A 144179-nucleotide genomic window follows, 5' to 3' on the forward strand; every position below is an offset into this window, starting at 1 on the left:
AACCCTGGCACATTTGCTCTATGAGTTCTGGAATTTCCCGTTTTCTGAAAATTAAAGTGAGCCTTTCAGGATTCATGCACATAAATTACTTCGGTGTGCTAATTTGCAGATGTTTATCTCCAGGTAGCAGCACTCCTGTTTAACCATGTAGTGGAAAGCACTTCTTCAGGATGAGGGAGCTATTACTCAGTTTCTCTTGACAGAAAAAAGCTGGTCACATACCTCTTTTTGGTGTGCCTCACATCACTGGCACTGTTACCCACCAGTCTGCATGTCTCCTTGTCAGACACAGCGTTAAGCCCTTCTCTGTGCCAGTCAGAGCATGACTGGTTACAAAAACCCAAAAAACCATGACTGGTTTTTAAAATAAAGTCCAGAAACTACCCCTACTCCTTCCCCCTTCCCTCACTCTTGCCTTAACACTGCGCCACCTCAGTATTAGTGCTCCGCATTTTCTGACGGCACAGTGTTGATGCAGGGGTATCTCAACAGGTCATAAACCAGTTTATGTTCCCCAGCAGCTCATTTAGATCTACGCAATTTGGTCACAGACAAGTGGCATCTTTGATAACGATGTTGCCCCACCCCAGGCCCCCCATTCCTATAAAACACTTCAGACAGCTAGAAGTGAAGGAAACTGCTTACTTGCAAATTGAGCAAGTTTGTTCTGATTTACGTCAAAGAACTCCCTAATGCAATATTGACAAGGGCTCCTTTTCTTCAGCTTTTGACAACAAAGGAAACTAGCAGGACATCAGACAAGAGCTGTACGAGGCCGAACAGCTGGCACAGCCCTTGTTAAAAACACTTCACCGTTCACTACCAAAAGTCAGCCAGATACTCATTTAATCTGGGAAGGATGTTATGGACGAGACAGGCACCAATAATCATGTTTCACAACTTTAATAGAATATTCTATCTATTCTGTACAAATTGAAAACACCGTATTAAGTTACAAATGTGTAAGGTAAGGCTGGAGCACTCTACATGCCTGGTCACAGTGTTGATACAGCTGCTATTCAACTGCTGCCAGAAGTGGGTGACGGATGTTGAAACTAGAAACGTGTACCTGAAGTGCCACACAACAACAAAACGTAGTTTTGAAGACTTCAGAGCTTTAAATAAAACAAATTGTGGGATGGAATAACTTCAGTGTTGCACATAAGACACCAAACTTCAGATTTATTGAATTGAATTTTGATAAGTTTCCGTGTTCATAGTGAAAGGTCCTTCCATGCTGGACACCAAGCAAAAAGACTACTGGAAATTTTCTGGTTCTTTGGCTGCAACCCACTTCCATCAACAGCAACAGTTTGGCCTTTGCATTTTGATCTTCATCCAGAAGAGTTGTCATTTTGATGCGAGTTCGTTCCTTCTGTCTAGACTACTACGTTGACACCAATTCAAATTATTTGTTTTACAAGTACCCATATTGTATGCAAAAGAGGAAGAAGATTTTCAAGTATATTAAAAACTATTAAAAAGCACTAATTCTGTCAAAGTACTTACAAACATGAATAAATAAATAGTAGGATGAACAACTAAGTCTCAAATATGACACCCCCTTCAATGAAGTAAAATTACTTCAATTCAATTGGATTTACTGAGATAATAAATATGACATTTAAAGCTGCTCAAGCACTAGTTCGATTTGTAGGTTGCGAGAAACATTAAAAAAGGGGGGAGGGAACTAGCAAAAAAAAGTCATATTGCTCTATCTGTTTCAGCTACCATACATGTAATCCATTTACTTTAGCTTCTCAGCACATTGCTATTCCACAATTTTCAATGTTTAACAAGAAAATGGATAATCCTCACTTGGTAGTCTGGACTACTCCTCTATGCATAGGGCAAAAGGCTCTAAAGGCCTATTGACATACTGAGCTACAGTGTACCAACGGCTGTAGAGTGTGCTTATTTAAACCTCCTATTTCCCAAATGCATTGAAGTTGCCACTGTACATGTTAAGCAATAAAGAAAAGTTAGTGAAAATCATGCATTTTAAAACAAATTAATTTTAAGCATTGTTAATAAGATTGTGCTGCAGTGATGGAATATCCTGAACTGCAGGCCATGTATCCAAATATTTGTTACAAGTAGTTCAAATATCACTTCCAAGTGGTATTTCCTTATTACTGTTGTTTGCATTCAGCAGGTTGGCTGGAATCTTTCTGTATGAGAAAAGAAAAAAACCACAGATCAAAATGGCATATAAGAAAATACTTCAACAAACAAAATCTATTTGCTATGCAGTTTTGAATTAGCTAGAGATATCATTAGCATGTACAAAAAAGCTACGTGTCAACTCAAGCTAGATCCTAAAGGTCTGAACAGCAGTCACCATGTTTATTGGGTTCCCCCCACCCCAACTGCTTGGTACCCCATAGTTTTAATCTACATTTGCGTTCTTTACACTCCATCCAAGGCTCAAACAAATATGAAAGCAAAGCACGTTCTACTCCCCCCAACCAGAGGCTTAATTTGACTTTCAGTTCCTACTAAAAAAGCTTAACAATAAATTGCCACCTCCTCACTAGCTCTGAGGAGCAAGGGAAGAAGGCAGGCTGCTTATTCTGCAGCACGTTTGAGTTTTTCCTTAGAAGCCTTGCCCTTTCTGCTAAGGTGATAAAAATGTAATTAATGTGTTGATTTTTTTCTAGGTTCTGCATCACCAGCAGGTAACTATTCAACAGTTTAACACTGGGCAAGAAGTCCACATGTTAATCTGACTATGTAAAAGTAGAAACACCTTCATTAGGTAGTAAAACAACTTCCCCTTCGGCAAAAGGAAGTGTACTTGGGAAGGAGAACAAGTACTCAAACAGGTAAGAACTTCAGGTTTTACACTGCACTTCTTGCTTTTTTTTGTTGTAAAATAAGATTGTTAGAAAGCAGGAGAATTTATTCAGTGTATTTCCTGCTTGCTTCTCTTTATCATTCTTAATATAGTTTATTATTAAAAAATAGTCAGGAAACCTGCTGAATTCTAGAGAAGAAAAATAGAGGTATAGAACATGACACCTTGAATGTCACTGACTGCAAAATAAAACGTTTCTTAGTAACTATCCTAAAGAACACATTGTAAAAGAGGCAAACATGCAAGAGTTCATTACACATCAAGTGACCACAAACTGGGACAACTTAAGCATTTTGGCTTTGGCAAGGAAGAACAGGCGCAACCAAGAGTCCCTACCATAAATTCTGCGCTTGATAATCTGCACTAAACCCCGACTGTTTTTCTCTTCCTCATCTAAAATGCTTTAGGGTTACAGCAGTCACTATCATTCCCACCAGAAGTCCAGATTAAAGTCTATTCTGCACAGGTATGTCACAGACCTTAAGGATTTCTTCTTTGTGGTTTTCCTCCCTCAGCACATCTGGCTAATTTCAACTTTGTTCTTTCATCTGCCTCAAGTTCCAAATAACACTGATGTGAATTCATCTTCACTGATCTGTGACTAAATACAGCATTCCTTGGCTTGAATTGGCCTGTGCTATTTATCTCCCCATTCTAGCAAGATTTCCACTCATGCTGTATTTCCCTAAATTAACTTCCCGAGATATCTTAGAAATGGTGAAGTGCATTGGCCAGGCAATGAAAACTGAACAGAGGCTTTAACTGCCAAAGATGAGAAGGAATTGCATCTTATTTTAAAATAAATTTAGCAGGAAAATACAATTCCCTCTTGAAAAAGTGAGTATGTTTACACAGAACACAAAATCAGCATTCTCTGTCTTAAGAAAAAATAATCCAATTGCCACTGGTAAGGTGTTGCATGCTATTCCTTGTCATTTAGAGGCAGGCAAAAAACCAGCAACATTTTTATCAAAAAGCTTTCCAAAAGTGTCTATTTTTCTTATAGCTGCTTTGTATTTGAACATGGCCACAGGGCAGTGCACAGCATCATGTCCCCTCCTCCATGCATTCTGGGCAAGAGCCATAATCAAATAACAAACCACTTATTTAGCAAGTATTAAAAATCTTTCCATCTCCCTCTTTCTTTCCTATTCATGTTATATCTGATACACTAAGGTTGACCTCTGCAACCTTTTCAGCCAAACTTTAATGAAACTTTTATTTTCTTAACACTTATCTTGATTTCTGTAAAGATTTAAATCATATTATTGCATATAAATCTTTATCCTGTAAAAACTGAGTCACAGAAATTAAAGTTCCTTCTTAAGGACCTTTCAGTGTTTATTACAGCTCTCTGACAAAAAAACCACCAGACAGTTTAAGGGGTTCTCAGGTACGAGTCAAGTTGTTGAGAATTTTGAGAAAAATACTGCTAGCTTATGCTATTTTTAGCTTACAGGTGAGGGCACATCCAACTTGACCACATATATAAAGTGTTTAAGAAGGGCATAAGTAACAAGGTAGTATCTCAGACCCAGATTCCAACATAATCAATTTTCTTCCACCATTTCGACAGCACAGCGCTGCTCCTGCTGAGCGAGCCAGCACGTGAGCTCCGTAGCCTTCAGCTACCCATCAGCCTCACAGACAGCATCTCAGTCTAACCCCAGGTGACAACAGCACAGGTACATCACCACAATTTTCTTCAAGTTACAGCTGCCCCATCAGGCACATGCACGGTGAAATTTATCTTTGGCCTCCAGTGGCTCCTGTAAGACCAGGGCCCACACGCCAAGCTGCAAGTGTGATGGATACACTACATCCATACTCCCTAAGGGAAGGCTGCTAAGTTTGAGCCTGCTCTTCCCGCGGTGCCCAGACTGTTGGCGACACTTGGTCAGCCAACCACAGCCAATCCATTTATTGGCCTTCGACCCTGTGCTATTTATCTCCCCACTGTAGCAAGATTTCCACTCATGCTGTATTTCCCTAAATGAACTTCCCGAGATATCTTAGAAATGGTGAAGTGCATTGGCCAGGCAATAAAAACCAAACAGAGACTTTAATTGGCAACGATGAGAAGGAATTGCATCTTATTTTAAAATAAATTTAGCAGCAAAACACAATTCCCTCTTGAAAAAGTGAGTATGTTTACACAGAATATAAAATCAGCCTTCTCTGTCTCAAAAAAAAAATAATCTGATTGCCACTGGTAATACGTTGCATGCTATTCCTTGTCATTTAGAGGCAGGCAAAAACCAGCAACATTTTTATCAAAAATCTTTCCAAAAGTATCTATTTTTCTTATAACTGCTTTGCATTTGAACATGGCCACAGGGTAGTGCACATCACGTCCTCTCCCCCATGCATTCTGGGTAAATTTTTTATTTTAAAATAAATTTAGCAGCAAACACATGTAGCAAAGTCCACCACCAGCACCAGAGACAAGTAAGCATTCTTCTTGTTGTAAAGAGATTCTCTATAGTAGTCATGTGCAATGACCTAAGTTCATATGAAAAGTTACAGGATTTCTTTATTTTTACATCTTTAAAGTATTTAATAATATTTACTTATTCTGCGCAAGGAGTTTAAACTACTCTGGGCCTTTGATTTCAGTTTGAGACACTGTTCCAATGGAGACACACAAGCTAAGTAAGACTCTCACCTATTTTTCCTCTTTTGCTAACAAGCATCAATATGAAGCTTTTTTGCCACTGCTTTTATTTATTGCATCACTTGCTCAGAATTAAAAAAAATACTCTCACTACAATGGACATGAACATTTTTATTCTGGCACTTGATTGCCCAGGAGAACAATGCAAGAAACCTGAACTAATTAGCTACCATACAGACCACTTGCTCAGACACCTGTAATTACACCAAACACCATCAGCTGCATCAAATTTAAAGAGAGCATTTCACCTAATATTTTCAGTATCATAGGGTTAAAATGGAGAAGAAATGCAGATCTACAGTGATACTGCTTTCATGACTTTTATACACACAGCTCACTGCTTCTACCCATCCAATTAATCTTGTGTCCTAGAGCATGGGGGCATAAATCCAGAGTATCCATGCCAACTATCTTAGCAATTTAATCCTTCAAACCAGATCTCTCTAACATAAAATTACTGCTGAAAGAGACACTGAATTTCTGTGCATCTTCACTGTTTAAACAGATTAGGCAAGACACATTCCTAAGTGATTCAAAGAGCAATCAAGCCTTTACCTCCTCACTTTTAACAAATTACTTTTTGGGAAGCTTCCGATCTGCTGAAGTAGCTGTACAGACACAGGCAGCCCATCAAGATCTCACCTGATTCCCAAATGGACTTTGCTGCCAACAATGGGATCAATATAGGCAGTAGGCACTAAAGCTGATGTCCTTTCCAGCAGAGAAGGAAGAAAGCCTTTCAGTATTTCAAATGTCCTACCATGAAATACTCCAGTTAAGGGTCCTAAAGCTAAACCTTATCTGTGTTCATTTTCTAATCTATGTTATTGAATGAAAAAAAGCAAGGCCATCAAATACTTAGGAAGTAAACTCACAGCTAATTGGAGCTAAACAAGCAAGTGGTCTGAACTACCTCCTCCACAGCTAGACAGAACGCTTAAAGGTTCTGAAAATGAATTTGCTGCTAACAGATCCTTCTGCCAATGTTACTTAAAAGACAGACTAAGTACCTTGCAGCACATGCAGTCTCTCCCCACAGCAGCTTTTTAGTTCATAATTCAAAACAGCACTCTATATTACCTTGTCAGCTACTTCTCTATTCAAGCTTAGCATCAGAAAAGTGAAATAAAGGCAGCTAAAGGAACAGAGCGTGCAAGCACACAGAAAAATATACCAGAGGAAACAAGCTATGTTATCTGTTTTCATAGCATCTTCTGAAGCTACTTCCAATCATCCACTCAGTCTTCCAAAGCCACAACTTACATATAGCATAAGTGCTTTGTGTAAAAGATTACAATGACCTGGTTCTAACTGAACAACTCAAATGTCCTTGAAACTGACAGGAGTAAGAGGAAGAAAGGAGAAAAGTTCACAAATCAGAAAGTGCTGACATTTACGTAGCAAATGTAGTATAACAATAAAGGAGGAGGTCATATGGAAATGACTGAAGAGGAGAAACTGGATTTGAAAGAAAAACAGAAAGTAATTATTTTTGTGTACATGACAGAGAAAACCATTCCAGATATAAGAAAAGCAGGGGAGAAACTGAAAGGCAAAGAGGTGCAAGGGACAGGGAGAAACAGGACCAGAAAATGGGATGGACAGAAGAAGGAATGGAAAACAGGATCGGGATGTGAGTCTTACAAGACAAAAAACAGAATTCCAAGGTGACTTGAAAAAATGAAGCCAGTGGCTGACAATTTTTAATTGTAAGAAGGGAAGACAGCTGTGTAACAGATTGCAGCAAGACACCACACAAGCTGCTGTGACAAACAGATGTTCTGCTATTGCAGGTGAATAAACAGTACAAGTATGCAGAGGCAGGGTGGCTGGCTGGCTTCTCAAAGCATATCAGATTGGAAATAAAACTGAAAAACCACCAATCAACAACAAAACAGTTCAATTTTGAATTTAACAAAGGCAAAGAAAGGCATTATCTCTGCAGAGAAGGAATGAGTTGGAAAGATTACAGCTACTCCTAAGCAATCGAAGAAAATAAAAAGATACAAGCCTAAAGTACAGGGGAAGAAGTATGGAGCCTGTTGCAGGCATTGTTCTCCATGAGGCATGGGATGAAAGGTGAAAGATGACAGCATACAATAGAAGGAACTTTTTTTTTCTTCTTTTAAATAAAGAGACAGATGAGCAGGAGAGCAATGCCTGTTCAGAACCATGAGAGCTCATGAAAAGGCCTGTAAGAGTGACTGACTGCCTTTGTCAGGCAGCATAAATAAGAAAAACATTGGAAAAGACATACTAAGTAAGCTGATGACCTCAAGAAAAGCAGAGGAGATATTTAAGAAACAATTTGCAAGAACACTAAAAACAGCAGAGAGAGACAACATCAAATCAAGAAGAAGGAAAAAAAAGTCTGACAAGTCTCAGTATCTTATCATGTGTATATAGAACACAGTTCAACTGCTACAAAGGCAAAGCAGAAGTTGTGCCAGTGAGGCCATTCTGAAAAATCTAATTATAGGATTTAAAGGCATTCATCTCTATACACATTTCATTCTATTTTTTACTAATAAAACCTACACTGTGAAGTCACCATTCCCCCCCAACATTTCTTTTTCCCATACAAAGGAAAAACCAAAAATCCAAACAGAAAATCCTAGAAAACAAACCACATTGCATGGCTACGAATGGGACTCTGGGAAGTTAGGTATGAATGGAATTCCACCTTACCTAGAAATGTATGAATGATAAACAGACTTAAATTACACCTAAATGGGAAAAAATTGAAAGGAACTGTCAGCATGAATGAAAAGTGAAATGTACAAAATAATACAGGAGGCAACAACTGTAACCTTCCAAGATACCTTAAGCTTTTTTCCTACAGGAAACCAAATCCTTCAAAAGGATATTTGATACTTAGCACATATACTTCGAATCAGAACTAACATTTTTCAGCTGTCTCACTTTTTCCCATTACAGGTACATCACTGCATTTTGATCCTGCAGAAGAGATCCAGAATACTCATTTCTGCCACTCTAAGCCTGTTTGATCCATCTTTTCACAAGACAGACTTCCTTTAGAATACAGTATCTCTCATTAAAGAAAAGCAAGCTCAATTCTTGATACAGTGACAAAAAGCATTCACTAGTGATATGATGATGTATATAAAACTATGTCAGAGGAGTGACATGTTAAACTGTTTTTAAGACTTTCATCCAGAGATCAAGCAGTTCTGCATGCCTTTCACTTCATCTGTGCCTTCATAAAAAAATTAAAAGCTGCTGTTTTAAGAACTAAATGAACACAAGTCTGTCATCACTGTTAGCCTCACTAAATGGAAGCATTAACTTTACCATAACTAAAGGACTGAAAAAAATACCCATCAGGAGGGGCACTAACCCTTAAGGCTGAATTTTTTTAACCAGGTCTTGTAGAGTTTAAAACTCAAGTTGGGGACTAGCTATTTTTTGATTTTTCAGCTGAGCTTAGACCTGTGAAGTCTAACCTACAGCCATCAGGACAACCAAAAAGAACAATTCTAAGAAAAAGAAAATAAACGAGCTAGTTGAGACTTGTCAGACTAACTCTAAATTGAAGTTCAGGTACAGAATATTTGAAATAAGACCCCTCTAAAGGAAAAATATATATCATTATTATACAGAGATACCATTAAGGAGTAAAGGCACACAGTTCAGAAATTATTTTTTTCTTGGTACAGGTTGGAAGACAAAACCTACATTTTCCCAATTTATGGAAACATTAACTTTTCTTTTAAGAGCAATTTCAGTGCTGAAGAAGATGACATTGCAGTCACAAACTAGGGTGATTTTTGGGTTTTAACGATTTATTGATCTTTTCCCAAACTACAATAACCTCAGTTACGTTGCTCATGACTGTAGTCTACTTTATGACTAGGCAGACAAAAATCCTTACCTTAGGATCAGTCTCTGCATCTTCCTCCTCTTCTCCCTCCTCTTCCCCCTCCAACTCCTATGACAAAATAGAGATAAACTAACAGAAATTAAAACAGGTTAAAAGTGCAATTTTTTGTAATGGAGAAAAAACAAAAATAGCAAATGATATTACCACTGTTTTCCAAGGTGTTTCAGGTGTCAACATTAAAACTACTTGGGCTGACTTAAAAGAATTTAGTATCTTCAAAATCTTAAAGCATAATCTTTAAAAGAAAATTTAAAACACAGATTTAAAGAGACTGAGCATGGCTTAAGGCAACCTTCCTACATAAGCTGTTGGAGCCTCCCAGCAATTTTTTAACTTCTACCTGACAATTATTATTGAGAATTTTACAGTTCTGGTAAATAACTATATATGCCTAATTTTCTTCTTTGTTTTGACATCCTTCCAAACAGTCTCTTTTTATTTGGATTACTGTGGACAGGTGATGTATTCCTGAACAGGATTTTGCAGTATTTTCACACTCTGCTGTACATACACCTACATCCAAGTAGTAGCGTCTGGCACTGGAGACAGATTAAAAATACACATACGCTTCTATCAAGACCCAGCTTAAAACGTAAAAATAAGAAAACATTTAGCCACTGAACAGCCTAAGCCCAAAAGCCTGTATCACAACTTGCACAGAGAGAAAAGAGACTGCATCCTGAAGGCTGCCAGCTCACATCAGACCACCAGCTTGATAACTTCTGAGGTACTCTACTACGGTGAAATTGAAGACAGTCAGGTATGTAGCTTTAACCAATCAGCAAGAACACCACAGTAAAATAAAAATATAATTATCTGTAAAGGATATTACTTCATTTAAGTGTAGTATCATTTAGTGGTTTTGTGCAAAGTCTTTCACAGTATGTTTGTATGCATACAACACTACCATAAATGGAGCAGAGCTCTTGGTATACTAGAAATTCCAGCCTAAATTAAGCCTTTATCCTGAGCAGTTGTATGCTCTCCCTTTTTTACTTTACATTTAGCAAGGCCCAGTCTTGGAGCTTATGACAACTAAAAGCTGACAGCTGAGTTCCAGTACTACCTAAGTAACAGATATTCAAAAGTAAGACTGATAAGACTAAGTTCTTATCATGCAGCACTCAAGAAAAAAGCTCGTCTAATTTGTGACTCATGTCAAAAAGTAGCTTTCAAAATACTAGGAAAAAACGGATAAATGTTCTTGCAAAAAGTACTTTTGCAAAGAGGAAAAACATTCATAGATTTTCTAAGTCAGGAGTGATGAACTCTAAGAAAGAAGAATAATACACAAGAGCATTTATGAACAGCTGTTTTCTGCTCCATATAGGACTATTTCTGGAACTCGAACACAGTAGGTAATTAGTTCTCTACAAAAGATATAGTATGCATCTCACCTCCTCTTCACCTTCTTCACCTTCTTCAAACTGAAAAACAAATCCAAGGCTTTATTAGCTCTCCTAATATTTGCATAGAATCTTCTGCAGTAATAAGGTCTAGCATATTCAAACACAGTAACTGAAACTAAGCTCCTTCCAGAAGCAAAGATTAACAACTCATAGCAAGTTGAATGATTCTCTCCTATTCCAATGTAACAGGAATTCTATTCAGGTTTTTTGTTATTCTCATGTAATTAATACTACACACTAGTCTAACCAGAAAAGGAGACTTTTTCTATCTGCATGGTGACTAATAAAACAGTAGTAGCATACATACGTTATCATCATCCTCTATAGCTTCCCCAGTGAAATAAAGCACAGCACGAGGGACTATCCTTTCACGGAAGAAGTGTCCGATTTCAAAATCTGCTGCTAAAGTAAACTCTGAATCTTCATCCTGTAAAGCAAGTCAGTTTGAATTTTCTACAAAAAATGTGATGTGCTAGAGGAGCAAACAAGTATTTCAAAGTTACAGGTTTGAGAAACATCACACTGTCATCAATATCAACCTTCAGGTCACATGTACTTTCAGTATACTTAACTCTGCAACAATTAAAAATATTGCAAGTCTAAATCCAGATTTGCAGAACTAAGATGTATTTTAAAAGTTTCCTACTTTCTACATACAGGCTACTGGCCTGCTGAAACACCTATTAAAAAGGCTACATAGACTTTGCTGGTTCTGATGCCTGACATTACAGAACTGTTCAGAATGCTTCAGATGGATTAAAAAAAAATCAGATACCAGTCAGGCAGTAGTGCTGAGTGGCTAGAGAAAATAGTCATCTCTTTGTTATAGATGTATTGGATCAGCAAGACATGTAACGGCAAAACATCAATGGATTACTTGAAGTCAACAGTATCTTTCATTTTATCAAGATGAAGCTCAGTTTTGGCAAAAGCAAAAATAATTATAAAAATACACAGTACTTAATAAGAGAGCCCGAATAGTCACTATAGAGATGTTTAGCAAAACAGATAAGGGAAAAAGCAATCATGCAATCTCAGAAATGTAAACTTACCAATGACTCTCCATCATCAGATACTGCAACAAGAAAACACAGTACATTTAAGAAAAGTTCGTATAGTCTAGCTCACCTCACCATTCAAGGTAACCAAACACAGTCTAGATAAGGTTCTTCTCATACCAGAACACACTGGCATCATAAAGTCTTCAGAAACTAACTATTAAACCTTTTAAGACAATTCAGATTCATCCTAAACTGAACCCACAGAAATTGCACTTGCAATAATTTTATGTGCTGTAATAAAAGCATCAAAGCTGCCGCTTTGATGTCACAGATCTTTGCACAGGAAATACTCTTTCTACAAAGACCTGTTCAGAAGGCATGCAGATCGCATTTCTCTCCTCAAAGAGCAACACGTTTTGTTTCTATATTAATGCTGTAATTACAGGAACTTTATTTTGCTAGAGCACTACAAACCCTCTCCTCTCCCCAAACACAGATGCTACCAAGTAGATTAACATTTTGTCACGAATTTGCAAAGCATTGTTGAGAAGAGGCCTGGTACTGTAACCAGTAAGGAACAGGGTGGGGGATTTTTGTTTGTTTGTTTTAAAAAACAACAAACAAAACCAAGAAACAACAACAAAACAAAAAACCTCAAACAAATCAACAGATTTCCCTCCTCTACTCAGGTGCCATGGTACTGTGAAAGAGATAATTTGGCTTGGTCTGTTCTCAAGTAGAAAATGCAAGTATCAACTGCCAGATGTCAGTTTTATCTTTCTTATACAACTACCTCCAGAGTATGTCCTTCAAGCATTTTAAAAAGCCAATATAAAGCCATGCTGAGGCAAACAAACCTCTATCTCTTTCTGAAAGCAGCAATTACTTGTAACAAAAATACAGCTGTTTAAGTTAAAAGATGTTTCTGTACCAAACTTCAGCTTTGGAAATACTTATGACTTGTTTTTTATCCCCATGTACACAGGCATTTGCAGTGGTATTTAGAAGCAACAGGTAGCTTGTAAGAGCCCATGACTGAAACAAGAACTGATGTCCATTTTTTTCAGTACATCTTTGTCCACAAAGTAAACTGCTTCTTCCATCCATGCATGAAAAATGGAATATGTATCCAAGAAGAAATAATGTTTTGGGAATCCATCTAAATTGTTTTAAATATGCGAGTACACACCTAGGAAGGTGTGTATGGAGCATCAGGGATCACTAATTAATCACAGAAAAACCCACAGAAGTTCTGTCACTTAGGACAAAGGTTTAAATGAAACCAACGTGCTGTAACTTGACCAACACTGGAAGACACTTTCACATGTTAAAAACCTCAAACTGATGCATGGAGCCATCCTGTGGTAAAACAAGTCAACTTCCTTAGGAGATTCTACATGAGACTCTTTCCATACTATGAATCTTGTTTACACAGCACACCCAATGGCCAAATTAACATCAGAATGAAACGATCTGTTTGGATGGGCTGCAGTTTGCCATCTTCCTCTAGTAAACAGAAAGTATACAATGCAGCAGCATAAACAGTTCGTAGGTTTAAGCTGTAAAAATACAAATATATACAAATAAAACACAACATACTTTAAGAATCCTAAATTCTCAATTTCTAAGCTTACCCTTTATTGGGCTGAAGAAGTTAAAAAAAGAATCATTAGGTACTTGTTTAGTAATTGTCCGAACTGTGCCTCGACCCTTGTGTTTCTGTTTTTTCTTGATTGTTTTAACTGTAACATTTTTTCCTTTCTTCCAGTCAATAGTACACCTGGAGACAACATGTGGGAAACAGCACTTTAACACAAGACATCAGTGAAAATAAGGAACTGAGCATTAAAGCAACAAACATCAAGGCAGAGATGGCTAATTGTTCTCTAAAGCTAGTTTTACTCTGGCAACATAATCTACTTGACAGCATGTCAAGTAGATGCATCGTAGTGCTAGACGTGTCTATGTTGGACATGCCAAATATTTCCCTAAATGAAGAAGATACACAGTTTATCTTCTCAGAGTTATCACTGCACCCACCCCACCCACCCTTTAATATCTCTTTGTCCCAACTACTAGAGTTTCATAGCCAAAGACATGATTACACTATTTGGAAAAAACCTCAAGCTGAAAGTTATGTTTCATTTCTAACAGTCTGACCAGTAGAAAAACAATACATCATGTCCTCTCACTACAGGACAAGGTAGTGTTCAGTTACCCTAAAAATAAATGCACAAAGAGTGGCCAGAGAGAGGTACGTTTTAGCTCTCCAAAGAACGGTGCTGAGGCTGACTTGGCAGCCAAGCACAGCAAGCTAGAAAGAGCTTACTCTTCAGATCCTTTCTGCTGCTGTGCAAACTGACTCTCCTATCTCAATTAAGAGTCTCTCTCCCATCCACCTATAGTTTTACCCAAAACTGCACTTGTCAAAGAATGAGTGGCAAACACAGCTAGTTCTCTTCTAATGGAAATAATGGTGTCACAGTAATCCACATGTGCCTCAAAATATCTTCTCCTACAGATAAACGGTCAAAGACAACAGTTTTATAATTAACTGTATGAAAAGTCACAGAAAAATGTTTTCCTGCTCTACTTATTCCAGAATCTGTAACCTTCGTCAGGAAGCAATAACTGAAGTCAGTTTTGACACACCAGCAGTTTTAGAAAGGGATTCCTCCTCTAAGACTTAAAAAGTTTTTTTTTAAAAAACGACTAGCCTTTTACTCAGGCGCAACTTTCACTGAACATGCAAGGAGGCATTTTGCCTCACTGTGGGTGAACACCCATTCGAAAGCCAACAGGTAGCACTAAAAGCCAAAAGTTTCGAGGTTGTCAGGGTGCCTTCAAGAAAGCAAGTATGTGGCTCTTCTGCTCTGGTGTGGCACTCTACATTGGTTATAGAACAGAGATCACTGACATGCAGAGAGCAGGTTAGGTTAGACAAAATGATCTACCCAAAGAAAAGGTCTAACATGGTGTCCAACTCACTAGACATCCAGAACTGAGATGAGAATTAACTATCCCACAGTTGGTTTCTGAACACACTTTGCCAAAAAAAAAAAAAGAAATCACTGCATTCTGAGTTACTTCAGAAGTACACAGCCACAACTGCCAGAAGCAAACTGCACAACCAGCATGTTCCAGCCTCAAAACAGGCTGAAACAACAGATCATACATATGACCAACTCCTGCCAGATTCAAAAGAACTGCTGGAATAAAAATTGCTGAGGAGATGAGCAAGAGTCCAAGAGAGTCTAAGGCTACTAATCAGACTGAGGATGAGGGGGTCTATAAAATGTAACGACTAAAAGGAATTTATCCAATTATCTGGAAGTAAAAGGCTTCTTACCTCATTAATAATCCATTAAATTTGCAAGGTGTTAAGATTTAAAATGCACACTATGCACTAAAATGTATCTACATCTATGTATCTGTTATTTCTGCATGCTGAGGCTAAGAACATCACCATCATTCCCACAAACATTCCCAGCTTTAAAGTCAGCAAAAGCTTTATTTTATCATCATTTATCATTGTCACAGTAAGAGAAAACAGCATCTGGAAAATACAGACTATTACTTCAGAAGGTTTTTTGAATTTCAAGTTTCCCTTACCCCTCACAATCAACTATTTCAGGTCCTTCAAATGAAAAGGGATCTGTCTTGTCTGGCTCCGATTTCATCTTGTATGTTTTCGTCAGGACTGAATTAGAAAAGTAGTCATTGGGCCCAAAGTGGAACTCTAATGAGAAAGACTGGAAGAAAATTCCATTATAGTTTTAAGTTACCACTAACTTTTAATCTTTGAAATAGTGCATCAGTAGAATTACCATTAATCAAACTCTGAATATAGGAAAAAAAAAAGAACTTTATGGCAAACATATCTTTCAAACTACAGCAAAGGCAGGAAATGTCAACCAATTCTGAATGTGCACGAAGCTAGAACAATCTTGGCTACCTGATTATAATTTGAAGGTTAACATTAATCTACTACGTTTCATTCACCTGTACATATAGAACTGATATCTTCAAAGCAACCATAGAAATAAGCACTTTTCTCTGAGAAAAGTCTTGGTGTAATTTTCTGTGGAAGCCTAGTCATCATCCCTGTTGTAACAAGATACAGCCTGAAGCAGGTGTTTCTGCTTATGTTTGAGTTCACATCTCCTGTGGCACCTGCGAATTGTTTGTAGAAATTCAGTTTCTTACATGGAGAACAAAAGGCTCCAGTTAGAGAAAACCACAGCATACACAATGCATCACTTCTTAAATCCATAAAGCTTTCAAAAACCGATTGCACAATGCTTGCTACATGTGCTCTCTTTGCACTCACGATCACCTATGAACTATTTAAAAATAAAATTCAAACTGCTTTGGAACAGGGGAAACAGGTTTTCAGCAGCATTGCTTTAGTTACTTGATGGATGAAAGAGTCTGCTTAGGGGGGTCAGTTCAACACCATAGAAGGGCTGAAAGTCAAAATCCCCAACATTAGCACATCTACTGCACAGCCACAGCGTGCATAAGTTACCTTAAATATTTTGTTTACTACCCCGGCAATATGCCATAAAAGCTAGACCTAGTGCACATATAAAACAGATTAGATAATTGCCAAAAACACTAGTTTGCAGATCACATGCTGCAGAGCTCATGGATATACTTCCCCAGGCACCCTTCAGACAGGCCAGAAAATGGTCTGTTATCACTCAAGCCTGTCTTGGCCTCCTCTCGTTTTAAAAGTCCACCATGTACAGACATGATAAATAACTCTGGAGACAGCAGCCTGTTCATCAAAGAGATTTATCCTTCATTCAACTCTCAAGGGCCCCTTACTCCTTTCACACCAACTCCTTTCTATGACCACATGAATATCCTCACGTGACAAATCTGGAAAGATAGTGGTCAAGTAGTGATGAGGACTGGTGGCAACAGCAGCCTTCCCAACTCACATGCTCATGCTTTCAGGAAAGGAAGTCACTGGGAACCAGATGTACCCTGGAATATCTGTATTAGCTTCAGATAGTCTATTTCAGTTTCACTTCCATTTTAAAGCCATTCAAGACAGCCAGTATGGTTTCAAAGTTGTTTTTCACTACGGCCAGTCTCTCTGGCAAACATGCTGAGGGGATGAATTACAAACTTAACTTATCCACTACCAGTGACTAACATTCATATCCAGATAATCCCACAAACTGTCACTGGGGTTATAAATACAGAGCCAGTGGCATTACTTAGCATGCAGGATCCCAAGGACTAGCAAAACAAAAATATCTGCAGAGACTGCATTTCAGTATTTCATTCCATGCTAACTAGAAGACACAATAACAAGAGGCCTCAAGTTTCACATACTATTTGAAGAGTTGTAGTAACTTTCCAGTAGTCCTTATTTGGATGTCTTTACTTTGATATTGGCTTACCTTTGCAACATGTATTTCTGGATTTCCCCTATAGCATGAGATGTTCTCCTGAAGTTCAAAAAAAGAAACTTCCTTATCTTAACCTACCTCAGTCACACCCAGATCAGTCATCCGGGTCTGAATGTGCTAGGTAAGGATCCTGATCTCCAAGCAGATGTATGTTATATCAGCAGAAATTATATTTATACAAACATATGTAAATTTATTCATATGATTAGAAATAAAAGCAAATAGTAAAGGAATCATTTATATAATTCTATCTGCGTAAAGCATATACAGGCTACAGCAAACAGAACTTTGGAAGCACCATTACTGTAGCCAGGTAAATCTGCTTTCGGAGGACAGTAACTACAGTTAATCACTTTGGATCAATGGTAAATCAGAAAATTACAATCACGTATTTCTTCTGGTGGCAAACCTAACCCCCAGCAGAATTAGTGTATTTATAACACACTAGTTTGTGACCTTTTTACAGTACGAAGCTACCACTGCTGCAGCAATTTTCAATAGCCACAGAATTTCAGACAAGACAGTCAAACACCACTGGAAAACAGGCTACACTCAAGTAGTTAAGAATGCATCCGTTTGTTTCCAAATACAGAAGGGACATGGAGTATGTCAGCCTTCCATTACTGGATTTTATGTAGCACTGGAATGGAACCTATTCACAGAAAGAAGCTGTCAAGCGGTTACGAACAGTGCGAGACAAGATAAATCCATTGATGTTTTAAGAGCAGTTCTTTAACTTAAGGTACTGTAAAACAAAGCTGAACGAGAACACAAACATGCTGTAGGCAAAACCAACTGTGCCCAAATCATCCAAACGCCACTGAATAGATATGCTTCAAGAGAAAAAACCCACCAACTTCTTAGAATACTTCACTTTGTGCTTAAACAATTAATTTTCTTCATAAAACTCATACCTTCTCCCTCAGCTCTAGTAATATTTAGGAACTTACTCCTAGTTTTCCTCTGTTCATACTACTTCCCTTGCCAATTATCAGCTCAAGGTCTTTGGTACTAATAAGAGAAAGACAATGAGGGCTGAAAAAGAAAAACACAACCAAAATCAACTTTCCTTCAGCTGTTATTAACCTTTAAAAGGTACTTTCAGAGAGTCCTTCCGTCTTTCTTACAAGAATCTTCAATGAAGCATTTCTTGCATTTATTTTAGACTTTGTCAGAAGACTTAACTCTGTCCGACAAAACAAAAAAACACCAAACGTAGGGAAAAAGGCACAAGGATGAAGTTTAAAGAAAGGATGCGTAGAATCAAATCCTATTCTTCTCCCTGCATCCCCCTCAAAAAGAGTTCAAGGAATATGTGTTGTTTGCATGAATTACATAAGCAACAGAAGAACTTTTTTGACAAAGACAGCATCTGTTTCTGCATGCTAAACAAGAAAATTTCCAAAAAAAAGGCTAAGTTGTGCTTTCAAAGTTACTCATTTTAAAAGACTATCTAATATATTTTTCTAACCTTTCAATAGGCATAGTATCCACCATCATTGTTTCTGATTAATACTACTAAGTGACATCTCTTCTTTTGATGAAAAATTCAATACAGCAAGTAGTACCCAGAATTTTTTCCACAATTCATTTTCAAACCAAAAGCAGCCATGTAATTTTCTTAGTAAGAGTAGCTAATTTGGAATTTGAGAGAGAAAGAAAGTGAATTGAGAATTGAGGCGGAATTGGAATCTAGAAACTACAATTATGTCAGAGATATCCAGGCTAATGATAAAAGAGCAAAGGGTGAGGAAAGTTGAAGATACATCTTTAAAACGTCAAGTATGAAGATATTAGCCTTGAAAGAAACCCCTCACATACATTCCCGCTAAAGAGAATGGAATGAAATGCTGTTCACTTCATTACATCACAACCTTTGAGAAACAACCAAGAAAACTCACCATAGGCTGTCCAGGTTCAGAAAACTTAACTTTAATATCCTGCAGATGTTTCAAGATTGGTTCGTCATATTCCTAAAAAATGACAATTCCTATTCAGCAGGCAATATTTAAAAGAGCAAAATTTTAATGTAGCTTGCTTGTTCAACCTGTTCTTAAGAAAGAACTGAACCATGTAACTATTCAATAATTTCAGCTGAAGTTCAGATTTGGATCCAAATTTCTTAACTGTGGTTGCAAACACCATGTGCCAAATTCTCAATCATTAGGTCTTGTCTTCAGTAAATAAAGCTGGTACCATGCTAGGCTGCATGAACATTACTGAAAATAACTTCATTCAGGATATTTATTGCTGGTGAGATTCACAGAAAGACAGGCTTCCAGGAATTCTTCCTTAACAGCATTAAAAGCAATTAATATGAATGAGGGAAAAAATATATAAGCTATTTAACACTAATCCAACCAATCCACAGCTATGCTTATAATAACCTTGCAATAATAATCCTTTGTGGATTAAATTAACAAAACTACAGGGGAACTGCTGCTGTAAGCAGTACATAAACTTGCGTTTCAGTATATACAAAGGTTGTTACATGATCATTTCTTAAATCATCCACATAGTGTTTAACAGTTAGGGTCAGCTGTTCTGCTTGTCCATCACTAGTCTTTCAAGCATCTTTAGGAATAATATTAGGGATTCTGCAGACTGAAAGATTTAGTCTAACATCCATTCCACAAGCACTCACTATTAATTGCAAAAAGTAGCAATTAATTTAACATGTGACAAGATATTGTTTTCAGAGTAGAAACTTACTTGTACTAATTCACTTAGCATATCTACGTTCCTAAAGATAGTAAACCAGAAGTCTGGAATTCCTTTGACATTTGTCTCTTCTGCTTCAGCTTTTTCTTCTATTACGACTACATTTTTCAGGTCTCCCTGTGGAACAAATACAGAAACATTTAAGAAATGACACCACGACTTCTTAACATATTTAATAAACAGAAGTAGATGTAAAAAATATTTGCCATCTCTGAAGCTGTGTTTAAGGACATTCAAAGTTTACATTGTTTTTTCCTCTGTAAATGAAGTTACTAAGCATAAGGTTTATTTACACAAGTAAACATATATACATTTAATTCAGATTTACTTTCATTTGGAATTCTTCTGCACAACGACTAAATAGATCAAGGAACAGTTTCACTGACTTGACAAATAGAAATAACTAAAACCCATTTCTATCTTTCTACAAATAGAAAAATAAATACATTTCTACTTTTCTATTCATGTCATTCCTGTAGCTTCATGTGCCATTTACAGTGTTTAATCTAAAAATTTAAAACTCAACTTCGCTCCCTGAAATACTGTTTTAGTGTCCCAATTTTGAAGAATACTTGGTAAAATGTTTTCATGGTTATTTTTCATTATTACATTGTCTTCAATTTTTAATCTTTTGTGATACAGGATTCCCTACATATAACTAATGTCAAATGTTATAAAAAAGAAGAATGACTAAGTCACTTCTACATCCCAAAAACCCAGGAAATCCGCAGTCTGAATTAGCTGTACTGCACTTTTCCTTTCGCACCACTAGATAGCAGCAAATATATAACATCTTCTGAACCACAGCTACTTGGGTTATGACTAGCCAAGAACATGTAGCAGCAATTTACTTGCCATCTAGACATATTTCTGATCTTATAATTGCATGGAACATGGCTTGTCAATGCTGTATTTACACAAAGCCTAACAAACCTTTTTTGCTTATGCACTCAGAGTACTGTGTCACACTAAATCTCATGAGATCAGTAGAAACAGAGAAAAATTCGCTTTGTATACAGAACAATGTCCAAAGGAAACTAAAGGAAGACTGGCCAAGGAAAACATGAAGCAAACCTGATAAAATGACAAACAGCAGTGTAGTTAAGTCACTTCTCTGAGAAAAAGTAGCAAGCCATGAATATACATCTCCAAAAAACAATGATAGGAGAGTAAAAGGCAGCCTACAGTATCCCTCCTAAATCTAGGTAGCTCCTACTCAATCGGCAATTAATAATCCACTAGCCAGTACACGTTTTATTAGGTAAATTCCATTTTATGACTAGGTGGCATCTGTGTGTCTAATGCATATTTATGAAAATGAAAGCTAATTATGTCCCCCAAAATAAAGGGGACAGGCAGACAAACAGCCAGCCATCTATTATCTTGGGGTATCATGTAGCACTGGAATGGAACCCATTACCAGAAAGATACTGTTAACAGGTTACGAACAGTGCAAACAAAGGCAACTTTTCAATTCACTCAAGTTGAACACTTGAAAAAAGGCTAAACTAAAAGTTTAAAAGCTTTCACCCGACAACAGTACATTCATCACAATAGCACACTACTGAAAAATCTTGATTTCCAAAAGATGAGTCTTTCAATGGAAAATATCGCACAGGAATTAATTCTGAAAATCTGGTATCTTTAGTTTATTTCTGTGTTTAGCCTGTATCTACAGCTAAACAATAGCCAGCTATTCTATTACCCAGTGATCCCTCTTGACTTGAGAAGGGGAAATCAGGATAAGGAAGGAAGAACACCCGTGGGTCGAGATAAGCACCATTTAATTACTGGAATAAAATAAAATGGGAACACCCATCTGCCAGTTTAGGTGTCAATCACCCTGGTCACGCTCCCCCCAGGTTCTTGGGCATCTGGGTCATTAGCAAAAGCAAGTTGAAAAGTCCTTGAGCACTACAGATACCTGCACACCATGGCTAGCTACAAACTAAAAGCAAAGCATCTTAAAAACTTTCTCATCAAATCAGGTGCTGCAGTCTTTTTAAAAATGCAGCTTACTTTAGAAACATAGCTTCTTTGAATAGAAAAGGGATTCTATGATTCTATGCGAGTGAAACCAGGACAATTAGCCAGCTTGTACTCACAGCTAGTTTTTCTTCTTCCTCGTTTTCACTGTGCCATTCTGACTCTGCATCTGTGGGTTCAGCTTCCCCATTAATAAACTCTCTTCTCTGTGTTAGAAAAATTAAGAATGTAATTGAAGATGTAAAATTACCTATATGCAAACAAGTAACTATGCTACAAGGAGACAAAGATTACACACAGTCTTCCCACCTTATCAAAAAGGGGTTGATAGAGTGCTGCATATTTCCTCTCTAAATCATGTACTTCTTCATAGAATTTAGCTTCTATATGGGCACATTTCACCTGGAGCTGTTTCAAGGCATCAATTCTTCTCTTCACTGCTTTTGGTAAACTGAAAAACAAACAATTCTTTTAACCTTAAAAGTTAGTTGCCTCAGTATTATTTAACATATCACTGTGGAAGAGGATGCTTACAACTAAAAGCAATTCTTAAATAAAATGCTTACATCAAACATATATTTCTTCCAAACCTATTCCAAAAAGTTGAAAGAATCCTCTCCTACCCAAGCTGTTCTCAAAGGTGTTATCTTCTGTTCCATTCCCTGGGGCCACCACCCTCCCCGTGTACTTCAGAGATCTGAAATTAATACCTTTGTTTACACCTAAACTTTGAGATTAGATTTGTGCTGATCCACCTATGAAAAATAAGATCTGCGCATTCTACAGGGGAAAGTTTTGATTTATGGGTCATACTCAGAAAAGTAAACCCTGCTCACCTGTACTTTAAATTATTAAGCATTTATACATAGTCAGGTAAAAAGAACTTTTTATTGCATTTATAATTTTCTAAAAAGAGGTCTACCAGCTATTCTCAGTCAAGAAATAAAAGCACAAGTATCTACTGAAGGCAAAATTTTAAAGTTTATGTCTACTCCACAGTTAATATAAAACAAAGCTTCAAACGAAGGATTTACAAGTCCTGAACTTTCCACTATATCTTGGACAGCAACCTTACAGAAATCATCTATCAATGAAGCACAAGCCCTGACAGAACAAGGGTCACTGAAGGAAACACGAGAGGGTGCGAGGAGTTACTTCTAACCAAAATAACAACAGTGAAGGAAAATACTGAACTGGACAAAATTCTGTCTGCAATTTTGTGCAAGTAAACTAAAACATGATTCTTCCTTCCAGAAGCAGGCTACTATGAATCATGGTTTAAGTCAACCATTTTTCTTAGTGAATCATTTGTTCTAACTTCCTACCTTAATTATACAGCAATAACATTCTATTATGTTTTCAGTCTTTCAAGAGTTTTACTACACCCCGTACTTACGTTTCAATGTAACTTGAAGGAGTAAGCGCTGTGTTGTCAAGACGTTCCTGTAGAGCTGCCAGGACCTGCGGATTTTGCATCACTTGGTCTGCTAGCTTTTCTATGAAGACAGAAACCCACTTGTTTTAAAACAACTTTGAATGTATTTACAGTGCTTTTGTCATACTGCATGTCTTACAACGGTCAATAAAAATACTCACTATTTTCCAGATCTCAAATAGCACCACTATAGTTAACCAATAACTCAAGCAAAATTACTTCAGGGTCAGATTTCAGAATGATAAAATTCAGTAATGATAGAAAAAAACACCTTTCTCTTGGCAAATATATCAAATCTTCGCTTTTAAAAGCAAGTAGTACATTGATGACAACAGCAAATTTCCCATCTTCCCTCTTACGTAAGAGAGTGCAAAGCAGGAGTTTCTCTATCCTCCCTCTATACGAGCTGTAGCTTACAAGCCACATATAAATTTGCAAGAGAAGAACCACCAAATTATGCTGCCAGACATTTGTAGAAGTGTTTTCCTGTTAGTTTGACTCCTGAAAAAAACTGACAAAAACTTTGCATACTGTACAACAAAGCAGCACGGCACTATGACCATTTCCTTGACAACCACTAATTTTTTACATCAAGATACTTTTACAATCTGTAAGACTCCTCAGCTATCACAACAGTTCACAAAAGACTGTTTTTAGGGGACATCAGAACTGAAACACTTCTGGTTAGGAGTTAAAAATCCTTTCTGATAACCACACAGGTTGTCATAGTGGGAATACATTTACTTTTCAAATCTCTCCATTCTTTCTCACTGCTTTTCTCTCCAGACATTAAAAAAAATAAGTCAATAAATTTTATAGCACACGCTAACTTAATGAAGCTTTTATATATAGGTGACTTTGCCTGTTAGGTTTTTTTTTTGGTTTTGCTGTTTGGGGACAGTGGTGGTGGTTTTTTCTTAATCCAACTTGACTATAAGAATTATTCAATAGTGTCTGCCAGTTTATATGCAGTTTCCAACTGCTGGTCACAATGGCTTTCAATGGCTTTCTTAAAAAAATAAAAAAATAAAGTAAGCAAGACCTAAAGAACATTCAGAGATGACATACATGAAACATGTTTCACTGTAACTTACAAATTTAGCATTCAAGTTAATAACAATGGACTGTAGCTTTCCTGCATGTAGAAGTATTAATTTGAAAAGCATTATTCAGCAGTTATCTGCAGACCTTCCAAATGAAGGCTAAAAGCCCCAAGAGGACATAGCATAAAGATGCATTTTCCTACAAACAAGATAGTAAAGAACTAGCATACATACACAACTGCTCATTTTAATAATTATGCTGCTAAAGATTACACGTTGTTAAAAGCTAGTCTACACAGACCTTATTGCAACTGTTTGGTCTGCTATTTCAAGCACTAGTGAAGCATCCTAGTCACAACTTACGCAAAAGTGTTTTCCCTGTTACAAAAATGTAGCATTTATTTTGCTCTTTGCTGCAATAACCATGGAACATATCAAAAAGTGGTGAACAATTCACCTGAAAATCACTGCTTTGCTTCCAATAGCGAATGCATCTGTACTTTTGACTGTAAAGATTTTGGAACTGTAGCTAAAGAAGTTTTAATACACAAGGCAATACGCTTATTCTGCCTTAGCAATGTTATCTACCACTATGTATGACTTACCTTTTTTCTCGCTTCCATTTTTAGCGGCCTCCACAGAATCTGAAGCAGTATCTTCTGTTTTACTAAAAGAATTAAAACCATAACATATTAAAAAGGCATCACTTCACAAAAATGTTAACATTTAAGAACAAAAGCACTGTGAATTTTCAGTGTTTACTACAGGACAAGTTTTATAAATAAGTATGCCACTAAAAGACACATTTATGTCTTCAAGCTTCTCAAAACTCAAGAGTAGGTCTGGATATGAAAAGAGAATGCAAAGGAAAGGAGAGAGAGAGAGGAAAAAAAAAAACAATCAGAAAAAACCCATAACAAAAAAACACTGACAGATTCTCATTAAGTGAATGGCTGGTCTTTCATCTGTACTGGGTCACTCTGGACAGGAAAAAGTCATTATTCACAACTGAGAACAGGAGTTTAAGTGATGAAGAAAAACATGAGAAAGGATACAGGTAAGAAAGGAAGATAAACAAGAGACTTCTATATCGAGTTGTTTTGATTAATAGTAAAAACATTTGCTTCTACTCTCAAGATATCCTTGTCTTCTCAATCTCCCTGCTGCAGTGTCTTCCATCACACTTCCCGTGCTGGAGAACGAGAGGGCCCAGGATGAGTCACCAGCCAGCAAGCATTCCCTGTGTTCGCTGCCAGTTTATAGGTCCAAAGATACAGACTGGGTATTGCTGAAGCTAACCCAAACTCGGACACAAAGGGAGAACAGATATCACATATGCAAAGTGGTTTTATTAGTTACTGGATAGACTAGCTTATCCAGTTTATCCTGGTGCACTACAAGCCTTGGAAGGCCAGTATCACATATGTGTTTACATCAGTTTAATGCTAATTTGTTTCAAAAGCGCTATAAAAACTAGAAGATAAAACAGTGCCTTTTGCATTCTTGAATCATATAGATCAGAGATACACTGAAGATGAGTGTTCTCTTCAGGTCTTTAGAGCATTCAAACATAAACACTAAACACTGAATCAAGACAACACAAATTATGTTAATCCAAGAATAATTTTGTATCCAATACACTACAATCTCAGCTTGTCCAAATGAGCGTTTTGTCCTTGCTGTAAAGAAATGCAGTCTAGTTAGAGAAAATATCACCATTTTATTCTTATATGAGTTTGATAATCTATTCTCCATAGGTAAAAAACTCTCCCACAGAAGACCAGTTTTCAAGAAAGCAGTCCAACCTACCTGTTATCTGCCATCTGTGTGACTGTATCCACCTGCGAGTTGAAATACAGTGGTTAAAAATACTTTAATGGTCGTTTTTTTTTTTTTTTACTTCAACAGAAGATGAAAATAGAACAGGTCATTGTTTAAACTCTCAATATAAATTAACAGCTGCTGGTTTTTCTAAGAAATTCATCACACAATCTCGTGCAGTAAAGCGAATAGCTCCCACAACATCTAATCCAAACTGGAACTTGCTCATAGTTTAAAAGTCTGTTAAGTGCTTTCATTTAACCCTTTCAAACTTTATTTTTTTTCTGTTAAGTATTCCAGATGTTAATGCATTTCTACTAGATCATAAGTCTTCAGTCTGAAGGCAAGTGTCACCATTTCCAAGACCACCTCTGCATTCTATTAAAACAAAAAATAAAGCCCAAGAGGAAGATATATTATTTTCTAACTCCTTGACAGTACCACAGTCAATAATGAATTTTTAATCTCTGCATATTCTATATTACTATGCCTGATCCGAAAACAACAAAAGTCCAAATGAATTAAAACTTCAGAAAGACTTCTGTCTTATGTCACCTAAGCAGAAAAATATGCCTCATTTGTCTGCCTGATCAGAGCTATTTCTGTGACAACCTAAAACTGCTGCTAGATAAAGAGAAGCAAAACACTGAAGGAAAGAAAATTATTTACCAAGAGAAGGGTTTTTGACAGCAGCTATGAAGGCAGCATCCCCTATATAAAGATTTGCCTTGAATTTATCTATCAGGAGCAAGAAAATAAAGAGGAAGCATAAAAGTTGAAGCCTTGGTATTAGCAGTGATTGGAACCAAGTTTAGCACAGCTACCCCAGCCTCCAAGATCTAAATTAGCTCTCCAGAGAAACCAGAAGGAGCCAGATTGTCTAACTTATTCTGCTGTTATTTCTTCACTGGGGTGAAATATCCAAGCCTGTACATCTATTTTAATAACACAGGTTCGTTTCCCCACCCCCACCTTCTAAATAGTTCATCACAAATCCAAGTAATCACTACATACCATTCAGAAGCATAGTTGATATTTTCCATTATCAAGCTTTCAAGAAAGCAGATGTTTAGTCTGCAAGCCAAATTTAGAATAAAAGTACCTCCTGCCATTTGTGAGAGTCAACAGGTCTGATTCTTAGATTCTGTAAAGGCCAAGCAGACTGATCTTTAGCCCAGCTTCCAATACATGGCTACCAAAGAAGAATCTAAGCACTAAGGACATCTTGAGTGGCAGCCAGAGCAGGAGGCCCAGACATCACATGCACTCCCCCATCTGGAAAACACTGATTCCTGCTCTAAGCTAGAAAAGTTACACTTTCACAACCACGAACAGAGATGAAAAACTTTGTTCATTTACAAGAGTACTAGGAGTAAACTTTAGACTATTCCACAGGAAGTAAAGCTGCTTAACATCTACCAAAAAATGCATATGAGGCCACTCTACAGATTAAATCCAGGCACAAACAAAAGGAGCTCCTTGTAGACTAGGTGTGTTTCTGCAACCCAGGCATATTTATTTGCAAACACTTATTCTTGGCTTAAACATAACAAGAGAAAGTGGCAACACCAGCAACCATCTGCTACAGCAAACCGGAATGAAAAAATAAAGAAGCATACACGAGTCTTCCCTTCTGTAGCAGACAGAAGGCAGGAGAAAAAAGAGATATGACTAAAAAGGTTAAGACATTGCAAACTGACCTATTATCAGAGTTCAGCCAACAAGTTATATGATCCTAGTCACTATTAGAGGAAGCAGTAGTAAGCAACTAAAAATGCAGACTCACATTACTTAAAAATTAGCCTCGAAGACCTATCTCCTCCAACCTAGGCCCCATGACAGAGCTAATGGAAAAAAAAAATAAACTGCACATACAAATAATTCTGCTCAGTTGTTTGTGCTGTGTTTTCTGCAGGGAATTACTTCTCAGTCCTGCTGAGGGAAGACAAGATTCTGGTTCCATCCTCATTTGTATTTGGAAAACATGGAATAAAGTTCCCATAACTTGAATAATTTTTATATATAAGTTGAATTAATCTCTGTTGGAACAGACAGGAATTGGGCATGTTCTGACAAATACCATCCACCTAAGTCACAACAAACAACAACAGAAAAAGAGGAAAAAAAAACCAAACACCATTCCATGGTGCAAATACATACTTTAAGTCTTCTTTTGCTCCTCAAAGTTGTTCCTTGGGAAACTGAAAAGTAAAAATAAGTACATAAATAAATAATTAAAAGCAGCTTTCCTACAAAACAGCTTGCAACTCCCAGTTGCCTTACAGCTGTCTTTCAATGACTTCACTGCTGCAGAGTTACTAACAAAACTGTTCAGTAAAAGCTAGCGAGAGCTGGGGATGGGAGAGCAAGCTGATTTTAGAGAGACAGTTAAAAACACACCTAGTTTAAAAAGTACAGTAGCAAAGCACTGAGCTTTTGTATTTACTGACTTAGTTACTACTTCCATGCAAGTGAGCTCAGCGCACAGACAATCAAAACATGAAAAAGCTATCAGAACTCCAAGAAAAGAATAGCGTAAGGTAGTGTTATTATCGCTACCACCACCAATAAGAGGCCAAATCCGTATCTTATTTTTTTCTGGACAGTTCACTGTTTTCAAATAACTAATACAAACATGAAGCTCTGGGGAAAGAGGAGACTAAATCAAGCACCTGTCTCACAAATCTAGTTGCTGCAATTTGTCTAGCACAAATGTCACATACCACTAGTCACTTAAAACAGCAGGAAACCATAAATACGATGCACACTAAGACAGCAAAAGTTCATTACAAAGACAAGTAATATCCTGAAGGCTGCAACTTTAAAGAAAAAGCATGTCCATTTAATGGTAAGGTATATTCATAAAGACAAGTGTACACATAATAAGTTTTTCTCTGCTAAAAAAAGGGCTACATCTTGTTGTACAAGCCTCCTAAACACTGCTAGAATATAAAACAGGAAACTAACAGACTCCTGAACTCACAGGAAGATTTCTACCCACAACTGTTACTGTTTTTCGTAACTACAACAAATCAGAAGGGAAAGTTATTACTTCAGTTTTAGAGCTGCTGGGATGCAACCCTGTGGGAAACCACAAACGTAACAGTCTGATATTTTTTGTAAGGAAAATTAGAAGCAGTAACAAAAAAATAGGCAAGCGGAAGAAACTCATTAATCTGTTCCACAAGGCCTGAACGTTAGCAACCCTTAAGCTCACCTTGGAAGTTTTCTTGAGGGAACAATATTTTGGTTAGAGATGACTTCATAAAAATGTGCCCAGTGGTTCTGGTTTCACCTATAACTTACATACGTGCTTCTCTACCTTTTTATTTTGAAGCCTCGCAGGCAGATTTTACAGGAACGGAGTCAGGCAAATCCCACAAACGCTGGTATTATGTACAGCGAAAGTTTCAAACAGGCCCTCTCTTGGGAGACAGGGAACCTCGAAATGAAAAACTGAGCCCCCGGAATCCCCCACCACGCTGAGGGAACACAAGATCGCGGATGAGGTCAAACGAAAGAATCGCGCCTAACCTAGGCGGCTAAGGGCCTGACTCAACCCGAGCACCGCGGGCTGAGAGAGAAACTGCTCACCACAAACAACAGCCCTCCCACCCTCTTCCTCCCCTACTTCCCGTGGGAGGGCGGGGGGAAGGGAGGGCTGGCTGCCGGGCTCCCCAGGGCGGGCGAGAGCGGCCATGCATGTGGCCGGAACCGCTCCGTCTCCCCGCCGCCAGACTCGCAGCGACGCCAACTCCCCTTTTCTCTCGGTCCGAACTTCTCAAGCCAGCCTTAAAATGGTGCCTGACCGGGCCGGGCCCGCCCCTCTCCGCCAGGCGGCTCCAGGCGGCCCCCACCACCACCGAGCTCCACCCCGGCGCAGGCCCTGACGGCCGCCACACGCTCGCGCCCCGCCGCCGCCCTGCCCGGCCAGCTCGGGCGCTCCGCCAGCCCCACCGCCCACCCGCCACCGACGGCCGAGAGCTCAGCGCCGCAGCCCCGCTGCCCCCTCACCTGCCCGCGCCCCACGTCCCCTCACGCCCGCAGAGGCAGCAGCGCCAACCGCCGCGCTCCTCGCAGACTCACTCGGGCTGCGCCGCCGCCAAGAAAGCCCCCTCCCATTGGCCGAAGCGTAGGCGCCTCCCTCAGCAAAGACACCGCCCATTGGCCTCGGTAGCGCCACAGCCGCCGCGCCGCACGCGGGCCCTGTTGACTCTCCGCCGGCGCGGTGATCAGCCAATCAGAGAGCGAGCGCGAGCCGAGGGCGGGGGGCGCGCGGAGGGGTGTGCGTGAGGGGCTGGCGGCGCGCGGGGAGAGCGCGTGATGCGGGGCGGCGGCTCGTGCCCGCGTCCTTAAAGGGACAGAGGCCGCGCGGCGGCGGGGGAAGGCTTTCCGCGGAGCCTCCCGCAGCCCCGCGGGGCGGCAGGGGCAGGCCCCGGCCCGGGCGGAGCCGTCTCCCGCCGTTCGTGCTGCGGCGCTCGGGTGTCCTTTAACCACCCCCCCCCAGCAGCACCGCGATTCGCCCGAGGCCGGGCCCGGGGCGCGGAGCGGGCTGCGGCTGCCCGGGCGGCCGCGGCGGGGGCGGGCCGAAGCCCGGGGCTGTGTGCCCGGCAGCGCCGTGCGCGGCGCAGCGGGAGGAGGAGGAGGAGGCGGCGGGTTGAAGGTGCCTTTGGGGTGCCGAGGGCCGGTGACTCCCGCACCGTGCCGCCCCGCCTTCGGGTCGCGTTTCAGGCGGCCGGTGCTGGGGACTGGGGGATGCAGTTTGGGAGGCAGCCGGCGCTTAAAACGTGCTGCCGTTCCCGGTTCCTCCATCCGCACAGGCGGGCGGAGCGGCGCCCCTGTGCCCGGCCGCCTGCTGCACCGTGAGGTCTCCTGCCCCAGCGGGCACACAGATGCGCGTTTGAAGGGTTGCGGCTTAACTAGGCTAGTGATGGGATCGTGGTTTTAAGAACCTCTGCATATCAGCTGCGTGGCAGAGTGAACGTTGAAAGGTAAATCACAGAGCTGAGTGATTCCTACTACAAAAAAAAAAAAAAAAAAAAACCCCAAAAAACAACAAACCAACCCTTCTTGATCAAAATGCAGATATCAGCATTCCCACCATCGTTTCCTAGTCTAGATAAGGCCATAATTTCCTTTTCTATAAAAAAGAAAACCAAACTTCTCGCAGCTCGGCCTCTGTTTGGCAGTTGGTAAGCAGTGGATGCTGCGTAGCATGGTGTTGGAACGGTGCCGTTTCAGCATCCGAAGCCACTGGAGGGTTTTAGTAATCTTTCACTCAGCAGGAAAAACCTCCAGTCCTTGATTGTGTCGGTGGATTCCTGTGTTCTAAAAAAAAGTTTCTGCAACTTGGTCTTGGATTTCAGTAATTAACAACTAGGGTTTATCATCACAATCCTTCCATGGGTAAAATTAAAATTTGGAAACGATGTGACCGGTATTTATTAATGAACAACTAATCAATACATTAATGTTGGATTAATTCAGTTATTGTAGGAATTTAGTGACAGGAATAATTAAGGAATCAGTTGAATATGTACCAGTAGTGTAATTAATAAGATAATTTTGAATTGCACTCAAACAGCTAAAGAACTGCAGCAATGTGGTAGAGTCAGTTGCACAAACAAGCAGATTTGGTGGTCCAGAGGACGTACTCAGTGGAAAGTTCTTCCACTTCTTTTCTTTGCTTCCAACTCCCTTTCTCTGTTGCTCCAAACTAGACCTTTTTCTAACATGAGCAGGTTAACAGCCTCCTCATACTTCCATGAATTCTTATTTTGGGACAACTTTATTCGTGATAGTAGCTACACTTTTTCATAGAAAAGCATAATGAACTGTGAAAGGAGGATTTTCTGAAGTTACTCCTACTTCATACTTTTGTTCTTGCTCCTGGTTCATAGGTGTCAAGCATTCTTTTAAGCTTTTCCTGTCAATCTCCCATTTGTTAAAAGCTATTCTCCTTTCTGCCCAGAAGGCATTTGGAGTACAGTCTCCAAACTTTGTCTCCTGCAAAGGTGTAGAAGGTTTCCTGGAGTATGTGATCTAGCTGCTGTTGCAGAATACACTGCAGCCCTGTTCAGACCATTTGTGGCACTACTGCATCTTCAGTGGCATGTGTAGTTAGTCCCTCTGCACTAGTCGGTATTTCGTAAATGCTGCAAACCCTGAACTGAATTAAAATTGGGATGGTCTTGTAAGAGTAGCTTTGGTTTCTTCTGGACCAATTATTAAAGCCTTGAAACAGGTCAGAGTGCTGGAAGTATTTGGCTCTCTTCCTCTAGTGATGTATATCAAAGTAAACATACATTTAAATTACTTTACATCCTTGGATTTTTACTGCTCCTCTCTGAAGGCATTAATCTCCCACGATCAATGAGAGATTTTTGATGACCATTGTCTAACCTCTCGTAGCATGGTCGTAGACTTTAGGACTGTGGATAAAGCACAATCTGTGGAGTCATCTTGCTGTCAGGTGCTCCTACCCTGCAGAGAGCTGCAAAAAGATACTTGCTGAATCACCCTGCCTTGATTTAAACGCCCAGCCTAGCATACAAGAGAGCTTGGAGAACCAAAACTGAGAAGGGATTATGGCAGAGCTGCTGAACAGATGTGCTAGACGCTGAAGAGAAAGCTTAGGCTGAGATCTGTAACTGGCATTAAAATGTCTGTGTCTTCTGCCCTGGGGTGGGTATTAATGGAAACTGCCCTCACTTAGTGAGATGCCAGACATTCACGACCTAATTTGAGAGATAAGACTTAGTTTGTCAATGACTTTTTCTGGAGGGGGAGGAAGAACTTTGATCATTGCCAAGTGGAGTCTCGGTACTAAATAGCTAACGTGCTTCTTAATTAAGTCTTTCTGTCTCAAGAGACATGTTAAGTATGATGCATGTGGTACAGCGTCCTGTATAGAAATTGCCCTGTGAGATCACAGAGAGGAGTAAAACTTCTGTATTTGTGTGGTAGAAATTGTGTAATTAAAGAGGAAGCTAAAGTTGGTCCGACAGAAAAAGAAGCTGAAGGTATGTACTGTATAGGGCAGATTTGCTTATTTGCACATTTAATACGCACCAGTGGTTTCCTGGAACAGCGGACAGCAAATACAAACATTAGGATAAAGAGGTCAGAGAGTATCATAAATGTAGCTCGGCACTCATTAGTTTAAAGTCTTTGAAAAGATTGGTGGTAACAAGACCAGACTAAACAATTTACAGATTTTCCCACCAGTGGCTGCACAAACTGAGTGACAGAGGAACTTGTCCTCTTTAGTGGAGCAGTATTCACCTTTGATGTTAATATGAATATTCACATTAGAAAGGCTGAAAGGCAGACTTTGAGCAAAAGGCAGAAACAAAATTTGCTGCTGCCAAGTTTGGCCTTCAGCCAAGGCTGCAGTTAAAAACAGAAGCACCGCACTTTTACCTTGCCTTGCCCTCTCTGAATAAATTCTTTGATAGTTGGGAAATAAAAAGCTCCGTATTGTACAGACCAACATGAGCTCTGTGTTCCAGAAAATTAAAATATTTTAAAATTCTGAGATTTTGCTGTGGGGATTTTCATTTTCATAGTGCTTAGAAAATCACATTCCAGACTGGCTTCCCTGAGTGTGTGTATGCACACATGCACATTAAAAAAAAAAAAAAAAAACCAAAACCAACTTAAACCACTGTAGAGTCTGTCTTCTCCCTTTTCCTCCCTGAGGGAGACAGGTGACCAACACGCTGAGTGCAGACCATTGCTGTTGCATTCTCTTCTCCTGGTTGCCAGGTCACTCTCACTAAGCAAGTGCAGTGGAATGCACTGAAGTGCCACCTTGATGGATTGCCAGGGAAGAGGTATTGTGCTGTTCGTTTCAGTGATCCCACTGAATTGGCACACCGTCACCGAAAAAAACAGTATGCGTCCAAGCCTGGCAGCAGCATTCTTGGTTTGCTCGGGAATTTTCCGTCACCCGGACTTTATGCATACTGTTATTTTTTTGCTAAATTGTAGCTGCAGAGAGGATGAAAGTAACTGATCTGTAGTAGCTCTGGAGCTTGTTTTTTCTCACAAATTCTAGGAGAGTTAAGTATTTTTCTGACTCTTTGCCAAGGTAATTGGTTTTATTATCCTGCTGCTTTTGGAAAAAAAAGGAACTCAAAATATGGGCAAAACTCTGATTTTATTTGCAGAGAATGAATTAACTTCCTCTTTGTGTATCAAGGTAAAATATTTTAGCAGCTTCTTTACAGGAGGAGTTGCCAATTTGTGTGCTTTTTTTTTTTTTTTAATCAGAAAATACTTAGGCCTGTCAACAAACTGAGATGCTTCATGAAGCAGACATTTTCCTTGCTGACAATGCTGACTTCCAAGAACACCTAAAACAGAGAGGAAGGGAAAACTGTGACTGGAAGACCAGTTCAAGTATGGGAGGAAAAGTTCAAGTATAGGAAGGTTTTGAGGGCTTTATTGCTGGGGGATTCGGTGACGAGCTTGCTTGAAGAAGGTGACTCGAAAAGGCATGAACTAGATAGCAAAGCACTATAAAAAGCAGGGGAGAGTAAGTAGCTGTGTGGAAGAACAATAATTACCCAAGACACAAGGTGAGCCTGAAGAGGAGACGATTTCAAAGGCTCTGATCCTTATGATGTCTATGAAAAGAGTCCCATTGATTTTAGGAGACTTTTAATTGTGTTCAAAGAGAATTCAAAGACAGGAATGCTGTTATGCTGTAGCAGAAGAGAAAGATTATTTCAGCAGCACTGATGTTTCAGATAAGGATTCTTTCAAATCATCGTAGTTTAAACAATCAAATCGACAGTCAGACAAAACCTAGAAATGGCAAGCACGAGCTAAATAATTTTGGAGGTAGAATAAGACCTTAATAGGGTGGTAAATAGAGCAGAAACTCTATCTGACAAGACTAACTATGAATTTTTTAAAAATACTGAGAGAGGACATGTATGTATGTATGCAGTGTGTGCATGTGGCAAGCATATAGAAAGACTGGAAGATAACCTGTGGAGAATGCTCCTAAGACCTATGCAAGGAGACTTGTCCCAGAAACAAATAAAGCATTTGGGAACGGAAGAAGGCATTTTGTTTAAAATTCTTCTATGCTGATGTATTAAGTAAACCATGGAATTGAATGGGGTCCTTCTAAAAAACTTGACGAGAAAAAACTGTCTGTGTGGGAAAGCCAGGATGTTATCATGGACATGTCATAAAGAAACTAGAATCCAGGACAGCAGTGGATTAACAGCATCTTCTCCATAGTTATATACTAACTAGCTTTAAGCAAGTGCTAACTCAGATCACCAAAAAATAATTCCTGTAAGCAAATTACTGCCACTATTTGACATTCAGTAGCAACTTCAGAAGCAGTTCACGTTCAGGACAGTGAAGTCTATGCTGTGGTTAGAAATGATTCAGGTCTAGGATTCCTAGTAAAGTTTGCAGAACTAGCCCTGGAATCTGTCTAGGACTGCAGGGAGTTTGGAATTGGAGAACCTTATCTGGCTGAGAACCAGCATTTTGTGACTGCAGCCTAGGCGCATCCCGTCCCTTCATGGATATCCTGAGTGCACGTGTCTTGGAGGAGCATGGTGGGAAGAAAACCAGCTGATAATGTTGAAAAGGGTTAGAATCTAAAATGGTGTAAAACTGCAACTGATCCTCTTCTGTTCACAGACCAACGGATGGAGAAGTTGCTCTCATGGCTGTGGCTGGCCATTTGAAGTACCGCTGTGCAGTTTAAACATGCATTTCTACAATTAATAAGAAATTAGCAAAATAATAAAATACTGAATGCAAAATGAATTAAATTAGTAATAGCAAGTGAAAGGAAAAGCTCTGTAAACCACATTTCAAAAAGATGGTTGTGCAATAAAGATAAGCTCTATACTCTTCCCACTATACAAAGGTCACGTACAACTTGTACTTTACAACAGATTTTATTTTCTGCATACAAGATGCGTGTGCTTTACTGACCTTAACATTATGTATGTTTTCAAAGGCAAATACAGACAAACTAGAAAAAAAACCTACTAGACCTTTCTGTTACTCCAAATGTGTTCGTTCCTCAGAAGGAAGAATATAAATATAAAAATATAAAGATAAAACAAAGATGTTTTAAATCTTAATTAAAGAAAGGAACGTAGCCTAATGGTTATAGCATGAACCTACGAGTTGAGAGAACAGAGGTGTCACAGTGTGACCTTCTGCAAGTCACCTTGAGGCTTAAGAATACTGGATGAATATAGTTCTGCATATCGGACACTTAGCTGTTATATGCAGTTGGGAAGCAGGTGAGATATTTTTTAGGATCTCATGAACTTTACTTCATTTAGTAGCTACTGCCAGTGAAATGCATTATTAGGCATTACAGAGAATTGTACTTGCAGACATAATGTAACCACACTACATCAGAAAGATTAAACAACTCAGGGTTAAACTGTCATGTTAAAAACACCAGTCTTGACTAATGAGCAAGGTATAGCTTTATTGCCTAATTGCAAACCAATCCACAAACTGTATCTCAGTTAGAAACCCTCTGTTCATTCCCGTGGGCTCTGAGCAGGTAATTAGGTACTGAGTACTTTGGGTAATCAGGTACTTTGGTGGCACTCCTGTTTCCTTGGAGGGACGGCTCCAAGAATGCACCACCCTTGCCCTTGGCCCTTCATGTCTTTCCCACCTGTTTGTTCAATGCAGGTGCATTCGCCTTGTACTTACCCACTTGATTGCACCTGCAGGTTAAGCAAAGATGACGGAGGACCTGTTCCCTTTTGCAACAAAGGGTCTGATAGCTTCTACTGTGCAAAGTCTGCTGGGTATACTTATGAGAGTTCTTAATAACAGCAGCTAGAGTAAGTATGATAGTGGAATTACCCAGTTTTTCCTGCTTATGTAAAGATACTAAAGTCATCTGGAAAATACTGTTCGTACTGTGGGACAAATTAACTCAGCTCCCATTTAGTAGTCAATTTTGCTGACTCTGACATATACCAGAATGCAAGCTACAGTGGGTTTTAGATAGAGATCAGTATGCAGGACAAATTAACCAAACTCGGGACAGCTACAATAAACAAGAATCCTTATGTGGATTTGCTGACTAAGCAGCACCTTCCCAAATAGAACTGGCAACCATTCATGCTGCTACTGTTGTTGCGAAGAAACTTCTTACGGGTTGGTGCTTTTATAAGAATGGATTTTTATTGGCTTTCCAGATGACATTATTAATCCACGTAAACAGGATTTTTACTTTGCACATAATAGAAAGTGTAAACAGAAATTAGAGCATCAGTATGTGCTCATTTCTTCAATGGTGACCTAGCACTCGCCTTCTAAAAAACAAAGTCCTGTTTTTTCAATTTGCACTTCCATTCTGTAGATACTCGTTGTGTAGCTTTTCTTGGGCTTCATAAAGTTTCTTTAGCTTCTTAATTTGTCCTTTGCTGAGTTCTTTGCCTTCTGCATCATGGGTGGGAAATCCCTGAAATATTAAAAAAAAAAAAAAAAAGACAGACAATACTTAAGATAAATTCTTGGACTGCTTTTGCTTCTTACAGAATAGTGTTTTAATAAGATAGGGAGATAATTTCATAAAGACAAGCTGTTAGAATGGGGTGCGCCTTGGCTAATTTTAGTCACCTAGAAGTTCGACAGCTAACTGACTATCTGTGTGTGTTCCCTTCCTAGTTAACGAAGGGGCAAAGGGTGTATTTATTTTCTGTCCTGTATTAAGTAAGGGAAGCGTAGACAACTAACTTCTAGATGGTTATAGTTAAGACAATAATGACTAATCCCTAAACAGATGGTTAAGAGACCACTTTTAATCATACTAGCCTATTGAATCCAAGGCTTAAAGCAAAAGCAGTAAAAGATTTGTGTTCTTGATGGAAAAGTACAATCAGAATTTTTATGAACATTCCCCTTGGCTTGCAGGGGTATTTTGCAGTATTTACACTCTCCATTCTTCCTTGCCCCCAGGGCCTGAATTTTCGTGGGTGAAGAGGACAGGCAGAAGGACCAATGTCCTGGATTAAGTGCTGAAAAAACAGTGCTGTATGTTTTCCAAGTAACACCTTTTATCTTCAAGAGGAGCAATCAAGCACAAAGTTATCCATACAGCCCCTTCAGATATCCTTTGCCAGGAGAGAGTAAAACAGTGGGCAGAACCAAAAAGGAAGCACAAGACCCTTCTGAAAAAAAATGGCTGTCTCCATCAGTTCTGGCAGAGTTGGGGAGTTTGTACTTGCAAGTGAATTCCTTGTCTTGCAACAGGGTAATGAATCAGTGAACATGCATCATACATATTCCTACCCACAACACCTACAGGGAGTTTTGCTCTGCAATGAGAAGGGCCAAAGGAGACCAACGTACAATGAAAATAACCTTGAAATGATGGCTAACAGTTAGAGAGTCTTGCTCCCCTAGGCAAAGCATGTGCAGTAAAATTAATGTATTGCCTTTTCTTTCTCTCCTCCCCTCCTCCCCCTACGTTAATAGTGCAGCCCTGGAGGTTTTGGAACAAGATCAGCTACATACACATTCAACCGAGTATGCACAACTAGGGATGGAAAACCAGTCCCTATCTAAAGAAAAGTCTCTCACCTTTTCATCAAACATGGAATATTTGTCATGTTCTAATTTAAACATTTCATGTGGTGGAATCTTCATTTTTGCCTGTTTTGCTGCCTGTAATATAAAACGTGCATTAACTGCATTAGCATCACAGTTAATTACTGACAACTTGTCACATATGCAAAAGGACAAGTAGACTATAATTTGCAAATCAAAGAGCATTTAATCCATAATTTCTTATCATGTGAAAAGAAACTTTGAGTGAGGAACAACTCAGTAATTCTTAGCTGTGCTCGTCCAGGAGAAAAAAAATATGGTTCTAATCTGTAGAGAACCACTTAATAAAACAGATGTATTGCAGAAACTCAAAATTTTTAACTAGCTTAAATACTCCAAAAACTAAATCAGATTTTTACTAATTTGGTTCCTTGGTGTTTTAGGTGTAAACACAAAGTGAATAGTTGCTATGAGTAAAGAATATTCAGCAATTAACTCACTGCAAAGGGAACCACCTTTATCAACAGTTTCCTGCTGACAAGCACAGGTTTCTGTGCAGGTCACAGCAGGATCAGGATGCAAGTGATTGCACTGAAAACAAACTGCACTTTCACTTATCTGTAAACACGCACATCTCAGAATCCTTTCCAAGTAATTTATGCCCAATGCAAGGGAATCACCTTTTGAAAGAATGCAAAAAGGTACTTGGAATTTGTGGACAATAAATGCATGTTATCTGTTTTTCTCTCTGTACATGGTTCTCTAAAAGTTTACTTCCTCTTTTAACCCAGGAATGTGTTTACTGTACTGCTAAAGTCATCAGCATGGCAAACAATCTTTTCTTCTTATGAGTTAATCTCCTCTGGCTGTCCACTCCTCATCCAAAGCCTAAAACCTTTGAGCTATCTCAATTCCAACTAAATAAAATAAATAAAATGTGTTTTTACGAAACGCTACGTTTCAATCACAGGGAACAGGTGGATTCTTAAAAAGAAAGAAATGTTTTCACACATACCTACAACACTGGAAAGGGAAGAAAATAAATGACACAAGCAAAATCCTCTCTAACAGGCATGAAAGATACTACATTGGCATTTAAGGAAGTAATACTGTCTATAGACTGAAATAAGTGCTACAAGTTCTTCTAAGAAGCTTTTGCAGCCTTTAGTTGTGTTTTCAAAGATGGCTTCTCTATAATAGGAGCTGAATATTCAAAGCTGAACTGCAAGCCAAAGTCATTCTGAGCAGGAAATTGTAGACAAAAAAAAAATAAATGGAGGCCCAGTTAAGGCCGGGCAGAGAGCCTGTGTTCTAATGTAATCTTTCCTGCACGTGACTATTGCTGCTAACACTTTTGTTCAAAACCAGATTAAAAGGATCTGAACACTTACTTCCTGCTCTTGTTTTTTCCTGGCTGCTTCTTCTTTCTTCCTTTTTTTCTCTTCTTCAATCTATGAAAGGCAATGTTAATGAGTAAAAGGTAACTAACTACTTCATTTGGTTGTTTTCTACAAATCTGAGCCAGCTAGCTCTCCCCTGGATATCTAATTACAGACAGAACTGGCAGCATGACCTGCAGCAAAAACACCATGCCTTATAATTAGCATGGTCTGATACTTCCCACTGTATGACTTTGATTTCATTTGCTTTTATCACAGTTACACCAGTTTTAACTGTTCAGAATGCATTTTGCATGCAAAGTGTGTAAATATAAAAGAATACATACAAAGCCTGCAAAAGAAATAGTCTTGCCATTTCATGGGGAAAAATGTTTTGCAAATGACTTTAAAAAAAGACCATATTTCGCTGATATTTTAAGCTCTTGCCTCAAAGAGCTTAAATGTGAAGACGTTACAGTTTCTCAAGAAGCAGTGGTATCCCTTGATGTTCCTAATTTAGCCAATTTATAAAACTTGGGGAAAAAATAAAAATCTCATCTCACACTTGCTTGGGAGACACCTATCAGTTCTCCAAGGGTTCTGCCAGTACTGAACAGAATACTGTTTCCAGGGAAAATGTCCTCTAGCTGCAGGTTCCACTTGCAGCTATATACAAACTGCCTTCAAATGTCTTTTTGATTAAAACAACTGGAATTGGCTGAAATTACATTTTACTTCTCTCTTTTCTAAAAAACATCTACATGGAAGAAGTAGTGTTGGAAAGTCTTCCAAACATTTCTAGTCACAATGGAATTTTATTATTTGTTAAAACTGAAGACAGACATACAAAGTGTTACTTTTAAAGTTTACAAAGTCAAATATTAATGCTAGGAAGTACCAAAAGGAGGGTTTCTGTACAGACTTTGTGCATGTGAATTATATTCACAATCTTTATATAGTAATGTGTATTCTTGCCCCTACACCCTGAATATCTCACTCATCCATACTACATTAATTAAATTTAGCCAGTGCATTTGGTTCTCACATATCAGATAAATACAGTCTAGTTCTATGGAAAATGTCAACTTCATTTGTACAGACAAAAGAAGTCCAAATCAGCTTCTCACTGGAATCGTTCTTCCAGAGAGATAAGACAGTATGCATGCAATACTCAACATCCCTTAATTGTACGAAGATCTTACAAAAAAACAACAAAAAACCTTAGAGGTATTCATTAGGTCTCATACAAAATTTTCAAGAAGCTAGTTTCAAAAATTCTTTCCCTGGACACAAATTTTAGTATCAGCACTCATGTTATTTTCCTTGTTGCTAGTCTGTTAAGATTTTTCTTACAAGTTATCACAGAAATGTCAAAGTATCCATAGCATATACATTACTTTAAATTTTTAAAAATATAGAATGCATAAAATAATAACCTTTTTCTTTTCTTCTCTTTCTTTCAATAACGTTTCCTTATCCACTAATTTAACCACAGTTGGAAGTCCTAAAGAGGCAAAAACAGATGAATGAGTTTCCCATGCTTGAATAGTCAAAGATAAATGTATTTATCCTCTCACTGTTTTCTTTTTGCAAGCTGAATGCAAACACAGTTGAGTAACTACTCAAAAATGACCAAGAAATTACGTGACATGCAAAAAGGTCAAAAATATTGTAGTGTAAGTTTTTATATTCTCTCTATATATTCCAATATACAGTTCTACAATATATATTCATACATCAGAAATACGATATGCTATAGCTTTGCAGTCCTTAAATTTGTTGGATTATTCCAGATTAGTCTTGACAGGTTGTTTTCCCACTTGTTATGCAAATAGTAAGATTATAAAAACAGCTGCCTACAAAGTTGCAAGACATATAATTGGATACCTTCATGATCTTCAAATCGAACACCAAGTTCAGGGAGGATGTCATCTCGAAGAGCGTCACTCAACTGCAGCACTTCGGTTACTACAGAACATGAAAAATCCTTTTAGCGAAGTAAGATTTGGTGAAAGTATACTTCTGTCCTGCTAAATAGCTATTTAAATGCAATTAAGAAATTGCCACTCTCTCACAGAGGCCAGAGAAATGTCTTTTGTTTTAAAGTGATAAACCTTTAAAGTAAGTTCTGCTTTCTTTCAGCCGCACAGAGAAGAAGCATGTTTCTTTGTAAGGACTGGAAATTCATAGATTTCTTCCAAGATACCCTCATTGTTCCTGAAGGGTAACAGAAAGAAAATCCAAGGCAATTCATAAACGATGCAATAATTCTGCCAGGGTATAGTGGAAGGGTGTATGACTCAGGAAGATCGTAATGGGTGCTGCAGGATTTTCAATAAGAAGGGTGAAGAACTCTATTTTAGAAAAATCACAAATTAACATATCCTGTGTGACATCTATACTGCCTTTAAAGGACTATGATTTTGTTGGTTTGATAACTACACATACATTTGTCAGAGCAACTGTAATCCAAACATTTTCTGTTTCTACAGATAGTTATCTTTACTACCTAGTCTGACCAAGCTGTTTTTTTTTTTCAAGCAAGCTAGTTGCAGCAGCACAGAGTATTTTGATTTGGCTTTCCGGATGGTGATCAGGACATCATGACTAATGTAATTTTTTTTTTCTAGCAAACTTATCAAAGAGCCCTTGCTGACAGCAAATGGTTAAGAACTCAAGAGGAAAATAAATCTTCAAGATGGTATTTACTTGGATGAGAAATTGTATCAGCAGAACAGTTAAGAGGAACTAAATGCATCAAGAAGACCCAGCACGTTGCTGTTGTGAACTTAATTCAGTGTCATTTTTCATAGACAGTCTTGTATGTTATAGACAGTCTTGCCGTGTATTACTAGGCAATCAGGCCCAGTCAGCATGGGTTTATGAAAGGCAGGTCCTGCTTGACTAACTCGGTCTCCTTCTATGACAAGGTAACTGCTTAAGGGATGAGGGAAAGGCTGTGGATGTTTTCTACCTGGACTTTAGTAAAGCTTTAGACACCATTTCCCACAGCATTCTCCCGGAGAAACTGGCCCCTCATGGCTTGGATGGGCGTACAGCTGGATGGCTGGGCCCAAAGAGTTGCAGTGGAGTTAAATCCAGTTGACACCGGTCACGAGTGGTGTTCCCCAGGGCTTGGTACTGGGGCCAGTTCTGTTTAATATCTTTATCAATGGTCTGTACAAGGGGATCGAGTGCACCCTCAGTGAGTTTGCAGATGACACCAAGTTAGGCAGGAGTGTTCATCTGCTGGAAGGTAAGAAGGCTCCACAGAGAGATCTGGACAGACTTGATCAATGGACTGAAGACTTGATCAATGGACCGAGGCCACCAGATAAGGTTCAACAGGCTCAGTGCTGGGTCCTGCACTTGGGTCACAACAACCCCATGCAACACTTGGGGCTTGGAGAAGAGTGGTTGGAAAGCTGCACCACGGAAAAGGACCTGGTGGTGTTGGCTGACAGCCAGTTGAATATGAGCCAGCAGTGTGCCCAGATGGCCAAGAAGGCCAATAGCATCCCGGCTTCTATCAGAGATAGTGTGGCCAGCAGGACTGGAGAAGTGATTATCCCCCTGTACTTGGCACTGATGAGGCTGTACCTCAAATGCTGTGTTCAGTTTTGGGCCTCTCACTATACGAACAACATTGAGGTGCTGGAGTGTGTCAAAAGAAGGGCAACAAAGCTGGTGAAGGGTCTGGAGCACAAGTCTTACCAGAAATGGCTGAGAGAAATGCAGTTGTTCAGTCTGGAGAAAGGGAGGCTCACGGGAGACCTTATTGCTCTCTACAACTACCTGAAAGGAGGTTGTAGCGATGTGGATGTCGGTCTCTTCTCCCAAGTAGGAAGTGATAGTACAAGAGGAAATGGCCTCAAGTTGCACCAGGGGAGGTTTAGATTATTAGGAAAAATGTCTTCACCAAAAGGGTTGTCAAGCACTGGAACAGGCTGCCCAGGGAAGTGGCTAAGTCACCACCCCTGGAAGTATATAAAAGACATGTAGATGTGATACTTAGGGACATGGTTTAGTGGTGGGCTTGGCAGTGTTAGGTTAATGGTTGGACTCAATGATCTTAAAGGTCTTTTCTAACCTAAACAATTCTATGATTCTATGATTTGGGACGAAAGGCTTACCAAGTGTGACAAGATAGATACTTGGGTTAGATGGTGAGGCACTGGAACAGGTTGCCCGGAGAACTTGTGGCTGCCTGATCCCTGGAAGTGTTCAAAGCCAGGTTGGATGAGGCTTTGAGCAACCTGGTGTAGTGGAGGGTGTCCCTGCCCCTGGCAGGGTGGGTGGAACTAGATGATCTTTGAGGTCCCTTCCAACCTTAACCATTCTATGGTATCACGTGCTTATAATAAACAAGTGTTCTCCCTTTCAGCAGCTCTCAGCTGGTTAAACCTAAGAAAGAATTGAGGTCTCAAAGGTAGTAATTCTGGCAGGAGAAGCTACTATCCAGACGCTGTACTATATGCTGCACATATCAGTAGATGAAAGTACCATTCCTGAGCCTTCATTTCTTCCATAATTCCCAGATCCTCAGAGAGCTGAACAGTGAACAGAGCACCAACTATCCTAATACCATAAAAAGGAACAGCCACCCTATTTCATTGCATGCTAGTATTCTGTGACTCTCTCTTTGTACAGGAAAGCATTGCAGTTTATAGTAGCTCTTTTGTCTGCCGTGAACTAAGTCGTTATTTTCCTTGATCCAGAGCAGTTACACACAGTGAACCACATTCATGTTTGCTGCAACTCTAAATAAGCCATTAAGATAAACAAGGGATAAGATTACCTCACTGGCTGTCAACACTAAAAGGTGTTGACTCTAACCTAGGCAAAAGAATTACATGTTTCATATCAAGCATGTATCAGACACACCTACTGCTTACTCAATAAAAGAGTGTCTGCTCAGTTATAAATATTTACTTATCTGAAATAATGAATAATTGAAAGTTTAAGAAGAAGAAATTCATCAAGGTAGAGAATAAGAAGAAATGTATAACAAAACATGTATTATTTATGAAAGGACATGTCTTTGGATCAATCCTCTGTCATCCAGAGGAGTCAGCACTGTGTTGCTTAGGACTGAAACGTGCCTGTCCTTTGCATGTGGTACCTCCAGAGCAAAGATGTTTAGGGATTGGGTAGGGGGTTGTTTATGGGCTGCCTCAAGACATAAGCTATTTCTCTCATTGACGACAGTGACTAGGAAACCAGTGGGATAGTGCCTTATCACCAGTGCTCATGAACACCCTGGCAGCTAGGCACTCCTTCAGCCTGTGACTATTTCCCAGACCTCTTTCCACATTTTCTGTGAATTTCAGGCCAAAGAGTCTCCAATGTGAAATAGATGATGTACTGTTGTGAATGGGAACAATGTCATGGGGAGGAAAAGGAGGAGCTTAAAAAGCATCTTGAGAATGCTGGATGTTAAGACTGGCAGCAAAAGACAAGAGCAGGCATGGTTACAATGATCAAGTTTGCCCAATTCTGGTCAAGTCATGATGTATTAGGAAGAGGGCAGAGGGTTTCCCAGTGTCCTAGAAGCAGCTTAGAGCAAAATACCACATGGCACCAGCACCCATGGCAGGAAACGAAGATGCAGGCGCAGTTCAATCATGGACACCTTTACCAGAGGGTAGTCAATTTAAGCAAATGTCCCGAGTTAAGTAACCAACAACAGCTGAAGAGACTTGCTCCTGATTGAACATCTGAATAACAACTCATTGCTAACGAGGATTTTCCCCAAGCATCAGGGGCTTCCCTAGAGCACAGATCTGCTCCACTGTGCATCCTTGCAGAGACAACTATGCAGGGTCTTTGCAGGTGGTTGAGTACTCAAGTGAAATGTCAGGATGCACAATATAGAGACGTTCTGACCAACCAATCATTGATGTCTTTTGCAGAGGTTTTCTGTGTTTCTTTCCCTTGTACAACAAGCACAGTGTTTTCCTGTTTACCATCATTGCTAAGTATGTTCACAAATTAAGTCAACGCTCAACTGCAAATGATCAGGGCAGGTCTCCAGTTTGCATACTAATAAGCTTATAAAATAAAGAATTAATGTTATTAATATGCTTGAATGTTAGCCATTCTGGATGATGGTAAAATTTTTGTAGAGTATATACATTTTGATTCTTACTGAAAAACATAGTTTTACAAATGCCTATTCTGTGAAATGTTTTGTAAATACAGATACATTTTTAAGAGTTGTATGTATATGTATAGGGACATTCGTATTACTCTGCAGCATACTTTTTATTTAACCTCTAAGAATACTTAAAGCAAAACAGATCATGTCAATTAATATTGAACAGCATCCTGCCAGCATCGGGCTGTGATGGGGAAACTCCCTTCACTTACAACCATGTAGAGGCAATATCCCCAGCCATTAATCAGAACAACTTTTACAGTAATTTTAACACTTCCTGCAAGCAAGAATTTAATGGTTATAGGGAAAAAAAAACAGTTGCATGTCAATGCAGGTCCTGCCAACCACCACTCAGCTTCCATGTATCGAATATTTCAATGAAAGGTGCCTCCCTGGTCAAACTGCAGAGTGCTATAACCACTCTCTGTACCCCAACCAAGTAGCAACTAGATCCAGCTTTATTCTCACTGCCCAATTTATTTCAAGAAAAAAAAAATCAATACCTTCCCGGTAAGAAACGCAAGTGCTAGTAAGCAGTCTAGTGCTAAATGTGTTCTAAAAATGATCTACAAGAAGCTCCATGATATTTAAACCTTACCACTGTTAGGAGTGAGGATCTGTTTAGCTCAACCATCAGAAAGCAAGGGCAAAAACAGCCTCATATAAAATGAGTATTTACGTTAAATACCGAAAGAACACAGGTCACATTTTTGGCTAAGCATATACACACAAACTTCTTGAATTAATTCAAATTACAGAAAATAATTGCTTTTGGAACTAATAAGCCTATTTCTCAGCATCAATTAGGCCTATAGGGGTTTGAAAGTAACAGTCACATTAACAAATACAGTTTTGTGCTTTTAAGGTAAACTTATTAGCCCTTAGAGGAACTCAGAACAGTAGCAGAATTAGGATTCAGGTTCTGTATAATATATGGGTCATTTATGTATGTTTTATATAAAAAAAAATGCCCTATTTTGCCTTCAAGTACAAATCTAAGTGTAAAAAACTTTTAAGAAAACAAGAATCAAATACATATTGAAGACATGTAAAATTCCACAAGGAACAGCAGAAACCAGTAAGAGCTCCGTTAGGAACTAATCAACAAGTGAAATCAAAGAGGGCTTAATGGAACAATCTTTTTAACACTGTGTAGTTCGGCTGCACACACACACAGCATGATGAAAGATTTTCAGAGGGGGAAAAAAATAAAAAGCACCTAAAACAACTTCTAGCAAACTTCCAAATTAATTCTCAAAGAGAGCACTTAATTACCATCAGGGGAGCTACAATAACAACTATGCTAACAAATAAGAACATCTCAGGCTACTTAAACACAGACAGTATCATTCTGCAGCAATCTACAGTTTTAACAGAACACAAGCTCCTAGGGGAAGACATCGTGGGTACTTTCATACCTAGAAAGCAGGGAGTGCCCTAATCTAGAGAAAAAACAGCTAGTCCTCATCATTCCAGAACTTTTAGATTCTTTCAGAAATTAAAAGAAAATAAGTTTTGCAGCCTGTAAAAGAATCCCAAATTAAAGAGACAGGTAGCAGAGATGCAAGTATTCAAATGAGCTCTCATTTAAAGATGCCTTACTTTTATTCTCTAAGCAAAGAGAGACTGTATCAGCTGGATCACCCTGCCCGGTTTGATTCCTGTGACCACGGAGTGTCATGTGCAACGACATGTGAAAAAATGAACTCTCACCTTTCTTCTCTCTGGCAATTTGTCGTACTCCTTCTCTGAATTCAGAAAGAACTTGTAGGTATGGCATCACTGTAGATTCAATCTGCAGGATAATTATTTCTACAGTTAGCTAATCATCATTTAGATATAAAACATGTCCTTACCCCACTTCATTTTTATGTGCTGTTGGGTAGAACGTGACCCTCAGGGCAGATCTGGATCAATAAAAATTGTCATTGCTCTATTGATGTCAAAGGACAGACGATAATCAGCATTAACTGTCAGTTTTCCTTTTGTGCAGATAAAATGAACTTGAGAAGTTCTGCCTCTCCCCATTCCTGTCTCCTTTCAGTTACATCAGTTCCACAGGGTTATGCTACAGTTCAGCTAACTATAATGCAGCACAGGGATAAAAACAGCACCCAGATGAATCTGACCCTTCATGTTCTGCGTTGTCTTAACTTAGGTCCAACTGCTTGTCAGACATAATACCAGGTGAAACTGATATTATGACTTATTTTCACTAGAACATAGTCTATTCCTCAGATGTTCTCTTATGCTAATTGTACTTCTTTCCAATGCAGTGCAGCTGTCTGTATTCCTCACACAACTCCCTCCCCCACAAAAAGCGGGGAGAGATTACGGTTGAATTACTTCAGGTGTAAGTAAACGCTGGTCATGAAAGCTCAAAGAAAAAGTCCTGAGAATCCTGCTCTAAATGGTAACGAATAGCAACAGCAATCAGTGAACAGCAGTGAACAATTACAATTACAAAAACAACTACAGATCAGGGCTGTCTGCCAACACTTCTCTGGAATCCTAAGAGGAAAAGCCAGGCATCCAGGGGACTGCTTAAATTAAAAGTTTCATTACCTTAGAGGGCAGGGGAGAGAGAAAAAAAAAAAGCACGCTTTTGTTTCCCCTACAACTTCCATGTATCTTTCCCATCTGTTACATCTCGATAAGGAATTTCTGTGCAATTAACAGACAAGGTGGTCTGTTATGCTCTAAAAATGCCCCTATGAAAGGAGCTGAGGGACTCCGTTAAAACTTTTCATAAATGTGAATACTACCCTTCCAGCTTCACAATTGGAACCTGTGCTCACAAGTTTGGCAGAAAGAACAGACTGGAAAGTGAGCAAGTCACATTTCCAGAAGCCCCTCTACACTGAAACTAGCTCAATATGCAAATGAAGTAGAATCAGGAAACCATCCACTGTCACTACTTTATCAGACATTTAAAGATGAAAGATTTTTATTTCCAGAATAACTAACCTGACAGCAATGCTTAATTCATTTGGAAAATGACACTATGGAACCTGAGATATTCTGACTTAAATCTCTTCCATCTCCTTTCAAGTAAATTACTGAAAATTTCTGAAGATAATGACTCTATTGGTTGCTTCATCTCCAATTTAGAAAAAGAAACAATAGGCCTGATCCACAGCCTTTGGTAATTAATGAGAAGTTTTCCAACCTTGAATCTTCGCCTGGTAATTTTTGCTAAGAATAAATTAGTATCTGCATGGCAGATTGAAATACGGTGTAATATTTAATGAAACAGCCAAAACATTTGCGATATTATGCATCTTTATATTATAATACTTAAAACCAGTAATGTCTGAGGTGATAAATACAGAAGTTTTTTCCTGTGGAGAAACCTGTGCGTAACAGGTGTGAGCACAAGATTCTTCTGACAAATGTGTTAACAGGTGTTAGCACAGGATTCTTTCTGCACAAGGTTATTCTGACTCTACCACCCTTAGCAACGTTTACTTTAAAGGAGTGAAAGGACTTAGCTTCTTGTTCCAAGCTACTGCCAATCCTCCATAACGCATATAGGTTGTAAACACTGCCTGAATGAAGCACTAAATACAAATTTAATATTAATTTTCCCTAAAAAGATGTTAAGGTGCTGCCTTTCTTCTGAGAATAATCAAAATAATCTTCAAAATAATTCTGAGCTAAATTAAAATTCACTATTTTTGGGTTTTGATACGGAACACTGAGCATCTTCCTTATTATACTTGCTATGTCATTACTAGAGATTTCCACAGCACAGTCATGTAAATATTTGCACGGGCAATTATCAGATGAGTGTTCATTCACATTCTTCAACAATAAGCAAGCTTTCCTCTTCCTCTGATGAACAAAAAGTTTGGCTTTCTTGTTACAGCACACATGCTTTAAGTATTCCTTCTAAGGAGGAAAACAAAGGGTCACACCCTTGAATGCAGAAAAATACTTGAAAAACAGCACTGATTTGTCCATGTCAAATTTTTCACATGAACAAAGAGAGCAAAGTTGATAGCTTTCATATGGAGTTATTTCTCCTGCCTGCACCCTGAAACATTAATGTTATTACAAGGCCCACCAGCACTTTCATCACGAATCTCCCAAGAATTCCCAGAAAAATTCTGCATCACAGTGGAACTGCTGGGTGACCAAAGCAAAACAGCCTTCAAAAGCCAGATAAAAACTGTGGCTACAAATGAGATCAGAAAAAGAGATTGAAACGCGGATAGAACTCCAGCTGCCTCCAGGCTGGTTTTTGGTGTACCACAAGGAAGTTTAATCAGTGTAATTATATTTTTGAAACTAATTAACGTACAAATACTTGTAATGGGTCTTTAGACTGTAGTATATACTGTCTGTAGTTAACGTGTGGTTTCTTAAACAGACTCATCATTCAGAAAACAAGATAATTCTTTTTCTGGTTGCTATACAATTTGTCTGTCATTAAGTCAAACAGACCTATAAAAAACTCCAACTGTCATAAAAGAAAAATCCTGCTTCCTAAGCCAGTTAATTACTTCAGACTCAAATATTACAAGCAGAAAGAATGTAATTTGGCTACATATCAGTAATGTAATCACTTTATCAAACCTAAGCTTTCAAAGGACACAGAGTAATTTTGTATAGTGTACTTTGTCCTTCACTTACATTCATGTTTTGACTATTCCCTCCAACAGGAAAACCAATTGCGTCATCACTTTCTATGGCACCAAAAATCTGGTCAAGGGGGAAAAAAAAAAGAAGAAAAGAAAAGATTGTATACATCAAGTCACAGGTATGTGAAAACTAAGCAAAATCACACGTACTAGCGTTTTGAAGCTACCTAGTTCTCATTTAACCCACAATTCACTGCTCTAATAAGAAGATGTTTTGTTTTTTAATTGATACAGCATACTAAGCATTAGCTTTCAGATTTAGTTTTAAAGCTGTCAGATTTGACGTTCTGACTTCACACTTTTTTCTACTGTTTCATTTTCCTTGCATGTATTAGGGACTCTCCACTATTCAACAATACATTATCTGAAATTACAACATAACATAAAAGACTCCAAATTGTACCTGCTGCAGCAAACACTGCAATTTGGGGTTGTTTTGGTTGGGGTATGTGTGGAAGATCTCTAGTTTCCTACAAGATTTAAACAAAGACTATGTGGATCCCTACAAACTTAAAAAAATACAACAGTTACAAGTGCACAGTGCAATAGCAACGTTACTACTTGCTATTACATACCTTCAGCATTTGAGTGAGATAGGAACTGATGTTTTCTAAAAGAAGTCTGTTTGGCATTTGTCTGGAAGATTTCTTTGCAGCAATATAGGAGTTACTCTGACTGACTAACGAACGCATCTCTTCTAAGACAGAGCGAGTGTCAATATTGTCACACAGTGCTTCATGAATTGCTGCCTTCTTGTCGTAAAAACTAAGAAGAAAAAAATTTTTTTTTACTATTGACATCAAAAGTATCTGCAACCTACTCTGAAGAACTTCGAATAGGAGAGTAAGGGGACCTAAAAGTGAGATAATCTGTTGCTGGTTGTAGTTTATATTTGAAGGAAAAACAGGTGAGTAAGGAAAAGGCATTAATTATCACGATGCTGCTGTTTTGCTACTATGGACAAAGGCAGGCAGGATAATCTAATTGGCAACAACTATTCAAACAAATTACATCTAACACTTTTTCAGCAACTGACCTTTTCATACCAGTTTTTAAAAGCAGTATAAATTAGTACCTTCTTGTGCTTGCTATTTTTTTTTTTTGCAGTATTGCTCTCCTACCCCTCTGTACCAGCCAAGTACTCTGTTTAGTATCTTTCCAGCATGGAGCACCAATTTGGAAGTTAACTTACCACGAAATGAAGTGTTAAGAAGCTATTACAAGAAGATACAAGGAATAAATTCAAGTAAACTTTTGTAATGCTTGTGAATACACAGACTAAGTATTACACTGTATTAAGTACCCCCACTTCATAATGGTGGGGGTACTACTGTTTCAAACATACTTTTTCCAGAGAAAAGAGAATGAGAAGTGGTAGAGGAGACAAAACCAAATATCCATGAAGCATATCTTCTGTTCCTCTCACTCCTTTGTCCCTCTCTCTTGACCTTTCTGTTACTATCTTCTCTCTTTTTAAAAAAAAGGGTTATCTCTATGAACCTCAAGTTGAAGATGAAATTTTCAGAGGACATCACTAAACAGAAGCATCTGCACTTGGTCCTTCAATAGTCAACATCTCCGTCCACAACAGTAAACTGAACTAGGAATAACTTTATTACTGGTAACATAAGATGCTTCTATTTTAAATTTCAGTCATAATAGAAGTCATATAGGAAGCTGGTCGTATTACAAACAATAATGATAGTTTTGTTACAAAAGTGAAAGACTGCAATATCGATATCACTGTCTCTCTCAATAACACATTTTCAAACATTGGCATATGATCTTTTGCGCTTTTAGTCAGGTCATTTAACTTACGTTTTCTCAATTTGCTCACTGCAATTCCAAATGTGTAAAATACTATTTTTCCAGTTGTAACCGCTGTGAATTATCAGTTATTTCTCAGACAGAAGGACAGCATTTCAAGTAGTGAAGAAAATGACAAAAAAAATTCTCTTTCCCTTCACAAACAGGGTGAAGAGGCACGCCAGTGTACTTAACATAAACAAAAAGGAAATTAACAACTTCATCTATACTTGATAAAGCTTTTACATGATTAAATTCACTTGTACAGAGTCGGGGTATTCATTGCAAATGCTGCAGACTTATAAATATCACTACATACACAGTAAGTCATTTTGCAATTAAAAAAAACCCAAAAAACTAAACATGTAGCTATGCAACGGTTATTCACAGGAAGTAGGAATGCTCCACTCACTTTTTGTTCAGCTCTGCTTCCTGATTTTCCCATTTCTGAAACTGGCCTGTCACATCAGTGGGAGCTCGAAGAATATCCTTCACATTTAAAAAGAACTCCTATAAAAGAAGAATAAAGCTAAAAATCAGTTTAAATTAGACACAACCAATGTTTACTACAAAAAGACATTATTTCTTAATTGCCTCCTAAAGTTTATGGTTTCAGCGCTGTCTCAGCCATGATATCTGAAAAGGAAACTGAACTTTCCAAGACTCATTTTAGAGTTTTAGAAAGCAGGTATCCTTTATTGCAGCGCTGGGTGCACGGGGGATTTCTCCTCCTAGCGTGCACACCGGCTTCTGGACAGAAAATTAGTTATACACTACAGTCATGCATAATTCATAACATATTTACATATTCTTAAACAATTGGTTAATTTTCTCTCGCTTTTCATGTAAATTACTTCGCATGCTCAGTTTTCCTCCTCCGCCCCTTTCTTTTGGGTCTGGGCTGTAATTAGGGTAGGTGGTCCGTGAGTCGGTGGTCGCGATCTCCCCCTGCCGGAATGACATTTTCCCCCAAGTCACTGCATGTTCACAGTTTAGAAAAACATGAGAACAAAGTTTATGCAGTTTATGCAGTTTCTGGGATGTTCCCTCCAAGGGCAGACAGTTCTTGATAAAGAGTCTCTGTTTTAATCACTGCTGACAGCTTCAAGGATGGACGTCTTGTTAGTTTCTTTAGGTATGTGTAAATCACCTACTGCCACTGAACCTTTCATGAAACTGTTACACAAAACTTTAACCCCTTTATTGTTGGGTAACAGCCAGGATCTACTGATTGTCTGTCAAAACAAGGAAACTCACACATTTTGCCTAACTCTCTAAATCATAGTTGGACAGTAATTCAGTTCTATTTCTTGGCTTTGCCACTGCATGATAAACTATGATACTCTTAACACCAAGCTGCTCAAACACAAAACCACTTAAAAAAAGTTCAGACAAGAGTTCTCATGGCAGATTTTTAAATGTGTTGCTAGCAATGGAAGCTGAAGAAAAAAAATGGCGTTATAGCGAGGGCCTGTTTTATGTGGGCATCCAGTTTGGTGAAAAGTCATTTTCACTTATTCTGTGGCCCAAACCAAACATTTTACATAAAAAGCAGAATAACTTCTGCTGAAGAGACCAAGATCAACAATCTCAAAACTACGTACAGCCTCCTTCTGTACATCCCACAGTGTACATTGTGTACATCCCACCTCCTGAACTGAGAAGGCAGAATCAGTCTGTGGACATGGCCTATCCTTGGGTTCTATTCCTTGAAACACATATGACAACACAAAGCTTAGAGAGCTGGAGGAGGAAGGGAAAGCTTACGTACGTTCATAAACTTCTCATACTGAATAGCTGACTCCATGGTATTATTTGAATAATCCAGTGTATCCTTCCAAGAGTGCATGAGGAAAGCCAACCGTAACTGTCGTGCTATTAGAAGTTTCAAAACAAACACAGAAAATAATGATAATCAAGAGCATTTTTATGGCCTCCAATACTGCAGTGGCTAGGAACATAACAATTTTTAATATTCTTACTATCAATACATCTACCAAAAAAGCAAGAACACTATTATCCATGCACATAATATCGACAAGGAATAGAAGAACAGGAAGCTGTTCTAAAGTTAGTGAAGAAGAAAAACACCTGAAGTTAGCCATTTTTGGAAACTCCATTAGGTGCCTGAATAACAAAATTACCACAGTCACCACTCAAAGTACATCAAAAGCATTCAAATTCCAAAGTAATTTTTACCTGTATGTTTCTTCAGTGCATCTTTTATGGTAATGAAATTCTTCAAAGATTTGGACATTTTACAGCCAGCAATTGTTAAGTGCCCAGTATGCAGAAAATACCGAACCCAGTGATCGTTTTCAAAGTATGCCTGCAGCAAAAAGAAAAAACCCCAAAGACCCAACACTGTTTAGATACATACCATGCAGTAGGATAATTTAAGAATAAAATCCCAAGAACAAAAAGTTAGGCTTCTACAAATCACACATAAAGTTTTAAAAATTAATTGATGGATTTGTCTAAGCTGCAGTCAAAGTAAAGCATGTTGGTTTCTCACTGCAGAAACTGAAGGACAGCTCATTCACCTCAGACTGTGCCAGTTCATTGTCATGGTGGGGAAATCGGAGATCAAACCCTCCTCCATGAATATCCATCGACTCTCCTAGAATGGATCCAGCCATCGCGGAACATTCAATGTGCCAACCTGGACGACCCTGTTAAGACATTACTTTTTTACCAGTTGTTTGTCTTCCTCTCCTGCCTATGTATCATTCCCTCATTGGTCTGCCCTAAGCAATTACACACCGGAGGAAATGAGATAAGAGCGTTACTGAGAAAAAAGATTTTCACTCTCAGCTTCCTAAAAGTATAATGTTGGATTTAAAGATCAAACGTGGCATATATCTCTGTGATGCTTTGATTATGCTGCTTATTATTCTTTTTAAAATTACATTAATATTTTTGCTCATAAGGGAAAAAAAAGATACCGAAATTACTGCAGATAAAGCCTGTAGATAAATGGAGGACAAATGCCACTAACAGTCATCATGAGCCTGCATGCAGACTTCTGTTTAAAAAGTGTCAAGCAGACAGATTGATACACATTCTAAATTATTAAATGAACATAGCAACAGAATCTGCTGTTGAATACAAGATCCCCATAATTTATACATTATTAATATACATTATTAATAGAGGTCAGGCAAAGTATCTGTGTAACACACTATTTAATAAGGTGTAGAACATCTAAATCCTGATTATAATGTCCTTACCTTTCCCCACGGAGAGTCCCATGAGGGTTCTCCTGGCTTGGAGGATTTCCACAAAGCAAAATCATTTGGAGAATGCTTCTCACTTAAGCGATCAGCTGAGATGCTCAGGTCACCTTTCAAAAGAGAGGATGTAAATATATATATTTTATTTAAATACGAGCATTATTGTTTTTTTTACTTCGCTGTACCTCACATCAAGTTAATTTAAATAAATAAATAAATAAATAAATAAATAAATAAATAAATAAATAAATAAATAAAAGAAAAGAACAACACTCAGCCCTTAAAATTCCTTGTAATTAACCCTGATAATCTTTTGGGGTTTTGAATAAGGTTTGGTTGACAGGAAACCTGACAACAAGTATCAGCTGCACTGCTTTCTAAGTTTTGACATGAGATTCATCTACGTTCTCCCTGCAGGCACAATTCCAATATCGCAGTTACAGAAAAAGAAATACAGAAACAAAAAACTGTGTACTCATAGACAAGTAAGACTGCAGAATCAATTCACTCCAAAGTCAGAAGGATCAAAATTAAGGCTAGGACTGTCTCAATCTGCACACACAACATGCTCTTAGGATATTTCTTCCACCTCTAATCTCAGTTGCTGCACAGAACGGCTGGTAGCTGTTCAATAGCTATGTTTATTTTGGTACCATCACAGATGTGTTATGCATTAATTGCTGTTAGCTCCTTTGATCATTTAGGTGGTACTCTCAGTATATCATCTTTAAAACACAGGGAATTTACCATTTCTGCAGTTTTGTCCACGACTAAACATGGTTAACAATAGCATCTTCCGCATAAGAATCCAAGACAGAATAAGGACAAAATTGTGAAGGTTAAACTTATCAGCTAATTTTGATGTAGAGGTTGAGATACCTGCAGTCTCAATATTTTTTAATATCTAACATTATGCACTTTGAATATAAAAAGAATTATGCTTCTATTTACATGAATTGCAACTTTCAAAGCTTAGCATTTCTGCTGCCTGCAATAGTCAAGATGACATTATCTGTCAGGGGAAGGACAATCATCACAAATGAGTAAAAGCAGCTAAGCTCACAAGCAATCACTTAACACATGCATACTACTGGTTAGTGACATTTATCACTCAGCATCAGTTCCTACTTGCAAAAGGACAGAACGCATCAACGAAAGTGACTGGTGGAAATGATACATCCACATTACCACAAAGATGGTGGTTTAAGATGGCACCTTTTATGTCACATTTACATAGCAGATTTCAGCTATAAGGGTTCAAATTAAGAAGAAAAAAAAATCATATCCATTTTAAGCTGCATCTCTCAGAAATTGTTAGCTTCACCTATGAGTGCACTAATTTCACCTACTATGAGTGTTACAAAAAAAACTTTTAATATTCTTCTGATACTTCATGGATGATTTGCTACTAAAACTGTACAACCTTAGGAGCAAATAACAAATGGGTCTGGTTTATTGAGCATTTTAAGCTACTCCTCTTCTATGGCTCAACTCAAAAAATCTGTATTTGGATTTAGTCCAACACAACAAGGTTTACCAAGTAAAAAGAATTTTCAGTATGAAAGAGGAACCCAAATATTTGTCATGAAATAATCATAACCTGGTGTGGAGAGCTGTAACCTGGCATGTGGAAGACTCAGCTTCAGGTCTTTGCTCCTCCTACTCTGAACTAGGTGAACAGCCAAATAGCTGGGCTATAGTCAGATGACTGAGCTACTCACAATTTTGACAACAAACAAACAAACACCCCCAAAACATCCTAGAATGAATAACATTTCTTACAATTCTCCAATGAAAAACTTCCAGGAAAGTGCTGCTCAAGCTACAAAACTCTGGAAAAGAAACCTATTGGTAAAGGAAGCGCAGCAGGTAAACCATTCAGCTCTGACAGTAACTGTGATCCAAATGAAAATCAGTTGAAGAGATCAACAAATCATCAGTTTCTTCAGCAACTTAAGCAAATGTTACTTCCCCTTTTTACCTTCACCCTCTTGAAGAGCTTTTTGATCACCTACAGCTTCAGGAACCAACTTAGCATAGGAGTGTTTTTCACTGGAATCAAACTTCATAGTATCAAAGTATACAGATCCATTGGACACATACCTGAAAAGTTAAAAAACATTATTTAGCTAACTTTCTACCAAGACTAACTGAATTTTATCCCCCAAAATCACTGTCTTAAACTCAAGTTTTCTAGTGAAACCACATACAGTATGGTACTGCTCAATATTGTAAAGATGACTTAGGTGAGCCTAAGTTCTGAGGCCTTACCGTAAAGACTTCAGACAAATCATTGAAAGTCATAAATAAAATCGATCAAAGGGAAAACAACTAACATGTTTTGTTACGCTCTTAAGAGGTGACACATCAGATAACAGTCCCAAGAGCTGGTCTCTTTTCATATTTTGCAACAATATTAAACAAATCTGGTTTGTTTCAGTCCATTTTGTCCTTCACTTTGCTAATTTTGTCCCACTACAGCCATAATAAAACCTCTGACACAAAGGTAAGTTTCAGGACCACTGGGAATGCTGATAATTCAGTGCAAATTCAGTTCAATTTTGAACTGTCGCCCTTTTTTTTTCTTTTTAATAAAATTTTAAAATGTAGGTTTAAAGGAAGAACATGCCAGAGAACCACAGGTTCAGCATCCAGTAGCAAACTTACCCATAACCATTATTCACAATCTTTTTCACAAAATCCACAACTTCTGGCACATATTCGCTAACCCGTGTTAAAACATCTGGAGGTAAAACCTATAGATAAAAAGTAGGATTTTATATATGTTTATATATATGCAATACTTATACATATGCAAATATGCACTGTGTATATATGTATGGTACATTGGTTAAAAATTAGCTCAAAAACAAGCGACAGTAGAATCTAAGACTCCTATTTCAACCTTTCTGCTCTGAAACAATGTGCTGTGGTCATTTTTTCCTCAGCCTTTAAGGCGACATTAACAACAAACTACTGGGAGATGTCAGCTCTTCTACTTATTGCACTTTTGACAGAACAGGCAATAAGTCCACCTGATTTGCAGGTAAATAAACAAACCTTCACTGATCTGAACCATGGCATATGACATGATATTTCATCTGTAACAGACAAATCTGTCCTCGATCGTTACTATCACATAATTTCTTAGTGGCTGAAGACTGGTAAGTAGTCAGTTTAAATGCTGAGGTTGGCAGGGCTCTCCTGTGCAGCTAACAGGTTCTACCTCAAACTTCCAGATCAGTTTATGGCTATAAGCCCAAGCTACACCAGGTGGAAGGGATGGAGTGCACACATCAAACCTGATCACTGGTTAACTGTCCCTGGTAACATGCACAATGGATTTAAGATTGTTGGGATGAAAACAGAACAGGTGCTGATTTAACAGCTACCTATTCGTATTACAGGAAAAACTTTATCAGTAAGGCTGAAATATGAGGTTTTTTGATAGCTGTTAAGAAGTTAAATTGTATTCTGGATATTATGAGGCATGGCACAGACACCTTTAAAACAGGAAACAGTTTGTTTACTTACATTGAGCGCTTCCATATCTCTATGAAATTCCCCCTCCCAGAATTTGGGGAGCTTTGAGAATATGGAATTGTCAGTCACCTGACTGCCAAATTTTGTGTCCAACCAGTCAGACAGCAAATCTTTGGCTTCTTCCAACAGCACCTATAAAACAGTAATTGTAAGTGCAACTGATCAAAGACTTGCCCTGTTTACAGTCGGCAGAAAGGCCTTATTCTGAACAGAGAGGTTTGTTTAAGGAAGAAGACATGTGGCTATGAATACAGAGTAATCCATGCTTCTACCAGATTTTTATAATATTGCCCTTCATGAATATGGATGAAACAAACAGAGGAAGGAAGATAAATTGAAAAGTGACATCTTTTTTGATAAAAATCGCTTAAACAGGCATGTGGAATTTACACTGTCAACAACGGATGGGACCTGCAGTTCTATCACATCATCTATTCCTCCCCCATTACAAATGGATAATCCTAACAGAAGCCTTACTGTGCACATTGCTAGAAAGTGTTTGAAAGACTAATCTGAACATCAGCAAGGACATATTTCAGTCTTATATGAAAAGATGACATTTTTTAATAATAGGATATAGCCCTGAAGGTATGATTGCTTAGAATTTAGTTGTTTTTAAAATTCTGTTAGGTCAGTATACACTTTTATATAGACACCTGGTATTAGAATAGCTGGACTTCTTTTTTAAAAAAAGTAATTTAGAGAGATTCTTCTGAAGAAGGGAGCACATACTCTATGCTTCCTACAGTAATTATCACAACTAATCAGAAAGCAAGAAAAGATGAAAGTGGAAACCAATTACTAAAAGACAGCAGTTATATTGCCTGACTTGGTTACCAGGACAGTACCGAAGTCCAATAAAGTCAACAGGATTATTGTCACTATCAATGGTCTTTGAGTAAAAATTATCCTGAGCATAATTTTTTGGAACGTATTTTCTTCTGTGATCAGAGACAGAAACACTTGTGTAGAAAACTGCCACTGATACTGGAATGTCATAAATGCGTGTTCAGTAATTTATACTGAAACTAATTCATCAAGACAAAAAAGCCAAAGAGAAAGTCTAAATATACGCAAGAGAAAAATCCTGCTGGAAAGCTAAAAATGACTGAGTAATTATCATGGGGTGGGGGTAAAAAAAAAGTCATTGAGAAAAACGGCATCCAGAGCCGATATAGTTGAATTCAAGGATCAAATGTCTTACATTGAATGCAAAGTACTAAAAAGTCCTCAGGCCCACCATTCCTCTTTTTATGAATACAAATTTCCACAGTGTTTCAGGGAATTACACAAACTAAAGATTATCTTTAAAACCTCTAACAAATATAAGTCAAATATAATTTAAAAAGGACCTCAAACTGACCTCATGACATCTGTTGATCTCTTCTGCAGGGAGCTTCATTTGCACAGCTTCTTGTAGAGGGTCAAAAGCAGACTTCACAGCATTTTGAATTCTTTCCAACATTTGCTTTTTATCTGGGTCTGTTGTCTCATTTAATTTAACTGAAAAGAGCTACAATTAAAAAAAAATAAATTAGAAAGCAACTTCCAGTGCAGTAGTGCTATGCTCCATACGCAATATATTATCTTAGCCACATAGTACCTCGCTGGTGATGAATAATACATTATACCACATAAAAAGCTTTCATATCAAACTACTGACACATACTCCTCAGAAGAAATAAAAGTGAAAAGAACTTAGTTCACATCTGAATTCAGAAAGATTCTATAAATTACTACATCATCATTACTGTTGTTCAGTAAATTTCATCTTCTATGCACCTTAATTACACAGTTGATTATCACAAATCTGAAAATGATAAGCTTTAAGGTGAAACATAGAGAGATTAAATGCTATGCTTAGAGAGCATGTCAGGCAATGATAGTTAGGCAAAATTTCCAGGCCTCCTATGCCCAGGCCTGTATTCAATTCATTAGACTGATAACCTCTTTGTGATCTGTAGTTCGAAAAATGACCAGAGAATCACCTTCCCCCACCTTCCATCCCGTATACACAATTTATTAAATCCCTAAAGCTTTGGAGACTTTTTGCTTTTTCCAAGTCCACCAATAGTACAAAATCTCGTAAGAAAACCATAAGAAAATGTCAGAAGAAATTTCATGAGCTTTAAAAGTTTATGGACATACCACTCTTTAAAAAACTATTTTAAAGGGTTATTTTTAAAGTTTGAATTCTAACGCACAAACATCCAAATGTTTTTTGAGCTTTTTCCCCACCAACAAGTTCTATGGACATAAAAGTCAGGCATGCCTTTTACATGGCTAGTTCTTACCAATTCTAAACCAATAGAAAATCAAAGTCATGTCCAGTTCCAACAACATTTCTAATTTGTGAGGTACCAGTTCAGTCAAATAAGTGAAACAAGCAGAAAGTTTAAGGAAGCAGCAAAGTCAGAAGCATAGATTCATAGATTTCATAGATTTCTAAGTTAGAGAAATCATCCAGTCCAACCATCCCTAATCTCCCATTAAACCATATCGCTAAGTAGTTCATCCAGCCTTTTCTTAAACACATCCAGGGATGGGGACTCAACCACCTCCCTGGGCAGCCTATTCCAGTGGCTGACAACCCTTTCAGAGAAGAAATACTTTCTAACATCCAACCTGAATCTCCCCTGACTAAGTTTATACCCATTTCCTCTTGTCCTATCACTCATCACTAATGTAAAGAGCCCTTCCCCCACCTCCCCACCATCCCTTCTCAAGTATTTGTAGGCTGTAATCAGGTCTCCCCTCAGCCTCCTCTTCTCCATGTTTTAGATGCTTTGCTACATCACTGAGTAAGAACCTAAATACCATGCTCACCTCTGAGGCAGTTTTAACATCTTCAAGCAGCTGAGCTGGTGCTGATTTGTTCTCTCTATATTGTTCAAAAAGGTGATTTTGTCTTGCTCTCTTGATGATCTACAAAGAAGAAACATGAAAATATTTTTATAAAGCGACACGTAGTCACAGTGCAACTAAAATCTAACTCCATTACGTACCAAAGGTTTTTCAGAATCCTTACAAATTTAACAAGCTACAATTACCTGCGGTAGTACAAATTAAACACACCATACATAGTTAATTAGCTATCTCAACAACAGGCAAATAAATAAGTTATCTTTGTAAAACGCTTACTCTTCATTATTTGTGACGACACTCATTTATATACAATATAGGCTTTGCTACCATAGGAATGCTACGAAACTGAGAAGAATTGATGACTTTGTGCACAAAATGTATGTCTAAGTAAATGTAAGGTTTATCTTGGCTTATCAAATGACAATTACATATAATTCCGACTTCCATGCTCAAAGTACAGTGTTTTAGATACCAATTTAAAAAGACCTTACCTTATCATCAATATCCGTAATATTCATACAATAGAAAACGTCATATTTAAAATAATCTCTCAGGACTCTTCTCAGGATATCAAATGAGATGTAGGACCTAAAAACATAAAAGATATAGGGGTGTTTTTAGTGAACACCTCAAGCCTATGTCTATTCGATGCACTAACTTTAATCTTACAGTCAATAGTTCTACAGCAGTTTTAATTTTCCCTTATCTACTAGTAAATTTTTAATCACACAATGACATATTGTAATATGCTTTAAATCTTAAACCTCAAGCATTGAGTCTAACAAGACTATTTTCTAGTAATCCATTCACCGAAACCAAGTACCTTTTTCTATTAATCTTTTGCTTCCAATAGGTACTGCTATTGCCTATATGAAAATAAGGAACTGCGGTACCTGGCATGTCCCATGTGAGAAGCATCATAAACTGTTGGACCACAGCAATACCACAAGACCTTTTTTCCATTCTGAGGCTGAAATACTTCCTTAATTGAAAGAGAAGGCACAGTAATCAGAAGAAATTGAAGACATGATCTCAGGCCAGTAACACCACATTTGGAGATTAGAATGTGACAACATGGATTACAATTACGAAAAAGGAATAGTTACTCCACTCCCAGTTTTACCAAAAGAAAAGATCACCACTATCTTTACTGTGTAAGAGAAATAATGAGGTGTGGCTGCTTATGTTTTCTGCACTCTTGTCAATCAGGATATCAGATAACAAAGATTTGCACTAGGCAGGGCATGGTTCAACCTGCATTCGTAAAAGGGAAGATCAGGTTTTCTTTTGCATTGAAAAAGGTTACAGAGCATAATCATTTCACATACACTTGGATACTATATCCCATACAACATCAGTATTCTTAAGGTTTCCTCCCTTTCCCAAAGGACTTTCAAACAAGGCCACAAGAAGTTTTACCAGTTTATATTACAATAATATAATTGGCAAGACTTTTTTTACGCAGACAACATCCAAAGAAAGAAACTGTGTGATTTATCCACATTGCCTACACTTCTGTGTGCTACAGCTGAACCCCTGGCTACATTGCATGATAACCTGCAACTGTGAACTATCTATTACACAAAATACACATACATACACACATGTGAAGTACGTGTATATTTACTGTGTGTATTATAACAGTTGCTTCAGCAAACACACTCGACACAGCATCTCTGGCACGTGCTTGATAACCTTCCACAAAATACAACCCAGAAACCAGTCTATTCATAGAGTAAACACTTAAGAAACAAACATTTGATGACTTCTCTATTTGTGTTTCTATGGAAATCTCCACTTTTCTTTCGTTTAGTCACCTTATTGCGAGTCAGGCTGTTGTAGAGACAGAGCGTAGAATGTTTTGTTCCTTCGGGAGGAGACCAGGAGGGCTGCACACGCTTGCCTTTACCTAGGGGAAAAAATGGTTTGGAGAGAACTGAAAAGGCACTTTCCACAAACAGATTTGCAGTGCAACATTTTCTCCTTATCACATCATTAAGTTATTTGAAAAGATACCACCCTGCCCCATACATAATTAGACAAAGCAGCTCCAATCCTAGAAATCCCACTACTTTTGTTAGAGCCTCCTACAAAGCCACTAAAACCAAAGTAAATTATTTCAATTTAGTTTACTTTCTACTCTCTGACTTGCCATTCCTATTAACTTTTGATCCAAGTAACAGGAAGGAAGACAGTATAAAAGTGAGAGCATGCAATTCAGGTAAAGCACTAACAAGAGCTTTGAAATTTAATGAATTATTAATAGTGTTATGGCAGTCCTAGGCTTTCTGCAATGCCACTGATTTCACTGGGAGGGCACATCACGGATCTCATATAGAATTTGCAAAAACATCTCCAGAGACCTGAGTTCGTCTCTAGAGCCAATATTGACAGAGTATGTGTACTCTGGGTGAGAGGGAGGGGAGACAGAAAGGTTTAGAAAGAACCTCAGCTTTTTATCATACATTGTTGCTATGTACACACAGCATTTTTGAACACACTCATTTACCACAAATATGCTCCAACTCAGCAAGAGGCTAAATTTTGCATTAAAGAGAGTAGGCAAAACCCAGGCTAATATTAGTGACAATGTTCTTGCACTTATTTTCTTTACAATTTTTAAGAAGCAGCACAATTGTTAAACTCATGGTTTTTTCAAACAGAAGTATGTCATCTGTTGAAGAGATGCAATTTGCTACGCACAGGGCTGCTTACGGCTGTAACGATGTTAAACTAATTATTGCATTAACTAGCAATGAAAGCAAACCAGGAAATTCAAAAATACAGCAAAGTTGCCAGGTTAATAGGCACAGCACTATCCTTAGGAATTCTCAGGGTATGCAATTAAATTATTATACAAACTGTTTTGACAACAAAATTGCTTTTCTGATCCTGTGTCTGAGTTCTCTTCGTTAACTCTGTTTCCCTGACATATTCGTATGAATATTTTGGCTGAAAACCTTCAAGTAATGTAAACATTCATGGTATAAAAAATCTAATCTCTTCCTCATCTTCCTTTTTTGAAAAACTGCCTAAATAAGAAAAGAAGATATTAACTGTAGTACTCTGTCTCATGAATGGACTCCATTTAATCTCCATGCTAAGGATCCACGGAAATATGTGTTTATTCTAAACATTTCAGGTATGTACAGAATACCTCAAGTTCAAGAGCAGTCTGTCCATAACACAGACCATATACCAAGGTATGGATTTGTTTACTCTTTGATTTACAAAGATTATGCTGGTATGCTTAATTGCAGCTAATGTTTCCCTCGGGGAAGGAAGTCTATGTGGGTTAGTCTAATAAAAGATAAATCTGTAAAGCTTTCTTTACTTACAACCACACTAAACATAAGAAAAATCCCAGATACGGCACCCTAAAGTTCTTAGCTTCCAAGTTAGGTGTCACATTATACCCACCACATGGACACTGAGGGCAAAGTAAAAGGCATACTGTTTAGTCTGTTTAAATATATCTCTGCCAGCTATAGTCTTCCCCCTGGTTGAACTCAAGTTCATTTGCTCTAATCAGCTCCTGGAGCTCTCTGATACGCTCAAAAAAACACTGATAAAATATCCAAGGTCCAAGAAGTGTGGCAGATTCATGTGCCATTTTCATAGTGAACACTGCAGAACACCATTTCAGGACTTTCGATACATATGGATAGATCGTGAAGATGACGAGACATAACCCTTCAGAAAGAGAGACTTAACATCAGAGATTTCATGGACAGGAAAACATAAATTTTTTCTCCTATTGCTCCACCCTGATCCATGAAATTCTGCAGATAAATTGTAGTTAGTGGCATTAAATTTGCTATCAGAGCCAGCAGTACAGCCAAGGTCTCTTCGCTGCTGAAAGGAAATCAGTAACCAGCACAAACGCATGCAGGCACACACACATGTACAGAATCCACTCGCAGCAGTCTGATTTTAACTGCTGCTCTGCTAGGAACTGAGAACACACATGACGAGATGTTGTGAAAAGGTGGCAGTGGAGTAATATTAGTCAACAACCACCAGCAAAAATGACAGACACTATGCCTTCATTTATAGGTATTGCAAGCACCATACAACAGCTCTGTTATTATTTCGTGACTCCCTGAGCAAGGATCTCGCTATAAAGCAATTGAATTAGACTTGCTCATTGGAAAACAACTTTGGACAGTGATGCAGCTCCCAAAAATGCCAGCACCCATGCTTACACAATGACCTAGATTAACCGGTTAGTATTTCCTCAGATCATCAGCAATGCCTAAGTTACCAGGGTTAAAAAAGAACTCCAAACATTCTTTTTGAAATTCAGTGTTAATAACAATTGTAAGAGAATTCATAATTCACTTTATTATGAATTTGTATATTATACAACTATTTAGTTAGCCTTGCAGGGAAAACAAAGTGGACTAAGCAAATCCTGATATTTTAGGGAACAAGCCAAACCCCCAAACTTTTACAATCCAGCTTTGTAAAGAATATACACATAATCGAATTCTGTACACTGAGGAATTTTAAAATCAAAGAAATGTGGAAACAGAGCTTTAACATTCAAGTAGGTCAGGGTCTATCAATTACACAGTAACCATACGGAAGAATTTCATGACCTTGAATATAAGTCGATACGGTAAATTTTAAAGTGTGCAAGAGAGCATGAAAGGGGACTTCTAGGAATTCTCGGCAATAAAAACCAAGACAACGTCCGCTAGTTTGTAACCTGCCCACCAGTTTCATATTACTCACTTGTTTGAAGTTTACAAGGCTCATTTTTTTCACTGCTGCCATCATAGATTGCTTCTATGTGTCTGTACCACCGGACAACATGGATATACTGGTCCACAGGTGGTCCCGAAAACTTTCTGAATACCTCCACATCTGCATGTGAAAATGTGAACCCCTGGATATAACTACGAGTGCTCAGGTACTCGTTCAAAGCCTTCACCCTGGCTTCCTCTTCACTAATGCTCAGAATAAAACTGTAGCTGGAAGCTGTAAAGAGAGGCACAGGACATTTGGTCAGCATTAAAAGAATGAGATCCCATGACCAAAATACATCCTTATCCTATACATCTCCTGTAAATTAGCTCTGGCAAATTACAAAAAAAAAAAAAAAAAAAGAGAAAAATATATTTAATACAAGCTACTGAATAACTATATATTTCCTATTAATAGGATTATGGTCATGCTGTGATAAGTTTTTTGGAGACATCTTTACAAAGAGTAATAAAGACAAAAGCACAGGTCCTTTTCATGAAGAAATATCATCTACTCGAAATAGGAGAAAATTCTTCACAGCAAACCTCATCAGTCACTCTTTTCCATGCTGCTAAAACACTCATCCTGCAAACATTTAATATGACTAATTTTAAACACTATGGATAGGCTGTGAATATGCCTACTGAAGTTGAGCATACCCTTAAATCTTTGCAGGACTGGTACGCGTACGCAAGCTCCCAGTATGACGCTCAATCATTCCTACTTGCTCTAACAACTCAAAATTTAAGCTGTTGCTGTATATTCCCATACTTCTATATCACTTTCGCTCCTCAGACATATGAATAATACTTAAAATCACTAAGATCTACATAAATGAACAGAAAGGATATCAGATCACGCTCCTTCCTCACAATTTTTTAATTCCATGACTTATTTGGTACACAGGCAAAGCAGGTTCAGTTATGCCTCATCTTTACAAACACAGGGACGCAAACACAAGGGTCCTGTGAATTGGTGGAGACGCTCGCAGTAACGGCAAGCTCTGTGCAAGTCAGTGGGTATGAAGCACTGTGGAGGTTATGGCATCTGGGCGACTGCTGGCACTAGGCAAACCTAGCATTCCTATTTTCCTACAAGGATTCAATGTTTGTAACTCCGTTCGTGTTCACAGTGCTGTATAAACATTAAGCCGATATTCTGCTTACGTAGTCAGCCAAGAAGGTAATTTAAGATATAGCCAAGGTCATAGCGCAATGAAGTGAGAGAGGCAGGAGAACACCTGTCCCTGCTCCCAAACTCTGACAGTGACGACTGCCACAAGTGTTGCTTCTTACACTAGTACAAACATCTTCTGCACGAGTAGTTCCTGAAGCATTGGTGGTCCTCACAGATCAATGCTCTTGGAAGGAGAAGGATGAAAGGAGATGGGGAAGCAATGGCTAGAAAAGGATGTGAGGAACTACAGAATTGAAAAGTTTTTCCAAATGTCATCAGTTAAGACTTTATGAGCAGCTCATTTCCTATATGGAAATCAATCGTTAAGCTCAGGAATGACAGGGAAATGGCAGCTAGATACCAAGCATGTTTGTGTTTGACTCTTCTGAGTATAAATAAGATATGTGGCACACCAGCAGAACTAATAAAAAAGATCAGTGATTGAAAAAATAATAAGACGTCACAAAAGATATTTAAAATTCATATACAAAAGCAAAGTCAGATGCACATAAAGGCTCAATCCTTCCCAAGGGGTATCCACGTAATTGTTCAGTATAAATAAGGAATAACAAGTAAATAATGGCTCGTAACTAGACCTTATGGGCTTGCCTTACCTAGCTGAATGGCATTCAGCTTCAGCTCACAGCGCTAATTTTATAAACTATGAACTTTTCAGGCTCCTAAATATTTACTGATCTTTATCATCATAGAATGTCACGTTTATACACATTAAATAGTTTGAAATAGTTATGTTCATTAACTACAGAAGCCTAAGACATAAGGCTTCCTTGAACGTGAATTTTGTGTCCATGAATCATAGAAGGGAGAAGGCCAAAACAAAAAGTATTACAGGAATGATTGGTGTAGAAATGAAACTATATCTCAAAGAAAAGATCTTTAAAGATCTATTGCAAGAAAAGCAACACTCAATTTGCAAAGTATTATTAGGGTTATTATGACCATTATTCACACACCAGGCTGCTAATGGGAAGCAAGTCAGTGTATCTGAAACAATGTAAGTGCTTTCCGACCACATCTGTAAACCAATCTAAAAGGGAAGCTACATATACTTACACACAAATACAACAAAGATGACAGAACTCATACAAGCCAATTTTGGTAAGGAGAGGCAGCAAATACTGCCTGTCAATGTTGGCACCAGCTTAGCCCTGATAAGCAGAGCAGCCAAAACGACTTTAAACAATCTTGGCATGCACATTAATACTTGAAATTACAAAGTTTGACATTATGTCTAGTTGCAATTGCAACAGCAGACTGGAAAGTGTAACACATCAAAGAAAACAGCTAGCCCAGGGGACCTAACAGGAGGATGTCTTTATGTCGAGACTGATCACTGACTCAAATTCAGCCCAAACCCCTGTCCATGACTGCACACCACAGCAAGCACAGGACAGCACGAACACACCGGAGCTGCTGTGGACAGGGTTTCTCAGGGCCCACAGCAGTCTCCAGCTCCCAGCAGGCTCACTGTACCAACACGAGTTTCCCACATTGGTTTGACAGGCTGGGCTGAGCTGCAGACTGATGGCTACTTTTCAAACCATGACAGCTAGCTTAATGCTAGCACAGGTGTGCTCTACTCTCTGCTGCAGTCAGATGCAGAGATACAACAAATTTGCTGTGTTTGAGAGAACGCTGAGTTATGAATGCAACTCTGAAATACTTCTGAACATGCTATTTCAGTACGTACAGGACAAATCATTCTCGCTTCTGGCATTCTTGTGAGCAGGTGCAAACTGAACTGAACTAAAAAAAATAAAAGCTCTTCTGCTGAAGCACAGGGTGCTCTCCCGGGAAGAAAGAACAAATATGATAACACTGTCTTTTGGAAGGCAGTAAACCAGAGGTCCATCTCTTTTCCAGCAAAAGAAATCAGTCAAAACTATCTTTACATAAAAATCTGTTCCGATTTAATTTATATCACTACTAAGAACAAGAGCAGTAAATCTACAGAATCTTGCTTTTCTGTGATTTATATCCTGCACCCTCAGTTCCCCCCCACCCTCCCTCAGTGTCTCACAACGTCTTTAATTCATCACACACTCCCACTGAAATATTTCCTGGTACCTCCTAAGTGCTTCATACCCTTTTGCCATACACTTCCGTATCGCCATCCCCTTGTACAGCTCCAACCCATCTTTGCTCAGTCTGCCAACTGCATGCAAGAGGCAGCCCACTGTCAAATGTAATTAATAGCCATAAATGGATTCAAAAACTATTGAGGGAGAAGGACCAATGAATACATATAGATCTGAGCTGCTTTACCCCTATTGCTTTAGGAAACCAGGCTAAGAAAACAGCCCTTCTCTCTGCTGCAATTTTCTTCCCCTCCCAAAACAAAAATTACAGTTGCTACAACTCAATTGCATTAGGAAGTGTCATCTTGACAACAGAAAAGCAAGGTATTACAGAGCTGTTGCATAACACTGGATGTTAACTCATGCAAATGGAATGATCCATAGACATCAAATCATATCACTCAAGAGCAACTCCATTCAGAAAACGAGCACTGAGCACGAGCATTGGACAGGTAGCAAAATAACCTTGAAAAATCAAATGAATGAATGTTAATAACGTTAACACTCCCCCTGCATTAAAAAGTTGTTTCAAAAAAATTCCACTGTAGACATTAATGCAATTCTCATGCAATAATTGTCAGTGTACGATCTCTTCGGGTGATACAATTGTCACATTCTTCTTTCCATGCATGGAGTGCTTCGGAGACTACGAAAGGACACTGGGAATTTGTCTGCAAGACTGCAGCAACACACAGACTCAAAGGCATAAGATCGCTTCTACGTTTTATTTGCACGTAAAATACCTTTTGAAGTTTAATCAAGATGTGTAACTCACACAATATCGAATTTGATGTAAGTTTTTCACTTTTATTAACTCGTAAATGGAAATCTCTGTTCCTTGAAGGTGCTGACAGCAAAGTAAATACAGAAAAGCCATAAAGTAGGCAGTAAGCTAGCTGACACAAAAACAGGGAGTTACTTTGCTCCAGGGAAAAATTAGGTTTCCTGGGCTTCCCTGAACCTGCTAACCTTGTCAGTCATAATTAGATGACAACTGAAACGTTCTGGGATTTCTGCAGAGGCATTCTCTGAGAAGAAATCTTAGATGTCTCTGAATATTTTAAAATGTCATTTCTCTTCCAACTTGGCCTTTGCAGATTTAAAACAACTTATAAAAGATAAGTGTAAGACACCTCATTATTAATACAGCTCCAAATGGGCCATCTATCATTCTGGCTGACCATTCTGGTAGCTTTGGAAAGAAGTTCAACTATCTGCTCAGCCAAGACAAATTATCCTTTTCCATAAAAACTTCAGAAGAACTGAACCACCAGAGATGTTCCATCTATGCAAGACGCAGCACACACACACAAAAGACAGAGAGAGAAAGGACTTTTCAAAAGTCACACACAAGGATCAAGAGGCTTTTAGCAGAGCAGGATTTTTAAGATGGGAGTATACCACCAAGGAAAAGCACGTCAGTCCTAGTTGCTTTAGCCCTATGAGGTCCGCTTTCACTTTCCCTGAACCGAAACTAAAAGTAGCAATCACAATCTAAGTAAAAAGCAAATACTATTTGCCCATTAATAAACTTAACTGCAAAGCTTCTTAAAGTACTCCTGAACTGAGCCTCTGGTGGGTTTTTTTCCCCCCTCTACCTTAACTAAGATACTGAAAACACATCTGAAAAAGCCAGTCCCATGACGAGAATAAACATTTCTGGATTCACTTACATAGGAACATTACTTGTGATGAACAACAGGAAAGTAACTTTCAGTAACAAAGAAAAAGGGGCAAATCTTTGAATCTACAGATCCTTAACTGGAATGACAGAAATTTCCAACACATTACATACCATAATGGTATTTCATACTTGTATGACTGGTATTCCAAGTCTCCGTTTGCTACAGTAGTGCCAAAAATTATAGGACTACCCTGGCCCTCCTTCCATATGGAATAGCATAGTATAACCCATCATTAAAACACAACCACAAAAAAAAGTCCAGAAAAGTCAAAAAGTTCAGATATGAGCTCAAGGGAGAACATAGATGGCTAGGAAAGACAGAAAGGGAGACAGAAGCAGGTGAAAGAGAGCAGACGATGCAGTGATAAGGGCACAACTGACTAAGCGGTCTGGCAGCCACCGAACATCTCTTTGAACCCATCAAGCAGGAGAACAGCTGTTTCCAAGCTTCAGTACTGAGAAGCTCTGAGTTTTTTCCATAAATCACCATGTGTCATCATCAACCTTTACATCAGAGGCGAGGCACGACGTGGATCACCTCCCATGCTCTTGCGAGGCACCAGAGCTCTTCTGATCCATAGGAACCAGCGTGAGAGGTGCAACCGGCACCTATGGATCCGCGTTTCCCACTACGCCGTGCACATACGGACCCGGTCACGCGCCGCACTTCACACTCCTCACTCCCGATGCTCCGAAGCAGCATCAGGAGCTGTCTGCGTGTCACCCACCACCGAGGGACACAAGCGACCTCCCTGGGGACACCCACCCAACGGCGGGTGCGGAGGGCTGATTTCATCCATCGCCTCTGCTCAAGTGTGTCATGATGGCTGCTTGTCTTGCATCCTCGGGGGACTGCGGCGGAGGGGTCCACCCCAACGCACCCTCCGGGTGCGTTGGGGGGGACCCCTCCGCCGCAGGCCCCTGAGGGAAGCGCTCAAGAGGCCCCCAGCCGCCATTCCCGCCTCGACGCCTCAGCCGCCGTGACAGGGCGGGCGGCTCGGCGGGCCCCCCTCCCTCCCGCCCGCCATCACGGCGCCCACCCGACGCGGTGACAGCGGCGGAGCCGCGACGCACCAACCCCCGCCGAGTCGTGACAACCCGCAGGACCCTTCGCCTCGCCTCACCGAGGCCGCCGGCCGACCGACCTACCCTGCTCGGCTGCGGCCGCTGCCATCCTGCCCGCCTCCTCCCCTCGCTCCCGAGCTGATGCAACAGCGTGCCCGGAAGCACCGCCACGCCACGCCCCACCCCGCCCGCCTCGAACGCGACTTCCGACGGACGCCGCGCGTCACCATAGCAACGGGGGGGGAGCACCGCCCCCCCCCCCCCCCCCCCCCCCCCCCCCCCGGCTGTCTTCCCGCCAAACGCGCTCCCCTCAGGAGCTGCCGTCGCGTCGCACGGCTTTACCACAGCGGCGCGGGAACGGGCTCCCCTCACAACACCTCCTCCACACCCCCTCAGACAAGAAGGTTCAACCCCCAAACGGGCTTTTATTGCTGCGCTTCAAACAGAACAGTTCCGAGCAGACCGATACAAAACAAGAACAGGATCGTTTCAGAAACCCAAAGCGTTGGCAAATCCTCTCGGCAGCCTCTTCATTCCCACCGCCCGGGCTCGCACAGCGCTGTCCTGCCTCACGCGGAGGGAAGCATGAGCCGGAGCTCCTCGCTCTCCAGCCGGCATCTGGCGCCTGAGTTTAACTCAAAAAGACCTTAGTGAACATCACAACCGGGGGCTGCGTGAGCACCGACGGCGTTAAATCACTTCCAGCTCCCCCTGTGAAAGTGAGGAGGATGTCAAGTCCGTGCCATCGCTTTTACTAGCAGTTCGTTGACGTCCTCATTTACAGGAAGCTCGTAGACTTACATATGTACACAGAAGCAATTTTGAAGTTCGTCGTAAACGTCAATCTGTAGCTTCTAATTTACTTATAATGTTACGACTTTTTAAAGTATTCAATACGTTATCACAAGCCTTGGTATCTAGATACCTTAACTCATCCAGTAGCTTAATAATAGTTTGTTTCTCTCCCAGTGTGTTTCTCCAGGCGAGAAGCATCTGATAAGATTGCTCTTCTATATCATTAGGAAAGTCATAAATAATTTTATCAATATCGTTTTCCTGCAGATGAGTTCTCATAAGCTGCCTCCATTTTTTCTGTGGCACTTCCTTTGTAAAGGTCCAAAAGCAATCTCTCAGTTCTGAAACAAAAAACGAACGGCACGTACAAGCTTAGGTTCCAAAATTCAGATTTTTTTCATAGCTAACGTACATGTTTTCCTATTAACTTTCAGCCAATACATACACAGACCAAACAGCAGCAGCAAGGCCAGGTTTGGCACCTAAAATAGCAGCAGGAAAAATAGGTTTCCTACTCAGTGGTCTTGAAAGAAGCTAACGGTACCAGTCTATATATCTAAAAAGCAGTCTCTTAAGATATCATTCAGTTAAGGCGGTTTTGAGGAAGGTTTCATTAGGCTGCACGTCTTCACTTAAGCTCAATAGGGCTACTCAACAATAGGCTTCACCCACTTCACTATGCTAGTGGTATACGTTTGCCATGCCAAGAACAGCACGAGCAAAACCCAGTACTTGGACATCCAGCACAAAAACTTGCTGGGTAGAGGTAGATGTATGGGGATTCAATGCGATCTTCCATGCAAGCAGACATTTGACAGAAAAATCTCCTGTTCTGACCTTTATCTCGCTCTTTAAGGAAGAGTACACTGCTGCAATGCAGGCTTGTTTAAAACATAACAAAAAATAATTCTAATATTCTTAAACCCATGACTGGATAACACTCCTGTGCAGAAAAACCATGCTTTAAAGTCACAGAGATTACGACTTCTCTAAAACATAGTAATAATAATCCTGTTTCAGCATATTTTACAATAAACTGAAAGCCTTATAGCACTAGGCAATACTCATTAGCTTTCCTAGGCTATTTTTTAAGTAGACTAAAGTCAACAGGAAAAAAACAAATTCCATGGACTGCCAGTTTATGAAATACTTACCTTTTTGAGAGAGATCTTTAACAATTATTCGACACTGCGGTTCTCGTACCTGTAATACAAAGTTGGTTCATTATTCCAAAGTATCGGAGTGCTTCACTCATGACTATTCCTGAGCTACTTGATAGCTTGCTTCCACAGCATACATGCCAATAGGGAAGAAGGGGGCAGATTTCATAGCACAGCTGAAAGTATTTGAGTAAAGAAAATTGCATGCTAAAACAGCCATGCTACTAGTTCTGAAGTGAAGCAACAAGGCAACACATTTACTGCTATTGCAAAAGAACAGCTTCTGTGTAAATACCGAACAGGGAGAGGAGAGAGGCAGAGCAGATTAAATGAGGGACAGAAGTTTGCTTTCCCAAGATACCTCTTCCCATAATTTCTATTGCATCTTTAAGGCAAAGCCTCCTCATCCCTATTGTTCTCCCTGAAAACAGCATCTAACACTCAAGGAATAGCCAAGAACCCAACTGAAATTACATGCATATCAGAGAAAATACGATGACAATCTCACATGCGAACACACACTTACCATATGCTTTGCTGGCATCCTACCCCTTGGTATATTAGACAAGGCATTCTGATGACAAGCAGGATTCTGTCCAGTTTTTGCTGGTAGTGAAGAGTAAGCAATCCTCTTCCAGCACCTTTCCATGTTGCGCCTCCAGCCCCCACACGGGATGGTGCTGGGCTCAGAAAGTGCAACACTGTTTTCCTCTGGTGATGTGGTTTTTACTTCCATGTTAACACTGGTTTGTGCTTGGTCCTCTGGGCTCTCACCAGAGTTCTCAGCCTCTAGGTTGGCTATGCTATTTGCAGGTGTCTCCACTTCTGGCAAAATTAGGCTTTCAGTACTGCCCTCAGACTCCTGTAAAGAATAAGAACATATTTCGAGAGATGTTTCCCAGGCTGGCCTTCAAGGACAGTCTGGAGGAAGAAAAGAGAATACCTGAAGTCACCAGATGTCAGAGAGATAATAGGAGAGCTGCTAATTTGGTAATTATAAACATGCAGAGGTTGCAGCCGTTATAGTCTTGGACTTCAAACGGTTTCAGAGCCTGAACTCTGCTTCGCTGGCTGTTCTGCTCCTGCTGGACTGTGGGGTAAGGCTCACAGGCTACCTCTGCAACAAACGCAGGAATTCTTTCCTGACGTTTTCACTGGCGCATATTGCTGCTTGCTCCTCTCTAGGTACAGAAGGTATGCACCCCTCCTCAGGCAGGAGGAAATTAAATTGCCTTACTGCACCTGAGCTGACTTAACAGCAACAGGGGCCTCAAGCCTATCCTTGTATCGAGGCTGACGCTCTCAGAGCTTTTGCCAAGCTGCTAACTGCCCATCAGCTCCATGTAAGTGTGCTAGCCTGGGCTTTTTTTTGTCTGGGTTAGGTTTTTTTTGGCAAATTCACTAACTAGAATCAGCTGAAAGAGTCAATGAGCACAACGCACATTGCATAGCTTTTCTGAGGGGACAAAGAGGGAAGCAGGTGAGGAGAGCTGCATCATTTTTAGCATTGTCAATACATTAAACGAGCACATGCCAGGGAGTATAAGAACAGTACAAATACAAAGCAGACCAGCATTTATCTAGCATATCAGCTAGTGCTAAAACCGGAAAGCTTTAGGAATTTTTTTTAAAGGTGGAAAACAAGGAGAAAACTGTTTTTCCAGTAAGACTTGTGTTTGTTAAGGTACAGATCTCCCATGACTGTAAGCCAGTGTGATTTCTATTTGCACAAGGCCAGTGACCCACGTGTGACACCATCATATGACCAACATGCGTAAGCAGGGATGTGAGGGGAACCACCCCACACATGGAGCTGTACATCATCCTCATTGAACCCACTTTCTGTTTAAGGGTGCCAACAGGTTAAACAAGCATGGCTGACTAATAGCTGCTGCTCTATTTTGGAATGAAATAAAGTATCAGTGGTTTGTGGTGGGGTTTTTCTGTTGTTGTTTTGGTTTGGGGTTCTTTTTGTTTGTTTTTGTGGTGTGGGGTTTTTTTTTTGTGTGTTCTGTTTTGGGGTGGGTTTTTTTTTTTTTGTTGGTTGGTTTTGTTTTGGTTTTTTTTTTCCTCCTTTTTTTACACAGCCATATAAATTCACTGATAGTTTGGGAAGGACAATGCGTTGGTGCCAAAACACCTGGTCTCAGGACTGCAATGTAACTCTCCTTAGCAAATAAGCTTTTAGTTACAGTAGCATGAACAATCCACGTGTCCAGGCATTACCCCTCAAGCCTGTGACAACTCTTACATCAGAGTTAAGCGTCACCGTAGACTGATTTGTGACTGCATTATTCTACTACCATTTTATTCAAATGAAACATATATTTGCCTATTCCTATGCTACAGGATTTTGACCAGGTTTTCTGTCATGTTTCTTCATCAGCTTCTAGGAACACACGAAGCACTGCGAATCTGGCCAGGGCGTGAGGGGAGACACAACCCAACAAGAACCCATGGGTGATTCACATATTTGAGCCACTTATGTACCTTAAAAAAGAGAAGAGTTTAAGGTGATGTTTTTAACAGATCTTTCAATTCTGTTTCTTCAGTCTTCAAAGTATTTGTGACATAATTAAGACCCATTTAATTACTTTAAATGTGTAGTACGATTAGACAAGAGCTCACGCAGCAGGTGACTAGTGCATGCACTGGGTGAGGGACAAGACAGGCAGCAGGAAGAAGGTGCTGTACACATGCTACAAGAGGAGTCTGGATGCTTCTTAGATCCTCATCAAGACAAACACTTGTTTTACAGCCTGGTGTTACACATTATTAACTATACTAGTGAAGACAGCTCATTTTTGCCTCACTGTGCTGTTAGGAGCGTAGCTTCTAAAGAAGCTAGACTAGCTAAATACAAGCTAGTCTCGTATTAGTCTTGCAAAATGCTAGACTAGCAATAATCTTTTTTAGGCTGAAACAGTACAGTTCTGAAATAGTGTTTGACTACAGGAGGCCAGGGCGAGCCTAGCTTTAAAGCAGAACATATGCCAGCAGCCAGCCTTAGCTTGGTAAACCTTTTTCAGAGATGTACTTCTGAACTGTTACGCTCTGAGCCCTGAACCCCTTGTCTTACGGGACCATCTAGGACCAAGAAGTTAAACTGCCAGGTCCTGGTCTGCAGCTCATGACAGGACCCCGAAGGCAGGAAGACTCACTCACTTTGCAGGATCAAGAGAAGTAAGTCTTATGAACAAGTAATGTTGTAGTCAAAACACAAGGAAAGCTAGAACACCACCACTCAGGGCAGCGATAGCTGGCATTGCCTGGGGAACACTCATGAAGCAGCAAAGAACTAATTGGATCAAGGCATCACCTGGAGACAGTTTGAACTGAAAGCTTGCACTTAGCCTGTTGTGGTTTTTTTTCCCCCTCCCCACTTTCAAAACATCCTGGCCACAGACTCTGGACAGTTTCTAAGGGAAGTACTGGAAAGGCCAGCTGCAGTGAACACATGCAGCTAATGAATGCATCAGGTCCTTGCTAACATCTGGCCCTGTATGAATCACAACTTGTTGCATCACAGGAACACATCCTACCAGAGGTCTACAGTGAGACAAAAACTGAGAGCTGTGTAGCAGGTACAATTGAGCTGCACAAGACTGAGATGAAAGAGTTGATCCATTATATACTTACCAGCCCTCTCTCTGCATCTTTATCAGTTGAAGCAGCTGGAAAACAAGATAAATGTCTAAGAAACTTTTACCAATTGCAGTGACTGAAACACAGCTGAATTCACACAAGATTTACATGCACTAGACACATTCATAACACAAACCAAAGCTCTAATATAAGCCATTTAGTTTCCTTAACCTGTCATACGTTTCATGAGAGTATTACCCTTAGCTTCCACCAACAGCACAAACACTGTGCCTTCATTCAGCGGATGAAGAGTCCCACTTAGTAAAATACAGACTGCAAAGTTTGACTTTTAAGACACTTTCAACCTCCCCTCCTCCATCTTATGCTTCTTAGCATTTTTGTGCGCGATTGCAACACAAAAGAGACAGCAGAAATAGTCTTTACTGCACTGCAATCACCAAGACGTGATTTGAACAAAGTTAACATTCAAAATTCAGAATAACTTTCAACATTATTCTAACTAAGCTGCTTGCAAAAATACTTTAATATGCAGTAGTGGAAAAAAGTTTCTCAGGAAAACATCTCCATTTCTACTAAAAAATAAAATTAATTCACACAGGACTTATCAACCTAACATGAATGTTAAGAAGCTCAAATGATAATAGGGCAACAATTTGTAGGAAAAAAAATCTCTGCAGCCAAACACAGTGAACGAAAGTAGTTAATGATCTAATTAGTTGCTACTTCTTGCCGCATACATCTGAGCTCACACACGTATTTTTCTTACTCTTTGCCAATGCAATGCAAGTAAGTAGGAAAAGTCCTTTTAAGGACCTTACACTAATCCTGCTTTGAAGCAAAGGCATCTGTCAGCAAAGACAGGTCATAGCTAAAGTTCATGCATTTTATTTACTGAGCAAACTAGTATCCTTTATACAGGAGTTACTTAACTGAATCTCATACCAAATGAGCTAGAGCTTAAACAGGTCCCCTGTAAGGTAACACAAAAACCAGGGACAGCCTTAGTGCATGCTTTGCCTAGTTCTGGAAAGTTTATGGATAATAATCAAACAGTTACCTTTATCACTCTTCAGCTTTCTAATTACAAAGAACAGCAACAAACCACCACCAACAACGAAAATAACCACAATGATCCAAACAAAAGCCATGCTGCCTGCAAAGGAAAAAGGAATAAAATGAAGCAGTCCCCAAACAAGATATTCTGAGGTGCAAGTCCTCCCTGTTGTCCTAGAGAACAATCTCAGCTCAGCACTGGTACAATGACCCAGATAGATTGTCCTGGAAAAGGCGCTGGGACTATCAGCTGAGCTGAACGTGCAAATACTTGTTTGCACTGCACATCACTGTCCCAAAGGCAGTGGCAGATTCTGTACAGAGCTGCAATACCACTTCTACAAAACTTCTGGAGAGACATTGAAGAAAAGGGGGAAACAAGCATGAAAAAGATGACGACAAGCTTCAGGGTAGCACTGGTAGCATCAGTTCTTTCTTTCTCTAGTCTGGCAGAAGCTATCTACCAGCAGATGAGAAAGCCACTCCACATGCAGCTTCTCAGGCATAGAAAACATGAAAGAAATCTTTGCACTACCCATAACTTTCAATGGTGTCACCATTGCAACTTTGAGGACCCTGGCAATACATACAGCTTTTCACCGAGTGGAATTTAAGATGGTTTGTCACACCAACCCCTTTGAGAACTTGTCCTTAGCAAGTAATATCCACCCCAAAATACAGAAGCTCTTAAACATGTTACCGCAGTTCAAACCACTGTTTTACAGAGTGTTTACAGGTGTTACCAGCCTGAAGACACAGCCCCAACAAACCATGCTGAGTGGTATTTGTGTACCAGACCTTCATTGGGTAAGCCACATCCTAGGTCCGTAGTAGCATTGCAATTCTGCACAATTTCTTTCCCTTCCGGACACCTGAAGTGAATGGCAACACAAGGTTGTATCGGCATTTCCAGAGCAATACGCAGTTCCCACCAGGCCTGATTTTTTTCAGGCAGAGCTCAGAGACATGAACAGAACATGCATAAACAGATAACTTTGTTAGAAGTGCACCTTTAAACAACTCAAAGTAATACTACAAGATTAAACAGAAGCGAAGCAGATAAAGCTCATGTACGTTAGACTCTAAGTGGTGGGGGGAAAAAAGCTCCACAGAGTAGATGCATTATTCATGCACAGTTAGTTCCCTTCAACAGGTGATTCCACCTCCCGAAATTTTGGACTGGCTGCTACAAAACTCATTCAAGCATGTATGTGGGGAAGCACTAATGTGAAGACATGAGGAGTGTAAGCTTACAGCCATAAGCAACAAGCACAGCAATACCAAAATCCTTATCTTTCTAGGTCTCAACCTCACATATTTTTGACACCTAAAATTTAAATGCATGAATAACGCCATTTGGCTTCAGGGCAATTATTTACAGCCTAATAACATGTTAGGTATTGGCACAGATTGGGCCGTAGCTCTAATGTTCCCTAGAAGGAACAGCCACTTATATTCATTATCGAACTTACATTGTACTGCACCTCTGACATATTTCACAGCCCTCGGCAGGGCAGAAATATCCTTGTTTGCACTGGCATTCTGTATCATGCGTCAGAGTACAGGGTCTCAAAGTTATCTGATCTAAAAATAAAAGTTACAAAGTAAATATAAAAGTTGTGACTCTACAACATGCAAAAATTATGGTCAAGCCATAAAGGCAATTACTTATAAGTTCAATATTCTTAATGACTGGAAGTGCAGAAAAAAGCAGAGGATCAGGCTTTCCACGTTAAAAAAGGGGAAAAGGGTTAAGGTTTCATCAGAATTGTGCCTGGTACCATCTTTGCACCGTCTGCACGACAAGCATTCTTCCAAGCCATTCTCATGGGCAGTATAACCCTCTCCTTCGGTGCAAGGGACACATCTTCCTCTCAGGTGCGGAGCACTGCAGTGCTGAGCAACGTAAGTACCTGTGGAAGAAGAGAACCGGCGGCAGCAGCAGCCTCGAGGCATCGTTTCACAGGCAGGGGACTACAACAGGGCGTTACAACACGCAGCTGGTTTTGGTGAAAGTTCAACCCCTCCTCACAAGCGACCGGTACGCCACGTGAACCCAACAGCACAACACCTTCGCAGCTTTCCCACTCGGACAGGGAACGGCGGCAATCCAGGGATCTAGCCAGGCCTCTGCTGAGGCACTGGAGACTGAGACGAGGATGACTCAGTGCAGCAGCTCTGAGTCACCCACGCGGCCAGCACCATCTCCTCTGAAGGGGCACCACAGGCACAGGGAGAGCTGCTTGTAAGAACTTCTCTTCTCCTTTGTCGGAATTACCTCTAAATCCACCCGCTAGCCCTCCGACACTCTCTAAAGGCAGGGCGCTTCTTGGCACAAGGCTTGTTAACTACACACATTGAGCAAGGAGGGGAGAGCAAAGGCAAACCAAAGTTTTACCTACAGATGCGGAAATACCAGAATTCCCCTGGGCCCGCTCTTTGTGCTAACTAAACACCCGACTTCAAACAGTTCGCCCCCAGCAGCGGGCAGAGGTCTCCTGGCTTCCTGCCAAGGCACCTCTCCCACTCACCACCTGTTGCACAAGGGGCTCTCACTTCAAAACGGAGCCCTGCCTTCACAGCACCCAGAAGCTACCGCAGCTCCAACTGGGCTTACATTTTCACCAGATACATTGTAAAAAAAACAGTGGTGACAGAGTCATCTCCACGGGGAAAAAAGCCATGGACACTATCGGCTGTAACTGCCTGAAGTCTTACCTGCTGGACAAGACACACAGCAGTGACCTTCATGTAAGTATTCTCCGACCCCACAGTCGCCTGCGCGGGTTCCAGGCATTATCAGCAGTGTAACCTACAGCAGAGAGACAGGTGTGTGAGTGATTCATCCTCCCAGGACACGATTACCATCTCGGGGAGATGTTCCTGTAAAGACTTGAAAACACACTCAGAAGTTCTTGGGAAGCCACAAAGGAAACCCAGACTAATTTCTGCTAAGTGAGCCGCTCGCAGGAGTAATTACAATCACAAAGCCGGGGTTAGAGCAGCACTGTGCAGCGGCTCACGGGTTGCAGACAACTACTGCCCCAGATCCCCGCCTCCTTTTAAACTTCTATTTTCTTTTTACTAATTCACAGCAACAGAACTTCAGAGGCCGAGGTTTCTGCCTTGTGCAAGGGACTCGTTTCTCCCTCATCCCGTTCTTTTTAATTCAGGAGGGTCAGCGTTAGTCTTCAGCAAAATGGAGGAAACGCCCCTGAGCCCTCATCCAACATTTCTCGCTGGCTCTGCACTCTTCGTCAGAAGGCAAGCAGTTAAGTCATTAACAAAAATGACTTACTGTAGCCACAGGAGCATTAGGACCTTTTGTTCCTTTAGGAAACCCACGGGATACATGCCCGTCGGCAACCCTGCGGCGGAGCGGGGCACTCAGCGCTGAGGATCGGCGGCCCGGCCTCCCAGCACCGGGAAGCCAGGTGCTTCCCAAGCAGACAAGCGGGTCGCTCAGATGCCGCGGAGGTAAATCTCTCACTTACAACACACACGCCAAAGAAAGCGGTAAAACAGAGGCAGGAGGAGGGGAAGCGACGGCCGCGGAGCTCCCGGTCGCCACCAGCGGTCACGTTCTAAGCTGGAGCCCGAGAGCCCTCACTCCTCGGCTGCCACAGCTCCGCTCTTCCAACTCTCTCCCCGCGGGACTGAAGGTCTTCCCCATAATCGTGTAGTTTAGAAAACCACAGTCTCACACTTAGAGAACGTGACGGCTGTTAAAGAGCTCACTCCTGACTTGTAACTTTTTTTCCCCCAGAAGAGAAAGAAGGGCGGCAGCGATTGCGCTCAGGAGAGGCGCCACCTGCCCTCATTCCCTTCAGGGGACTCCCCGCAACCCGGGGCCGAGGTAACTCCCCCGACAGCTGCCCTTCCTTATCCTTTCCAGTTTTATTAGGAGAGCTGTGTTAACTCAGGATTCCCAAAACTTCGAGCAACACAAAAAAAAAAAAAAGTTAAGGAAAGTTACTAAAGTCTCTTGAGGAAGAGGAGGGTAAAAAACCCCGCAAGGCTCCTCCACGCTGGACTTGGAGGAAAGGTTCCCCCCCCCCCTCAAAAGGAGAGGTTTGGGGGCTGGCTGGGGTACGAGCCAGGTATGAGCCTCCACTCACAGCAAGGGAGTGAAGGACGCCCCCCTGCCCGCGGACGGCGGCCCCGGCCAGAGGCACCCCACCGGCCCGACGCGGCCCCGGCACTCACCAGCAGCAGCGCCGCCACCGCTCCGGCTCCCATAGCAGCGCCCGGCGCGGCCCCGCTGCGCGCTCCGCTCCTCCCGGCACGTCCTCGGGGCGGTGCCGCCGCGGCTTTATCCGCCCCCGGGCGGGCCGCGGCCGACCCCCGCCCCCGCGGGGCTTCGGAGCCCTCGGAGGGGAGAAGCGGGACAATGAGAGGGCATGTGCCCCAGCGGCGCGCTGCCCACCCCGTGGAGGCGAGGAGAAGCACGTCGTGTGTTAGGACATGCCCTGCTCCCGGGCTTTGCACCTATCGCGAGCAGGAAGAAACCGTGTTAGGAGATGGCCCGATCCGTATCTCTCCACCCAAAGCTCACGTGCTGTTGCTGAAGGGCTACTCACTGATGACGAAAAGGAGGGGCAAAAGACGGAAGGAGAATTTTTCCAAAAACGCAAAAACTGGGTGCGTAACTCAACTTTTTCACTGGCAGTTACTCCTCATAGAGAAATGACAACATTTCTGGCCGTGATTTTCCTCAAGAATACCTTTCATCTTCCACGTGCACGTAACTGGCATGTAGGAACATTCACCTCCAGATGTTGAAATTGGATTAAAATTAATGGCACAAAGATTTATAGATTGTTCCTTTTAGGATTATTTTTTAATCCCCTGCGGCAGCAGCAGTTAACTGTTGGAAACGTCTCCTCTGCTGATGCATAGTTAGTTTATATAGGTTAATAGTTTCTTCCATTGAACTGCTCTTCTCATGGTAACAGCATTTGTTTTATTTAACTGCAGTAACAAGTCCCAGTGAAATCCCTGTGGGTGTGTAGTTTGGTAAAATGGAAACGATCCAAAGAATTTCAAGCATTCGCTTTACACCTCCTGAAGGCTTCCTGTTCAGCACTGCGTCTCTTTGCTTCAGGTGGGTTTAGGAATTTATTTATTTCATTTTTTTCTTAGTAACTATTTCTCAAACCCAAAATACATTTGTACCCAAGAGATGTCAATATCCCTACAGGAGAGGAGAGGTTCCTATCAGTAAGTTGGATACATGGTCCCACAGGGGCACGTATGTGATGAGGACGGCTGCGCTGACAGGCCAGAGACGTGCTGACTTGCCGGAGCATTCAAAGGGAGATTTAGGCAGGAAATTAGCAGACCTGTTTGCACAGCGTGAGGAGCTAACGCTTTCAAGGTGCTTACAGGACTTCACGTAGTCAGGTGGGCAGGTGGGCAGTATTGGCGGCTCGACATTCTTTCACAGGCAGAGGCCAGGAAGACCCCTTCTCACCGAGGTTTACCACCTCATGTGGCACGGGTCAGACTTCCTCAGAAAGGAGTGACTAGGATGATGTTCTTCAAAAAGCTGCCTGATCTGGATTGATAATATTGACATTCTTCAAGGATGATTCCTGAAGGATGAAGAATCCTTTAGTTTTCTAGAGACTTTTGCTAATAACGAAGTCACTCCCACCCTTTATTATTTGTGATCTGTTTCTTGAATGTCGGGTTCTGGATGCCTGCTCTTATCCTGCCTGTTCATGTCAGAGAGTTGTGGATCTCTCCGTGGAACTATCTGCGCTCTATCATCAAGTTACCTCCTTAATATAAAGGTTTTCTAAGTCCAAGACAAGTCTGTACACTTACATGTACGACAGTGAAAATCAAGGCAAGGACTTTTCTTTCCATTTTGAGGAAGTTGGTACAATTAGAAGACACGGACAATTTGAGCCAAAGGGGTATCAAAATGCTGTTGCTGTTCTAACTTATGGCCTATGTCTGAGATTCTTGAAGGCTTTTTCCTGTCGCTTTTCCTCTAAAAAGCATGGCCTAAGAGTTGTTTACTTGTAAAATGCTATAAAGCACAAAACCGAGTTCAAACACACAAATAATTTCTCAGATAGACTGCCACTGAAAGTTGTGTGTAGTTTTATTTCAACATATCAAGCACAAACAGGTTTCCCCTAACTGGGGAATATGTCGAGGAATGTACTTAAAAATTTGGAAACATTTACATTGAGAGATAGCCCAGACTGGCACCACCACTAAGTATTTTAAGGCTGTATATATAGCAGTACTTACCACTTGGAACTACTTCAGGCCAGAAAAGAAAGGCTTAGTACTGTCCGCAGTCTACAGAAAATATTGCAAATCTTTAAAAAATGGTGTAAAATAGGAAGACTATTAACAGAGTTGAACAATGCAGTGGCAAAACCCTTCCTCTTTCCTGACCTTTGACAATAAAATGTGCCTACAACCGAACACACGTACACCTATATTGCTCCCGTACTTCTCGCCTATCCTGGGGCAGTGGATTCCTCTCTACAACGCTAGTGTGTGATATTATAAAACAGCCATATAGCAAATAATAACAATAATAATAAGTGACCAGGTTTTACGAACAGGTGTGTCTGACGTTACACTCGATGGGCCCGTCCAGGACACCAGTCAGCTCCATAACCAGACGAGGAGCTTTCACTGAATACTTCCCATTTCCTAAAAAGGAATGGCTCTAGGAAATTGTGCATATTTACAGTTCCTGTGGAATGGAAAATATAACACATCCTGAGGTCCCATTCTGTGTGTGCTGACAAAACAGATCATGAATTAACATCCCGGGGGTGGACTTTTTGGACCAAGTGTGCTCCCTCCCGTAATTAAACGCAGCTGGACAGGCACCGTGGACTTCAGTTCTTTGCAGCTCCCCAACTGTGCTCCCTTGCTCTTAGAGCTATGAACCAGGCCAGCGTGACCTTTCCAAAACGCTGGAGTGTTTACCATTTCAGGGGTACTAATACTGCTGGGTAATTATTAATTGCATCAGAAAAATGACAAGACATAGAAAACAAATTGCACACTTAAAGCTACATTTGGCTTCAGCATTAAGGCCCATACAGGTTAAGAGGTCCTTGAAGATGTACATGTAAAAGGCAAAAATGACATAATCTGCAGGAACAAAGTTTTGCAGGTTCCTAGGTCCCTTTTTAACCTTGTTTTTCAACTTTCTTCCACCTCTGCCGTGTTGGTGCTAAAGTGCTTTGGTGCCTCGCTGGGCTCCTTGCGTGAGTGGCCCCTCTCCTGCAGCCAGTAATCGTTATTGCTGCCAAACGTAGTGATTTTATTTGAAGACGTAATTAATGAATAGTTGACACGACAGAAAGATGCAGAGGAGAAACCAACAGCGAGAGTCCAGGAGGAAGCTTTCAGAAGAGACCTTCCTGTGGAAGGACTTTTTGTTCAGAGCACTGAGGTTTCTGGAAAAGAAAGCAGTATGTTTATTTGTGTGTCGTAGGGAGGCGTGCGTTCACACATGCGCGCGTACCCAGAGCTTCCACACAGGGAGGGATCCCCGTACTTCAGAGATGCCCTCACAGGTACAGCACCGTGCCCCACAGACTTTACCTCCCCTCTTTTTAACAGAAAGATCTGTACTTCTGGCTGGTGCTGGCTCAGGCAGAGCATGCTGGTGGGAACGAGAAGGTGTGAGGGCACAAACCCCAAGAAATCTCTTCATCCAGAACCCACTCACGAACCTACACCCTAACCTTCCTAAATACAGGACTTTGCCCTGGAGACCCCCAAAAGCAGCAGAGAAAAGCTACAGCCATATCACTGATGGCTCCATCATCCAAAAACAGTGGGTCTCTTGTGATTCCAGCCCACTGAAGCCTCAGGAGGGCTGGATAATACTCCTCGCCTAGAGGGGAATCAACAGGGCTCCCTGGAGCAAATCTAGCAGTTAATATCTCTCCTGCCCTCCCCACAGGAGTCTGCAGTGCAAAGCCCTTCACCAGCAGCAGGTTAAGCAGGTGTGCTCACTGCTTACCTCAGACAGCCACTAGCATTTTATACAAAAAGTGGGAATTCAGTGCTTTTCACCCATGGAGTCCAGTTTCTATACCTGCATCTCTGCAGCAAACTGACCAAATTCATAGCATACTTAATGAAAGAAACCCCACACCTTCTTGCCTAGCAGAGCTTTATTTGTAGCCAGGGTCTGGCTCAGCCCCTCCCAACTTCTGCAGCTGTTTTGCAGTTGGGAGTGAGGTGATGCTTTTCACCCCATAAAAAGAGTCTTAAGAGGAAGAGATTTCATCACTGTTTCAAGTAGGGGGTGGCTTTGCCTTTCTTTGTGTAATAGATTACCTACTGAAACAGTTGTTAACTGCACCCCTACAGCTGATAAGGATGCTCCAAACGTGGCAGTGGAGGAGTTAAATGCCACAGGTTATTTTTAGCACATTAAGATCAGTGATTTGATGAGAAAAAATGGTTACCTGTGTATGTCCTGTTGGGCTCTCTGTAGGGATAAGACTGCTGAATGAATCTCCTTCAGGTGATTCATTTCCTTTCCACACTGAGCACACAGGCTTTCCAACCCTGCAGCAAAGTATTGAAGGACATTATGTTTTGCATCACCATCTCTGGTAGCGGTGATGAAACACAAACCAGGTTCACCTAGCAAGTGACTGGCTGTGATCAAATTGTCACAGCTGGGGGGGACACTCTCAGGAGGAAACTTGGGGAGAAGGAGACATAATCTTCACCCCAAAGACACAGGTGAATGAAATGGGTCCTGTGACCCTGGCCTGAGGCTCCTTCTTGGCTCCCAGGAAACAATTTTTGCAGCATTCTCCCCAGCTGAGGGGAGGGGAATGGAGTGCTGACACCTGCTCCCATCTCTGAAACTTTCAAGGTCACCTCCAACAAAGACTGAGAAAACAGAATGAGAAATGAAGCCTGTTTCCTATCTGTCAATTCGATTTTCCAACATGTTCATGCCGGCTTGTAACTATTGGACTTTCAGCACATTTTCCAACATGTTTGTGTCAGGAGTTGGGAAGCCCTTGCTGGCATGGACAGCATAAGGCAGAAAGAGAAGTACATGCAGAGAATAGAAAAGCATAACATTCTCTGTGTTTTCCTGTGGGCTATGGGCCCATGGCATTAACTGGGCTGGGAAAAGTCCGACGGCTGGCTCAAGGAATAAAGCACCATGGGAAGAACATTAAAACATGACCCAGCGATTCCCAAATACTTGCCATCATCATCTGAGAGCTCCTGCACCGACTCTGGAGTTGAACAGCTGCTTTCTGTATTCTGGCTGTGGTTGGATGGCTGATCACTGGTCTTGCGACGCCTGCAGTCTTTGGCAGACCTCTGGATAAAACAGGGATTAACAGAGACTCCATCACTGTCAAATTGAAGACTCTTGAGTTTGGCTTTAAACAAAATAATTCGGGGTGCTGGGGAATATCTGTGAGATTGTGAAGTTTGACTGCTTTCTCAGCTTTCTCAGGAGTAGTTGGACTCCTTGGCAGCTAGTTAAGGATATCACACACATGTCCTGTACAGCAGCATTTCCTCAAATGATAACATCCTCAAGACACCCATCCAAATTATTCTTGTTGTAGCTTTAACTGACACATACTAGTGACGAATTTTATAGTTCTTTTGCTGAGTTGTGCACCCATCAACGACATACATAAGAGAAGGGATGAAAAGAACAAAAAGTTAGAATAAAATTTCCTGAGGAAGATTTTTCAGAAGGTGCCTGAAAGATTTAAGCATCACAGAACTTTCACACCTAATTTCTTGATGCACTTGGGGAAGTTCCTCCCTACCTCCTGAACAGATAAACCAAACACATTGATTCAAACACTTCTCACTGGAGGGTCTGAAAAGCAGTTATGAACCTCAACTTTCCCATTGTATCAGAGATGTTCAGATCTGGGGTATTACAAAAGAAAACCCTACGTTCATAATAAGATAAGAGTTCCTCAGTGTAATATGGGTTACATCTAGCTACTTCAGCAGTTCTACATTTACAAAGCATTTTATGAATGACATATATTACTCCAAAGATGAATGCAATGAAATAAGGAAGTAGAATTCCTGTTTAAGGGAGAGGATGGAGAGACATTTCTTTCTTGTCTTGTCTAAGAGGAAGTAAGTGGTAAAGGCAGATGAAAAAGACTGAAATTGAAGTTGCAGGATCACAGTCATGTACTTCAAAATTTTGCTCACATCCTCACTATGGCAAGTTTTGTGCTTTGGAAACACCGAGTAATAAAGTTCAGCTCACTCATATGCAAAACCCAGTATAAGAGTCACTAACACTGGGTGGAAGAAAAATACCAAAAGGGACAGGAAATGTCAACCAAGAATTATAATTATTTGGAGTTAATGATGGTATAATATTGCAGGTCTAGAGTCGTGAGCTATATTTGTCTAAAACAAACCCTTCAGCCTATGCTGTGCTTACATGAAAATGCTGCAGAAAAGGGCTACGTATCCAAACAGTCTTAAAGAATATTATATTCCCCAAAACAGGCTTTTTACCTTGTGCCGGGTGATTTGATTGTTTATGCATGTTGTTTTGTGGTTTGACATCCTTGTGGATAAGTGTCTTTCCATGGTCTGAAGAATCCCATTCTTCTCAAATTGGGCAATGTCGTTCAAAGGATCCCAAGGTCTTAAACTTTTGGGACCAAAGGAAAAAACATCAGAAAAGCAAGAATCCCACCAGGTGTGTTAATGCACCAATTCCACATGCGTCAGGGTAGGCATTCACCCCTGACACTAACGACTTTCCGCAGATAGTGTGAGGAGTAACAGACACTTCGCACAGTGCAGAAAATCTCTGCTAAGTGATTCCACGCTTGATTTGTACCAATGGCATAGCAGATTTTCTATTGTCATGCTGTCATTTCCAGCTATTCCCAATTAGTATCAGGAATATGTATTCTAATAATGACCTGGAACTCAGAAAGAGCAACCCCAGGGCAAAGTTTGGGGAATGGCAGGACCCAAACTACAGGTCTGTAACTTTGCTTGCATCCCTGGGGACTCAAGCAGCGAGGTCTCTTCATAACCCCCAACCCCACCACTCACTCCTCGTATTTGTAGTGCCATTCGTTAGTCGTGGCATCGTGCCGGAAGAGCAGCGGTTTCCATTCCGTGCCGTTCTCTCTCCGCTCCCGGGCGGCATTCCTCTGCTCCTCTTCCAGCACAAATTTCTCCTGTGTCGCCTTGTGTTGATCACCTTTGTTTATTGCACTGGTAACGTGCTGCCAAAGCCTACAAATAAACAGAGAAGCAAGTTAAATCGCCTTAAAACCAGCAAGGCATTTTGCCAGCTGGAACCTCAGAGCAGACACTTTTCTGGTCTATTTCCTCTGATATTCCCGAGGAACTTCAACAGGATTGTTCGGCCTTAGTTTTGGCTTGTAAATTAAAGGAACATTGTGAGAACGAACGGCAACACAGAATGCCGTATACAATGGTCTACTTAAGAAGAGGGGAACTTTCCCTCAGATAACATCACCTACGTTCATCAAAATCTTCAGTGCTGTCTATGTGAGTTAAAGATAGTTATGCTCAATTCTTTGAGGTCAGCGGCCACTTTAGAGGTGATCGACACATAACGGAGAATCTGTTGTCTTCCTCGTGCCTTCAGTCATTTATATTTAGGAGCCTTTGTGTTAATGTCTATCCTTGAAACAAAGGCTTTATATTTAAAGTTTGGACACACTGGAAAATGAGTTCATGTGCATGGCTTGCAGCTGCACGTGCAATGTTGTACTTCTATGTAGGATTAGCAACCATATCCATAGGAACCTGATTCAGTCTGCAAGAAACGGACACGTACTTGTGCTCACGAACTGCGAGCACAAATACAGGCTTTCACTCGCACTTGTTTTCAGCTGCCAAAAGATACGTCACCTGTCATATGATGTCTCACTGAGCCTCCGCCCAGAGGAGAGGATCTGCCTTTTACGAGATAAAAATCATCATCTTTTATTTTATTATATCCAAGCTGTGATAGAGGCCTCTCTGCAGTTCCTCTAATCAGCACTCTAATCTTCATTTCAGTTTGGAAATACTGCTGAGATTAGCGGCTAGCCCTCCCACAACATTACCGCGTGGTTTAGCAGTTAGAATAGGCACCGGCGGTCCAGGCTGTTCCAGTATTCCCAGCTCCACAAAACACCAGTCCTCCACTTAGAAGATGAACACATTACTGCATTTAATTTAGAGCTTGCTGTGAAGCTCTAAATTTAAAAGGGATACTGATGGTTTCATTATATTTCTATCATCATATTTTAAAGCAACACTTCCAAAAAAGTAGCCTCTTAGATAATTAACTGAAGGCAGAGCAACATTCTCCTGTCCTTTTGACACGTCACTCCCATTTTCCTGTGTATGAATCTTTTCTCCCAGAAACAAAGGAAGGAAACTCAGTTCCAACTCAAAGTGAGGGGGGTGGGGGAGGGAGGAGTAAAAATAACGGCCTGAGAAAACACTGCTGTAAAGAGTCAGTCCTAAGGAATGTGGTGGTGTGAAGAGTGAGTCCACTAATTCTAAGAACCTCAGAGGGACAAGCACGAAATTGTTTGACAAGGGCGAATTACTTCATCAAACGCTGCATGTGTCAGACAATGAGACCCTCCATGGTGAGCTGCATAAGGGCATGAGCTTCAGAGACTCTCTGGCGTTTGTGAAAATAGGTGATTTTCAGCACTGCAGAAAAGACTAAGCAATTCAGGTAGAACATAACCTGGATTAGATGGTAATTTATTCATGCAGCTGTCGGCATAATAAGGAGCTTGGTGGAATGTCTGTTAGGGATCTCTAGAATTTTTCCTTTTGCCACCTTCCCCGGGATGCATGTATCACTATTAATCTTGAACGTAGCAAAGGGAATGAGCTCTGGCAGTACCCTGGTAAACAGAGAAATGGAGATTCTTTGTTCACAAGACTGAGATTTCTCTTCTCCTTTAAAATAATCTTCTTCAGAAGATTAATAGAGAAAAGTGCTGCGGTCTGCTGTGCTCCACGACAATGCCAACTGCACGACTGTAAGTTACAAACGCAGACATTATTGCCCATAACATCCGCTGCTGTCCAGAACAAACTAAAGGTTTGTGTGTTTTCATTTTCACGCAATCCCTTTCTTTACCCATACAAGAGGAATCTTCTTAGCGTGATGTGATGCAACACCAAAATTAGGTCCCCACAGGGAGTGGCCAATGTAACGCAGGGCCAGGCAGCAAACTGGGATGTTAGCTGGTACTGGCTGACCATATTGGTGAGATGGCAGGACTGGCTGGTTTGAAGCCAGCGCCACATGATGTTGCTCTAGCTGTTCTTGCTCAAGAACTGGCTCAAGGATGCTCATTGCATCAGGTAGTCATTCCTTCCATTTCCCAAGTCATGTGCCAGGACCATAGTTTTAGGTAATCTGGATTACCCTAAGAAAAACTGGTGCAGATTTCATTGGAGATCTCAGCTGAGATTATGAGGCAGGGTTAAACATCTGTATAATTATGTTCTCTCATAAAATCCTGTTATGTGGTTTAAACTACTGCTCTGCTCATGCCAAGACTTTCCACATGATTTCTGCATTTAGCTTAAGAGCCTGTGGTTGAAACAACACTTCTTAACAAGACATCCGACCTCAGATTGACATCTTGCCCTTCCATAAAGTGTTCCAGCAGTTACAGAGACTCTGTTCATGATCTCTGGAGTTCAGGGAGAGTTGTTATTTTAGCAGATAAAATGTAGCCTCCACCATTTCTCAGCCCAGCTCCCTGGTTATTTCAGAGCTATAATTCACGGAAATACTCCAGAGTTAACAGACTGGAAAAAAACAGGTAAATGGCTGAGTAATATGTGCAGCCAAAGCAGGCCACTGCTGAGGAATCAGAGCCTTCGTAGTCCCTGCTTGCCTCCTGCGGGGAAGTAGCAGTGAAACGTTCCCAGGGCTCCTTACCTCTCCGACTCAAAGTCCGTCTGCTCCTCAAACAGCACAATATGGCGCTTCAGCCTCTGCCTTCGTACTTCACCGGTCGGGTTCCAGAACATTTCCGTGTTCCCATTTTTCAACTCGTTTATATGCACTTCCCCATCCTGAGAAGGAAAATTAAGTGAAAAGGTTAATGACAATCAGAAACACAAGGCAGAAAATAATCCTCACAAATGGGAGTTGCTTCCGGATGGTGATCAGGGACAGGCCTTTGTTAGAAGGCTTCTTTCCTTCTCTATGCCATTAAATCTCACTGAACACTTCCTGAAAGTTTCTAAAATGAGTGAGGTGAGGCATTCCCTGAAACACTGGCTGAATAATCAAAGAATTAGAAAGGGGCTTGGTCCTTTTTGTTAGTCTTGTTCTCAGACAAGGGTACCTAAAGAAACCCTAAGATGCTCTTCTTTCCCTTCTGTTCCTCCCAGGTACCACCCAGCACATAGAAACAAGATTCCAGCCTTTTTTCTATTTCTCACCGCTGAAATCTCATGCAGAGCCTACTGAAATACCATCCTCTCTAGAAAAGAGAGCTAAAGCTGAGACACTCTTTCACATTATTTTTTTTTTCCCCATTTTAGCCAGGTTTTTCTATTATTGCTCCTGAATTTCATTTAGCACTTCAAAATGTCAAGGGTCTTTCATCGTTATTCCTTGCCAATTTACTTGGCAACCAACTATTAAGCAGCACGTCTCCGATCTGAGGCAGGCAAGACAATACTGCTGTGTCCCTGCTTAACTAAGATGCTTCCCAGCCTCGCTCACGGACGCAGCAATGCCACGGAGCCAGATGGGGTAGTTCATACAGCACACAGGGAACAGCGCAATGCCGACTGCACGTGGAATGAATTAGACGATTACAGCACTCGGACAGCACGTGCACTGGTGCCATTGAGCTGCCTGGACGTGGTATGAGTATCCTGCAAACCTTATTTGGGTCACAGCCATTAGCTTTGCCTGTCACTACCTAATTTCTTTGCTGCTGTATTTCTTCCCCTGCCACGGTCTCTTGATGCATGTGTCAAAGTCCACTTCCCACATCTTCAGCTGTGAAACTCCTTCAAGCCTGAAGGACTCTCATCCCTCCTCAAAGTCTCCCTCAGGACTTCCTCTGTCATGTTCTCAGGTGCCACTTCCAGGACAGATCTCAGGTCTCCAAGAGATCCGCAGCTGTGGATGGGAGGAGGCAGGCAGGCATGATCAAACATCACTATATACATCTTTAAGGGGCATATATACGAGCCCTGCACTGCTGCTTTGATCCTGGGGCTGAGAAGCATTGGGATTTGCTTTCCTTCTTTATTCAGGTCAGTTTTCAGGACCTGAGGCAGAGAATTAGCCTTTCAGCTGCGAGAGTTTCTGTCAGGAAAGTGGACGGTTCCAGAGAAAAGCCTGCAGAGCTCAGGAGAGCAGGCCAATACTCTTGGCAGGGAGGTAGAAGAGTAAACAACATCCCTACCGCTGCACAGCAGCTATTCTATTCACAGCATGCAACTCCAAACAGCGGCTTATGGAGCCACCCTTTCAAAGCCGTTTAACTTCTTTTATACGTCGTTCTAATTTTGTGCACCACAAACAACCAGCACAAAGAACAAGGGAGGAATAAATTATTTTCAGGCTGATAAAACCCAAACACAGAAGGCTGGAAGCTGAGCAGCACACAACCATGTGGCTGAGCGCCCCAGGGGAGCCACTCGATTACATGCTCTCGTGGATGGTGTTCGCAGGACCCACCGCAGACAAGGTACTCCACAGCCCAGCACAACTCACAATTGCCAAGGCTCATCCTGAAGGAAAGGGAGCTCATAATGGAAAAGCTACCCAGGCACAGGGAGCAAATCTCCTTGTATACACCTAGAAAGGGCAAATCTCCCAATTTCAAAATGGTCATTAGCTTTCTATGTAAAAAGACTCATTGCCTGAGGGGAGGAGTCCAGAACCAAAGGCTACACTGTGGTTAGGACCTCACTATAGAAAGGGCTTTATCCAGGCACATTTCACCTGACCTACTTGAAATACCTCCTTTAGGATGAGACAAATCTTGTCTTAGAAGTGGCAATTTCTACGGACTGGAAAGGGAGTATAGGTCAACTATAATGAAGATGTAGATGTCTAAATGTAGCTGAGATAAATACCTAAGTCCAGCCCAAAGCCAGGGCTCACTGCTTTTGCCTCAGTTACCAGGAGCTCCCAACCAAAGCTCTAGACTATCCCTCACCATGCAACTTTATTCTTGCTGGATTTTGGCTTAAGGATGCCTTTGAGTGATCCACTTGTGGACACCAGGTGTGCAATGAAGCTAGCTGCTCTGCTGACTGTTCCGAGCTGCCCATTCAGATAGCCCCTCACCAAATCTGTGTCTCTGTCCTTCACCTCATGAACAGAGGAATAACCATCTTCTATCATAAAGATTTGCTGTGAAAACAATGAATTTTAAACCCTGTGAAGTTCTTCCTTGATACTGCTGCAGCTGGGAAGTATTGAACACAAGAAGACGAAAGAAAGCCTCATGATTTTCACAATCACACATAACACACACTATGTCTCCTGCCGTCAGTGATTGTCCTAAGCCTGGGATCCTAAACCCAGAGCCGCTGGCTTTGATGGAAACGCACCTCACCGGTCTCAGCTTTGGCCCTGGCTCTGGGAACGCAAGTGTTACTCACACTGCAGGTGGATGGGACTACGGAAGCGTAAATGACCTTGAGAGGTGTGGCCCGGAAAGCTCTGCTTGCCTGTGCTCCCCAGGGATAGTGGGAATAGACATGGGAGCTCCGCAGCCTCTGCTGCAACGCAGGGAGCCTGCCAAGGGCTGCCAGTCCTCCCATGCACCCACTGAAACCGTCAGCAACTGCGATTATCGTGTGTTACCCAGTGTCCATCGAGACTTGCTAACACTTCTTCTCCTGATTTAATCTTCCCAGAGATTTGATTAATGCTTGCGCTGCCACCGAAGAAGGGCTGTCAGGGGAGAACAGAAATAGAAAATATGATCAGTCTAGTGAGAACTGGAAGGGAGCCAAATACCGTGATGCAGCAGGAGGGAAGGAAAGTGCAACTTGCTTGATTTCCACTATTTTTGGGGAAAGGTAGAATGAATTCTAACAGGGATTTTGATTGTCTAGCATTGTGCCCTCCTCCTTTTGTTTGCAATAACAACATCACTGTAGGAGCTGCAGGAAGGGAGATAAGGCTTCAGGTGCATTAACATTCAGCAGCACAAGGCCTCACCTTCATTGCATATACATTTATTGCCAGTTACACATCAGGATAAGTGTACGTGGGCAAGTCCTTCCCATTGTCCTGAGTCACATTACAGTTTGTACTTTTATATTGGTAGCCTGGTCCAAGGAAAAGAAGCAGCACTAATGCAGTTAGTGACTTTTCTTGCTTATGGGACAGCAACAGCAGTGTGGCACTGCTGATGGCCACATCTGTGTGAAGCCTCCAGTGTGAAGAAGCTCTTGTCAGCAGCAAACAAAAAAAGAAAAAGGGTATTTCCAGAGTCAAGAAGAACATTGTCAGAACAATGGGAAATTCCCCTCACCTCCTGCCTGCCAAACACAGGAAACAGCAGTGATAGAGTGACCAGCTCTTCCATTCATACCACACAACACTTCTTCAGACATTTTAGCAGCTTCTTTCCAATAACGTTTGTGCAGAGGAACTTTTTTTTAGTAACAATATAAAACCAAATTTCTCACAACACTCATGGAAAAAGAAATCACAAGTATCTCAAGAATCAATGTATGGAATCCAGCAGAGAATGGGTACATATCCAAATTAATAACAAAGTTATGGGGCTTACCTTTAACTTCTCACAATTCTACTATAAAAGCTGGCTAAGAAATATTCAAAGCAGAGCACGTAATTAAGGCACAGGGACCTTTCTGAGTCATGTCTGGACTAAGCGCATTGTTTTCAAGCCAGAAAAGAAGGGTCTGCATTTTAAGCTCTGAAGCGTTTGTAGGTTTGAGATGACACTGACTGAAGTCAGAGAAATACTCCCTTGGCCTCAACACAATATGTCAGGCCCATGGGAAGAACAGGCTTTAAAGACAAGTATATGCAAATGTCAAGGCAGTACATGGGACAACAATTCACTTTGTAAGGGCAAATAAAGACAGAAAATTATTATGGCCCCTGAAAAACCTTGTCTGCAAAAGACTCCCCTAACTCCTGTAATCTCTCACATTTATGTTGGCTAAGGCCGCAACTCTGAAGTCCTTCAGGCTTTCAGTTCTCCATCTTTCATTTTATGCCCAGACAAGAAACTGTTTTTTGGAACAGAAGGGAAATAGATGCTCCTTAAAAAGCAAGTTACAGCTCATCACTTTCTCTCCTGAATTTTAACACATACAACTACAGGAATGCTCAAAGATGTCTCCATTTTATCTGCATACCATAAATTTGCATCACCACGCCTTCTAGGGGCAGGAATAGCCACATGAACAAGTCTGTACAAGGCGATGACAGTGTGGCTCATCAGTGTGATGGCTACTCAAAATCATCTGCCTGAAAATGGGCTCTTGCCCTACTGTCAAGGCAAGGTCCTGTAGCCTTGAGAAACACAAGGTACAGCTCACTGTAATACCTGCAAGGTAAGAATACGTATGTGATGGCTACCAGAGAGCTACACTGAAGATCCACGTCCTAACTTGCCTCAAAGTAGTTTCTACACCTCACTGTGTTTTGCGAGCAAAAATAATTGTGCCTTCCTAAACAGAAGCCACACTGCCATTGCCAAACATTCAGAACAGTCTGGCCGGTAGCCAGCTGGCTGGCAGTGAACGAGTCGTGTAAAACTCTGGCTTCCTGGGTACACACTGAGTTGTGCTAGGCAAACCTGGCTGCAGGATGGTGCCTCCTCTCTGGGTAGGCCACCCCGTGGTGCATGCGTACATTGCTGGCACGTAAATGACGTGTGTACGGTCCAACCTTGCCTGGAGCGCAGGGGCAAGCCTGAGACCCATTCGAAATGGGGGCCATGATGTCTCTTACCTTTAGCTTAAATTCCAGTTCTGCCCTGTGGTTAGTTTTCTCACAGTCGATGGTAACTTTTCCTCCAAGCTCCATTGTCATGGTACCGTACAGAAGTCCTGAAAGGGAAAAAAGAGACTTAAGAGAGGCCCCAGTGGAAGCGATCTGCTTTCTCAACTCAAACTGGCTCTCACTGACACACTGTGAAGTTTGCAACTTGGCTTGAAGTTTTGAAAAGACAGAAACCAAACATTCTAGGAAATGGCTCTTTATAATAAGCATGAAGAATCCTCCCCTGAGTTCATATTCCCCATTTATTACACCAGCTAGGAAATCACTTGACTCATAGGTGCTGATAGTGCATCTGTGGCAAGCTGGAAGTGGGAAAGGAAAAATAAGGAAAGTTGTGCCCAGCAACTTCATTTATACTAGTGCTTAAACAGACCCAGTCGCTTCTCACAGGGTGGATAGGGCAGAGAGGAGCTGTAACAGGATTCAGCAGAATCTGGTAGTCATGTAGGGGACTCCTTTTTACACATGCTTACCATTTTCTGGAAAGGTCATTTGCAGAAAAAGAAAAATTATAAGAAAAAGATTTATGCCCAGGAATAGTTCACAGAGGGTGTGATTTACAGAAGTTACTGTTTTCAGATAGCTAGACACTCCATAAATGTTAACTTAGAAGCCAACATGCCAAAATAAAAAATATTCGAAACCCAAAATTGGATCAAACTGCTGCAGGAGTGATTTTATCGCTGTGGTTGAAATGCCACCGATGTTTAGCTTCCTCAGGAGAAACACAAAGTCACAGCCGTGAATCAGCCGCCGTCCCCCCGCCTCGGTGCACACTCAGCTCAACAGAGCAAAGCCACTCGGTAACAGGTACCAGCCTCACTGAGGCAGCCCACACACTGAGGAATATAATGATTAGAGTAACGAAGAACCCAGAAGAGAAGTCAGGGATTTCCCTTCTTTTCAAAAAGCCAGAAAATATATTAAACTATTTCAGTGTTAACATTAGAACTTCTTATCCTCAGAAGCTCAGAAATATACTCTTATTCTTCCCATCTTCACTTGATCTGCAGTATTTTTTTGTTTCTACATAGTGTTAAAACTAACTTAGATGGGCCTAATTCTGTCCTCAGCTCTGCACAGACAAATTGAAAAGACTACAAGGAGGATTACCAGTCTTCTGCTGAGTGCTATGACTCCTGTGTGGAGCAACTGCTGCCTGAAACTACCAGTCCCTGTGGCACTAGGTATTTGAGAGGGAAGAAGACAGTCAGTAAGACACCATTATACTATCTTTTCTGTTTGCTTCCTGTGTGAACAGTCATGGCTTACCTTTACAGTGGGCGTATGGCATGGTAATTATATAATCTTCCCCCCTGTTTAAAAACATAAGCTTTGCTTTCCCATCCAACAATGCAGAAAGTGAGTTACCTGGAATTTAAAAGAACAAATACATACGTATCAAAAAACGCACTTGGTTATACTTGGTCACTTGTCCTGCTTTAGAAAAACATGAGCATTTAAATGGAGGTCACTAGTGAAAGAAGAGATACGAAAGGCAAATCAATCAGGACCCCGCAAATCATTTACTGTTGGAGGCAGGCGGCTCCAATAAACTCTCTGCTGCATGGCTTGTATTTGCTCTGGCATTTAGCCCCGGTTGCAGAAAGGGCAGCAGATTAAATAAGTCATTAGTGGGATGCAGAAAGCAGTTCCAATGCTTAGAAGTTTTTCACGTCCTTCCGTTCTCACAATTTTTCTGATTGTTTATGATCTCAAATAACAAAAAAAATTGCCAGAAGTACAGCAATGACTACCTACAAGTATTTCAGCAATTACATTTACCAGAGAATAGTACGTAAGAGGTGTTTGTCTAAACAAAAAAAAAAAATTTCAAAGAACAAAACTCTTTCAGAGCCTGTAGCTGTGCTGTCTCCACTCTGATTAAAAGATTAGAGGACATGTTGAAGCTCTAGGGTTCAACTCTCAAAATCTGGGAGGCAGATAAATGGTTACATTTATTCAGAGCCTTTTGCAAAAGTCAGTAGGATGATCAGATAGCTATAACATGACTCATCTCTGAGCACATGCAAAGGAGTCTGACAACCAATTGCCCATACATTCACATGAACCCGTGTTTTCTGAAAATCAGGTTTTTAAAGCTCTCAATTCTTCTATTAGTGTCATCTCTACCACTGAAATGGTAGAAATAGGGAAAACCCAGGAGAGCCAAGACAAGGAACTAGGGTGTCGTGGTCTCTTAAGTATTTCTTTGTTCTTAACTCTCAACACACTTCAGAAGTGATTGAAAAACAAACCAAAACCAATGCCATGATGTTACCTGGAAGACACCTAGGCTTAATGCCTTACCATAAAACTTGGACCTAGCCAGAATGCTGCCAGTAATGCAGAATCCATCCTTCCTATTGCTGACATGAAAAGCTGACACTGGTGGATGATGGGAGACCTAGAAGAAAATTAGGCACAGGTCATTTACAGCAGTCTTTGCAGGACAAGCGGAGCGGCAGGTGCATACGCAGACTCACACGGTGTTACACATGCTCTAGGGAAAGTGCAAGATGGAGGCTGCAGGACTGAGCAGAGTCCTCTAAGCCCCATCCGTATCATTAACCTCAGTGTTATAGGAGGGAACATTATGTGTGAGACCACTATATATGTGAACATGATAAATGTAGACCTTCTCCCCCAACCCATGTTTTCTTGTTCTTGCGTATCGAGATCACTTTAGGACAACAGGTGCACTGTCAGACTTTCAACACAATAAATGACAGTGCAGAACATTTTGGCAGCATCTGAATAATCTCCATGAAACGGATGGAGTGGCTGAAATGAAATAAAACAAAATATAAATTCTTTGATTAAATAGGAGCAAAATGTATGTGAAACAGGGAGTCCCTGTGTACCAAGGTCCACATGGTCCTCAGGTCCCTTTATTAACACTGTAAATCTCAAACTAAATTTTGTCAGGCCAGTTTACTTGTGAGCTCTGCCCTCCATTTATCCCCAAAGATGCAGAGATAAGCCCTCAATTTACTCCTATTAAAATGATTATAGAAAGTTTAGAAATAAAGGAAGGTGGGATTTGCTTATGAGTTTTACGCCCCTTTTGACAGAGGCAACACAAACTATGTTTTATTAACAAAATGAGAACAGTACGGCAGAACCCCATGGGAAAGGTCTTTACTGAAGAGGCTCATGTTATGTAGGGAGACCTGCTTTTATGGTCTTGATTGCCCACCAAAGCTCATATAATCTCTGTAAATCTAAAAAGAAAAAAGATCATCAGCTAGTTGACCCCATGTCCCGCTCTGAATGTTTACATGGAACTCCAAGTTCCTCTCCTAGGGTGAGATGAGGAGCGTGTTCCTACGCACGGAGGTGCACGCAGGCTGCTGTTTGCAACACCTGAGCATCCAAATAAAGCAACTGACCTGTTCTGCTATGTAAAATGTGTGGCTGTTCGTCTGAGGGTGAAACCAACAGCAGCGAAACGTCTCTCCCAGAATAGGATTGTATGGCTTTTTTATTCCCTGAAAAATAAAGTAATCGAAACCTGCTACAAATGAAGATTTGCAATCCAGCTCTACAGAGATGGCCACAAAAGAACATAATGATTTTCTCCCTGATGTTTCAAACTAAGTCAATTGCAAAAATCAAAACTGAAGAACTGGTTACATATATCCTCCTAATTTAATCTTTTCATCTGAGCCATTGATTCATCTGAGAATTCATAAATTCTCAACAATTTAATCTTTGATACTGCCTGATCAAAGCTTCACAAGATGATCAAACGTTATTATCTGTGCTCTATGTGCAGCAGGTGCATACTGATGTGGAAACATGGCGCTACGGTACTGATAGGCCCAAAAAGAGAAAGAAGACCTGCTTACAGCGAAGGGAAAATCTTGCATCCGAGCACGTTTTTGTTGATGACTACTTTTGCCTTCTAACTGTTCAGTACAAAGGCTCTGAGGTTGATCAACACTATTCTGCACTCAATATCTACTCCAAAAACAAATGCAGCTTCAGTTTTAATAGCAATGATCGAAGTCTTCTAAACAGCAGAAGAGGTGAAGCGTCAAAGGAAAGGCCATAAAGGAACACGCAACCACAGCAGATTTCAACGCCCGTTACAACCCGAACTTCACGCATTGTTTTACCTTTGGCTTCTTATAGAAGCCGGACAGATACCACCTCAAAACTTGCTTCATTCGACTGTATGGATCATCTTCAAGGACAGCCCTGCAGAACAGAACATAAAATGGTCTTGATACTGTTCACACATCACATTCATTTCATACGAGTATAATATTAATTTCAATAGTATTTCCCCAGTACTAAAGGGAAGTAACTTCTGTGCTCTTGCCAGTGAAAAAGGTGTCTGCCAGCAGAAGTAATTTTTTTTTTAGTAACGTACATCACACAACACACACATAAACTCTTAAAAAGTGGCACTCCTGCCCTGTGCTCCTGCAAAAAGCCTAATAAAATTTCTGGAGTGTATCAGGTTTGACTGAACATTTGAGTACGTTACTGTGGGACTGCTACTCCTACTAGGACTTAGTTACAGCTAATAGTACAGTGTGAGTCATAAAAACAATACTACTTATGCCACCAAAATCAAAGACAAGCCTATTTTTCTTTTTCTTTGCTTCTCTCTTCCTTTAAAGCTGATGTGCTACATGGCCTCTTTCAGTACTTTGATATTTCACACAATAATTTAGGTTGGAAGGGACTTCTCAAGGTCATTTTGTCTAACCTCTCCCTGCTCAAAGATAAGTAAGAAGTAAACAGAAACAATAGAATTCCTTGTATTTCCAACCATTTAGTCAGATTTGAAAACCTGGATAAGTTCTTGCAAAATCCATTTAGAAGGATCATCCATACCACGAAGAGGTTTATTTAACAAAATCTCCAAACCTCTTGAAGTTTTTCTTAGATCTCATCACTCAGGAGAACCATTTCCTTAATTTCAGATGTTACAAATACCACAAACGAGGCTTGAAAATACCACGATTGTAGAATTACCCAGAGGCAGTGGAATAAACATGAGTAACTAGTGCTCCTATTTGAATATTGCACACACTGGTTTTAAGATACACCAGGCATATCTCATTGAGAAGGCTGATCCTATCTGAGAGCATAACATTTTCGATTTTCTACTCTGCTGCTCCCAGCAGATCTCTCTCATCAATGGTGTTAAAAGATGTTTCTTATTTGTTTATCATCCAACATAATTATATTGCTTTTGGGGGCAGAAGTGCTTGACAATTCTGTTTGCTCTGTCCTAGTCCCCTCCGTACACGAGTAGACCAGAAGGTGGCACAGCTCTGTTGCAAGATGCTCAAAGGCATGAGCTGAACCACAACTATCATCTGCATGTGCAAAGGTGGTTTTGTCTGAAGTTTTAACTCTTTTCCTTGCTTTTTGCCCCTCGCTGGCAGCAGTCCATCTTTAAAATGTCACTGCAGCTGGTGCCTGGCTTGATTTACATTGAACCCAGTGACCCGGGTGTTACTTGGGAGCCTTTCAAGCACCCAAACGCACCCCAGCCAACACCAAGCTAACACCAAACCATATTGTCACAAGTACAAGAAAAGTGCCCACATCGGGCACACTCTGAGCGCTGCTTACTGGGAAAGCAGGTCAGCATGGTAGTAGTAATCAGAGAGCTTGTTAAGGAATGAACGTGGCTCCAGGATGAAGGTGGGCAGCACTACCCGTGACAGGTCCATGCCGGGCCGCAGCTGCTTCAGCAGGATCCACATCAGGCTCTTGTTCTCCTCAGAGACGGTTTCTGTTTGAGACGATTCACCTGTCTACGATGGGAAAAGGGAAGTTCAGGGCAGAAACAGGAAAACCATTTCTTGCAGGTGCATTTATCTGGACGGTCCAAGCTCACCCAGGCATACCTGGCCCTGGCACAAGAGTGAATGCTCAGCTACACCACTGCAAAGAGACATCAGCTCTGTCTCAGGAGAACTGAATCCCCAAAGCACTAAAGTGAGCGATACAGAAAGCCCTGGGCCTCTGCAAGGGCTGGCACGAGGCAAGGAGCACACCTCTGCTGTGCTCCTTCCTGACCTACTGCCTCCACACACCTCAGGACTGCAATGGACCAACATTAACCAAGGGGACTCTGCGCTGCAGTCCCTCAGGAGGCGTGAACATACACAAAGCTGTTATAGCATCACTGTGGCCTAGTGGGATGCATACAAGAGGCTCCTCTCAGTCCTCCTCAGCAAATGAGAGCCTGTAAGATTTACTATTATAAATGTATGTAGAAAAAATTAGGATATAAATGAGTAATCAACAAAGAATGGAAGCAGTCCTCCAAGTTCAAAATAAGACAAACTGGCTGGTTATGTAGGTACGGTAAAAGTCCCACTGCCAGGCAACGTGCACAAAAACTACAGCACTTCCCACCACCGCTCAGCGGCCTTTGCAGTAGGAGTGCAGGTAACGCTAAAAAAGCCCGGGATTATGTTGTGGTTTCAGGTATAACCGTGTAGCTCCTCTGCATTCAGTGGGGCTACACGAGGTTTAACACAAGGGAATGGGCCTTTCAAGCCACTGGAGAAAGAAAACTAAACTAAATTTTCAAACATGAATGTAATTTTAATGCATCCTAGGCATCGTAATTTGACAATGAAAGAGAATTCTTAGCCTTTCTACTGTTTTTAGGAAAGAGGTTTCTATGATAGAAAGGGCACAGATCCACTTCTGGAATGGACTTTGGTTTAAGAGAGGACACATAACATATCTCAACAGGATGTGCGGCTGGTGTAAATCACTAAACACTCATTTTCACCACCTGAGCATTCCCAGCACCAGCTTTTTGGCTCCCGATCGGCTCTTTTACTAGTCAGCCAGAAATACACTAAGTCCAGCTTGCAGGCTGAGGGTAATTTCAGGTAGAGGAACAGCAAAGCTCTTTTCATTTAATTGCTTTCTGTTATCGTACCATTCTTCTTGTGACAGTCTGATGCAACACACAGCTTGAACCTCCAAGAAGAAACGGAAATCATTAAAGAACGTAATACCACCGTGTCAGCTAGGGCTTACAGTACCCATGGGTCTGGCAGAACTTTCATCATTTATCCAGGTTGTCGTGTGCATGTATTGGCAATATAAATTAATGCCATGTTGAAACTGCTGTACAAAGTGTCACTCTACAGCAGAAATTTAGTCCTTTGTATTTGGTTTGTACTGCCTTTTTAAAATTTTAATGTAAAACTGCAGAGATCTCTCTCACTCTCACACACCCACATACACATATCAGAGCTGCTTGTAAGGCTCATTCAAAGACCAAAGCGTCAGCTTGCCCTACCAACACTTCTAGGATTAGTTCATCACGTGGCAAAAGGTCATTTCAGAATAAGCAGCTGACAGAAATTCAAGTTTGCCTTCATTTTGCTGTTGTTTAGTTGCTCAGGTATATCCAAAATCCCCTGTTTGGACCCAGTTACCATTTGCTGTGTGTCTGGGGTGGGTATTTGAGGGGAGAGATGCACGAAAGAGGAGTTGTTTTTTTTGGCTCTGTAGGCAATGGTTCTGTTTGCAAGCACAATTTCTACGGCAGGGGCTTGCACCTCACACCTGGGATCTGAAATGGCAGCAAACACATGCTACCTGGATCGGTGGCTCCAGACCACAAACTGCTGCTCTGGGGGGTGGTTGGGCTGTGGAAAGAAGAAGGCAAAACTAAACTCCTCCTGCACCTCTGCAAGGTGGTATGGCAGAGACATTCTTTTGTGGTCTCTCATGTAGGTTGTCCTGTTATAAGGTTGTCTTATTATAAGGAGAAATAAACAGGGGTAATATAATCTGCGTGTGGCACACCTAACCATTCTCAATGTTTTAAGTTATCACTCAGTGAAACACAGAATGTAATTAAGATATATTTAACTATATTTGTTTCCTCAATATTAGCAGTACACTTTCAGGAAAACATTGAAAGAGGAGAATAAGAGGCTGGTGAAGGGTCTAGAGCAAGTCCTATGAGGAGTGGCTGAGAGAACCGGAGTTGTTTAGCCTGCAGAAGAGGAGGCTGAAGGGAGACCTTATTGCTCTCTACAACTACCTGAAAGGAGGCTGTAGTGAGGTGGGTGTTGGTCTCTTTTCCCAAGTAACGAGTAAAAGGACAAGAGGAAACAGCTTCATGTTGCGCCAGGGGAGGTTTAGATTGCATATCAGGAAAAAATTTCTTCACTGAAACAGTTGTCAAGCACTGGAACAGGCTGCCCAGGGAAGTGGTGGAGTCACCATCCCTGGAGGTATTTAAAAGCCGTGTAAATGTGGTGCTTAGGGACATGGTTTAGTGGTGGACTTGGCAGTGTTAGGTTTATGGTTGGACTTGATGATCTTAAGTGTTTTTTCCAACCTAAATGATTCTATGATTCTAAGAAAGAAATAGCTTTCTAGCAAAGTGCTTTTCTTTGAAACACCAAGACTTCAGCTTCCTTGTCCAAAGCTATAGGCAAGGGAATCCTCAGAGTCCTCCTGGTGCTGGAGCAGAGCTTCTCCGCTGCCTGCCCGGAGTGATTCTCATCCAACACACTTGGCTCCCCTAGCGCTCTACCACTGCCTTCCTCAGAGGTGCCACAGTGACATCCAGCTAACAAAGGCTCTTATACGGAACAGAAACGCATCTCCCTGCTGTTAAATGACATGAGAAACGGCTTTCCTACAAGAAACTGTCATTTAGGAATCAAGTGGCTCAAATGCTCCATTAGGACACACAAAAAGGATGTTCCATGCATAATGAAAAAAGGAAAGTATCATATTTTGTATCACGCAAGGACTGAGCACCCTAATTGGCCAGGACACATGCCCAGAATAATAATTCTCCCTCCCGCTGGCTCCACAAAGCACTGTGCCACTGCTGTGCGGCTCTTTAATGCAGTAACTGGTTACAGCAATCGCTGACGCTGGAAACACGCCAAAGCACAGTGGTGGAGCCGCTGCTCGTCATGTGTAATTATTAGAGCACTTGATAATTCCACACAGTTTAGCAGAAAGCTGTGCACTGCTTTATCTGTAAAACACTGGAACTCAAAAAGCTGGTTCTTAACTGCCACGCACCTAGAAGTCTGAATGTCAAATACTACGGGGAAAAAAACCATTTTAACAGAAACAGGCAGTGATCAAAATAATTTTTTTTCTTTTACCTCTCCAAATTCCTCATAGATCTGTTCAATATAAGTCGTCCCTTTTCCTCCCGGAGAGACCTCTCCATGGATCTCTGACTGATCGCTCTCGCTTTCATTTGTCTTCCGGCTGTTCTCATGCATTTCATTCTCCGACTCTTCTACATTGTCTCTCTCAGACTTGTCCGAAAAAGCATCATTTTCCAAATGGTGGTGGTTCTCCAGGCCTGATTCATTCAAACTGCAACACACAGTTCATTACTTGCTTCAATTTGATTTACAAAGCCAGATTACTTAAGGCCTTTTAGATAAGGTAAAAACACCCCTCAGGAATCAAAACAGGGTATGCAGCCCAGGGGAGTGCAAGACATTGATTTCCTGACTAGCAGGGTTTTTATCACGGAAACAGTGAGATATTTTGCATCAAAATTCTCTCCTCCAACCTGCACTTTGCAAAATCTGCCACATAGCTCCGCTTACCCATCCTTACGCAGAACTGCTGCTGGCTCCTGATGGGAGCCCACATACTGCAGGGATACAGAGCACACACTAACAACTCTACACTGCTGATTAGAGAACTGAAGTGCCAATCAGGAGAGATTTTTCCCTTTACAGAAGCAAATCAGTGGATTGTAGCATGTGAGAAAAATATGACATTATGGGATAAATTTTCTTTTCAGTACTACTGCCACTTTATTTCAACACATGGTGGTCCTACGTCAGCCTTACACTAGAAAAGGCAAATAAAAAAATTCAATAGAAGCAAGTATTTTCACACACACACATACACCCTCCCCCCCCAAACTAACCTGGGGAACGTGCTTCCCCCAGATGACGCTGTGTGGAAGAAATGAGTTGAAGGCATAGACTGCACGATTACATATGAGAAGAATATCCAGATTATAACAGTATCCCAGGCAAAGCATGGAAGGTGTAGCAAGCTTTGTTATGTTCAGTGATCCAGGCTTTAGGGAAGGAGGAGAAAGCCAAAAATTCTCTCTCATGTAGCCTATAGCACCTCCCTTCCAAAAAGCAGATGCAGTTCATACAACAGGTGGCAAACATGATTAGATGGGTCACAGGTCAGATGCTGAAAAGTATTCACTAAATGCCCGTTTTTTCAAGCGATATTTAGCAGGGGCTTCAGTGTTCCTTGTTCATACATGTCTCCACACACACAGCACCTCTTCCATGGCCTAGCCTAGTTCTCAGGTGCTGACGTTCTCAGCTTGACCTTCCTCTGGAAATTTCTTACCCAAGTTCTCATGCAAAATTGCTCTTGGATAGAGCAGTAAGAAAAGATTCCCAGCTACACAAGGAGTTTCAGAGGGTCTAATTAGGCCCTGGCTCTTGAAGAATTTTGTTACTTCCTGTAGTCCATCTCTTTCTCAAAGCAGGATTTCCCTCCTCAGTACACGGGAATGTTCTGTCAAGCTTGAAGCCTCTCCATGATGGGCCTTTTCTCAGGCCCTCCTGGGCATATTCTAATTTTGATTATAGATGAATGCTGAAAGTTTCCATCCTTTGTTCTCCCTCTCCTTTTTTCTTTTTCAAAAAGATAATTAGGCATTGCTGCTTAGAGCCAGATTAAAAAAAAAAAAAACAACAAACCAAACAGAAGAGTCAGAACACAGAACTGGCACAGGCTTTTCAGAAGATCTCAACTTCCAATTATGCTGAAATAAGCTCATGATTTTTAACATGCCAAGCAAGCCACATTGTGATAGTCACAGCTCGGTTGCTGGAAAGGCTCAGTTTCCAGAGTTCTTTTGGAAGTGTCGTCTACAGCTTTCTGTGCCTTTAGAAAATCTTTCTTTTAACTCCATTTGTATAGATACGTATGTATGCATGTATGTCTCTGTGTGTATAGACATAAACTACAAGGTTTTCTAATTTATGGTTTTACTGTAAAATAAAACTAAGAGCATAAATCAATACAACTAAGAGCATAGACTACTACACTACAGCACTAATAATTCACTATTAGACATCATGTGTCTTCATCATGCCAGTGCCAGGATGTTACTTCTGTTTTTAGCTAGCAACCAGCCAGTGTAATGGCTGACAACCAAACACACTGGAAGCATAGGTTATAGCACATGTATGAGTTTGAGATAATAAAGGAGAAAAAAGGTGAGGAGAGCACTGTCTAGAGAGACTATCCCATGGTTCCTCAGCACAGATACTTCCTGGATGGTAGGTGCAGGAAGTTAATAGTTATTAATTGCTGATCATTTAAACACATAATTTATTTCTTAATTTTTCAATGATCAGCTAAGTATGCGTTTGTCTGTGGTTGCTATGCTCCCTTATCTAGTGAAAGTTTTCTCCATGGGGTAAAAATGCTTGGAAGAACAGTTTGTTTTAGGCTTATGGTTCATGGCTGAGAAGTAGCACTTGTTTCTATTTCGCATTTATAAGAAGAACAAGTGTTTTTCAGCATCACCTGCCTCATGTTTGGGAAATATTTGAAGTTTCAGTGGAGCAAATGACTCTTTTCTTAGTTTCCTCTGCTCCCTCAGCCCCTTATTTGTTAAGGATTTCAGATTTAGTCCAAGAGGGAATTAAATTCACATGAAATTCCACTCAACTGCGCACTGATTACCCACCAGCCACAAAAAAAGGCAAGACTTAACACATCCAAAGCCAAGGAGCCGCTCTGGAGAACCACAAAGAAAACAGATGCTCCTCTTTCTAAGGAACAAATTTGAGATGTTGAAGTCTGTTCCTCTGAACAGAATCACCACAGAATATGTACAATATGCTAAAAACAAAAGCCACGTTACGAGCTTGAACTAAAATCAATATAACGACTTCACAGGGGCTTCCAGTGGGATTTAGATCAGGCTTTAAAAGCTGGGAGGGAATAACTATGCTAAAAGTCAACACTGGATTTCCACCATGAACATAAATAACTTGGCATTTTTCACAGCTAATTTACTGTTTCAGCATATTGGAGCTGTCTTATACCAGTGCTTTATTCTCTAGGGGCATTCCTGGAAACTTCAGTCAGTGACCAGGACTTCTGTGGGTTTGATACTGCTCTTCTACACAAAGCTAAAAAAACGTTTGGCTCTTGTCAAACAAGTAAACGAGCCAGATTCCTGGGGTTGCTGGAGATAAGACATGGAAGCCACAAGAAATATAACTTCATATTAAAAAGAAGAGTGCCTGGTGCCCTAGAGGCCTCTTGTCTAAAATCACAGATTTACACAGTACTTCAGCCTTTGATTGACTTGCACAGTTCTCTCCCTCTCATTTTTACACACTACTAAAGACATGGATTTTAAAATCACTGTATAATCTTGACTTCTTTCCCAGCAGGAAAGGAGCAAAGCAGCCAGCAGACAAACATAACTTTGGCTCAACGGAAGATTCGCCTTTGCCAACTCCCTTGGGTTTTGTTCTCCCTATAATATCCATCATTTCCCTTTTCTTTTTCTTTTCTTGACAGAGTAGTTTGGCTAATTTGAAGATAGAGTTAAATGTAATTAACTGGCCCCCTAACAACAGCGTGGCAATTTAATTGGTAAGATTCCCTGTAGGGAAGGCGTTTAATTAGAATGATTGAATCCCTATGAGGAAGCCACTGTCAGTGGCAAACCAAAACTCCTTTGCTCAGCACTTGCACAGTTTTAGTTTTGCTTTCTCCCTTGTTTAAATGTTCTTTATTCCTCCAGGGATGACAGCAAGCCGTCCCCCTGTCCCGCAACCATCAAACCCTCCTGGGCTTTAAGTACTGGGGAAAGTCTGGGTAGACATTAAAGCCAGTGGCAGGACTCAGAATGGAGAGTGTATTATCCAGACGACCAGATGCTGAACACTCAGCTTGAACCAAACTCGGCTAAAACCTGAGCCTGTCAGAAAAATCTGGCTCCAATTGTGAGTACTCTGTCCTGCTGAAAACTCTGCCACATGTGCAACTGCTGAGCCTCATAATTCGAGAGGGCTTTTAACATTCATCAACTAAGAGGTGAAAGAGGCACATCATTTAAGCATCATATTTTGAAGAAATACCTTAATACACTTTTAACTCTATCTTCTGCACTTCCTTACGGTAGCCATGAGTCTGCCTGAATGTTCTCAGTGCCACAGACTCCATTTTAATATTGGACTTCCGTACACACATCCATCAGCTGAAAAATAAGTCCACTGCATTCCTGGATTCATTATCACAGTGAGCACAGTTCTAAGAGACTCTCTCTTAGGCAGGAAAAAAAATAGAGAGTAAAGTATTATGGAAGAAGCCCAAAAACAATTGAAGTATTTGCATAAGTACTAGGGCACATGCCCTGGTAACACATCAGATTCCCTTCTCTCCTCCCATTGCTCTTCCGTAAAGCTCTTCAAACACTAGCTAAAAACCCAGCAGGACTGGAGAACACATGCTGGGAATACCAGAGCCTTTCAGAGCAAAGGCCAGACCTAAATGCTGCCATCCCTTTGGTCCCGTGGAACCAGAGATACCTTGACACTCTGAAGAGGTCTCAGATCCCTGCTGTTGTTCTAAGAGAGCATACAAAAACCTATTAAAGGTGAAGTCCCACTGTGCGAGGCACCATCTCTGCAGACTGCCAGAACTGCTACCCTAAAACCTGTGTAACCAGTGGTGCGTTGCTGTGAGCCCTAAGAGTCAAATTTGTATCAGCAGAACTAGAAATAGATACTACATCTCCCAGCTCCCACTCCAAGGGCCAGGGGTCTATACCAGAGGGATTTTTGAAGTTGCCTATTTAGCTATAAGCAACAGATAAGGCCTGGGTTTTTTTTCATGCTTACAGAGCTTTGATGTGAGTTGTTCCAAAATGCTGCAGTAATACGAGGAATATGAATAGAAAGAAGGCTGTGGGGACTTTTTTCCCCTTACGTAAAAATTTATCTGATGCATCAAGGAAGAAATTGGAAACCACTCAAATTCCCTGCAGAGAGAGAAAGTAATTATAAAACTAAGGATGCAGTGTGTGCACTCTGCTGACTATGACACAGTATTATTAGAAAAGAGAACACGTTATTAAAAAGATAGATCAGACTCAGAGCCATATGTGCCAGCCGACAGACAGACACTGCGTGTCTGTGCAACCACAGGCCTACTCTAGTAGCTAGATTCTGCAGTCTTTACTCAGAAGCCACTTTTCGTGCCAGCATCTCCAGACAGTATTTTGGCCCAAGCAGGGGACAGAAGGAAACATGCACACATGAACGCAACTGAGGTTCCCTTCCAGTCTGTGTGCTCAAGCATTAGGTGACAACAAACCTCATATGCACCAAAGCCATATATTAGTGGCAGATGTGGCAGAAGAACATACAGGCTGGTTTTTAAACAGGTTTCCTTAGCGGGCTCTGGCTAAATTATGTGAAAGTTAAAAGAAAGCCCAAGTGTGAGCCATGCAACACCTCTCTGTGCATTAAGAAGTGATGGCCCCATCTTACTGGAAGAACTCCTGGTCTGAGATAGTGCTTGTGTGCAAGAGGTGGTTGAGCCCCGCATGCGCAGAATCGCTCGAGCAGTTCATTTCTCCATCCTTTCCCTGCTTGGAGGCACTGAGCCGGAAGAGGCTGGAGCAACGCAGGGCAAGTTCCAAAGCATCCAGCCAGCATCGGCCTGTGAAAACAAAAGGAGTTCTTTAGGCACAGGAGAGTAAATAAAACAATTCATGCATTGCTTCTCAAAAGCCTCGTGCCTGGGAGTAAAGCTCATTATAATTCAGGAGGTCACTGTGTACAATAATCTATTTTTCATATATACAATCCCTAGGTTATCTCGCTAGAAATGGTGTTTTTAGTGGCTGCATGAGTGATACATCTGCACACGTGTTACAGTGGGAAGCTCACCCCAACTCCCCTTCCCTAATAGCATCTCCTCCTCTGATCTCCCACAACCTGTTTACATCCTCTTTTGTCCCTTTCTGATTTTGTCCAAGATGCAGAAAATGTGTAGAGGTACGGTGCTTTCAAACCATGTAGCAGCTCATGTCTGCAAGAAATACACCCAAAAATACATTCAGCATTTGGCATCATTCCCACCACACACACTACCCAATGGCAGGGAGGCACCGAGGCACTGTGCTGCGCAGGAGAGGTCCTGGCTTGGTGTTGGATCACCGAACTACGCGCTGGCTCAGGGGTCCTGCGCAGAGTGTAGTGCTGCAAAAACAATCACTCTGAACGAGAGCCAGGATGATCAATACTTGCCAGAGTGAATAAGACTAGAGGGAGCTGCTTGTCAGGCTGTTTATTTTCTCTCTTTCTCTGTATTTTTTCCGCTTTTCTCCATTTCTTTTCCGCGCTCAGTCCACCAGATAATCTGGGTGGAGCATCAGTTTTTCGCATATTGTCACAAAAGTCTTTACTGAAGGGTGTACCTTGCAAATACCAGAAACTGTAAGCATGGCACAGAGGCAAGACAAGGGGCAGTTCCTATGCACAGCCCCGCTGGATCTTCTGAAGACCTGCACGGGTCCCACCAGCAGGCAGCAAATGAATAGCACGGGAATCCGAACTGACCCTTGGCTCCTTTTGCAGTGATCCACACAAGTCTACAAAGCCGTGTGTTGGTGTTAAGGCCACCACAACGCTGGAGTCGCTGTGTTCTCGGAAGCACCTGAAAATAGCCTGCTTCTGTAGTGCAGTTATTAACGAGGCCAGGACACCTGCAAATTGGCTGAACACTCAAGAACTGAGGTGTCGAGGGAGTTATTCTCTAATTTCAAGCATGTAAAACAGAGCTCTTCATTACACTCCTCAGAATATATTTTGCGATAATTAGAAGAGTGCTTGAGAGGCAGTGAAGAAAACAAAAGGATTTTGCTTTAGCAATGGCAAGTGCTACAAACAGGTTTTCCCTGGACCACATTCGTTCCTAGGTCCCATTTGGGAAATGTTTCCGTTACATTCAATTCTATCACACGCTTAGCATCAAACATATGCATAAATCTCACTGGGATCCTGCTGTTTTCTTGGGCAGAATTCCCATCAATTTTGATATGACCAAAATTTGGCTCTGTAAGATCAATAAGAGTTTAAAAAAAGAAAAAAATCCAGTTCATATGTATATAAAGAAATGTTTACGAATTTGAGTAGCTTTCAGTGCTTGCTTTGATACAAAGCTGCAACCAGTAAAAGAGCAAAAAAAACACCAAAACTTTGAAGAATTGCACCGGAACACTGAGCCACAAACACCGCAGAACTCAGTCATTTATTCTAATTTCACCCCATAAATTCCTTCAGCATCAGCTTACAATTTAATAATAAAATCATACATAATAGTTAATACAAGATTAGGAAGGTTGAAGGCTGTTGGAATTGATTTCACACCATTTTGTATTTAACAAACATTCTTGCATTAAGGCTTCACATGAAGAGATTTATTCCCTTCTCCCCACGTGTAGGATTTGCATGGATAACCCATTAGAGCTAATGGCTGCACTGGGCACGAATCCACTCCCTCCTACATATCCCCCTCTTCCCCAAACCCATCAAGATGAAAACCTGTTTCAGGCTATTCCATGCAAAGGAGCACACTCCTGCTTAGGCTCACCTCCTTTTGACCTTCCTCTCTCTTTACCTTTGCTTCGCTTTTCCAGTTCTGCAGAGTGAGGATTGCATGATTTGACATTTGGAAATGCTGCATATGTCAAGATATTTTTATATGCAATGGGCTTGTGAAATCAGGTGCTTTGATAGGTAGCTTGATTTGGAGCAGCACGAGCCCTTTGGAACAGGAATGGAGGTCAGCTCCTCAGCTCCCCGCGGCACTCACGTGGAGGCTTTATCTTATGACGGTTATGCCAACGCACTGGCTACGTTTACGCTTTCTAACAAGGGTGGCCAGGGTGACTCCAAAGCCTCCCTCGGCCACATCCCTGGGGCTGTAGGCAGAACCCACAGGCAGCTCTCTTACTGTGCCACTGCCACTGGTACTAACGTGAGCTTGCAGGCTTTGTCAAACCTTCAGGGTCCACGTTACTAGAGGAAATTTCTACATAACGTATCTAGGTTTTTGATCTCCCTGGAAGGCGTTAGGAGTAACTCGAATCTTCTTTGAAACCTTATTCAAGGAAACTAAATGATAAAAAAAATTAAAATATTCATTTTAATATTGCGAGGCAGAGACAAAGCTTTAGCAGAACTTGCTGTGCATTAGCAGTCGGCGTTACTTATGCCCCGCAGAACACAGAAATGGCATCAGTGTACATCCTTGTTTTCATTTCTAACAGAAATTGAATTCAAGGGATATGCAGCATCCCTACGCTAAGAAAGGGGCCTTCCGCCATCAGGTGGTGCTGTGAATCCAAACAAATTTATGCCACAGAACCAGCCGTAAAATACGGGATTTCCTTTGCAAATGAACGGGTTACATTCTTTGAAAGTCAACAGTGTGTTGATTACAGCGTAACACCGTCAAATTATAGCCTCTCAATTTCAGAGATTGCACACAAGATAAACCTGTTTCCTTGCTAAAGGCCTACATGAAATGTTTTTACATTCGAGTGATCTTGCTATTGAGTAATATTCTTCTTTATTGTGAAAATGATACAAAAATGCTAGCATTTAGATTACTTAAGTGCTTACCTGACACGTCTACTCACTCCCTCAGGAACTGCAGAAGGAGAAAAAAGTATGTGGTCACATAATTAAAGGCTGTCATCTACTGTCACGGTAGTCTGCATGAAGGCTTCATGGTTGCCTTAATTCTCACACTTTCTAATTTTGACTGGTTGACTCAAGTCAGGTTTTTTTGTATGTAAGATAATTAGATCAGAGAAGGATGCAAAACGTGGGTTCCTTCAGAGTGGAATGGCAGGCCAATACGATGCATATAAAGGAAGCAAAAAGGAGCTGTGCAGGAGTTACAATGGCATTCTTTTAGAAGGTTTGAGGTTTTTAAAGCTGCAATGTAACACACTGCAATCAATTTTCAGCTACAATTTTCCACAAATTGTGGCTTAAAACAAGCATATGTTTAAATGCTGAAGGAAAACCCCAGAGCATATTGTCAGCCTATGGCAGACTCTCCCCATAGGCTTTTAAGCTCTTTTTGTGTCAAATGATATATTACTCTATCCACCGCGACGATTACTTTTGGACAATTTCTGCAGAGATCATCTTGTCTCAGAAACACCTGCATTACCTACTTCTGCTTGGGAGCTGTGAACTAAGTATTCCCTTTCCGATGCTATTTCTGAGCTTGACCCTTTCTTCATTGTATTTATTATTTTGTCACTGACTTCCAAGGGGCAGCCTCCAAAGTAAGCTCTGGCTCTTACCTGGGCTGTAGAGGGGGAAGGATGAAAGAGGGAGAGAGTGAAATAGTCCATCTACGCGTAACGCTTCCACATATCTCGCAAGCCCCATAGAAGGGTTTACAAAACTTGGAAACAAATATTTCATCCGAGCTAACAGAGTTCGCAGTGAGGATAATAACGGGGAGCAATGACACCCCATCCAGAGAAGATCCCCAACTCTGACGTGCAAAGTCAAGTCCAGCTAGATCACTCATACTGGCAGCCGGCATAAGGAGGACGTTTCACATTGCCCATTTTTCAGCACCTGAACTGGTCAGGTCGGTGGGTTGCCCAGCCACCTTTGGCTCCCTTCAGGAATGATGGGGAAAGAGTGAGACTCTTTGATAAGGCTGTTTCCAAAACACCAAAAGTGGATGTCCTATCAGAGTGCTAGTGCTAGCTTGGGTTTCTGCTTTCCTTTGTGGCAGCCTCTCTCCTTGCATCGCTCATTGGTTTCAATATCCGTTCCCTACATCACTTTGGCAAATGATGATCACAGCATTTGGCATGTGACAGATGTCCAAGTAGGATGTCAGAGGAGCACATCTGCATATCACTCAGCTGTGCTCACTGATAAAAAGTATTAAAAAAAAAAAACAAACCAGAAATGTCTCCCCTGAGTAGGCCTGTAACTCTTTCTCTGTTATATGTGTTTACAGTAAAATGACAACAGTCATCAGTGACAATTTGAAAGAGGAAACTCTTTGAAAAATTAGTTAAACACAGCTGGGTTCCAAAGTTCCTTCCTTCTTGAAAGGTTTGGGAAAAAAAAGCTAGTAAATCACGTATCTTGCCTTGTCTTCGCAAAACCAAAGCTGAACACGCATCCCACGCATGTTTTGAAACCTTCCGCATGCTTTCTCCAGGCCCTTTGGCTCAGCAGGCTGAAAAAGCACCTTATAGTCCTTCGAGATGACTCCTGCAGTACAGGCGTGCAAATGGGAATCACTGCAACTCCTTGCAGGACGCTCCCCAGGTCCGCAGGCAACTGCTGGCACCATGTGGAAACCTGGTGGTTGCAAGGCTGAATCGGAGCATGCATGCACTTGCTCCAATGCTTTTTTTTCCCACAGACAAAAGGAACTACTAAAACCAAGTGACAAAACCCATTTCTTCTCCCCCTTGGAAAAAAAAACCAAACCCAAAACAACTGAAGGTTGCTTATGCTGCTAACCTGGCTCAGTTCAAGGACTAACTTGAGTCTGTCCTAGTTTTTGAACGCACCTAAAATGACAACAATATCCCACAGAAAAAAAAACAGGCAGTATTGAAAACACTAAGCTACTCAGCTTTGAAATTCTTCACAGTCACCATCATTCACCTAGAACAACTCGTAATTTGCTGTGCCACATCTATCTGCCACATTTTGCAACAGCTGATCACAGAGGAGCCAGCCAATGTTCTCTCAGCACTCACCAATAACAAAAACCTGCTCAAGATGGAATCACATTGTTGCACACCGAAATCTCAGGCTGGGACTATACTTTTTTTCCATTGCATTCCTGTAGCTACAGAATGGCTGGAATGAATCTCTTGCCAGTTAAGGCTTCAAATGCCTCATACCTCGTAACCATACATTCCTCCAGAGAGGCATCACTATGGGAAAAATCATTCTTCTTGAATTATTAAAGTCATCCAGCTTTTGGCCTTGTGCCTCACACTCAAAAGAGAGATGCTTTTAAAAATCAACCTGAAGTAGACTGTCACCTGGAAATGATGAATTCTTGCTCAGCTGCACACAAATCACGAATGATGAGGAAGAGGCTGATTTGGTTCACCCAGTGAACATTGAGGTCATTGTATCCAGCTGACAGCTTATTTTGCTGTGCCACTTGGGCACCTACATGCATGATTTCTTACACTTTGGCTGCCCAGATGGAAGGATGCGATGTCTCAGCGAGCTGCAGGTGCAATTTATGCACCGAGCTAAATGAAGTCTGGTTGCAAATGCCTGGAGTTTAAACTGCTGTGAAAGGTCTAAGGACTATGAAGGGCAGACATAAAGCTAAGAAGGTAACTTCTATTTTTTCCAGTACTCTGCCAGAATCCAGTGATACATTTCATTGTGAACTTGGTTTCAAATTGTAATCTTCCTGGTTCATTGTTTATATGCGTGACCCTTATTTCAACAATCTAATTTCCTCCCCTGATCAGAGCATCGATTTTGAGGGAAGGGATAGATAACACCACTGTAAGCCAGGTCATCAGGATTTCCACACAACTCCATCCACATCAGACAACGGAGACTACCCAAAGCATGCCTGAAGGAGAGGACAGACATGGAACAAAATGTAAGTGTGGTTTACAATTCCACCGTTAAGCCTTTAACCCTTGGTAATCTGTCACTTTGAATTCCCCTAGTAACCTCTTTGGTGGCAGTGCCTGTGGGCAAGGTGGACATCTGCACTACGAGATTTAAGCAGGTGACTCGAAACGCTTAGGAGGTCTGGGGCGCTGATTTGAAGATCTCAGGCGTGGCCCTAGAATGGTCCAGGCAGAGAGATCAGGATAGGTTTAAACTGCTAATTCTAAGCCACTCATCAGCATAAATCTGAAATGAATACACAGTCACTGGTTTGGAAAAAGCAATTTTCTTTTCTGAAACTGGTAAGAAAGACCCTGCGCTTATACAGGTTGAGCCCTATAGGCTGACATGACCTTCCAGATATCTTTAAAACACATCACAAAGCAGACTGCCGCTGTGGTCTGCGAATGTGAAATCTACCGTAGGTTGGCGGTGGTTCTGCAGGCTGTCCAGAAGTCAGGACCTTAAATCCTACCAGCAGTCTGTCACAGATGGTACGGCAGAGGGGAAAAAAGGGATTCTGAAATGCTGAGAGAAAAAGTAGGCCATGTAGCTGCTGATCATGATATAGTCGCCTGGATAGCAGAATGGTACATCTAACATATGCTGCAACTCAATATTCCCCAACAAGTTAGAGGCCTCCATGAATTACTGTTAAATTTGCCAAATGTTCTGGTTCATTTTGCACTGCTAACATGGGATACTGCGTTAAGAAGAACACGGTCAGGACACCTCCTCAGAGATGCTGTAGATTCACTCAATATTGCATTTACGGAGGAGACGTGAAGATACTACACATGCTGCTAACACAAGGGAACAGATTCCACCTGCCCCACTCGTGTCAGCTAGCTTAGCTCATGTTATCCTAATCTCCGGTCTCTCTTGACCATAACTGTATCCTCTGTGTTTGTCCAGCGCGTTAAAGAAATGAAACAAGCTCAGGGACACCCTCTTGAGATGCCTCTTTACAATGGGTAAAGCTGCGTAACAGTCTACAACCATTTCAGTAGCGTCTTCTGGGCTTAAAATCAAACTGCGTTAATTGCAAAGCACAAACCTTAATTTGCTGCAGTTGGTAAAGATTTTGTTAAATCTAACAGTTCCTCTTCCTAGTGTCCTTGTCTGCACATGTTTTACACCACCTACTGACATGAACACTGTTTCCAAGTCCCCCATCTCTGAATGTGACACCCACGCGTTTGGCCGTTTGTCAACATGTCCGCCCCACTCCATGGAGGGGGTACCCCCAAACTGCCCCCGGGAAGGCTGAACAAAAGGAGCACGGCACAGCCGCCGTGCCAGGACAGCTCTTGTGTTTGGGGGGGAGGCTAGCCTGAGTGTTCGAGCTGTTCTTCCCTCTTGTCCACAGATTCACATCCTTCCCTTCCTGCACAAGGCACAGCCACTTCTCACAGCTCACTGACCTCAGCTGTGAGGTCAAATACTCTCAGTTAGCTAAAAATTAAACCATTCTTCATGCTAGTATTTCTGGTGCAATACTACATCAAACTCTTTTGTGACGTCCACTGCTTTAGCACTGCTTCACGTCAGCTATCACAGTCACCTCCTCAGACTCTCAGAATCCACCAGGCATAATGTGGGTGCTCCAAATCTGTGCAGGTGGCTCCAGGGCATTGCTAGTGCTTTTCAAGATATATTATTTTCAATAATACATTATTTCATCCTTAACCAAAAGCCCTAGTTATTTTCTATGTACACATTTATGATATTTGATTGAGAGGTATCCCAGTTCCTCCTCCTCCTTCCCTTGATCACATTAGCTTTCCATCTAACCTTAAGATCCTACTGTAGAGAAGCAGCAAAGTAAAGAAAAATCATACTAAATCCTAAAGTAACTCTACTTTGATCTGCCTGACCTCTGCATGCTTCCCAAGAATCTTGGCCGATATCCTGGCTTTAAAAATACATTCCAGTAATTCACTATTTTAAGCTCTTCTGATACTCAAGATATGTAATAATTTGCTGGGCAAAAAGCTTCCCAGAGACATTTAAACATTCAAAATTCTCATGTGCCAGATATGGTTCCTTTCGTGCTTTTTCAGCACGTGGTTTATGACCCAGACAATGAGATCACACTAGAAAAGTCTACCCTCTGATGATCTCTTAAGAGCTATTGCTAGCTTTGGAGCCTTTATGGGTAAGGTTAGTTGGAACAAATCTAAAGCTGCTCTACTCCACATAACCGGTGTATGGCAGTCATCGTAAAAAGACAGAGTGGAAGTTTTCACCCACAGGTCTCTTTGCCAGGCTGGCTTTAAGGTTTAATCATTAGGTTTCCACCAGAACAAAAGTTTTCATTTAGAAGATGGCTGAAGTGCCAGAAAAAAAGTACTTTATGAGACAGCAATTTGTCTTGAACACATACGATGACCACATTGGTCCCTTGGCGCATTTTCTAATTAAGTTAATGGAAAGACGAGTTACACGGATCTCTAAGGAAACAATAATTTAGAAAATCTGGATTTACAGACAGTTGTTGAAGCTATGTGGTTGCCTCAGAACTCTGTGGGACTGTTCCGTATATCTGTTCTGCAGGCTGACTGTATAACCAGGGTTTGAAATGCCTGTAATTTAGCAGCTCTACTCCAACAGCATTTTTTTTCCCCCAGAGACTATTGTATCAATCTATCCCTTTCCAGACAGCTGGTATTTGGAACCACGTTGGAATCCTGTATTCCTTTACGCAAATAAGCTGTACTGCTCCTTAAGCTACAAAAGCATAATATTCAAAGGAACAGATGTGCTTCTATGGCTTTACACAAGTCCCACTTATTTTCATATCATATCACTACACTGGCATCTGCAGGCAGCTTTCAGTGTCGAGATGGTACCTCTCACTATGAACAGCCCTCTTGGCACAGTAGTAGGAAGAACAGCACGCCAAGCCTGCAATGAAAGAAGGTGTCCTCCTATTCTAAGTGCCATGTCTAAGGTGCACTTGGCATTGTACCATTTCCAGCCTTTAGGAGTATGTAAAACTTCGTCACTGGACCAGAAGGGCACTGCTTTTAAAGCCCACTGTGCTCCATAAAAGATCCTTGTGTCCTTAAAGTTACTTTAAATGAGACCCAAAGGAGCACATGGGCTACATGAGCACCCTTGGTGGGGTAGGTGAAAAATATCCATAAAATGAACAGCCTGGGTTAATTTACTATGGCAAAAAAAATTCAGTGGTCTGAAGGTCAAAAGGAATGAAAACATGTTTTTAATCTTCTTATCTACTTATAAATCACTGATATTTTAGGTCCACTAAAGTAATTTATGGAGATTTTCACATAGCAGGCTGGCACGCCTGTTACATATTGACCTAAATTCACCTTCCATAATTTTGTGAATACCCAGAATGGTATTTTACCTGTGGAGTCACCAGCATCTGGGCCTGCTATACTGTAAACCATGGTACAGCACGTTTACAGGAGAATTCTGGTGGTTGAGAGACATTTTTCAAGAGTTCTTCAGTATTACTATGTCATTTTCCTCCAACAGATCCCTACCTAGTGTAAGACTTCAGCAGCTAACCCACTCAAGTCTCTGCTGAACTGAAGAAACGGTTAAGCCCCTCCCCTCATCCCAATTTTGTGATCAACTCCTTTCATCCCTTAGTATATACTGACAGTGTTTTTTCCCCAGCTACAAGCCTAGGTCCTTCTTCCAAACACATGGCCAGAAAGGCAGGTGTTCAGTGAGGGATACGAAATGAGCCCGTAGTCTGTTTGACCCATTCTGACCATTGCTAACGAACGGCATCTCAAGCTGAGTGAGCTGCCACTTTTTCCTTTACGTACCATTTTTTTTTTGCATCAACCTATTTTCTTAACTAGCACAGAGTATGCAATCTGGAGAAAGCAAACGAAGACCAAAGCTTACCATCTGATTCGGAGGCTGCTCTGAAAATCAAGTAGCTGCTGGGTAAAGGCTGAGTGATTGAACCAACATTTTCTCCCTTCGGGCCCTAGAAATGCACACAGACAAAAAGACGTAAGGCACACAAGATGCAACGGACCGTTCAGTGTCTTTCTACCCTTCCTGGGCAGAGTGTGTATGACTGTGATGGGAAAGAAGGAAGGAACAGATGGAGTAATTTAGAGAGACTCATTAGTAATCGTGATATTGCTGTGGCAGCTCCAAGGCGGTAATGAGCTCTGACATGTATGGGGCTTGGTCTAACCCATGCTCAGCCCAAAAACCTACTCTGTTTATTCAGATCCTCACGAATGGAAGAATCTCATTCCTGTCACTTGGGACAAAATCAGTCAAATATTTGCTATTAGCCATCTTGGTGGAACACCTGAACAGACTGTTCCATGCAGTGCATACCAAGTCTGTCTGCAGCCTGACTAGCAAAGAAACGCTCTTCACGTGTCACCATAACAGTGGCAGAGCCCACATCTTATGCTGTGAGTGCCTCTAGCAGAGAGGCAATGGTAGCTTTTCTGGAAGGAAGTAAAGGGGAAACTCCATCCTGCAAACCTGTCGGTGGGAAAGGAGACAGGCAAAACCACAGGCTGAGGATCAAAGGTGCCTCTCAGCAGGCGTATGTGCTGTTGCATTGCAGTCCTTCACCTCTACATCCAGACCCTTTGAGGACCTTTATGCCGTGGTGCCTGGGGTGATGGCCATTTCAGGCTTTACCAAAAACAGGCTTTACTTGTTTATGTTGCCTTTAGGAGCTGTGGCAAAAAAAAGATTATAGTGTCTTGTAAACATCTTGCCACAATCCCTTCAGCACAACCACCCAGAAATGATTCCCAGGGAGACAGAGTCCATCTTGGATTAGGCACTTCTTCAAGTAGAACCACATGCTCCCACCTTGATCTCCTCCCTGTTTTCTTCTCTCTTGAGCTCCAGAAGCTGCTAAGAAAAAGCAGTTCCTGTACCTGGTAAGCATAGCTTCATACTCTCCATAGTATGGACTTTAGGCCATGACCTGGCTGAAATGAATAGGAGTCCCTCCTCCTCCTTTGCATTTCCAAAGCCATCCAGCCCCCTCCAGTTCCTTCCCTTCCTCAGGTCATAAGAAACAACATGAAAGCAGATCCTTTTTCAAATATGCAGATATCATGTCAGAAATAAATGGAGAGCAGAAAACATCACCAATACTCGCATGACGTATATGCATACATGAACACAAGCAGTTTTCTGCAGGATGTTCAAATACAGATTTCCTTGAGTTTCTAGAGAATACAACCCAGTGCTGAAAATCTGTAGACAAATTTTTCCAGTTTGAGTATGACTCTCCTCCCTTACATGGGCCTTTATAGTATCCCATCCTGCTCCTTGAAAGGACTTCTCCCTGGCATTAGTTTGTAAGCAGGGAAGCTGTGACTGCTGCTGAAAACTGCTCCTGTGTACAAGTGCCTGGTAGTTAAATGGTGGTTTTATCTGGATTTTTGTTTTTGAATTCCACTCAGGAAACTAAAATTTGGAAAAAAATGAAGAGTGCAAGCACGGGACAGGCATTGAATTGTAATTGAGTCTCGCCATGAAGATGAAGTGCTGAGAAGACAACAGTCTCCAGTCTAGCTTCTTGTCTTCACATCTGCAGGGAGATGTGAAGGAGACTTCACATCTGCTGTTGCCAGGAGAAACTGGGATCCTTGTTACTCACTTTTTTTTCTCCTTCTTTCTCCCACAAGAAGTTCACAAAATTAAGACTGTTTAAAGGCTTAATAGTCAGGACTGGCAAAGTTGAGATTTGATTAGCAGACCACAGCAGAGCAGCTCAAGACATTACTAGTGACATTAATGCAATCAGGGATCATTCCCAACAGCATTTTTCCTTTCAGTAGCTTGCAGCTGAGCAGGGTGTTGGAGAACTGTTGATAACATCATTACTTGTTTTTCAGTGCAGAGGTTGATGTTTGCTCTGTTGGAGGAAAAATCCCACAACCAAACAGTACGGATCCAGAGAACCATTATTAAAAAAAAGGGGGAGGAGGGAAGAAGGGGATAACACAAGGTTTTAACAGACGTTTAGGCATGTGAATAAACACAAGAAGAAGCCAGGTCACTCTGTCAAGGAAACATATTGAATAGTAATTCATGCTCATACATGGAGGGGACTGTTTCCCACAGAAAGAGGAGAAGAGGAGGCCAACATCTAAAGTCAACATCTCTACAGAGTAAATGAGGTTCTGTATCTGCACAGCAGAGATAATGATGCTTTCTGTCTCCCAGCCTTTTGAGCATCATACCTGTTCAGAGTCTAAGACCTCCAAGATAATGACCATCTCTCACTAAATGTGAATGTTATCCCTGCTACACTGGGATCTGGAGCTCAGCTGCAGCCTCTGGACAGTACAACTAAGAAAGGATCATCTTCAGATCATTCCTGTCTTTACATTTGGTCTGAGACACAAAAGACATTATCAAACAGGGGTTGATTAGGCTCGGAAAAATGGAGTGGACTCACATTGTTTTAGTGTGACAAGACATTCAGTCTTAGAAAGTCATAAAACAAAGCTTGAAAAAGGGGAAAAAGTCCCTTTTATAAACAGTACTGTGGGTAATCCTAAGGATGAAGATGAAACTAACTGTGCTATATTATGGAGCAGAATAAACAACTGTAAACGAGCAGCATGAGCCCCTTACTAGAACTTCTTTCTTTAAAGGAATGACTCAAAGCTCTTAAAATCATCAAAATTAAAATTATATATATTCCCAGATTCAGTGGGTCTGACTCCAACTCATTGAATAATCTAAATACCTGACAGGACGAGCTGCAGTCAACAAAAGCCTTCCCACACCACACTGTTCAGCTAGCTTCTTAGCAAGCTCAAAGGGAAACACAAACTATTGCAGGACATTTATTTGGGACAGCTGGGCAAACCTTGCCAGCACATAGCCCTATGCTCCCTCTGTGGAGCAAGAGGACAGACACCTGTACTCTCACACTAACTGCTAGGTTGGCATTCCCCGGCCTCCTAGAGTCACCCTGGCAAAAAGCCTCTTTGCTGAAGCAGCGTAGGATCACGCTGCCTTCACGTGATGGACAAAGGGCCTCTGCGGCAGTATTTGGAACATGCAGGAGAAGCTTTCCTTACTGCTGCTTGAGCTGCTGACTGATTTTGAGACCTTGGTCATTTTGGCCTAGGGTTTACAAAGGCCTGGGCAGAGCAAAAAGGTAAAAGGTCTAATCCATTTGCACTGTGAAGGCGCTCCAGGCTAAACTGCTCAAACATCCAGGGAAGCAGTGCAGAATAAAGGACTTTCTCCTCTGGGAGATATGCTTCTAAAACAGCTCTAGGCACTGGGGAGCTTTATAGGAAAAACAGTTCCCTGGTGTACATATATGAGCAATGGTTTTATGTCTTACTTACCTATCATTTGAAAGGCACCTCAAGATTTCCTCCTGGTCCAACTGAAGCCAAATGACTGCACATCCCATTTAATTGGCTAGCACAACTATCAATGTCTCTGGCAGTGTTTGAACCAGACATTTGTTCCAGGGCTGAACCCCACAGTTAGATCTAAACATCTGCTGAGCAGCCAGGCCAACACATACAAAGGTGCTCATTAATTACCCTGAGTTATTAGCTGGAAGTCCACCGATGTGAGCCAAAACTGGACCACCAACTCTAGTCTGGAAAATCCTTGAAAATGTCATGAGCCATTTTAGCCAAAAGTGAAAGTTGTTTAGCCAGATCTTATTTCTGTCAAGAGGACCAGAACTTGGGCTTTTTCCTTAAGCTAAGGCTAATCTATATTTCATGAGAAATAGGCTTTCTTTGCAGTTATACATAACCAATTCACATTAGTCAACTCTGCTCCAGTTGCTTCAAAAGAAGGCTATGAAGTGACACAAAATGAAACAGTATTTTTAGCAGTTTCAGCCTTAAACTGTTGTCAGAGCGCAGACAGCTTCTCTGACATCAAGCAGTTTGCTGGTGGATTTCTTCTTGATGTGTATTTTGGTGTTCACCTTGTTGCTGAAACCATCTATCACACGTAACAACCCAGGCTGAACTCAGGTTTCAGGAAATATCCCACCATGCAGCTCAAATGTAGCTCTCTAAATATCTGTCTCAAGTGACTTGGAATATTACTCTGACTTTATACTCGAGTCTCTTGAGACTTCCTTTAGTACACAAATATTTTCAGAGATATATTCGCTTCACATTTAATATACTAATTCCTATTTCTGTCATATATTTTCTCAAGAGACACAAGAATTAGATATACACACAAACATGCAAAGACAAATGCACAGTGATGAAGACTCCGCTTTCTTTTGGATGATCCATTCAAAGGGAAGGGCATTCTGGCATAACACTTCAAATCTGTCAGCAACAATACTTTGCAGTACCTGACCATAGTTTTGATTCTACTTTTTCACTACCTCTCCTGACGGTATTCTTCAGAAGAATTCAGTTGACCTATCAAGTCATAAAAGATTTTTTGTTGATGGGCAGCAAATGATTGACAGCCTTCTTAGGTGCATGCTCTGAATTAAAAACACATCAAAACTCTCAGAACTGAATAAGAAGCAAGACAGCAATGAAAACTTCAGACTTAAACCAAAAGCACTGCATCCAGGCACAGATCAGAGCTCTTACCCCTGTTTGGTGAGGTTAATTTTAATTCTCTCCTCCTACCTTATTAAAAATTGCAAGACTTTTTATAGTGATTGTATAGCTGTGTTTAAAACTGTTCAATTAACTGCAGGGATGAGCAGGAGTGAGGCTGCTTGACCTGCTCCCACAGGGCTTCCTCTCCATTTTGTTAGATCTTCTGGTGCCAATGACAAATGCCTTCATCGCTCTCGCATGAGTCTTTCCAAGTAGATTTACTCTGCCGAGCACCTTGCAGCAAGGCAGTGGCTTGTAATGCCTTGCTTACACTGGTGACGTCTCCTAAAGAATTTATGCCTCCAATAACTCTGCTAAGTCACTGTTTTTAATGGGGAAACAAGAGTTCAAGAACATTTAAGTTTTGACTTCAGGGTATCACACAGATGTTGCTCTCAGTGCCCCTCAGGAGGTACTGGGGTCTTCCTCTTTGCTTATAGGTGTTAGATTATTTTTTTTTCTTTTTGCCTATTCTTAAAGGAAAGAAGAAAAAGAAATGCAGCTCTTCAAAATTTGCAGGGAGTTATTTCAAGAAGTGTGAGATACTATTAATCATTTGTGTTACAGGGAGATCCAGAGGTCTCAGCGGGACCTACTGTGTGTACAGGAAAAGACTATCTTAGCCTGTGAGTAACAACAGACTGAAGAACCCAAAGCGAAGGAGAAAAAACCTTGCTAGTTCTATTTCAAAGAAGAGAAAACTAAGGCAACCTATCCAAAGTCACACTTTTGTGGAACAGTCAAGCCTTGAGCAGACTACTGAGTTCCAGGCCCATTGCAAACAAACACAAAACCTCAGAGGCATTAGGAAAAAAAAGTCAAATGAGTAATCTGGTTTTTGACACTTGGCCAGCTCTCTTCCGATGTTGTGCAAAGCATTTGGTGCTTTGTGCGTCCTTGTTTTGGTGAAGTAAGTTAGTTTGGTCTACTCCTCATCTCCTTTTAAAGATGTAGGCCATGGCTTCCTGTAGCTTCTGTGTTTCCTGCATTAACACGTTTCTCCTTTCCTCAGTTTATGCGTGCATCTATATGCCAAGAATGACACGTTTGTATAACTAATCACAATGCACCACACTCCTTTGATGTCGTATCATGACCAAGCTTCAGTGTCTTTCATCTTTTTATGCAGTCAATTCACCATCATTAATAGTAACTGAATAACCGAAAATCAAGATAATATCAACCCTAGAGAATACTAGTGCTCAGACACATTGGTGACTAAGAAGAGGTCATTTGACTGATCAGGATTGTTACCTTTACAGCCCAGATTGATTGATCCAAAGGATGAAAAAGCTTAAAACAGAAGCCATCCTTTTTGGAGGGTCTCTCGATCAGCTCACAAGAATGGAGCAAGATTGTCCCAACCCACTGTCCAATCTTTGGCGTCTTATAAATCAGCAGCACTCCTGGTTTCAGAACACACCACAGCTTGGTCCAACTCTTCAGAGTCCCACGAATCTGGAGTGAAGCAGGGAGAGAACAGAAAGTTGCATTTATGCGTCAGCAGCTTGCTTAATTTTTTTAGGCAACCAGCACTGCCGGCCCACGTGAGAGCGATTTGTTAACAATCATGGAGGACATGTCAATTAGAACATTCACAGAAAAACATTACAGCTGGTCTAACTCGACTCACAAGTGATTTTAATAGTGTTCCGCAGAATGGAGCTATTAATGGGTTTTGTCAAATACACCGTTTTTAAAAGTACCTTCTCCAGGTGGTTCACTTCTCTGTCAAGCTCAATGCACACTCTCTCTTTTACAGAAGACATGAAATCTGATAGCATATATTAAAGGTAACAGTTTTAAGAATGGGAAGTTTCTCAGTGAGGTTAGACTTTGCCTGAAGTCTTCATATCCTCAGTGTACGTAGGCCAAACCTCAAGCCTTGTGTCAGTGTTCTGCTTCTGTGGCCCAGTACCATTTGTTGCTGAACCAACAACTTCCAGCCACAGCAAACATGCAAGAGCTATTTTGTATTTTAAAAAATCTCAATATTTACCTATTGTCAACACTAAACACTATGGAAACATTTTGTTGCCAATCTAATTTCTCAAATAAACCATACGTGTCTCACTTTCCCGGCCCCTAATACTGATCGTAGAACAATGTGGGAGGTTTTTCCTCCAAATGGTCAAATGCAACCGTGTTTCATGAAATCCTTACGTTACTTTTTTTTTGCTTTTGTTAAAGAGCTATGTTAGATCTTCTGGTTTGTTAGATCTTCTGGTTTGACGATGTTCAGAAATTAAGTTTTGCCATTATAAAAGGGGCAATCAATTCACTATTAGTCAAGAAGACTAAATGGCCCCAAATAAGGAGAAAAACAGAGGTCAAAGGTAACAACTCTCAATGTCAATCCAAATTTATTTTGCCACATACAAAGCTTCAGGACTTCAATGAGAACTTGTCACTAGTCGAGTCTTTGCACAAGGAGAAATTACAGTTGTCATCAGATCCAATGTTTCATTCTATGCTGTGACAACATAAAACCCAACTGTCAATAGAACAAGCTGTATCTGCCCATTTCCAGGCTGTTACTCTGTCTATTCCCTTTTCAGTACAAAACCACATCTATGGGAAGAGGCCAGCAGACTCCTTCAGAGGAACAAAGAAAGAAACATCATCACTTCCTTTTGTACTACACACTTTTTTGAGACCTTGTTGCTACTTTAGGACGTAGAATACATGGATTGTGGTAGGTTAAGATGGAAAGTAAGTATTCCCCATAACTCCACTTTTCTAGCAGTTATTTAAGTATGGCTTTACAGCGACTTCAAGGCCAGGTTGGATGAGGCTTTGAGCAACCTGATCTAGTGGATGGTGTCCCTGCCCATGGCAGCGGAGTTGGAACTAGATGATCTTTAAGGTCCATTCCAACTCAAACTGTTCTATGATTCTATGAAAATTATTCAGTCATCCATCACTAAAAAAAGTGCTAGTGCATAAGTCTCAGACACATCAACTAATTCTCACTTATTTTTTCCTACAGCATCAGAAGCAACGATCTGTATTAAATACCTTCAGCCAGTCTGCAGTGATCACTACACTGGGATCCTTCAGAGCACTGAAGAGTTGTTTGGTAGCTCTTTTCTTCTCCTGTCTGTAATTTTTTTTTTGTACCTGGTTGAGAACAGATAAAATATAGCAGCTGTAATCACAGCCTCTTTGGGGAGTAAAGAACATAATGCATTAAGGACAGCTATGTATAGCACAGCTAGAACTTGACCCAGCACAGGTTCCCCAGAAATGAGCACAAGGAAGAACAAAAACATGACGAGATAGCTGGTATTCTCTTTGCTCCTGAAGTTCCAATAAACATAATCTAATTTGGCTTTTCTCTGGGGGGCAATGGAAAGAGGCTGAATACCCAGTCCTCCCCACCTCCCAAATTAAAGAGATTACATCTAATTTCATCCAAACAAAACTATTTATACTTTTGGTTTGGTAGACAAGCAAGTGTTCAAGCACAAATTGCCTAGGCATACCCCTCCTAACAAGACCAGTGAAGGATTACAATCCTCTTGAGGTGCTTAATGGTTCTGGAACATACAGAGTGAAATAATTACACTGATTTGTTCTGTTTGCAGTATATCATCTAATCCTGTATATAAAGCCTGTGAATGCCCTTGGCCTATAACGACTCCCAGAAGAATCGAAGGCTTCTCTGGGTCTTGGGAAATAGTAGAGTAGTTCCCAATTATTTGTTTGGAAGGCACCACTTGTTTTGTCATCTGATGCTGACTTGGCTGCTTTGCACATACCTTCAGTGTTTCCTTCTTTGTGAATTTGGCTGTGGGAGATACACACTCTCTGTCAGACCCATTGCAAAGCTTATATTCAATCTAGAAAAAAAGAGGGAGAGAGAAAATAGGAATGTGTTATGATGAAGATATTCAAGTTATGCTCTCACGTAGAGTCATTTATATCTTCCAGGAATCCATGACAGAGCTGACTGCAGCGACAGAACACTAGGTAGGTGCAGAAAATGCATATTTGCAGTGCACTGCAAACTTCCTTCTGACACTTACAGTTAGTTGGAAGTTTCCCCACCAAATTTTCTTCATATTTCTCTCATGAAAACATTAATCTCAGTAAAATAAAAACCGAAACAACACAACACAAAAACCCTATTCTTATTCCTAACTTTGAAAACCACCCATCTCTTTTCAGATCTGAAAGCATTTCAATTACTGGAATAAAAATTATGGGGAAGCTGGTATAGATCTTTCAGAACCTGAGTTGATATTGGCACTGACTGTTGCCCTAGCTGAAATGTCCAGAAACATGAGTGGGCAAGAAATGACCTAATCATGTTACAGATAATACAGGAAATCATCATCATCTTGGCCTTGCGAAGCGAGGCACAAAATATAGTCACTTCAAATTATGTTTGATAGTGTCAGTGCTGCTTAAATTCATTTTCAGAGGCTGCAGTGATCTCATAATTGTGCTGATGGGCTGAAAAAATGCTTTACTTCTGTTAGACATGGTCACAATATTACTGTTCCCAAAATGATGTACGCTTAGAGAGTTTAGGTCTCTGGAGCCCAGCTCATGACAAGGATCCCTTCTTAGATTGGTACTGTCAGCAAATCGTCCAAAACTTGAGGGGGGTTAGTGGCGTGAGAATTACAGTACAGTCTGGACTCTGCTACTTTTTATGTGATGTGGGGAAGTTACTTTCTGTACCTCTTCTCCTTTCAATCTTCCATGTGTCTGATGCATTCAGACTGTGATCTTTTGGGGTCAGGCACTGTCTCTCCCACTTATGCATGGCAGTTTTATAAAAAAGGCTCAGCCCTTGGCCACCTTGATTTGATGGATATGACACAAAAATAAGCTGCACTGAGGAAAAAAAGTATCAAATACAGTTCCCATTTATAAATTCACTGCTATGATGTGAAACAAACCCACTGGGCTCTCAAACTCTCTCTCCTGTACGTTGTGAGTTGATGTAATTGTTTTACCTCTCAGTTTTGAGAGATCCACTTTCTTTTTCCCTCCTAGTGACACAGAAACCTCTCTGGAGCCCAGCTAATGACAAGGATCCCTTCTTAGATTGGTACTGTCAGCAAATTGTCCAAAACTTGAGCCTCTCTGGCTACTACAGCCACAATCAGCCCTTTTCACATGACTTGGATAAAAACACGCAAACGCATGACCAGATCACAGCAAACAGGCCATCAACTGTGCTGCGGAGACTGTGGCAGGAGCAAAAATGGGAGATAAGTGTGCACACTCAACTGAGCAGAACTCCTTCTGGGTGATGCAGTGAAGTCCCTGACCTGACTGGCCAGTTTACAAGTCAACGCGGCATTGGATCCACTCAAAGAAAATGTCAGCTCTGGACTCCTGCAAACTATTCAATATTTGTCATTTTTGATTGAATAGAAAGCTAAGCCTGCCTCCTCTACCTGCAATGCAGTCTCTGATGCATATTTTGTATTTCTGAACGTCAGACTTGACTGGAAAAACAGAAGATTTACAGTGGGGACCGCTGCACAGATACGATGTCTGAGCAGAGAATTGTGCCCACAGGGTCTTTGTCACATTTCAAAGGGCAGGAGTAGACATTTGGGAGATACGCTATAAGCTTATCTTTATGAGGAAGCATTTCTAAGTGCTTAAATGTCCCTGAGCAAGAATCCTTTGGAATTAGTAGGAGATTATGCTTTCATGATTCAAGACGTGTGTCCTCTGAAACCGGTCAGAAGAATTTTCCCCCATTCTCCCAACTAGCAGGGAGAATGTCCTGTCCTTGAGATACAACTATGAGCCAACTGTTTATTGGTAATTTCACTCCCTCCTGCCTGAGAGATCAGATGCAGAGAGAAACACTGCGTGGTATTCCTCCTTAGCCAGCATGAGAAGCAGAAAAAGCACAGATGTCCTCGAGATTCTAGGAAATCCTGCTCAGGTGTCTGCAAAGCATCAGGATATAATGAACGCTTTTTGCTTAACTAATTAAAACAAGCTACAGTCACTTGTTGTCTAAACAATTACATATTAGCACTTGTAAAAAGAATAAAATCTTGGCCCTTAAAGTCACTTGGCTCGAGGAAATTTATTTTAAGATGAGTTTAAAAAGGCTTCCAACAACTGCTGCAAACCACGCAAACCTGAGCCCTAACCTGCTGCACATGGGGAACCAGCATTAACACAGACAGAGGCACTTTCACTGCTCTACCAGCCACACCTGCCTCCTCCTCCTCCAGTCTCTCTAGGTCCTGCTAAAACCAGAATTAAACAACCACAAGACTTCAAACCTAGGACGTTTACACAGAGAGACATTGCTTCTGCCTCTTCAGGTGAGCTGGCCGGTGGCTCCGTGACCAGGGACGCCGCACGCCTGATGCCAGCCGATACTGCTATGCATGCTATAAAGCCACAGCACACAAGAACGGGTGAAGGCAGCCTCTCCCCTTATACCACCAAGGCCTTTAGGAGCTCAATAAATACAGCGGAACTTGTCTGAAATCATTGCAAACCAGCTTTTCACTTGGTCAAAGCAGCTGGACTAACAGCCTTGGAGAACGCTGCGGTGGGCTCCTGTACCACCATGTTGCTTCCTCCAGGCACTGCCTCCCCCGTGCCTGAGCTACGTCCAGGCACGCTGAATTTGCTAACCTTGCCAGTAAAGGGAAACTCGGCCACAGGGACGGTGCACACTAAGACAAGGCTCAGAATGGATGAGAAAGAAGCGTAAGAATTCCTGCATACTGCCTGCATAAGAACTTCTTGCCATGTCCCAAAAACTGTGATTACTGGCTGTGTGACAGATAGCGCAGCTCCCCGAGATGGTCGTAAAATGATCAATCTTTATGGAGAGAAAATTTTACTAAAACCAAGCCATGGTTTTAACTAGGAGCCATGGACAAGCCTTCAGATGTGCCTGACCTGAGACTTCTGTTTTCAGAAACTTGACGCTGTTGCCCAGTTACTTTGTTAAGGAGGCAAACTGGTTGCTTCTGCTTGCCAACTTTGCTTCTTGTCATGCTTATGAGGATGCCCCATCACAGATCTTAAATAGCAGCTTGCTTGCAGGTGATCTACAGGTCTGCAGAGCGAAAAACATTGCATTTCTGGGTTTAAAGCTGTGCCTTTTCACAGGAAAGGTGGGATCTAAGGCCCTAAGACTGCATCCCATAGGCCCCCATGCTGCTGATTGCTACACACAGTTCCTCCAGGTTTAACCTGCCAAGTGACATGAAGTAATATGATTTCATTTCCTGTTTTTACATTAATCTATCTTAATAGTTTTGATTGTACCTCATGGCATATATAAGATTCAATAAAAACAGGCCATCAGCTCTAAAAATCCCTAAGGCACAGCAGGGTCTTACCCAACTAAGACACATTGAGAGCATTTAAAGATGTCCTCCTGTTGCCCGGCCGTTCTCAGCCTGACAGAAAATGAACAGAAGCTGTTTCTCACCACAGAAAATCTTTCAAGGATGTTGGGATAAGGTTTGTTCAGGATATCAGAATTTGCCCCCTTCTCTCTGCAGCAACATGTGAACAATATTAACCAGAGATGAGACTATGTACAATGGGAAGGTTGGGGATCAGTGTCCTTTTTAAAATTAAAAAAACCTACTGGAATATTCTAATAAGAAAGCAGTTGGTATGTTTGCCATATACTGGTTCTCATAATTATAAGGAGGGAAGACTGTTGATCTGCCAAAAACTTTTACCAGGGCATGCAGCAGCACTTGCAAGGGTAGGAAACTCTTGTCCCTCTTCAGTTCTCTAACCAGATCTGCCCTTTCCAGGACTGAGTGATGACCCTGCTGGCTGACAACAGCTGTACTGTACTCAGACATACTTTTTATCCCTGTTAAGTTTCTGTTCCCTTTCATCTCAGTCATGTAGCTCCAGAGATCCACTGCTGATTGTTAGCAGTTATCACAATACCCTTGCACTTCTACTCGGCTTTGTAAGAGAGCATACGGAGTCCCCAACAATAGTGCTACTGTGATCCACTGTCTTTTTGGTGACTTCATTTCCAAGAGGAACCAAATCATTTCACAGGAAAACAGTCTGTGATTGACTCTGGTGTAGGGGATGCCAGCCCATCAGCGTGATAAGCCTCGGATAACAGCAAGAGGAATATCCTGTTGTTTAGTGCAAGCAATCCTCGCTACATGGGATGAACACAAAAAATGTGTAATGAGAGGTGAATAGATGGAATTATTCCAAGTCAGAAGCATTTAAATAAAGTCATTCTTAAGCTGTGGTCTGCACGCTAACAGCAGTGACAGCTTACAAGTTGCTCTTTTTTCTTCTTTGCATCCAAGTGAAAGAAAGACAAAATCGGATGGGAATTTGAAAGCAGAACAAAAGTAGCTGGGGTCAGAAGTTATATTTCACAAAAGCAAAAATAGTCATCACATGGGAGACATATCCTTGCTTACACGTAATTTCTCTAGTATCCTTTCCACATATAATTGCTACAGATCTGTACCACTGTAGAAATAAAAGAAATGAAACAAAAGTTCCTGAAGTAGTATAAAGACTATGGAAAAGCTGGGTTTAACATCAGAAGTGAAGAGCTTCTTGTTACTAATGCATATATTCACAGATATCTCAACCACATTTAAACAATTTTGTTTTCAATTTACTATAAGCAGTTGTTTTCAAAAGCTTTTTTATTTTATTGTGAATTAACAGCTCATCCAAAGCACAGTAGAGTCAGTGAAACGAATCTTACTGACAAACAAGTTTTGCATTAGGAAAGATTACTCTTCAATTAATACGCTGCTTTACAGCAAGTTGAATAATTTTCACCTAAAACTTTCTAGTTTGCAGAAAAAAAAAAAAGAAAAATTATTTCAATAATGTGACAAAGACACAGCAACTGTGTCTGCAACACTGACATAGCACAATGATTAGCACAAATTGAAAAGCCTCTGCAAATAAACAGCTGACATGACAGCAATGTCTGGAGAAAGTCATTGGTGAAATTCAGCTATCCAAGCAACTCCAGATATCAAGTCCTACTACTGTTTAGTGGAATGCTTTGCTCCATTGCATCAGATTATAGAAATTAAAGGAAAATTCACAGACCTCATGGGATTTCTATGTGATCATTCAAGGATGCCTTTCATGGGAAGAACATTCTGCAAGTTTAGAATATTTAAAGGACATTTTAGGTGAGATGGGAAGTTGTACACTGAGAAAGATGCTGTTTCACATGACTGATCCAGTTGCAGTGCTAAACAGAAATCTGAAGCAAAGCTTTGCTCTCCTCTCTAGCTACAGGTACAGCTTTTGTTCCTAGGATGAGTTTAAACAAACCAGGAAAGCAAGTGATGAAAAACAATTGGACTTTCATCTTAAAATACGCTTTGTTAAATTGTTTAAGAAATCATTTCAATTTTAGCACATTCATTTATCCTCATCTCCCCCATCAGAAACACTAGAGTAAGGAATTATGATCACTGGTGACCCAAGGTGACAAGGTAGGACTGCTGTGGCTTACCCAAAGTTAAAAACTTTTGAGACTTCATTGCTGTAGGCAAACAGTTACTACTGTCTGTGTTCCCCTCTGTGAGGAACCTGGGAGTTTCAGGGCTTGTATGCACCTACATAAATTAGGGATGCTCCATGTTTCCTACCTCCCAATGCAAAATCCCACCCCTCTTCTATGACGTTTTCCCAGGATACTCCAGGCTACATCTCTGCTCACTTGAAATCAGCTGCAAAGCCCTCTGTGGACAACAGTGACTACCCTAAAATGCTGCGCATGGAATTGAAGAAGCAAGGTATACCTGAGCCAGGCCACAGGAACTAAGTTTAAGTCTTGACAGAGACAACTAGCTCCAAAATAATTCCATCCACAACATCGACAGCATAAAGTACAGTAATGAAAAGCCAGCAAGGGTCCAGTTAAGCATAACACCACCTGGAAGGGCCAGGTTCTCCTATAAAGCTGTGTTTAGCACACACAGGGGATGTTTCACTCCTGAGCCTCTCCGAGGTGATTCCTGCAACATCTGGATCGCTCTGCCAACCGATTCCTTGGTTTGCTGGCTAAGGGAGAATAGAGGGAACGGTACCCTTGTAGGTTGCCAGTTGTGAATGATCTTTTACGATAGTCTCAAATGTAACCGTGGCTGGAATTAACTCGGAGGTTAAGAGCATGATTCACGGATTTAGAAGGATGGGCTTGGGACAGCATGGGAGTTGTAGCTTAAATCTCAAGTGATCGGTATGAGCTGCTTCGAACTACTTCGCAGCTAAAATAAATTTCTGGCAGCTACTTAGATTCATATTTCAGATTACAAATCATACAATAAAGACCTGAACAATTCAGGCATGTGGAAAAACTCATTCACGGTGAACAAAGCAATCTAAGCTTTGCCCTCCCATACGTCATGTAACTGTGCACGCAACAGCCGCACTCCTACAATGTGAGTGTTTTAGACTTCATTGTGGCATTAGTGGGAGACTGAAAAGGGAAAGTACCACTGAGCACCAGCCTCAACTTTTTTTACTATCCCTTAAAATACACGTCAATTCTTTGTGGGCTCTGCATACACACCAAGAAACCCCAGCTGCTCTCCAGACAGTAGAATAAATAGGTAAAGATAGGAAGGGAAGAAAGAGAAAATGCAACACTGTATACTGCAATAAAAGGCACCTTAAAGGATCTGTACAGTGCCAAATGATGCATAATATGAAAGAAAGGCACCTCCTGTCACCATCAGGTGCATGCTAACTGTACTACCTGGCTGCAGAGACAAGCTCGAGGCTTAGAGACAGTTCTGTGATACTTTCACACCCCACTATGAACACTGGTACCAGAAAACAAGGCTAAAGGGTTCTAAAAAAGACAGAAACTGCTATAAGAAACAGTCTGAAATAAATAAGCTATTTTTTTTTTTCCCCCCTTGAAAAAGGAGATAAAAGAGACTCCACTTGAAAAATGAAATAGGAGCAAGTACACTGCAGGAAAGTTAGGAATGCAATATGCAGCTGAACTGCGCCTTAAATTTGTTTTAATAAAATTCGAGATGAGAAGCCACAACTGCAATCAGAAATATACACTGCTAAGAACTGCACGAACAGCCCGAAAGCAAACATTCCAGCATCACATATTTTACTGTCTGTAATCAGGATGTGTTGACACCTCAGACATAGACTAGCAGTCCACCAACGAGCTGATGCACGGGGTAGCGTGGCTGCAATTAAATGGCTCCACAGCTCACAAGTTCACAGACGCTTATAGGGGGTTTGTGACATATTCTGTTTGGAGTCTGCTAACCTGGGAAACCTGCAGCCTGCTCCATCGTGCAGTGTGGATGTGGCCCAAGTAAACGAAATGTAGAACCATTTCCACCTCATTGATGAAGCCGTGAAACAGAAAAACAATTAATCTGCCTGGGGAAATGCAGGGACTCCAAGTCAGAGCTGGGAATTCAAGGTTCCCTGAGCCCCAGTCCAGGGACTGAATAACTTACCCGGCTTTCCTTTCCTTCTCATGACTAGGTGAAAGGAGTCAAGTGGTGTGATACATCAAAATTGTGCTGCTGAAGGAACACTCATTTCCAACACGGTTTGTTATATCCACAGTGCCAAAAGAAGGGTAAGCATCAATGGCACAGATCTGTTACCTAGGACATTCACTTTTGAATCTATTAATTAAACCTGCACACCCTACAGTTTGGTTTCTAAAAATCATTTCCCCTCTGATATCAGGAATCTAAACATGACCCAATTAGCACACACTTTTTGCTTTGGTTCAAGTAGGTGGAATCACCATTTATTTTTAACCTGAAATACTGTGACAGATCCCTACTTACAGTTCTGGACACCTGATGGCAAGGTTTCATTTTATGGCCTTAGACCTGAGTGGACATGAAAAATGAAATATTAAGCAAAGTGACTATCAGTTTGCCTAAATTTTTAAGGTACAAGACATTTCACAATAGGGACTCCCTACTGTCACTGGCACTGCAAAGCAAGACAGAAGAAAACCTGCGTGGCTGGAGAAGAACAAGGTAGTGCACAACACAGCAAGGCGAAGCAGAGTGAAGTGAGAATGACAGGCACTACAGCACAGGTCCCGTGAGGCTGAAATTCAAACATCGTGTGCCTAAGAAGAACATTCAGGCAAGAAAGAAAAACCTAGCTCTGGTCCATTCAGTAGCCAAAACAATTGCCTGCAACACTGCAAGCAAGTAGGCCAATAGAAGTTTGGTGTTTTGGGGTCCTCACATCTGCTTTTAGTCCATTGGTGTTTCAGGGCAATGTTGACTATTGCAAAACCAAAATCTTGGGCTGGTGAAAGCAAAGCTTTTGTCAGGTTCAGATCCCCATTTGTTCTGAATCACAAATGTGCTGCATATTTTCTCTTGTCTCTCCTTAACAACTGCTCTTGACACTGTCAAGGAGAGACCCACCAACACCTCCCAGGTGCACACAAAGCATGGCAGAAATCTAGGTGGGCACTCAACTCTTCCAAGGGTGCCTCTCCTTTCAAAAACACACCTGTAGGAGACTAAATAGCAAGGCAAGACCTGAGGCTGGGAAAACGCAGCTGAACCATGCTCTCACCCAGACATCTCTCATAAATACACTCCTATTCTTGCGTTCATCCTCTATCTCAGAAATCAAACTCCCTTTTGGACAGCATTTCAGTGCTCTGAGTTGTCCTGTCCAGAAAAGGTCCTTCTTCTTTACATTCCTAAGTTACTGGGAATTTACCACCACTCCTTGTCAGGCGCGCAAAACATCTGCCTTTAAAACAAAGCCCTGGGCACAGTTACCTGGTCCCTGGGCTTCTTCGCTGCCAAGATAAGTCAGAGCCTGGGTTCCCATGAGGAACCTTCCTGAAAAAGCAAAACCAAGGTCGGTTTGCAGCTTGCCAGGTTCCAGTAATAGCAGAGGACATGGACACGAGCCCTTGTTGCATACTCTCAAAGCTCCTCTCATCACCATCTCCCTGTGCTGACCTCTGCCAGGGCAAACTGGCAGAACAACCTGCAAGCTCTAGACAAGCACAGCCAAATATATTTGAAGATTCAGAGCCTATTTTCATGTATTATAAGAAATCACTTGCCTGCAGCTGCTTCCTTCGTGTCATATTTTCATTTCAGCTGGTGTTATTTGCATTTTATAGCTTCATAGTTGAATAAATTTAGTTAAAAATTTATTAACAGGCCTTGCTTCTATTTCTAGTTACCCTCCAGAAACATGTTAGGGAGCTGCAGCCAAAAAAGCCCGTACATGAATCTCAAAGCCAGATCTAATGTATAAGGTCAATTCCATTTCTACAGGAAATCAAACCCAGGCACTCAGTAACTCTGGATGTAGAGCCAGGTTTTGAACACCCGGATCCAGGGTCTTTAGATCCAGTTTTACCTCTCCATAGCAGGCTGGATGGAAATGTTGTGTTCAGGAAATGTTGGCTAGTTTGCATTCCTCTCCTGTTACACCAATTCCCAGAGCTCTCTCCCAGGATTTGACTCACGGTTTCGGATGCTATGCACTACACTAAATATTACAGCTTTCTCTTCCAAAACAATTAAGGTTTATGATTGCCTTGCTGATCAGCAACAGCAGGAGACACCTCTGCTGACAAAATCAACCTTTCAATTGTAATTATTCATATATAATTACACTGCCAAATGAGGCCCAGATAAAAAGGGTTCTTCTGTGGTAGGTGCTATCAAGTGAAAGTGTGGGCTTCTCTGACATCCCAGCCACGCAAAAACACTCATTTTCTTTCTCTCAAAACCTGCACGCATAGTTCCTGCAGGAATGGAGCGAGAGGCTATCTCAATGACTTTTAAAAAGAAGAGATTAATAATAATTAATAATAGTCTGAGAGGAAATGAAAGCAAGACTAGGGATGGATCCCTATCCCACAGTACCTTACTAATGGAGTTTGGAGTCTGTGGTGTCTCATCCTTCAGCGCTGATGGGCTATTTCCTTCCACATCTTTTCCTGCAACAAATAAATATGATTCAGAAACAGAGGAATTCTTTGCAAAACTGTGGCCTTAGAAGGGATACTGGTAAGAGCAAGCAAGAGAAGCTGTGATAAGCAGGAGCAGGCACACCAGGGTTACACAGAAGGATCTTGCAGAGCTTGCAATAGCCTGGATCCACATGCTTGGGCTATGCAACAAGTACCGCTTAAAAGTTAGGTCTGAAAACACTGTGCTAAACCAACATGATGGTTGCAAAGTCCAGCGTATGAGGGCTGGAAAAAAAAACAGAAATAAGGTTGCTTCTGCATTTTTAATCAGCTCCCTTCTGCGTCTGCATTATGATGCAGTCTTTAATTACATTACCACAGTCTGTTCTTTTCTTACATACCCCATGCCTCATTCAATGCACATAATAAAGGGAATTCAGTTAATAAGCAGCTATTCAACACATTTTCCTCCTGGTCAGTATCTGGCAACTATTCACAGATGCACTTGATAGCACGCTTTGTTTGACAAATAACAACCATGATCATAAAACGTTACAGAAGACAGAACAGAATTTAGACATAATTAGTAACACGAAATAAAAAAAAACACCACCTGCAGAAGATCAATATCTTCTGACCAAGTTATTTGTTGAAATAGGAAACATTTCCAATTAGCAAGTAGTACTTATGAACACTGTGACATTTTCCAATCATTGTAGAGATATATTTCCACTACTCAAATAAACTTGCAGTACATTATACACATTATATACTAGTATGAGCGTGTGTAGTCCTAGTCCAAGCAATACAATGTAATGATAAATTCTGTTATTTTTGCCAACTGTAATCACATCCTTACAGTAAAAGAAAGCATAGACCTGTTAAAAAAGGCAAAAACCAGCATCTGATGAGACTAGCTTTTTAGTGCCAAGACAGCCATTGTTATCCAATTGCACTGTAGTTTCCTTCTCAAAATTGTTCGCAATCAGAGTTTCAGAATACTGGATGCACTAAAGAAGCACCAAGACAGTGAAATAGAATCCATTTGTAGCACGCTGCAAGCATGAGAACTGTTAAAAATGTTTTTAAACATTGTGTGGACCAGTCTTGGAAACACTACCAAATCCAAAACCAGCAAGGGAAAATCCCAATTCTCCTGAGGTCAGCAGAAGTTGTTACAGATGTGTTGGAAGCCATAATGTCTCCTGGAATTTTCAGAGCAGCCATTTAAGAAGCCAAGCACCATTAGAAAAGCCAGCCACAGAAGCTTACTGAAAAATAAATATCCTCATGGCCATGTTCTGCACTTCCATCACGGGACGTGTGAGAGAACAAGCACGTCCCATTACAACCGAAACTGCAACTGTGCTACAGGGTTTCACTGGTAAAGAGACAGGACAAAACCCACGCCCTTTTCACAGGCAGGAACAGGCAGTTTGGTGCATCAGCTCCTAAGTTTAAGAAAATGCTTTGTGGGACAACTGTCCCTAGAAGGTGTTCAGCTTTCCACGTGGTGCCGAAGGGTGGTGGGAGTTCCAGTCGCGTTTCTCACCCTGTGGCACAGTGTCGCGCTGTCCCACACGCACGCAGCCGCGCTGGCACAGAAAGCCAACGCTTCCAAGCCTCAGAGAAGTGGGACAGCACGTGCGGTGCTCACATGGGGAACTGAAGCTGAGGAAGGACCCGCACAGTCACGCAGGAAGGCGGTGCAATAACAGGGAACCTGCATCTAACCTGTTTTTTTTAACTGTCACTCCTCTCCTTGTGACACCAAGCCCTAGATAAGGCGCTCAGAAACCTATTCTCCACAGGCAGGAGAAAATCCCAAGTGGCTGGATATTTGCCAGTCGCCTTGTGCTACCATGACAAGTGGGATGGTCACAAGCACTACTGTGCATGGATTAGGACCTGCATCTCCATCCTTTTCCTTTCTCTGATGGCTCTTTCCTCTCTGTAGCCCCCACTCTCCCTGACGGAGGCCAAGGAGGTTGGAATAAACTCGCAAAGCCATGTAGCTGCTTCACTTGTTTCCCATTAAGACGTTTTCTGCGCATGTGTGGGAAAGTAACATATGGTCTAAAGTT

The 144179-nt window shown here is 41.2% G+C and overlaps 4 protein-coding genes and 2 non-coding genes across 15 annotated transcripts in view; all 6 read right to left on the minus strand.

The window, feature by feature from the left end:
* Nucleotides 1-887: 887 nt before the first annotated feature.
* NAP1L4 (nucleosome assembly protein 1 like 4) lies at nt 888-30377 on the minus strand. 6 transcript variants are annotated; one of them, XM_086613932.1, is made up of 17 exons: nt 29489-29539; nt 28432-28472; nt 26260-26291; nt 25056-25117; nt 23369-23468; nt 22282-22423; nt 22092-22178; nt 19978-20103; nt 19167-19238; nt 15455-15594; nt 13477-13622; nt 11894-11916; nt 11149-11268; nt 10830-10859; nt 9424-9480; nt 8220-8257; nt 2135-2171 (listed from the first exon to the last, which is right to left on the minus strand). In XM_086613932.1, exons 1-16 carry the CDS (start codon nt 29535-29537, stop codon nt 8252-8254), a joined length of 1233 nt encoding a protein of 410 aa, XP_086470058.1. In that variant the 5' UTR covers nt 29538-29539; the 3' UTR covers nt 2135-2171; nt 8220-8251. The 6 variants fall into 6 exon arrangements, with proteins under 6 accessions (XP_086470061.1, XP_086470059.1, XP_086470056.1 ...); XM_086613935.1 differs by lacking the exons at nt 8220-8257; nt 29489-29539 and adding an exon at nt 30358-30377 and having other exon boundaries at nt 888-2171; XM_086613933.1 differs by lacking the exons at nt 8220-8257; nt 29489-29539 and adding an exon at nt 30286-30345 and having other exon boundaries at nt 888-2171.
* On the minus strand, nt 17840-17960 carry LOC147528516 (small nucleolar RNA SNORA54). Its single transcript, XR_015222241.1, has one exon. It is a non-coding gene; the product is annotated as a small nucleolar RNA SNORA54 (small nucleolar RNA).
* Nucleotides 21315-21442, minus strand: LOC147528517 (small nucleolar RNA SNORA54). The gene has a single exon (XR_015222240.1). It is a non-coding gene; the product is annotated as a small nucleolar RNA SNORA54 (small nucleolar RNA).
* A 5854-nt stretch (nt 30378-36231) lies between the features above and the next one.
* CARS1 (cysteinyl-tRNA synthetase 1) lies at nt 36232-73346 on the minus strand. Of its 3 annotated transcripts, XM_086612674.1 has the most exons (23): nt 73316-73345; nt 67196-67441; nt 64276-64367; nt 63352-63440; nt 62950-63046; nt 62420-62518; nt 60957-61106; nt 59585-59725; nt 58718-58806; nt 58032-58153; nt 56048-56160; nt 55361-55489; nt 55017-55146; nt 54589-54692; nt 53230-53327; nt 51587-51776; nt 51004-51072; nt 48082-48163; nt 42099-42179; nt 41648-41715; nt 40224-40283; nt 38866-38949; nt 36232-37744 (listed from the first exon to the last, which is right to left on the minus strand). In XM_086612674.1, the coding sequence occupies exons 1-23, from the start codon at nt 73338-73340 to the stop codon at nt 37619-37621; spliced, it is 2484 nt and encodes an 827-aa protein (XP_086468800.1). In that variant the 5' UTR covers nt 73341-73345; the 3' UTR covers nt 36232-37618. The 3 variants fall into 3 exon arrangements, with proteins under 3 accessions (XP_086468800.1, XP_086468802.1, XP_086468801.1); XM_086612676.1 differs by lacking the exon at nt 67196-67441 and having other exon boundaries at nt 73316-73346; XM_086612675.1 differs by lacking the exon at nt 40224-40283.
* A 725-nt stretch (nt 73347-74071) lies between these two features.
* LOC104384186 (uncharacterized) lies at nt 74072-84099 on the minus strand. The gene is made up of 10 exons (XM_086613916.1): nt 84052-84099; nt 82564-82657; nt 81627-81758; nt 81318-81429; nt 80644-80717; nt 79850-79945; nt 78826-78860; nt 75713-76048; nt 75181-75229; nt 74072-74367 (listed from the first exon to the last, which is right to left on the minus strand). Exons 1-10 carry the CDS (start codon nt 84082-84084, stop codon nt 74072-74074), a joined length of 1257 nt encoding a protein of 418 aa, XP_086470042.1. The 5' UTR covers nt 84085-84099.
* Nucleotides 84100-87145: 3046 nt separating this feature from the next.
* The window catches only part of OSBPL5 (oxysterol binding protein like 5), a 61223-nt gene continuing 4189 nt past the window's right edge, over nt 87146-144179 (minus strand). Inside the window, exons 2-22 of one of the 3 annotated variants that reach the window (XM_086613027.1) lie at nt 142044-142122; nt 141333-141336; nt 131933-132013; nt 131190-131291; nt 129426-129629; nt 123472-123556; nt 113425-113596; nt 108016-108235; nt 104480-104664; nt 103006-103087; nt 102277-102375; nt 101195-101291; nt 100157-100255; nt 98834-98931; nt 96704-96793; nt 93803-93939; nt 90922-91107; nt 90370-90508; nt 89066-89187; nt 88305-88451; nt 87146-87281 (exon numbers count right to left, since the gene is read on the minus strand). In XM_086613027.1, the coding sequence (XP_086469153.1) occupies nt 87146-87281; nt 88305-88451; nt 89066-89187; nt 90370-90508; nt 90922-91107; nt 93803-93939; nt 96704-96793; nt 98834-98931; nt 100157-100255; nt 101195-101291; nt 102277-102375; nt 103006-103087; nt 104480-104664; nt 108016-108235; nt 113425-113596; nt 123472-123556; nt 129426-129629; nt 131190-131291; nt 131933-132013; nt 141333-141336; nt 142044-142122 (2564 nt within the window). The remainder of the gene's footprint in view (nt 87282-88304; nt 88452-89065; nt 89188-90369; nt 90509-90921; nt 91108-93802; nt 93940-96703; nt 96794-98833; nt 98932-100156; nt 100256-101194; nt 101292-102276; nt 102376-103005; nt 103088-104479; nt 104665-108015; nt 108236-113424; nt 113597-123471; nt 123557-129425; nt 129630-131189; nt 131292-131932; nt 132014-141332; nt 141337-142043; nt 142123-144179) is intronic. The other 2 variants (XM_086613029.1, XM_086613028.1) reach the window with 2 other exon arrangements.

Source organism: Tauraco erythrolophus, chromosome 6, assembly GCF_009769465.1.
Source record: "Tauraco erythrolophus isolate bTauEry1 chromosome 6, bTauEry1.pri, whole genome shotgun sequence".
NCBI classification, from domain to species: Eukaryota; Metazoa; Chordata; class Aves; order Musophagiformes; family Musophagidae; genus Tauraco; species Tauraco erythrolophus.

Excerpts from the sequence above, each read along its gene's own strand:
- CARS1 (XM_086612674.1), bottom strand. The coding sequence starts at position 73,340 with ATGGCAGCGGCCGCAGCCGAGCAGG. Across the intron at positions 51,073-51,586 it reads ATCTCACTCAAATGCTGAAG|ATTTTTGGTGCCATAGAAAG; the intron begins GTATGTAATAGC and ends CCCCTTGACCAG. Across the intron at positions 42,180-48,081 it reads AATTGCCAGAGAGAAGAAAG|TAACCGAAGTGCTGCAGTTG; the intron begins GTGAGAGTTCAT and ends CATGTTCTGTAG.
- LOC104384186 (XM_086613916.1), bottom strand. The coding sequence starts at position 84,084 with ATGGGAGCCGGAGCGGTGGCGGCGCTGCTGCTG. Across the intron at positions 80,718-81,317 it reads TGTCAGAGGTGCAGTACAAT|GTGTCCGGAAGGGAAAGAAA; the intron begins GTAAGTTCGATA and ends CATTCACTTCAG. Across the intron at positions 78,861-79,849 it reads AAAGCTGAAGAGTGATAAAG|CTGCTTCAACTGATAAAGAT; the intron begins GTAACTGTTTGA and ends CTTGTTTTCCAG.
- NAP1L4 (XM_086613930.1), bottom strand. The coding sequence starts at position 29,537 with ATGAAGTCATCTCTAACCAAAATATTGTTCCCTCAAGAAAACTTCCAA. Across the intron at positions 26,292-28,431 it reads GGAGCAAAAGAAGACTTAAA|GTGGATACAGTCACACAGAT; the intron begins GTATGTATTTGC and ends TTCAACTCGCAG. Across the intron at positions 15,595-19,166 it reads CTGAACCTGGACAGCCTATG|TCTTTCTCATTAGAGTTCCA; the intron begins GTGAGTTTTCTT and ends ATTTTCTTCCAG.